Source organism: Phyllostomus hastatus, unplaced genomic scaffold, assembly GCF_019186645.2.
Source record: "Phyllostomus hastatus isolate PE091 unplaced genomic scaffold, TTU_PhHast_1.1 phas_contig_147, whole genome shotgun sequence".
NCBI lineage: Eukaryota > Metazoa > Chordata > Mammalia > Chiroptera > Phyllostomidae > Phyllostomus > Phyllostomus hastatus.
Window position 1 is genome coordinate 4,444,159 of NW_025333603.1, and position 106,481 is coordinate 4,550,639.

A 106,481-nucleotide genomic window follows, 5' to 3' on the forward strand; every position below is an offset into this window, starting at 1 on the left:
CTATGGAGAAAAATAAAGCAGGCAGGGGGTATCAGGATGTTGCAGGAGGCAGGTAGCAGTGGGGATTACTGTGAACAAATGGGTGTCAGGAAGCCCTGACCATGAAGTTGACATTGGAGCACAGACATGAAGTAGGTGAAGGAGGGAGCCGTGTGGACATGGCAGGAAAGAGCCACTGGATAGAGGAACGGCAGATGCAAGAGCCATTCTGGAGTATTGACAAAGTTAATCTTATGCTGAGCACTAGGTACCAGGCACCCTCCAAGTGCTTACATACATAATCTCATTTAATTACTTAAAAGTCATCTTCTCATTGTACACTTAATCTTACAAAAGAATGATCTGACTATATTTCCAATATTTATACAAAACTTTCAGTTTACAAAGTTTTGTAATGTTTGCTTGCTCATCACAGCATTTCGAGGAGGTTACTGACCTCTTTGTATAATGAAAGACTAGAAAGGTCAAGTTCCTTGCTCCAATTCACACAGCCAGGAAGTGCTGGAGTTGGAAAGCAAACCCAGGCCTGTCTCGGTCCAAATGCCTTATCCCTCTCTCTAAGCCACCCGCTTTGGAAGGCATGAATGCCACCTCGTTAACTCACACCTCACCCACATCCTGCTCCTTAAAGAGAAAAAGCAAGGGGCGTTGAAAGGAACTCAGTGTCCATAGTCCTTCCAGAGGCAGCACAGATAAGCTCAAGTCCCACCCAGAACTCACAGGTACTTGACTACTTCCTCGGTCCTGGGGCACCTATGCTCTGCCCCAGACTATGTCTGGCTGTGCCCAGTGCTCTGCAGAGCTAACCCAAAGCAGGTGCTCAGAAAGGAGTTGTTGCTCGCCAGATGAACCACGGCTGAGTTTTGTTTGGTTGCATTTTTAGCAGTTCGCTCTTAAGAATTGAGGGAATTCAGTAGAAAGCCATTGATTCAGCAAAGAGGTATTGGGATTTATTGTGTGCAAAATCTTTTTACATAGTAAATGGATTTATTACGGCAAGGTTAAGGACGAAGAGGACATGGGTCCCCCCTCTGACAGCTTGTATGTAGTCTGTGGGGGTGAAGAACTTTTTGGGTGTCCTACATGACCTACTGTGTGCCAAGCACTGTGCTGAGCCCTTTGCATGGGCCAGATCCCCTTGCATCAGCATCACAATTCCAAGGGGAAGAAGTCACTACTGTTTTGCAGGTGAGGCATCTGAGCCTCAGGGAGGCTGAGTATCTTACCCACAGGCACGTGGTAAGTGGCAGCAAAGCAAGGATTTCACCAAGTCCCATTTGCCCCATCGAATGTATACAGTCAGCTGTCACACACCTCAGAGAGTCAATGGCCAGAGGCAAAACTCAGACAAAAATTCTGAGGATATTGGCATCCTTGCATGTGAGGACTTCAAGAAAGGCTTACCAAAGAGGGTGCCTTGAGCTGGGCTCTAAAGATCAGGCCCCCAGACAGAGGGGACCCAACCAGAGAGACTGTGTGGGTGATGGCTCCCACAATTTTGCTTATGAGCCCACACATTTGATACAAGCAAGTTGCCACTGGAGGCTGTGAGCACAGAGATCAGGCTGTGCATCAAAAAGGTTAACATCAAAAGTTAACCTTTTCTCCCCCTTTGACTAGTGGTGTTGACCACAGACGAGCTAGCCAACCTTTTCCAGCCGTGGTTGCCTCTCCAGGAGGTTATTATGAACAGCTTGAGGTTAGCAAGTTCACCATTAACTCTGCCTTCACTTGTTCGTTCAGCACACACTTGGAGCCCCTCTCTGAGCCAGGCATGGGCTCTCCATGTAGGAATGACTTGGGATATCCTCAAAGGAGTCCGACCTGAGGGAGAGACAAGCCACCCATTCATTTGTTGATTGATATATTAAAACAACAAACAAAAAGGAAAAACAAACAAACACCTTTTGCTAATCCCCATCTGGACCAGGCTCCGTGTTCCAGGTACAGAACAGGGCAAAACCCATACCTGCCTCAGGAGCTCCCAGTCTGGCCAGGGGCCAGGAGAAACCATTAAGTGCACAGTGTACCCCCAGAGCTGGGGGACACCAAGGCAATAGCAGGGTCCTCTTCTTGTGCTTTGTTTTAAATGACAATAAATAATTTTTTCTGTCTTTTTTTCCTGGTTTAGGGCACTCGTGGAGCCTTCATCATAAATAAACACTGTAAATCAGGTATTCAATAAATGACTGATCAACTGATTGACTGACGTGTCACACAGTAAGTCACCAGCAGTGATAGGGGTACATTCTGGGTATCTGCCGCCCTAGGTGTCCTCAGTGGGGAGCAAATTTACTAGACCACAGCTGGCTTGAGCCGGCTCTGCAGCTCTAGGCTATAGAGCCTCCTGCAAACTTGAAGGAAAATGCAGCAGTTCTCAGCCTGCCTCCCAAGGGGGTCATGAGCATTAATTAGTTACCATTGGTAAAGTGCTCTGAAGGTGTGGGGTGTATAAACACAGTGAGTCATTAGGCCTCTCCACACCACTATGCTCTACAGCCTGGGAACTGCTAATTGAGAAATAATTAACACCTCAGGGTGCAGAGAACGGATACTGGCTTTTCTAAGGATTGGAAGGGATGTAATAATGTGCATGGGAAGCAGGGAGAACTATAAGGCTACTTTGGATCCCAAAATATGCCAAAGATTATTCATCTCCTGCTACAAGGGGGGAGCATGGGGAATACTGCCTCAGTAAGACCTCAGGGACTGCACTCCTTGGGAAAGCCTTGGCCACAATGCTGAGCAGCAGAGGCCGAGCCACACTCTTAGATCAAAAGAGCTCAGGTCCAGCCCAGCACTGTCTGGACTCCTAGCTTGGTTGGGCAGATAGCAGTTGTGTGGTCCACCCAAGCTGTATTTTCCTCAGCTGTAAAACTGAGATGATAACATGTACCCACCATTCCCCCTCTCCCCCACACCGTTGTCTAGTGCCTTTTCTTGAGGTCAGCAGATCCAAACCTGGCTGCATACTAGGGTCACCTGAAGGACTATAAGGTACTGATGCCCAGACCCACCCAGATCAATAACCGGCATCTCCAGGCTGAGCCTGGGTGTGTACAGTGATTCCAATGCAGTCAAGGTCGAGAACCACTGGTTTGGCCTATATGTCAAGCACTGTGTTAGGAGCAATGGGAAAAGAAAATGTAAACCCTACCACACCCCATGTTTCCCTCACACCTGCTTGTCATTTCCTGATTCTGTGCCCATGAGTGTCCTGGTCCTGCTGCCTGGACATTCCACTCTACTCCCACTGCCATTCTTGTCCTGGTAAACCCCATTCATCCTTCAGACTAGACTCCAAGCTCACCTCCTCAGTAAAGCCCTCCTTCCTGTTACTCCCTCAGAGGGGTTCCCAGCTCCCATTACACCACTGATCACACTGTGTTGCTCCTGGAAGATCCAGGATGAGCTGAGAGGTTCTTGGAGCCACTGTCAGAATCACCAGTGTATTGCATTGGGTCTGGTACATTTTAAGCACTCAATAAACTGTAGCTGTTATTACTTAGGTAGAGTTACATGATATGTAGCTGTTACCTCATTACATTTGCACTTGTTGTCCCAGGATCTGGAACATTCTTCCCCCAGATATCTGCAAAGCTCTGTCATCTCCTGCAGGTCTTTGCTAAAATGTGACCTTCTCAATGAGGCTTTCTTGATCATCCTATTTTAAATTGCAAGCACACGACCTCCAACCTGTGCCCTTCCCTAATTCATTTTTCTCCATAGTATTTAACAGCACGTGACTGATGGATTCTGTCCTCATATAAAATTTTGATCATTTGTTCACCATGGACTTTTTGCACTAATTTTTTAATTAATTGCATTAAAATAGCACTTCTCTTGATTGCTGAGTTCCTTGGCATCCCCTTAAGTTTCACTGTATTTGTTTATTGACTGGAATGTAAGCTGCATTGAATACAGGGGACTTTGGTTTTATTCACCACCCCCAGCTTATACAACAGTGGCTGCTGGTACATGGTACTACTCAAAAAGTATTTTATGAATGAAAGTTTGACTTAATATCTTAAAGGCTGCCTTCTTCCAATTGTTTAAAATTTTTTAATTTATTTAAATTGAAAGCCTGTGAAATAATAGGGTAGATCTGAAACAACACCGTCCATTGTTGTCATGATTACACTACAGCCAGCGGTTCTCCGTGTCCGAGGATGGGGCGGGTCCTGGCGGTGGGAGGAAACAAAATCCTGAATAACGGCTTTGACCATAGAGTTACACCTCCGTAAATCCTAGAGAGCACTTCCTGGATTTACTCTTTGCTGCCCCGGCCAATCTTCGATCTTGGGAAGAGCCGACTTCTCTCTCTTTGGCTGAGCTTTCGGAGAACCTCTCTCAAGTCTACAAGTAGAATGGGGCTTGCTCTCCGAACACGGCTCCTGATTGGCTATAAAGGTGGGAGGTGGAACTTGGAGGGGAAGCCCCTCCCACCGCTGCTGGCGCAGGCGTGCTGGCGCTGCGGTCTTACTGGTGCTGGCTGGGGCTGCAATTGGTGAGCGTGGGTGACAGAGAAGAGTCGGGAACTGGCGGTGGGTGTTGGAGGGGGGACGGCGGAGTGAAGAGAGGGCGCTGGGCGCGGACACCTAGGATGCTGGTGTCCGTTTTACCATGTACATCCCGTCTTTGGGTTGGGATGGGGTCACAGTCATATAAACTTTTGGATACTACTTGTCTCATGGTCTCAGTTTCCTCCATGGAAAGTTGAGGCTAGGACTTCCTCCCTGTCTACCTCAGGTGGTTGAGCGTCACAGTGTTCCTAGAAAAGTCAGCCCTGGAAAGACCCTCGGGGATCCGATCTTCCCATTTACCTATGAGAAAACAGGTCCCCAAAGTGCAGTCATTTGACCGTGTCACCAGCCAGCAGGCTTCTGCAGTGCTTCTCCCAGTGTGGTCCCTGGACCAGCAGCATCAGCATCACCTGGGAACTTGCTATAAATACAGATTCTCTTCCTACACCCCAGACCTATTAAATCAGAAACTGTGGGCGTGTGGCCCCACTGTTTGCGTTTTAACAAGCCCTCCAGGTGATTCTGATGCTCACTAAGTTTCAGAACCACTGGTCTACTTAACCTAAGGCTGAGGCAGAAAGGGTCAGAAAGGAAGGGGTGGACTTGAGAGAAATCTTGCAGATAGACTCATTTGCTTTAGGAAGAGCCAAGGGTGAAGGCATTTCTGGCTTGGGCCACTGGCCTGAGGTGGAACCTCAAGTGGTACAGTCAGGTGTGAACCACATGTTCCTTGCCTCCAGGACCCATACTCCATGCAGTCGTACTAGGACTCTGTAGCATTGCCTCCCAGCTTTTCTCAGGTCATAGACCACGCAGAAAATGATAATGTCTGTACAGTGTGCAGGGGCAAGGGATGGTGCTGCCTGAGGCTGGAGAGGACCAGGTGGAGGACTTGAGATTGAAAGCTGGAGGTAACCAGGTGGGAATTCCAGCTTCCCAGTGCTGAGCGGGATCAGTAACTTTGCAGGGGAGCTTTGCTCCATGGGATATGACGAAAATCAGAGGGGCTCACTCAGTTTGACAATATAAATCAAGAACCTTGGAAGTTTAGACTCTTTGACTCGGTAATTTCATTCCTGAAAATCCTCTTCCAGATATAAAACAAAAATAAAGCTTTCTGTTTGTTGTATATTTTGTATAAAAGAGAAAACCAACAACTCTGGTGGTAGGAGAATCATTCTTGATGTAGTCACTCAATGAAATGTACTGTCATTAGAAATGTGTGACTATTTGGTAAAATCATAGAGAAACCTACATGCTTGTCTATCAGATGATGTCTAGTGAGCCCCTGCTGCATGCTGAGTGGAGAGCAAGTTAGATGTGGTCTTTGCCTGCACAGAGCAGAGCGCCTGGGGGAAGACAGACAGCTCATTGAACAGTATAGTGATGCCTCAGTACTCATCATCAATTCATCCCGACGAGTGGCGAGCAAGCAGTGATTGATGAAGCATTTTCTCCTGCGGGGTGGCATTGTGACTCATACAAGTTCTAGCAAGTGCAATGAGTGGCAAGCAAGCACCAAGTGCAGGAACATTTTTCCTTGTCAAAATGCAATAAGTACGAGGTTTGACAAGTTCTGAAGCCGACGAGTATTGAGGTACCACTGTAACTCCAAAGAGTGACTGGTGTTTGGTAGGGATCTGTGCTGCAGGAGAAGCTGGTCTTTGGAATGCAGGGAGTGGTACAAAGCAGGCGTGCTGGAGGGCAGGATGGTACTCCTGAGGCCTGGAGGATGGGTAGGTGTTGGTGTTCAAGGGGAGCAGTGTATTTAAAGTGAGCATGGTGCAGCAGGAACATGGAGAGGGCGATGCTGAGATGCAGCAGAGGAGCAGCAGCCAGCTAACATGGGGCCGTGGCACTGTGCAGGTCTGAAGCTCAGACCCGATTCTAAGGGTATCCAGAAGCCATTGGAGGACTTTAAGCAAGAAAAACTGTTAGGTGTTTTGGAAGTGTCCCCTATGGCTGCAGCGTGGGGAGTGGATTAGAGAAGGAGCGGGTGGAAGCTGGGAGCCCAATGAGGAGGCCGTTGCACTAAGCAAGTGAAATGATGGTGGTCTGGATCTGGGTGGAGACTGCGGAGGTGGAGAGAAGGAGTAGATTGAACAGCAGGTGAAGAAGAAGGAATGGCAGGGCCCAGAGGGTTGGTGTATGTGGGACATGTGGGGTGGAGTGGATGGAGCCCAGGTTTCTGGTTTGGGCACAGGGTGGCTTGCAGTACTCTTCAGAGTGATAGGCAGCACTGGAGGGGGTAGGTTTGGGGGAAAGGTGCTGAGTTTGAAGTGCAGTGTGTTCTCCAGGTGTTTAGATGAGTACTTCTGAAGCTCAAGAGACATATACGAGGTAGAAATGTTGACTTGGAGCCATTAGCATGTGGCCTGACCAGGAGGGCGTGTGTATGTGAGGAGGGCAGAGCACAAGCCATTTGACATTTAAGAAGGGTGGGCAAGGGACAGGACTGACAAAAAAGGTAAGGGATCACCAGCTGCAGTTGTCTTTGAACTGAGAGATTATAGTTGCTTTCCTTTTCTTTTTTATTTGTTTCTTTTCCCCACTAGTTTTCAATAATAATAATAATAATAGTAATAGCAAACATCGGTTGAGCTCACAGAATGTGCCAGATACCATTCTAATAACTTTTTATAACTCCTCTAAATTCCCTATGTATAAGGTAGGTCCTACATTATTACCATTTTACAGATAAAGAAACTGAGCACAGAGGGTTGAGTCATGTTCCTGGGCTCCACGGGGTGCTATCGGCAGGAAGGCCCCTGGCTCCCAGACTGCCCGGTGTCAGCGCCTGTGCATTTGCCTCCCGTTCATGTCTCTCCACAGTGTGTGATTACATTTTTGTAAGTGGGAAAATGGTGATTTTTTTTTTTACATGGCAGTAAGAAAAGCACTTGGACCTGCAAAGATATTAGAAATGAAAGAATTTGCATCTGCACAATCAGTGGCTGTCTTAGAAGTTTGCTGGAGGCCAGACTGAGCTGGCCATTTCATGGTGTCAGACAGAGTTAACACTTACTTCTGCACAACTCATTTTTCTCCAGGCACAAGTGCTGCCCTGTGCCGGGTGTCATGGAATGGCTGCTGACGAGATGCAGAGCACTGCCCGCCCTGGCCACCTGCACCCACCAGCTCTCTGGGTACATTCCCCGCAGGTTTCACTTTGCCCCAGGGAGAGGGAAGCGCATGGCACTGTCCCACATGTTCCAGCCCCAGAACCTTCGGGAAAACCAGGTGCTCTCGCTGGAGGGCAGATCTGGTGACTTGACCTGTAAGAGCCATCGGCTAATGCTGCAGGTGGGCCTGATTCACCCAGCAAGCTCTGGTTGTTACCACCTCCTGCCTTATACCGTTCGTGCCATGGAGAAGCTGGTGCGGGTGATAGACCAGGAGATGCAGGCCATTGGTGGGCAGAAGGTCAACATGCCCAGCCTCAGCCCAGCAGAGCTCTGGCGAGCCACCAACCGATGGGACTTGATGGGCAAGGAGTTGCTAAGACTTAGAGACAGACATGGCAAGGAATACTGCCTAGGACCAACTCACGAGGAAGCCATTACAGCCCTGGTTGCCTCCCACAAGACACTGTCCTACAAGCAGCTCCCGATCCTACTGTACCAGGTGACAAGGAAGTTTCGGGATGAGCCTAGGCCCCGCTTTGGACTTCTCCGTGGCCGAGAGTTTTACATGAAGGACATGTACACCTTCGATGCCTCCCCAGAGGCCGCCCGGCGGACCTACAGCCTAGTGTGCGATGCCTACAGCAGCCTATTTGACAGGCTGGGGCTGCAGTGTGTCAAGGTCCAGGCAGACGTGGGCAGCATCGGGGGCACGATGTCTCACGAATTCCAGCTACCAGTGGATATTGGAGAGGACAGGTTTGCAGTCTGTCCCCGCTGCAGCTTCTCAGCCAACATGGAGACACTGGACTCATCTCAAACGAACTGCCCTGCTTGCCAGGGACCTCTGACCGACACCAAAGGCATTGAGGTGGGGCACACGTTTTACCTGGGCACCAAGTACTCCTCCATTTTCAATGCCCAGTTTATTAACGTCCATGGCAAACCTGCCTTGGCTGAAATGGGGTGTTATGGGTTGGGTGTGACTCGAATCTTGGCTGCTGCCATTGAGGTTCTCTCAACAGAAGACTGCGTTCGCTGGCCTGGCCTCCTGGCTCCTTACCAAGTCTGCCTCCTCCCCCCGAAGAAGGGTAGTAAAGAGGAGGCGGCCACAGAGCTCATGGAGCAGCTGTACGACTACATCACAGAGGCGGTGCCACAGCTTCATGGGGAGGTCCTGCTGGACGACAGGACCCATCTGACCATTGGGAACAGACTGAAAGACGCCAACAAGTTTGGCTACCCCTTTGTGATCATTGCTGGCAAGAGGGCCCTGGAGGACCCTGCCCATTTTGAGGTTTGGTGCCAGAACACCAGTGAGGTGGCCTTCCTCACCAAAGAAGCAGTTGTGGCATTACTGAGCCAAGTACAGGTCGTCTGAATGCCCCCAGCCCCGCCCCACTGCGCAGCCGTGGAGTTCATTCAGATGCCGCCTTTCCTGTGCTCCTTTCTGGGGCTGGTCTCTCCAGAAACAGGGCAGCTCATGGAAGGTGAGCACATGTCAGGAAACCGATTTTTATCTCGTCATTTATTCACACTATTTGTATTTAGTCATTCACTTGGTCCCTTCCTCTGGACTGACCATGCTGCCACTTTATATCTCACTGTGGAAGCCTCTGTTAGGAGACAAGGAGGCAAGAAAGAGCAGACTTCTCATCATGTCCCTGAGGTGATCACCTGCCTTGTCTCAGCTGCGTTTCCCTTGTGTGGGGCGGGAGTGGCTGACGGCCGAGGCCCTCGTGGCTCCATAGTCTGACTGTAGGCCATGCTACATCGGCCCTCCTCCACTTGAACATGTCCTCTTCCCTACTGGGGCCTCAGTTTCCGCATCTGCAACAAAAAACTACGAGCCTAGATCTATGAAGTCCTTAACAACTGTCACTGGCTGGTTCCACAAGAGGTTCATGATAGACAGACCTGGTTCCTCTGATGTTCTGTAGCTGAAGCTACAGAGAAAGTTCATGTGATGAGCTAACGGCCCCAACAGATCTGGCTCCGTGGAGGTGGCTGTGCACTGAGGTCATGCTGTGTTGATTGAATCAAGTCCGACTGTTGGGATGAGCCTCGCACACATTGAAATAGTGGCAACATCTTCCATTTTACTATTGTAGCGGCAGCTTGTCTTGAGAGTCTTCTTTCTTTTCCTACCGTTTCTACTCTCTATCCCAAAAGGGAAAAAAAGGGTGTCTGGAAAACTGGACTGGATTGGGAGTAAAAAGGAGAAAACTGTATTTGAACAATGATTAAATTTAAAAATAAAGAAAGAAAGAAAAAAGAAAAAAAAACTTAATTCCCACACATACCAGGGGTAGCAGGCTTCGAGTGCCATGTTGACAGTGCCACGTTGACCTCAGTGCAGAGTCGGATTCCAGAGCCATGGCAGGGGTGAATATTAAGGTCTCTGCCTGAACTGTGTGGAAAACTAGGAGCAGACTTGAGCCACTCCCGCAGTGCTGCCTGCTTCTGTTGCTCCCATTCATCATGTTAGGGTCTCATCCAAATCTAACAAGGGCAAGCTCAAAGCCACCATCTCCTAAAAAGGCCCTTGACAGCTCCTGAAAGTGGTTTTCCATCTGGCTGCCCAGCACTCTCCCATTAAGCCCAGATCGCATGCTTTCTTGTTCGGGGCCACACAGCTCCTTGTCTGGTGGGCCAGCCTCTTGTAGTTGATAGTCACCTCCCCAGGGCCAAGGTGCTAGACAGATTCCAAAAGCACCACAGTTCTTGTCCTGGCCAGTTCCACCTGCCACAAGCTTCCCAGCAGCTTGTTATCACTAGAGTAACCCTACCCCAAACAAACCTCAGGTTCCTAATTACTGCACATGCCAAGCCCTAATGACTCCCAGCCCTAGCACGGGGGCTCAGGCCCAGCATTCAGGCCAGGAGATGTGGATTCTGACAGCAAACCTAGAAAGGCCAGATTGTGAGGCACGGGAGCTTACCCTCGGCTGTAGTTGGAACCACCTGGGTTCCACCCAGAGCGAGGTTCTGCTTATGGACTGGGGTGTGGCCAGGTGTTGAACCTCTGGGATGATTCTAATGTGCAGAGTCCACTGAGAGCGCCTTGTGTGCGGGTAGCTGCCTTCTCTGCGCCTACTTATAGTTGTTTCTTCTGAGTAATTTAGGTTGCACATTAACAGACTGATGTAAGCTCTCTGCTTTTAGTGGTCTGGTCATTTATTGTTGGGGTTTGTCATGTGCCACTGTGCTGTGAGACCCTTTTATACACTGTTTCAGATCTTGAAGATGTGCAGGGGAGGTGCTCTTACTCTCCATTTACCAATGAGCAAACCCGAAGTTTAAGCAACTTACTCAAGGATGCACAGCTCTTAAGTATCCGAGCTAGAATCCAAGTATTGACCAAAACCTCTGCCCTCCCCACCACACTGCATGGCCTCTGCCTGCACAAAAGTGATTTCAGAAAATAAAACTGGCCCTGGCTGGAGTGGCTCAGTGGACTGAGTGCCGGCCCTCAAACCAAAGGGTCACTGGGTTTGATTCCCAGTCAGGGCACATGCCTGGGTTGCAGGTCAGGCCCCCCAGTAGGGGGCATGTGAGAGGCAACCACACATTGTTGTTTCTCCCTCCTCTCTCTAAAGAAAAACCTTGAGAAAAAAACCCAAAACAATGATTTATGTCTATCTAATCAAATTTGCCTAAAATAGGTGAGAAATTAGAATTCATACAAATAAGTGCATATATATTTAAATTGGTGCTCTATAATCATATATATTGAAGGCTAACCCTTTTAAAAAAACAATCTTTAACTCAAGCACATGAATTATAAAATGATTTGAGGGTGATGTAGATATGGAACTTCAGAGCAGAAGGAGCCCTTGGAGTCTGCCTGTCCAGCCTTCACTTCACAGATGGAAGACAGGCCTGCCATGGGAATTCACCAGCTACACACCATATGGCTGGCCAAAAGTGTGACGGTAGGCCAGGTGCCACATCCCCTAAAGTAGGCTGCTTCCAGTTATCGTATCATATTAAGAGAGGGCAGGCTGGGTCAGCTTTTGAGCTTCATAAGCCTCGTAAGTATGACACAGGTGCTTTCCAAGGCAGACAAACGGAGTGCAGTGGTTTCCTAAAGTCAAGTTAAACTGATACCTAGGTGTCCTGGTTACTTAGCCAGTGTTTCCTCTCGTAGCCAGGGGCAGTTTCGTTTGGCTGAAAGATCAGAAGAGACAGCCCTAGATTCACCTCTAGGACCTTAGACAAATTACTTGTCCCTTGCGTATTTCAGATTCTTGTCTGTAAGATGCCCCCATGTTAATGGTCTTGTCTGGAGGTTGGCTGAGCTGGCTTACATGAAATGCTTAACCCTTGGCATGCTCCCAGGAAACACTTCCCTCATACCAGATGGCATAGGGAATGCCCCCAATGGGGGCTCAGGGCTGCTGTTAACTTTATCACCAGACCTGGATCTTGTTTTCTCGTGATGCTTTACAACCTTCCTGGGAATGCCCCAACAAGAACTAAGTAACGCCTGCGGAATGGCTCCATCTCCTTGGAGGAAAAGACAGAAATATTCACATTGTGTACCTTTCTCCTTCCTGAGCTTGCCAGTGTCACCACTTGCTATAAATTGATGAAATGGAAATGCTTGCAAAATAACAGGTACAAGCTGTATTATCATTGCTTATTCCTTGGGGAGATCTAGAAGCAACTTGCTGGGAAATATTTAGCAGAATTAATACTTGGGGACAAAGGCTGATGCATAACAAAACCATCACATAAATCAAGCTTAGGATGCAAATCAAGGGCTCCATTAATATTCTGTGTTTTAATGGAAGAAACACCTGCTGGGCTATCCATAAAGGAGCTTGCAGAAATCTGTAGCAATTGTCATTTCCTTAACTACCTGTGTGCCAGGCCTCTTCGCAGAGTCCTCACCCTCCATTTCTACACCAAGGCAGCAGAACCCTTTTTAGAATGGATTGTTACACATCTAAGGGCATGGAAATCTTTGCTTATAGTGAGGAAAAATTCTTAGAATTGTGGCTAGTTTTCTATAATACGGAAAATGGTTGAAAAATTATGTTATTGCAAACTTAGGGAACATTTGAAAAAAAAATCAATTAAATTCTTCATTTAATTGAAAATAATGACATATTAGTCACCCAGACTAGAGACTCAAGTCAGACTTCTTGGGCTGCCTGGTAGCTGTGTGACCTTGTGCAAGTATGACCTTCTTCATACTCCCAGCCTTTCCTGGTCAGTAAATTAGGGACAACAGTGCCTAGCTCATAGCAGGTGCTTGGTAGGGGGCAGCTGCCCTTGTTAGCCCTTTGCACACAGTAGGTGGACAGATGGTGCATGCAGGTCAACACATTCAGCCACCACTTTAGTGCAGACATGGTGGCCACTCCTGTTAAACCAGCAGCTCTCAAGGCTGCTATGGTGAAAGCTTAATTGCCCTTGGCTAATTAAAACTGTGTAGGGCCAGGAGAGGGAGGAGGAAGCACTTACCAGTTAATGCTGACTGAGGACGCCCCATTTGCAAGGGTAGAACTTGTTGACCAGGCTCACCTAGAAAGCTCGTGGGCTGACGGGAGCCTCACTGGTAGGGTGTTGGGTGCTGTGGGCTCTGGTAGGGTTTCTTCAGACTGGATTCCTGTACCCAGGCAGACAAGTTGGGCACATTGAATGACTAAATGCCAAGACTTTAACATAACCTTGGAGTAAGTAGGCAAAGGCCACTGGATCTACTGTCAACTCCTCAAAGGTAGGGGCCAATCTTGTTATTGGTATCTCCTGAAGGGTTTAGGGGAGCCCTGAATTCAAGTTCTGGCTGGACTTCTCACTAGCAAGCTGACTTTGGACGAGTCGCCTACCCTCTCTGCCACTTTTCTCGTCAGTAAAATGGTGCCATACAGCTGCTCGCCCCCTGGGGTGCTGGGACTGAGCCAGTCCACATATGGCACCTAGAACACGGTCTGGTACATCCGAAGTGTTCCACAGATGGCAGCTGTTACTGCTAGGCCAGGCCAGCATATGCACCACCCCTGGAATATGCCTTTTCAAGACTCCTTGCCTTTGCTTGAAGGCTTCCCACTTCCCCCCATCCCGCCACCTTGTTCATCATGGCCCTTATCCATTATGTGTTCAGGGGTGAAAAAGCTCTGCCTCAAGTCATGGATGCTAAGGATGCTGGAGCCTTGACCTTGCTCTTCCTCCTCTCTGGACTTCAATGTCCTCATCTGTAAAATGAGGTGGAGGAGGGTTGAATCCTTGCAGGAGCTCTGACTCAGCTCTGCTAGTGTCCCAGACATGGGCAGATGACCAGGGTGGTCCCAGATGAGGGCCCAGCCCACATGCCCAGCTGGAAGTGTCTATACCTGCACCCCAACCCTGAAAGCCCTGACCCTGACCTGTGGGGTCTGGGGCGTACACATGCCAGTCTTGTGCAGCCCCTGTTCTGCGGTCCTGCTCCTAAATCTCTGCCTGGTCCACTCTCCTGGAGACCAGAGAATGGCAGAGCCCATGGGCAGGGCAGGCGAGGAGCACTCCTGGAGGTGTAAGATGCCACAGTGGGCTTGAGCTTGGAGGTGCCACTGATGCTAGTGTGTGCACACATGGGGCCTCAGAACAGGACCTGCTGTATTTTTTTCATTCATCCACTTATCCATCAGCACACTCACTCACTGAGCTCCCACTGTGTGTTGTGTCCAGCCTGGGTACTCAGACAAATCCCCATCTGGCCCCTGTCCACTGACAGCTGGCCTTCTGGAAGGTGTAGTGCAGCATTTCTCAAACCTGTTATTGACAGTTTGGGCCACACTGGGCGGTGGGAGCAGGGGCCGGGGGTCGTCCTGTGAACTACAGAATGTTTAGCAGTATCTGACTTCAGTTCACTGGATGCCAGTACCATCCCACCAAGTTGTAATGATCAAAAATGTCTCCAGACACTGGCAAAGGTCCCTTCAGTGCAATGACCCTGGCAGAGAACCACTGGCCTGGTGTTACCAGTCTGCACAGATGCACACCCGGGTATAAGTCGCTTAAGAACTAGTTGTTAATTCCGTGCCAGGCAACTGACTAAGCACTTTGCATGTGGAACCTGCACAGAAGTGCCACAGACACCTGTGAGGAGGGGACAGGGAAACATTTCAGATGAAGCAGGCTCCTAGCGCAGTCCCTTACAGTCACAAGTCAACAGCCACTAGGCTCCTACCTCTGGTGTAACACTTCGCCATTCTAAGTCTCTCTTCTCTTTTCCACGTCGGCCCCCACCCCTCCCTGGAGGCACAGGCAGGGACTGACAAGAAGGAGAGAAGTTACTGACCTGGCCTGCGAGGAGCCTTATGAAAGGGGTAGGTGATGGGGATGAAGGTCACATAACGGCCCTTGTCAGGTGCATCTGTTTTTGAATGTACAACCTGCTCTCATCTGTCATATCAACCCAGCCTCACAGTGCCCCTGGGAGGGGCCAGGCAATCAGTCTGTTCCACAGAGGAGTAGGGAGGCACACTGGAACCTGCTTTGCCACAAGACTGAGGTGGCTGGAGCAGCTGCTACAGGGAACCCTGCAATGCCTGCTACGGTTGTTGCTGACTGTCGGGCCCCTTACACAAAGTGCTGAGTTCCCACAAAGAGAACCAAGCAGGAAGTCAACAGCTGGGAAGTGAGGGAGAACGGCCTCAGTATGGCTTCAGCTAGGCTTAGGGTGGAGGCTGAACTCCAGCCTCCTGGGCATAAGCTGCATGGTTCTTTGTAAATATTCCACAGCAAGTTGTCCTTCAAAGACAAGGAAGCACACAGCACAAAAGTACATTAGTCCATCTCAAGGACAGCAACTGGTTTCAGTTTAATGATGTATTAGTTAGCTTTGTTGTAGTAACAAACAACCCCCAAGTCTCAGTGCTATTACAACAACAAACGTTTATTTCTCACTCAAGTTACAATCAGTGGTTGAGGGCAGCTGCTGTAGCTGTTCCGCATGTCTTACCATGCTGGCACCCAGGCCGAAGGAGCAGCCCGCCAGGGAGGTATGTTCTCATGGCAGAGGAAAGAAAATGAACATTCCACATCATGGCTCTTCAGGCGAGTGCACTCCTCCCCGGGGAAGGGGTGGACATGACAGGAACTCACATGGCTACAGCTCAGGACACAGAAAGCCCTCTCGGTACAACTTAGAACAATGATTCAACACGCAAAAAGATTTTCCAGTGCAAAAGGCACAAAACCCTAAAATGTGAGAACTGGGGAAGGATGCAGTCCACTGTCCAAGTGCATCGCTGCCCCCCACACTGCGAAGACTGGGAAAATTGGCAAACCTTTCAGGGGTTCTAGAGGGTCCCAGATTGTAGGTGTGTACAGATACAGAAACAGGACCTGGTGTTCCTGGCCCCATCTCATCCCAAGGCATCTACAGTATCTCCACAGAGCAACCCTCCATGCTCAGGAAATAACCGGAGGCCAGAACCTCAGCTTTAGTGCCTTAAAATTACAGGCGTGGTTTGTGTGTATGTGCAGTGTGAGGGGTAGCTTCTCTAAAGCCTCTAACTCCACAAAGGTTAGAACGTGAACTTAGGTCACTGGATAGTGAGTCAGTCCAGTGAGTTCCTTGGGTGAGTTGCTGTGGTAACCGACAAATGGTCCCTTCAGAGATGGAGGCTGGTTAATGCAACTCACAGTGAGTCCAAGGATGTCATGACCAAACAGAGACTAGTGAGGACCAGCTGAGGCTGAGCACTTTGACCAGAGAAGCTGCAGTTCAGGGAAGTCAGCAGCTCCTCCCTGCCTATGATTTGAGGAAGGACAGTGGCCGGGATGAGGAAAAAAAAGTGCTGGGTTCTAGGAGCACGTCCCGCTGATTCAGGTAGGCTATACTCCGGGGAGAGGGGGTCAGGGAGGAGGTCCAGGGGGAATGGCTCCACAGCCTGGCTCCGTCCCTCTACCTACTGCACATTTCTCGCCCGGAAATAACTTCTAGAGAAAAGAGAGGATTCCACACAGACCAAAAACGATGGTGTCAGGTCTTTCACAAAGCACCTGTAGGCAACACAACAAAAGAGAGGGGTTAACTGCACTGTAATCTTAACCATCTATGGCCTTCCCAACAACATTCAAGGTGAAGCTTTGGACGTAAGTCAACATTAAAATGCAAGTTTAGCATGTTTGTAAGGCTGCTTATAAATCTGGCAAATTAGCATGGCCTTGCCCCCTCAGAGTCTTTGGGCCAGCCCTCTCGCAGGCACAGCCCTCTGAATGCCTGTGGCTAAACCTGACATGAATCTGTTAGAACATACTTTCACTCATTCATCCAATAGTGAATACCCAGGGTGAGCCAGACACTGGGCTGAAAACAGTTTAAAAAACAAAAACCATTGTCTCGGCTCTCAAGTCCTAGAGGGAGGGAGATAAATAATCAATTCACCACAGCAAGGCACAAGTGTAGCAGCATTTGTGAGGTATAGCCTTGGCCCAAGGGGTGTGATTCCCTCTATGTGAAGCCCCATGCTTCACATCTATTTACATCTATTACGCAGCCCCATGAAGTGACTCACCGGGGGTGCTGCAGCACCTGCCGCAGGGTGCTCTTGGGAGGCACCTGGTACAGCTCTTCCCTCTCCTCATCCTCAAAGTAGACCTGCAAGGTTAACAGAGGAGCAGCAGTCAGATACAAACAAAGGGCTGCAGCAGCACCAGGCATGTCGAGGCCAAGTCCAGGGAGAAGGTACAGAGATGATGACTGTTATTAGCTGAATGCCTCCTGTACAGAGCTGTGGAATATAAAGCACTCAGACCTCCCCCAGGGGACTAACAAAGGTATCATGGGCCCTGATCACTGTGGCTCAGTGGGTTGAGCATCATCCCACAAAGCGAAAGGTCACTGGTTCAATCCCAGTCAGGGTATGTGCCTGGGTTGTGGGTTCAGTCCCTGGTTGGAGTACGTATGAGAGGCAACCGATGAATGTTTCTCTCTCCCATTGATGTTTCTCTCCCTCTTTCTTCCCACCTACCCCTCTCTCTAAAATAAATAATCTTTTTAAAAATTAAAAAAAAAATTTAAAGGTATTGTAAGGCTTCATTTTCCAAAGATAGAACCAAGGCTCAGAGAAGGGAAATAACTCACCAATGAAACCCAGCCAGTAAACAGAGGAGCCAAGACTCAAGCCCAGGACTATGAGCCTTTCCCTCCCTAATAATTCAGTCCTAGAGCCATTAGCTGTGCAGGGAGAAGGCCAGGACAGCACAGAGCAGGGGTAAAAGGGTGGCCACACAGGGAACAGCCCTGTGCAGGTGTCAAAGCCCAAGCAGGGAGAGCAAGACACCTGCACAGACGGCTGCAGAGCCTAAGGGGTGTCCACAGAGCCTAGCCAGTTGAAGAGGGGATCCTTGCTGGGGGCTGGCCAGCCTAAGGCTGAGAAGGGTATTCTTGTAGGACAGCTGTCAAGAATGGGGTGTCAGAACCCATGTTGGGCTAGGGGGATGCCCATGCATGGGAACAGCCTATATAAGGTGTCAGGGCCCAACCAGGGTGAGAAAGGCAACTGCTAACGGCAGGGGGAGGGCTGCCATGGAAAGTGAGAACCCCAACAGGATAAAGGGGACATTCATGCAAAGGGGTTGGACAGTGTGTGTGTAGGATGAGGAGGCCACCTATGCTGGGGCAGCAGCCTGCTGTAGGGGTCCAAAGTTTAGGTAGGGTGAGGAAGATTCCACATGGAAGAGGGGCCAATGGGGTAACAGGAGGGGGACTGATCAAATGAGTAAATATACGAAAAGTAACAGAAGCCACTATTACAAACGCAGGAAGAAGAGAGATCTTGTCGTGTTGGATTAAAACTGGAGACCCCTGTGAGACCTCATATCTCTCTCCCTCTCACACACACACTTACACACGCACACCCCTATTTAACAGATCCTGGCTTCCAAATACACTTTTCCACTGAAACAACCAGGGTTCCTTGGGAAAAAGTGGTTGTTCCCAGAAGTAGGACAAGAAAAGCACAAGTTGAGCCTAGAACACCTCATGCCAGAAAGCAAGGAAATGCTTTAAAAAATGGAAACAAGTCAAAAGGACACAGAAACAAATTTGAAGGGATTACACTGGCCAAATCTGAGATAATCTGAGCATAACCCAATCACAGTGATAGATTGTAATTCAATGAAATAGGAAACCATAAATCCACTGATATAAAAATGATTATGTTGAAGGTGTGACAAACAATAAGATATGTACATAATTTCATAGCACCTCCCTATAAATTACTAATTACAAAGGGAAAAAGATTTACTTTACAGTGGAAAAGACTGTCAGAGCCCCACTTTGATCAGGTGATCAAAGCAAATGCAGCAACGGGACAACCTGAAATCGGGAGCAACTGACAGCACGCAACAAGGCAGAGCGCCACCTGTGTGATTTTCCAGTCAGATGTGCATCTGGTCAAACCCACACTGATGCACTCCACACAAAATACCCAATCCGTACCCTTCAAAAGTAGTAAAACCATGAAAATTGAAGAAAGACTGAGAAACTCCGCAACAGCCTGCAGGAGACTAAAGGGACGTGAGCACTACTAGTACAGATGCAGTGTGGGATTCTGAACGGTCTGTTCGCCATGAAGAACCAGCGGGACAGTGTGTAAACACCGAACAGAGTCGAAGGCTCGACAGTACTAGCGCAGTGATCTTCAACCTTTTCATCGCACGGCACACACAAACCACTAAAATCCTGCGATGCACACACACATACACATCTGATCCGACAAAGAAACAGATATTATTCGACTCATTCACACTGGATGGCTATTGCTGTGTTGGCTGTTGTCAGTTTTTCATTTGACAATCTAAGGGAAAAGAGGTCAGTGCCCTTGACTAAATAGCCAGGGATTGTATGTTGTAAAAATCCTGTGGCCCAGCAGTTGAAAATCACTGTACTAGTACATCGAAGTTAACTTCCTAATTTTGATGGTTGATTGAGATGATGAAGGAAAATGTCCTTGTTTTTGGGAAACAGAAACTGAAGTATTCAAGGGTAATGGGGGGTCAGCTGGCATCTTATTCTGAAATGGTTAGAAGACAAATTCTTCATTCTGTAATTTGTGATTGTTTTGTTAATCCCAACAACGGAATATTATTTCGCCTTAGAAAGGAAATTCTGATACCTGCTACAACATGGATGAACCTTGAGGACATTATGCTGAGTGAAATAAGCCAGCCACAAAGACAAATATTGTATGATTCCACTTGTATGAAGTACCTAAAGTAGTCAAGTTCATAGAGACAGAAAGTAAAATGGTGCTTTCAAGGGGTTGTGGGTAGGGGGAATAGGGAGTTGTTATTTAGTGGGGACAGTTTCAGTTTGGGGTGATGAAAATGGAGAGGGATGGTGGTGATGGTTGCAAATAATGCACATAAACTCCATGCTGCTGAAACATAATTATTAATAATTATATAACTATAATCTCATAACTATAATTAAAAAACTAAAAATGCTATTTTTATGGTAAAAATACAGAATATAAAATTTACCATTTTATTTATCACAAATTAGAAAAAAAATTCACAATTTTTTTAAAAAAGCAATAAAACCCCCACATTCCTCAAAAAATCCCATACAGGAAACAAAACAATACTTCTCTTACCTCTAAATTATCAGCATAGTATTTCCGCTCTAAGTCCCAAGGGGGCAGTTCATCAAACATCTCCACTAGATGATCAATAAACCTAAGGATGTAACATATGTACTTTCTTGGTATCAGTTACTCATGGTCTACTTTCCCACATCACAGCCCCCAGAGATCAAATCACAGAGATATCAAGAATGTATAAACATGAAATGCAATGTGAGTCATTTTCACAACAGTGCCCAAAATGTGCATCACCTGTCCTATTATGACATAGTCATTTTCTTTAAATTTAAGCCTGACTCAAGCCTAACAACATTCCTCACATTTAGCCACATTCTAAGCATTAACCCTAGGAAATCTCACATTAAAACTGCTAGTCGTATTTTTTCCTAACATACACTTAAATTACTATGAGTGTACTACCTACAATGATTTCACATCTCACTAGATATGTACAAACACTGTATTAGCCCCATCATACAATGGTGGGACTGTGTCTGTCACTGCAGAGCTAGGGAGCCAAGGGAGAAATCAGGGACAGGATAGAGATTACGCAAATCAGACCGAAAACCTCGAAACTATTCTCTTCCCTCCTGAACTGAAAACCACCTGTCCCGCCTGCAGAGACAGCAGGAAAAGAGCATGCCAGCAAGACAGAGGTTCTGGGGCAAGTAAGTACCTGGAGTCTTCATGAAAAGCAGAGATGAAGTCCGACTGGGCATACTCCGGGTACAGAAAGAGCACAGGCCAGCTCAGTCTGCCCTGGTCATCCAAACTTGGCTTGGCTCCGTAGGGGTTCTGCAAGTTGAGCCCGTCCAGCAGTTTACAAAGACCTGCTGAGGCGGATTCTTCCTCCTCACTGGCAGGTTCAAAGACTAGCCTGACGTTCCTAGCCTGGAGTAAAGACAGAAACAAACAGAAACCTTATTGTGTGGAAGGACATGAACCCATTTCACTTGACCAGGGAAACCACAACACTGCAAGCTCCCTGATTCACCTTCATCATCCCTGAGGCCTGGCACACAGCAGGCATCGCGTGTTTAACTCAGCTTCCCCGAACATCTACAACAGAGGCCAGCTAGACATGGTTCTTGCCCTCAAGACCTTGCTCATAGTCTAGTGGGAAGAGATCTCTGGAAATGAATACAATATACAGCAAGAAGTAAAGCTGTGGGACTGCAGACCATGAATAATTAGTTCAGTCTGAGGCTGGAGGTGACTGGGGAATGCTAGGCCTTAAAGACTGAAAGGTGGAGCAGCGGCAAGTGGAAGGGCATTTCACCCCAAGGCACAAAAAAGACCAAGAATGTGACATGTATAAAAATGGCAATGCTTTGTATGGAGATTCCAAAGGGTACAAATAAGAAAAATTACATGCAGTCAAAATTGCCTTTGATGGTATCTCCTAACGGAATGGCAAACTTCCTTGGGTCGGATAAATATTCTAGGCTTTGTGGGTCAAATGGTCTATGTTGAAGTTAACTACTCAGCACTGGCACTGTAGTGTAAGACAGCCACAGGTAACACGTAACACACAGGCAGGGCTGCAGTTTGCTGACTTCTGCTTTACACCACTGGTAACAGTATGTGTGGCTGTGCGTATACACTATCTTTTGAACAGTGAAGTTTCTGAGATGCAGTTGGACTACAGGAGAGAACCAAAATAAGGTCTGTGTGCAAATGTCTGGGCATCCCAACAGTCTACATTTTAGGAAATGACCAAATCCCTGACTGTAAATGATGGAGAATCGGGGGTATTCCATTTTGTGTAACCTGTTAGTATGTGTTAACAGTCTGCTTGTTGTGGGGAAGGACTAGTGGAGTGTGTCTTAGAAGTGTGACGTTGTCGAAGTGAACAAGTCACTTAAATGGGTGCATAATTTAACTCGCCCAAGAATGAGACCAAGAGCCTACCCCACACTCTCACAGCAGGTGTTGTCTCCCTTGTGAAGACCAAGACCAAGTAAGCCAAGGCTCTCAAAGTGACTGGCTCACCAGGTAAAAGCAGGGTTTGGATCAGACACATTCATTTAGAGCAAGGATCTGACTCTGACCACTATTAGCTATGTGAGATTTCTTTACCTCTGTGAGATTCCATCATCATCTAGCAAGAGGGGCAAGAAAACCTACCTCAGAATGCTACTGTGAAGATTAAATGATGCTTAACCCATAGCATCTATTCAGTACAGGTTACCTGAGACCAACACGTGTATACAACTGGGAAAGGGGACTGAACTTGGGGGATCTGACTCCAGAGCCCCTTCATCACACTGAGAGATAATGAACAAATTCATTCAGGCAAAGCATCCCAAGACAGGTTCCCAGGAGGCCTCAGGATGAGTGGATTTAACAAGACCATAAGGGCCTAAGGGTTGAAAACTCACCTTGATGGCCTGGAGTAAAGCTTCATTCTCGTTCTGCTCCTTCTTTTCTTTCAGCTTGGCTTTCCTCATATCCCTCTCTTCAGTTCGCTGAAAGTGTAATTCAGATCCATCAGCTCTAGGGAACTTGCTTCCTCTGGTTACCCCAGCCTGTTCCTAAATTACTGTCTCATCTCTACCCAATCCAGGCTCCTGTGTCAAGGAGTGCCAGTGGCCAAATTCAGTTCAACCAACATTTAAAATCACGTGCCTGGGTGCCAGGACCAGTGGCGACAGAAATTTGAAAATCTGCAGTTCCTGTACCTAAGGAGTTCACTGTCTGCTGAGGGTCAGACAAGTACAAGGTCACCCTGGTGGTGTGAACCAGGTGCTATGAAACACGGAAGGAGTAACTGATTCTGCCCCTTGGAGGAGGTGGGTTTAGACAGGCACAGGAGAGTCCAGTCCACCAGGAGAAAGGGCATTCTTGGTAGAAGGACTGACATTGCTTGGATACCACTATGGGGCATTTCTTTTGTTCCTTTTTTTCTTTATCCTCACTGAGGACATGCTTATTGATTTGGGGGGTAGGAGGGGGAGAGGGAGAGAAACATCGATTGGTTGCCTCTCATATGCGCCCAACCAGGCACCAAACCTGCAACCTAGGCATGTGCCCCAGCCAGGAATCAAACCCACAACTTTTTCAGTTTACGGGACAATACTCTAACCAACTGAGCCACCCAGCCAGGGCATTTTCCCCCCACTGTGGCTCATTTTGGCTTCACTGGTATGGTTGGGGAAACCCAGGGCAAGAACTTACCAGAGGCTCTACCTTTTGCACAATTATAATCCATGAGAGAAAAATGTCACCAGTCTACTTAATCTGGCAGAAATATAATTTAGATTTCCCCTTCCTGCTAATCTATCCAAAACCAGATGATCCTGCTCTTACCCTCAAGATTGTAGATTAATAGGGATCAGCAAACTCCTGTAAAGGGCCAGAGTAAATGTTTTAGGCTTTGCAGGCCATGTATGGTGCCTGCCATACAGTATCTGTTTTTTTTTTGCTGTTTATAACCCTTTAAAAATGTGAAAAACATTCTCAGTTCATAGGCTGTGCAAAAACAGGCCTGGATTTGGCCTGTGGGTCAGTCTACTGACCCCTACTCTGAAGTATAGCACCAGCCATTCACCAACCTCCCCACCAATGCCCCAGAAAGGCTTACAGGTATTTTTTACTTGTGGCTGACAGTTCTTGGTCATTCCTCTCCAATCCCGTCTGCCAAGAAGCTGCAAAAATCCTTTCTACTGCTGACAAGTTTGATTACACCATCAAGAGTGCCCACCCATGGATACCGCTAGAACTGTGTCCAATTCTGCCTTCCTAGTTGAGCTACACCTGACCAGTGTCTGGCCCCATTAGAGAATGACTAAAGTGGGCGATGAAGGATGGCTTCGACTCTGTCTCATGTTTTACTCTGACTTACAGGATGCAAGTGGGTGAGTATGGCTTTCTGCTGTCTCGCCTGAAGTTTGGGGTCTCAGTAGCCCGCATAAAGTGGAATAACCACCAGATCAGATCAGAGAGGCCCTGAACTATGGGTTGGCTGCTCCTTCTTTTTAAATCAACTCTGCTGAGGTATAATTTACAAATTTTAAATGTATAGTTTGATAAGTTTTGACAAATTTATTTCCTGAGTACTCAATACTCCAAATAAGGTAGAGAACATTTCTATCCCTAGAAAGTTCCTTCATGCGCCTTTGTAGTTAATCTCCCTCCTATCTCAACAATACAGGTTTCTTTTTATTACCAAGTAATATTCCATGGTATAAATATACAACTTTGCTGACCTATTCTCCTGTTACTGAATACAAGGCCTATTTCTGGGCTATTATAAATAAAACAGGCTATGAACATTCCTATACAAGTCTTTTTTTAAAACTTGTTTTCATTTCTCTTAGGTGAATTCCTAAAAGTGAAGTTATTGGGTCAAAAGATACGTATGTGGAACTGCCAGAATGATTCCCAGCACAGTCATACCATTCTATAGCACATGGGCAGTGTGTTAGTTTTAGCTGCTCTACATCTCTGCCAACATTTGGTACTGTTGGTCTTATAAACTGGGGTCCTGCTGATGTTTAATTTGCATTTCCCTGACAACCAATGATACTGTACATATTTTCATGTGCTTATTGTAAATTTTCTTTTGAGAGGTGTCTGTTTCTTTTGCCACATTTTAAATATTTCCATAATGACTTGTTTCTGTTCTAAATACAAATCCTTTACTAGACATTTGTATTACAAATATTTTCTCCCATTCTATGGCTTGCCTTTTGCTTTTTTTTAAAAGATTTTATTTATTTATTTTTTAGAGAGGGAAGGGAGGGAGACAGAGAGAGAGAAACATCAATGTGCGGTTGCTGGGGGTCATGGCCTGCAACCCAGGCATGTACCCTGACTGGGAATCAAACCTGCAACACTTTGGTTCGCAGCCCACGTTCAATCCACTGAGCTATGCCAGCCAGGGCTGCTCTTCTTAATGATGTATCTTTTTCTAGGGTTTGACTTAAGTCCTATTTTATCCATAATTTTATCTTTTACGGTCAGTATATATTTTAGTTTTGAGGAACTTTGGTGAAATTCACATGACCTAAAATCAACCATTAACTATTTTAAAGTATACAATTCAGTAGTACTTCGTTTATTCGCTATATTGTGCAATCATCACCTCTACTTCCAAGACTTTTCAATACCTAAAAGAAAACCCCAAGTCCTTTTAGCAACCAGTCCCATTTATCCCACCCAACATCTGGCAACCACTTACGTTCTGTCTACAGATTTATTTATGTTGGCTCTTTCATATACTGTATGGAACCATACAATATGTGATCTTTCATATCTGGCTTCCTTCATTTAACAGTATTTTGAGGTTCATTTACATTGTGCAATGTATCAGTACTACATTCTGTTTTATGGCTGAATAATATTCCTCTGTATGGACATACCACATTTTATTTATCATTGGTTGATGGATACTTAGACTGTTTCCACTTTTAGCCATCATGAACAGTATTGCTATGAACACTGATGTACAAGTATTTGTTTTCAGATCTTTGGGATATGCACCCAGGAGTGGAAGTCTTAGGTCATATGGTAACTCTATGGTTAACTTTTGAGGAATTGTTTTCCATAGTGGCTACCATTTTACATTTCCACTAGCAACACATGAGGGTTTCAATTTCTCCACATTCTCAACATGTTATTTTCCTTTTTTAAAAAAAAAGTACAGCTAGCCTAGTGGGTGTGAAATAGTATCTCATTGTAGTTTTGATTTATATTTCCCTAGTGACTAATGACAGTATCTTTCATGACCATTTTGTGGGCCATTTGTGTATCACCTTTAGAGAAATGTCTATTCATATCCTTTGTCCACTTAAACACTGGGTTGTCTTCATCCTAATTAAGATGCCAAAGGTTAAAGAGAGAATCTTATAAGCAGCAAGAGAGAAGCAGAGAGTTAGCTACAAAGGAGTTCCCATAAGACGGTCAGCTGATTTCTCAAAAGAAACATCAAAGGCAAGAAAGGGACAGAAAAAATATAAAGTGATAAAAAGCAAGGACCTACACCCAAGATTACTCTATCCAGCAAAGCTATCATTCAGAATGGAAGGGCAGATAAAGTGTTTCCCAGACAAGTAAACTAAAGGAGGAGTTCATCATCACCAAGCCATTGTTACATGAAATGTTAAAGGGACTTATTAAAAAAGATCAAAACTATGAACATTAAAATGACAACAAACTCACAACTATAAACTGAATCTAAAAATAAAATCAAAATCAAACTAAGCAAACCACCAGAACAGGAACAGAATCATAGGTATGGGATCACTTGGAGGGTTATCAGATGGCAAGGGGAAGGGGAAAAAGGGAGTACACGATGCAGGGATCAAGAAGCATAATTGGGAGGAACAAAATTGATGGGGGTATTAAGAATAGTACAGGAAAGGGAGAGGCCAAAGAACTTACACACACAATCCATGGACATGAACTAAGCGGGGTGGGTGGGGGGATGTTGGAAGGAAGGTGGGTAGCAGGCGGAGGGAGGAAAGGAAAAAAATTGGGGCAGCATAATCAATAATATATAGTTTAAAAGAACTGGGTTGCCTTTGCCCTGGCCGGGTTGCTCAGTTGGTTGGAGCATCATCCCATGCACCAAAAGGTTGCAGGTTTGACCCGTTCAGAACACATACCTAGGTTGCAGGTTCGATCCCCAGTTAGGGGACATACAGGAGGCAACTGATAGATGTTTCTCTCTCTCTAAAATCAATAAACATATCCTCAGGTGAAGATTTAAAGGAAAATTGGGTGACTTTTTAAAATCATTTAGATGTTAAGATTTCTTTATATATCTAAAGTCCCTTAAACACAGATGTGATTTACAAATATTTTCTCCAATTCTGTGGGTTGTCTTTTCACTTTCTTGATGGGTCCTTTGAAGCACACAAGTTTTGACTTTTGATAAAGTCCAGTTTATTTTTTTCTTTGGTTGCTTGTGCTTTTTGTGACATATCTAAGAAAGCAATGCTTAATTCAAGTTCATGAAGACTTACACCAATGTTTTCTTCTAAGAGTTCTATAGTTTTAGCTCACTCATTTAGGCCTCTGATCCATCTGAAGGTAATTTTTGTACATAGTATGAAGCAGGGGTCCAAGTTCATTCTTTCAAAACTGGATATCCAATTGTCCCAGCACCATTTGTCGAAAAATCTATTCCTCCTCCACTGAATGGTCTAGGTACCCTTGTTGAAAAACAATCGTCTATGAGTATTTATTTCTGAGCTCGCAATTGTCACACTAATCTATCTGTATGTCTATCCCTGTGCCAGTACCACAAGGTTGTTTCTTCCTTCTGGTCTACTCCATTGATTTGAGTCCCAGTTTTCTTCCCATCACTGTTGGTTCCCTGTGCATATTCCTTCATTTCACTTAGCATAGCCTTCATTTTTTCATCTAATTTGCGACCAAAATCAACCCATTCTGTGAGCATCCTGATCACCAGTGTTTTGAACTGTGTATCTGATAGGTTGGCTATCTCTCGGTCGCTTAAAAGTACTGGTTGTGCAGCTTTCAATTCTGTTTGAGCCATCTTTTTTTTTTCTTTGGTCTGGTTGCGCCTGTTATGTATGAGGGGTGGAGTCTTACATGTTCACCAGGGTGGGGCACCCCAGCCGCTGGGTTGTGATGTTGTACGTGGGGGCGGGGTCCGAGAGGGAACAATGGCACCTGCTCCACTCTCTGTCGGAGCTCAGTCCCTTCCGCCGCTTCGCCTGAGCAAACTGGGCCCCTCTGGTGCCAATTCCCATGTGGGTGGGCTTGTGCACGCCGTGGGACTTTCCAATGATCTCTCCTGTGAGGCTGGGAGTCTCTCCCTGTGCCTCAACCCCCACAGGTGTTTTCAATAAATGTCCCAAGGTTCTATTTCCCAGCACTGGGATCCTGGGTTGTGCGCAGTGCCTTGCTTCACAATCACTGCCTTGCTGCCTGCCAGCCGCCGCAGTCTTGTGTGCTCCGGATACCTTGCGTGCCCGGTCCCAACGCTCTCTGTGCCGCGACCCACGCCCTGCCACCCACCTCCACCCCTCCTGCTGGTCTGGATGAGCGGGTCTATTTTAACTTCTTGGTTGTCCAACTTCCATACAGTTCAATTTTCTGTCAGTTCTGGTTGTTATTCTATTTCTAAATTGTTGTTGTCCCTATCTTGGTTGTGCCAGGAAGCACAGTGTGTGTACCTATGCCTCCATCTTGACCAGAAGTCCCAGTAAACCTATTGTTTACACGACTGTTATCCACTGCCTCAGGCAACTGCAATCTTAAATAACTGCTTCTAATTGTTTTTGACAAATGTTCCCCCACACCACCACCCCTACACCCAGCCAGACTGTGATAGTCCTGTGCTATTTCATATTTATTCAAATCACAACCACAAGCTTATCTAGTCCTTACTATATGTCTCTGAAATGTGCTAAGAGTGTACACATGTACACACATTTTCATTTTCTCTTCATAATCTATAAACTTTGAGGTGTATGTTTACTATTTTCAGAGAGAGGCTGAGTTTCAGAAATACCTGGAACTTACTCAAAGTTAATCAGTTCTGCTTTCTCCTGTTTGGAATGTCTCCCCCACCCCTACCTCCAACAGAATAAATTCTTGCTCAATTTTAAAGAGATTAGACTCAGGCAACACCTCTTCCAGCAAACCTCTGAGACCAGAGACCCCCATCTCTGCCCTGCTCTTGGCCAAGGCAAAGTTAGATACCACTACTACTCTATATTCTTGCTTGCCTCTACCACACTGTAGCTATTGATTTCCTTGTTTATTGACTTGTCTGTGTCCTCCAGTATTCCAGTGGCTGGGACTGGTTTGGAATTTAATTAATTTATTTATATTTAATGCAGTGAATGTATAGTCAATATTACCACTAAACACCTGAAATTTCATAAAATGCAACAAACAGAAATTAGTCATCTGTTAATAGTTACTATCCACTAGGTGTATCTGAGGTTGTAGAACATTCAGCTAACAGACATTTGAGTGGACTTGTCTGCAGGAAACATAAATCTCACACAGAATGTAATCAAAAGTTACTTCAAACAAATTATCCTATCAGCCCTAGCTGGCTAGCTCAGTTGGTTAGAGCATCATCATGATACACAAGGGTAGTGGGTTCAATCCCCAGTCAGGGAGCATACAAGGAACAACCAATGAATGGCTATATGGGTAAAGCAACAAGGCAATGTTTCTCTCTCAAAAAAATAATTTTTTAAAAAATTTTTAAATTAAAAAAAATTTTAATTATCCTATCAATAAACCTTCTGTAGTAACATCAACTTCATGGAGTACTACGTCCTTGCAAAGAACAGGGACAGTATGTGAATACGAGCACGCATTACAAACATGGTGCACTAAACAGCACAGGTAACTCACAGCCTTCTGTAGAAAAGGCTCTACCTAACGTTCTTTCAGCCATAGCATGTGAGCAGATCAAAAGAGTTCTATCATAAGAAATAGTATTTAACATAGCTTTCAAATAGAAATACTTTAAATATCAACTTTAATAATATTAATTTTTAAAGAATCTTTAGAGTGAAGTATGTCTTTCTTGCTTCTGGCTTTTCTACATTTTTCCAGCATAACCCCCACTTTCACCCATTCCCGGGCCACTATAAATAAAGTAGTGGAAAACACTGCTGTAGCAATTTCACCCAGGCTTAATCCCCCAGCAAGTCAAGGGGAAGTAAGACATTCTAGCCAAATTGTTTCTCTTTCCAGAGACAGACTGTCTTGATGTAACAGGAAGCTAGGTAAAAGAACTACCATAAGAGTCTTTGGAATGCAGTTTTTAAATATGGATTCTATAGTAGGTGGTGAAACATTTTTAAAGGCAAACGCCCCCTCCCCATAAACAGTTTATTTTACAAAATAGGTTTTCATGCATTCATATTATCAAGAATAATAATTTTTTTCTATAAATTGAATGTAATGAAATACTGGCATATCCCTGAGCACATCACTCTCCTCTACATTAAAATTTACACTAATAACAAAAATCATAGTATGCATTAAATCATTTCAGTAACCTAATGAGAAGGCAGATACTTTTGTTTTTTCCTTTGAGAACACTTGAGTATTACACAATTTTAGATACAGAGAGGTACACTCTGACACCAAAAGCAATATAGATTTAGTATGCTAGTATGTTTGACTACTGAAGTTTTGCTAATTTGCTAACTTGGCACAAATTAAAGTAGTGGTAGGTATGAAAATTCAGATAAGCAATCATTTATAAACCTGACAGTATGTATGTATAATTCTATAGAGATTGTAAGGTTTTCAATGGAATGGTAGAAGGTAGGGAAGTTTTCTTTGTATAGTTTCAGAGTGTAGAAGATTTTTTGAGGGGGTAATATACCTTCACTTATCAGCTCAAAATCAGCCTACTCATATATAAATACTTTGCTCAGGAATAAACGTCAGGATCTGAAATCAGAATTTATGTTAAATTGCAATTCACCTCTTCCATTAATCACATTTTGGGACTATCCCCTCCCTTTTGAAATGTATAAAACATAGAAAACTATAATGGATTACTTTTGAGATAAAAAGTCACTTTTTAAAAAACTTTAAAATCAAAGTTTTAAAATCTACACTATGTAGGTTTAATCAAAGTATTTAATCTAATATGGTTCTCCCACTTATAATTATAGAAGTGTATATCTCCCAGGGTTACCATTCTTACATTTGTTGTTCCAATGTGTTACATTATTGGGCTGGTCAAAAAGTCCATTTAGTTTTTTCTGTAAAATAAGACACATTTTTCATTTTCACCAATGACTTTATTACTTCAGATATTTTTGAGTATGTTGGCTATCTCCCATGTGGTATACCAATGATTGTTCTTAATTTGATCACTATCAACTTCAACTGATCTACCCCACTACAGAGCAACATCCAGCGAGAAATCTCCAGCACGAAACTTCGCAAACCACTTTTGACAAGTTCGATCAGTCACAGCACCTTCTCCATACACTGCACAAATCTTTTTGTGTTTTTACCTCTCTTGAAATAAGAAAGCATCATATGCTGAAAATGTTGTGTATTTTCTTCCATCTTCAATATTAACACTGCTACACAAAAACTCACCGATTTTTATTTTTTTAATGCACGCTGATATGACAGCTGTCACAATACAATCTAATAAAACTGGTTCGAATGAAGTTAAAAACCACCAACCACTACTAGAGTCATCTTACAGAAAAAAAAAAATGAAATTTTCGGCCAACTCATTATCCACAACAAGGCTTTCACCCAGTAGTAAGTAAAACTTTATCAAATTGATTCTGTATAATGGAAGTAATTTTTCCAAAACATGTGCCCTTGTATACTATTTATATCATAATACTCAATCATGATATTTAAAAAAGGCAAAGCAAGCCCTGGCTGGTATAGCTCAGTGAACTGAGCATGGGCTGCAAACCAAAGGGTTGCCGGTTTGATTCCCAGCAGGGTCCCCAATGCGGGGTGCTTGGGAAGCAACCACACACTTATGTTTCTCTCCCTGTTTTTCTCTTTCCCTTCCCCTCTAATAACTAGTAATTTTTTGTAAAGGCAAAATAAATTAAAAAACAGAAAGGAAATGCTGCTGAGGCTTGAAGCCTTTTTGTTTTACCTGAGAAGACCCAAACAGATGTTGGTCTTCTCAGTTAACAGCTGCTGGCTAGCCAAGATTGTTTTTCTTCCTTTTACATGGGCTATAAGATCTGGTTTCATTCTTGGTATTACACCACTTGTGTATCTGAAGGGACTCTGGAAAGGATGTCAAGTAGTTCTTTGTTATCCGCTGCATAGGGACACTGAAGCTTTTTTGTAAATTTATTGATGCCCAGACAAGGACAATGTACCTCAGTGGAATGAAGTACAGGATGACTGTGAACACAGAGGGCTATGACAGCCAGCCAGCTTAAGAATGAGACCATCCAATTGAAAGTATTTTTTTTAAAGATTTATTTACTTTTAGAGAGAGAGGAAGGGAGGGAGAAAGCGAGGGAGAAGAACACCAATGTGTGAGAGATACACTGATCATTTGGCTCTCACACCCCCACAATTGGGGACCTGGCTCAAAACCCCGAGTGCCTGACTGGGAATCGAACCAGCAACCTTTCAGTCGCAGGCCAGCATTCAATCCATTCAGCCACACCAGCCAGGGCTGAAAAGCATTCTTTATCCTTTCGCCAAAGGAAGCCACTTGATCTAGGATGTTCTGGACACTGACACATACTCCTAGATGGCACAGATTTTATTTATAAACCCCTTTTCCACTGTCCTTGTCATCTCTGTCATCCTCTTCCTCCTCCTCTAGCATGTCCTCCACTACTGTCTCAGATTGCCTGTTATCTTTCCCTGATATTATCAAGTAGTTCCATGTCAACAGTAACCACAAAACCAGTGGTATCACATAGAACTCAAAGTTCTGGACAACAGAGTGTGTCTTTTCCCTCCTCCTCCAGCAATTCCTGGTTTCTTCCTTTGGTGTTTTAAAACTCTGCCTCCTTTCCTCTTTTGGATTAGTTTTCCTTTTCCAATGTGTTATTTGTTTATTTATTTTTCATTGATCACCATGGTGGTACTGTACATGGCATGTAGTGGTGATGTACTCTCATGGCACGACACTTTCCAGCTGAGGTAAAGATGTGGCAGCATCTTACTAGGCATTTGTTGTTTGTTGAACAATTACCCATCATCCCATGTGTTTAGAGGTTCGCTCTGTGCATGACAGAACAAAGCAAAAGGAAATGGTAATAGCCAGCAGAGGGCTGGTTTCACCTGGAGGACTTGGATACCACTTCCTAGTTGGAATACTCTGCATTGGTCTGGAATACATGAAAGACACATCAGTCTGTAAATTATCTACTTTTGTGTCTGGTGATTTCAACTTAGCCTCCATGAACTTGGGCCAAGCTATCAACTGCCCAAGGACAGAATCCATTCTCTCCAGTAGATGATCTCTAATTTCCTTTGTGTCAGTTAATGTATCACTGGTCTCTTCACTTGACTCGCTTCCAGGTGGCTCACGTGTCTCTTCCTTTCTACTCCATCATTTGTACAGTCAGCTCATGTGTTGGCGCTGCTTCCCCTCGTTTCTGTTTCTGTGACAAGTAGAGACAGAGCCTGGGTCCACACTTCTTGTGGTGTGTCCTCCAGGAATGCTGGTGGCTCTCTGTGTGCTGGATCTTTCGGGGGACCTGCCTGGCTAGGGTCTGTTGGCCCAGACATCATGACTGGTGATGACCTGCCTGGACAGCTCTCCAGGGATTTAGACATCTTAGTTTGAACTGTTGGTTCTTGGGTTTTATTTTTGAAGAAGAAAAAGTTTACAATGACCAAAAGATACAATGCTCAGAAAAGATAATTAATACCAATGCTAATTACATGCCAAATGGCTGCTGATTTTGCCACCAACCTTTAGTTTGTCTGCTTTAGCCCTCACTTCCAGAAGCATCTTCTCTTTGGCATCTATCTGCAGCCCATCATCGCACCAGTTCACAGCCTCAGTGTAGTTTTTCAGTTCCAGATGGCATAAGGCACCTGCAGAACCCAGAACCTTTTAGGATCAATGGAAACATTCACGGGAAGAGCCCCCTTGAGGAGGAACCCCCAACCTCCACTAACTACCAGCCAGCACCCTGTAGGGAAAACAGATAAGACCCCTTGTATTGCATTCCCAAGACTAGAAAGACTATTTTTTGTATCTTAGATCAGTAAGATCTATAGTGTCCTCGGCTCAAAACTCCTGTGAGCCTCCCTTATCTTAAGGACTCTTGAAGTAAGGAAGGCTACAGCTTAGTGGCAAAAAGCACAGGCCTTGGAATCAGACAGATCTGGGCTGGAAATCTGGCTCTGTCATTCACCAACTAGGCATTAGACAAAGGACTGAGCATCTGTGAGCTTCAGGTTCTTCATCTGCAAATGAAAAGAATAAAGCCCACCTCCCGCGGTTTCTCTAAACGGAGTCTGAAAGCAGAATTAGTTTCAGCCATTAATCAAGCAGTGGGAAGACCAAAGACATTAGGTCTCTCCTAAAATTGTCCTTGATTTAAGTTTAAGCTGCCTCTCCCTTAATCACGCTCAATTTTCTCTCGTTAGACTCTTTAGGCTTTCCACAGAACCTCAAAATATGAGAAGTGTAAGTGCTTAGATGTCAACAGAATCCAACTTCATCTTTCAAAAGTAAACAAACCAATACTAGGAATGGGTGTCTTGCCAAAGTCACGCAGTAAGGTAAAACTGACAACTCAATGAGGATTACAGACTTCCGGCCTGAGGCCAATTCCAAAGGACCACACTCAATTTACTTGCCAATCTTTATTCAGTACCTTCTTTCCCTAGGAGGAACATGGATCTACTTACCACCCCAACAATAAATATCTCCTTTAGATAAACTTGGATAAAATACTTTAAGTTGTTCCATGGGGATATAGGAAAAATTAACATTTAAGGAATAAATTAAAGTTTGCAGTATACCTTTAAACTTCCCAAAGTGAAGTATAAAAGTACTATAATTATAAAGAAAGGTCAGACTACAAGAGAAAAAATAATCTGGGAACATCTCAGCATCACAGTTATCAGCACATGTTGCATAACTTACCTTTTAATTAACATTAACATAACATTTGAAGATCTCATCTTTCAGTCAACAAAAAAAACTTTTTTAATCCTCATCCAAGGACAAGCTCACTGATTTTAGAGAGAGAGGGAAAGGGAGGGACAGAAATAAACACTGATGTGAGAGAGAAACATCAATCAGTTGCCTCTGGTACATGCCCTGACTGGGTACTGAACCTGCAGCCTAGTCATGTGCCCTGACTGGGAATAGAACCAGTGACCTTCTTGTTTACACAATGATGTTCCAACCAACTGGGCCACACTGGCCAGGGCTCAATCAAAAAAATTGGAATGTGGCTCTGGAACTGCTTTAATTAATTTTATTCTTTATTAATTCAAAATGAGACATTTCAATTTCTCTACAAATTGTTAAAACACAAAGGACTAGATTATTCTCTGGGGAATGCTTTTAAAAATGGTATGTTGTTACTGATAAGGACCAGGAACTTAACATTAAGGCTGCGAAAATAAAGTGACTTCATCAGTACCTCATCATTTTAATATCAAAGCTTACAATGTCTGTGGCTGAGAGGATTAAGTAACAGCCTGTGAACCAAAGGGTCACCAGTTCAATTCCCAGTCAGGGCACATGCCTGGGTTGCAGGCCAGGTCCCCAGTAAGGGGTGTGCAAGAGGCAACCATGCATTGATGTTTCTCCCTCTCTTTCCCTCTCTCTAAAAATAAATTTAAAAGATTTTTTAAAACTTTTTTTAAGGACTTACGGCAAGATGGAGGAATAGGTGGACGCACTGTACCTCCTTGCACAACCAAGATTAGAACAACAATAAATTACAGTCAGCATAACACACAGAACTGACAGAGGATTTATCTGAATGGAAGCTGGACAGCCAAGAAGTTGAAGTAGACCCGTACATCCAGACTGGTAGGAGACGCCGAGCCGGGAGGGCGCGGGGCGGGCACAGGTCGGCAGCGTGCAGAGGTTGGGGAAAGTTTGGCGCGGAATCAGCACGACAGCCATCCGGGGCACAAGAACGCAGCGGTGATCCCTGAGTACACAAGCTGCGGCTGCCGGACCCAGTGGGGCAGTGATAGTGGACCAGGGCAGAGCTTGCAGCCCAGGAACCCAGGGAAGGGTCTGGGGCAAGGAAAACTGAACTGCCGCCATTGATTCCCTCCCGTCCCCGCTCCCGCCCCTGCCCCCACATATAACGTCACAATCTAGCGACTGGGGCGCCCAGCCCCGGTGAACACCTAAGGCTCCACCCCCCACCGTAACGAGAGCGACCAGACCAAAAAAAAAAAAAAAATAGGAGAGACGGGGAAAGACATAAGACATGTGTACAACAGAGGAGATCAGTCCCCCAGGACTCATCCTTTTGAGCGACCAAGAAATAGCCAATCTATCAGATGCACAGTTCAAAACGCTGGTGATCAGAAAGTTCACGGAACTGGTTGATTTTGGGCGCAATTTAGATGAAAGGATGCAGGTTACCATAAAAGAGATGCAGGAAGATACACGGAGGAGAGCCAATAGAGACAGGAAGGTATCTGAGTCTCAAAACAATACAGTGGACCAGAAGGAAGATAGAATCAACCAAGCAGGAAAGCATGATGAAATAAGAATTCAAAAAATCGAGGAGAGCCTTGGGAGCATCCAGGACACCTTTAAACGTTCCAACATTTGAATTATAGGGGTACCAGAAGGGGAGGAGCAACAAGTGGAAAAGTTATTTGAACAAATAATAAACAAATAATTTGAACAAATAGAACTTCCCCAATCTGGCAAAGGGAAGTCTTCCAAGAAATCCAAGAAGCTCAGAGAGCCCCAAAGAAGTTGGACCCAAGAAGAAACACACCAAGGCACATCATAATTACATTAGCCAAGGTGAAAACGAAGGAGAGCATCCTAGAAGCAGCAAGAGATAAGGGGACAGTAACCTACAAAGGAGTTCCCATCAGACTGTCAGCTGATTTCTCCAAAGAGACCTTACAGGCAAGAAGGGGCTGGAAAGAAATATTCCAAGTCATGAAAGACAAGGACCTACATCCCAGATTGCTCTATCCAGCAAAGCTCTCATTTAGAATGGAAGGGAAGATAAAGTGCTTTTCAGATAAGGTCAAGTTAAAGGAGTTCATCATCACCAAGCCCTTATTTTATGAAATGCTAAAGGGACTTATCTAAGAAAAGAAGATAAAGAAAAAGACATGTATAGTAAAAGGACAGCAAACTCACAATTATTAACAACCACACCTAAAGCAAAACCAAAAGAAACTAAGTAAACAACTAGAACAGGAACAGAACCACAGAAATGGAGGGCACATGGAGGGCTAGCAGCAGGGGGGGGTGGGAGGAGGGGAGAGGGGGGAAGGTATAGAGAATAAGTAGCATAGAATGTAGGTTGAAAATAGATAGGGGGAGGGCAAGAATAGTACGGGAAAGGTAGAAGCTAAAGAACTCATAAGAATGACACATGGACGTGAACTAAAGGGGGGGAACGTGGGTGGGAGAGGGGGTACAGAGTGGAGGGGAGGGAAGGGGGGAAATGGGACAAATGTAATAGCTTAATCAATAAAATATATTAAAAAAAACTTTTTTTAAAAAGCTTACAATGTCTCAACTTCTGGTAGAGTTAACTTTTCCTTACTTAAAATCATACTGAAGTTCTACAGGACTTACCTCTTACTATTGCTTTGAGGTGCCAGGGTTTTCGCTTTCTGGCAGCCATCGCATCATTGAGAGCCGAACGAAAATTGCCTAATGAGACACCGTTTCATAAAGCAAGAAACAAGTTTTAAGATCAGAGTATTTCCAAAGTTTTGTGTGTAGAGACAAAGACATTCTTACACAATCTTGGATAAATATAAATCAGAACAACTGTTTTTAGAAAAATATATATAATTGTGTTCATCAAAAACCTTAGAAATATTTCTATCAGGCAACCAATCCACAGAACTATAGGTGGCTAGATAATAAGCACATGAAAAGATGCTCAACATCATGAATGATTAGAGGAATTAAAATTAACATGAAATTGGTAAAGATAGATAATATCCAGATATGGGAAAAGGGCACTCCAATGGTAAATTAGAAAGCAAATTAGTACATTGTGACCCAACAATACTCTTCTAAGAATTTATCCTACCTTACATAGCTGCTATTAGGTCAAGAGGGATAAGAGATGTGAAAGTGCTTTGTAAGCCCTACCAGTGACATAAATTAAGGAATGGCTCTCACTATTACGCATCTGCTCCTCTGGTGTCCTCCACACACACACGGTTTTTTTCTTGCAAGGTGATTGTTCTTATTAGCCCTATAAATGGCATCCCTAAGTTCCCCAAGGAAAGGAACTGTGTAGCTCTTGTTCACACTGCAGTGCCTAGCGCACAGTAAAAGTCAGGTCTTACTCATCTCCATGATGCCAGTACCTGGCACAAAGTACTATCTACTGAATGAAGAAAATGTATCTCTCCAGAAATCAGAAGACTGGGTTTCTAGAGGCTTCCTCTCTCTGGGCTCATGCAAAATGAAGGCACTGGCTGGCCTAAATAATCCCCAAAGGGCTATATCACTCTTATTTTTCAGAATTTTGTAATGGAACAGGCTGAAGAGAAAACAGGTGGAGCAGACGATGGTTGAGGAGAAACCCTTCTCAAATGGTGGTAAGAGCCAGTAGACTCGTCCCAGCCAGAACTGCAAGGCTCATTCTCTCCCAGCCCCTCAGAAAGCCTGGGCTCATTCCCAGGTCCGCTCTCAGCTCCTTGATAAGAAACATGGGTTTAAAATAACCAAGACTAGTCACCAGTAAATAATCAGTGTTTCCCAAAGTCACAACTGCAGAACAGAACTGCATGCTGACTAAGTGTTACCTGAAGAGATGGTTTACAAAACTCAGATTCACAGTGTAAGGTTCTTTGATGTACTGTTCTTAGCATGTCGACATGCACTGCAAATCCCCCACAACACAGCACTTTCCAAACTTACTTGTCCAAAGAACACTTTTTATTTCAAGAGTCCCACAGAAAACTGAGAAACTCTCCCCTTAGATAATACAGTTTCTCTCACACAAAGTTCTCTGTTACCTTAATCCTTCTACAAGAGCATCCTTGAGAAGGCTGGGGAGGGGGGAGGGAAAAATGAGACTTTTTTTTTTTAGAAAATAGAAGCATTTGGGCTAAAAAAAATCCCACATCATACCAACTCATATACTAAGGTATTTGATGTCCTTCATTTGGTTCAGACAGCAAAAATTATGCAATCTATCAGGTTTCCCTTTTCACTAAGTCTACCTGGAAGATCGGAGTTCGATTAAGAGAAAATAATCCCAGGTATCTCGGATATGCAGCTCCTCTTCCTGACATTCTCAAAATCTCCACTGGCCATCATAATGGCTTTATTATAAGTAAACTCTTTAAAAAACATTCAATAATGGAATAAATTACCCATGTAGTATTGCGCTGCTGCCCGGTTGGTATGAAGAACAGCATTCAAATCAGGGTCTGCGCACTTCTTCTTTAAGCCTTCAGTATAGGAAGTCACGGCCTTTTTATAGTCTTTTTCTTTAAAGTAATCATTGCCCTCATTTTTATAGATCTTGGCCTGTTCTGCAAAGAAAAGAAGAAATACATTATTTCCTATTTTTATTCTTTTTTGTTGTTTATTTCCTATTTTTTAATAGGCTCATTAAAAAGATTCTAAATCACGATGAAACATAATAAACCAAAAAGAAACTGATAGGGAAACAAAACCCAAAAAGCACGATAAACCTCCGTATTAAAATGGAGAAACAAAGTCATGTTTACTTAATGCTACCATCAATTCCAAGTATTTTATAAGGTAGACTATTAAGTGCTTATAAAGAAGGAAGCATGCAGGAAAAAAAGCATACTTACCCTAGCTTTTAAAAAACTTTTTTTTTAATTACTGAAGAAATGGGGGAGGGGGGCAGAATTATACTGCTTTTGCTTGTTATTTTATTCCCTGGAATGCAAATTCTATCCTCACCCTAGTAAGAGCCTACAAAATTGTTAAGATTCAGTTCAAATTTCTGCCTCAGTGTTCCAGCAGCAACCAGTAGACAGCTACATGTTAGCACCTATTGCACAGGCTTGTCCTGATTCTTCAGGACAGGCTCGTTACCCACTGCAGCATGACATTTGAGGGCAGCCTTCTTCATCCCTGTATCCCTAACGCCTAGCATTTAGTGGGCATCCAAAACACTGAGGCAGGTTATCTCAGGCTAACTACCACTTGTTATAAATCAGAACGACTCACTGTTTGTTTGTTTTTTTAAATCCTCACCACAGGACATGCTTACTGATGGTAGAGAGAGAAGGGGGGGAGATAGATATTAGTAGGAGAAAACATCCATCGGTTGCCTCTCGCACACACCAGGACTGGGCTGAACACGCAACCTAGGCATGTGCCCTGACTGAGAACGGAACCAGAGACCCTTCGCTTACGGGACAACGCTCCAACACAGCCACACCGGCCAGGGCCAGAACGACTCACTCTTTACCTCAATTCAATGGAGACACCGAACAAACGTTAGGGCCATGTTAGATACCTTCTGGAGAGCGTTCGTCATCGAAAATAATTGACTGGAGACAAGCCAAGTCAGGATTCTTCATGGGATCAATTTCTGATGGTGCTTTCTTCATGAACAACGGGATCTTTTCAAATTCCTAGAGATTAAGACAAGAATGTACTATACAAATGGGATTTGCCACTGAGTAGATCCAAGTCTCTACATCAGCGTTTTCTCATAATTTGCAAAACATCATGATTGGCTATATCGCTCCCTATCCAGGCCTCAGTTTCCTACCTGTAAAATGAGAGTGCAGAATAATAATCTCTAAAGATTCTTTCAGTCATGACATCCTTAAAAAAGCGGTAGTAATTATCGTTCATTAAGCGTTAAATGCCCCTTCGTCTTCCACAGTCCCATGAGATTCGTGCTATAGTTAGGGCAACTTTCCAGATTCAAGAAACGGCTTGGGGGCGTTAAGTAACCGACCCTGCATCCTGAGCCAGTGAGTGCTGGAGTCACATGTCTGACTCCAAAACCTGTACTCCTAAAGGTACTAACAGATTAAGAAAACTCTAAATCCCTCCAGGCCGGTTAACGTTCGAGTAGAAACCACGTGACTGGTGGCAACTTCTGGGATCCGGGGATGAGGGAGCCGCCGAAATCCGCAGGACGCCCCACCCCCCATGCGGACTCCACTCGCCCGCTTACCTCTTCCCAGTTGTCCTCGTGGAAACGGCCACTGTAACACCGGCCCTGGAATTTTTCCAGGAACGCGTCCCCAGCGAGGTCAGCGAGGGGATCCGGCTCAAGTAGGTCAAGTGGCTCCATGGCAGCTCCCGAACTCTCCACAGTCCCGAGCTCCCGGCGCCAAGAACCGCGCGACAGCTTCCGGTGGCGCGGGCGCCCTTCCCTAAATCCTCCGCGCGGCGTCGGCGCGCGCGCCTGGAGTTCCTCGATACTGGGGCGTGGCCTACCCGGTTCCAACCGGCCCTCCGCCAGCACCTGCCCCGCCCACCCCGCCCAGCCCTCCCCTTCCGCCTCAGCCCCGCTCCCCTCAGCCTCGCTCCCCTCAGCCTTGGCCTCGGCCCCGCCCCCCGCATGTTTTTAAAGTGGTGGCTAAATCCAGCTTCCCCTCACGCCCCACTCTCACTTCATTCGTTCCTCTGTTGAGCCGGTTAAGACAAACTGCCTAAGCTCCTCCTTGGGTTCCAGGACTGTTGTACAGTGGTGGGCAAAGCAGATGAAATCCCAGCCCTTTAGGAGTTCATAAGGTAGTGAGGAGAGAGAGACAATAAACAAAGAAGGTGTGCCAGTTTGTCAGGTGGTAGCAAGAGCTATGGGAGTAAACTTAAACCGGTGGACAGGCATTCCAGCAAAGAAGGCCTGGAGTGGCTAGGGTGTGTATGTTGGGGAGAGGGGATGGGCTGTCGGGGTTGGGGGGAAGGGTGGGGGAGAGCATTCCTCGTGGAAGGAACAAGTGGGGCGGAGCCCCAGCGAGGGAGCTTGGGGGATGGGGTGCTGGAGAAGAATGAGAAAGAAAGAGGTGACGTGGGAGGGATAATGGTCCTGATTCTGAGGACTGGGATTCTCCTCAGTGCAATGGGACCTTTTGGAGAGCTTGGGGAAAAGAAGTGATATAATCAGAGATGTCTATTTCTGAGATTAACCGCGCCCCACACACCCCTCACCCCCCACAACTGAGATGGAGTAAGGCCTCCAGGCCAGGCGAGCCTTTCAGCAGACACTGGATTAGGCAGCAAATGGCTGCCAGCCCTGCATTGGGTGCTACAGCCTCAGGGGGCCCACAGCCTGGTCTAGAGGGAAAGGCAGCTAGACCACAGACCAGGGGGAGTCAGGACTGCTTACAGGTCTGTACAGAGGAGTGGGTGTTACCTGCACTGAGGCAGGACAGTAAGAAGCTGGGAAAATGCCTTCTCAAGTAGAAAGGGGAAACAGACATAGCTGAACAAATTGGCCAAGCAATTTAGAGCAAGATACAGATAGTCATCTCCCTAGAGATAACATCTAGGCCTCAGTTGTATTTCAGCTCCAGGCCCAGAAAAGCAGCAAAACCAGATGGGCAGTGCCAGCTGCTATAACTAATGACTCCCCTGCCTTGGTGCTGACCAATCAGTGGAGACCACAACCCTGAAAGGAGACACCTGGAAAAGCTGATGAATATTCTATTGAGATCTCCCCTAAGACCTCCCTTAAACTCCCAGCCTTTAAAAACCCTCAAAACAGAGGACCCAGAACTCTATCCCTCCAGGGAGCACACCTGCACCTTTCCCTTCCCCCTCTTCTTTCTCCAAAGGCATGCATGCATCTCCTAAAACCCAAGGGTTCCCTTGAGATTTGCAACCAGGGGAGCAATGAGCAGTAGCAGCTTGTCCTGGGCTAACCCCCTGACCCTGTTTCCAAGGCCTCCTTTTCTCTGACTTTCCAGTGAGCTGACAGCAGCTTCACCTGTGCTCATTTCTTTCCTGCAATATTTCTAGAGAACCAAAGCATCCCCACCCAGGCTCTCTCCTATTCTTCAATCCTAAGATCTCCTTGTTTCACTGTGCCCAGCTTTATTTAATAAACATACTCTCACAGTCACCTAGGCTTGTGAAATATTTTCTGTACAAGTCAAGAACCCACAACACTGCCACCTGACCCTAGGCAGACCTGCCCGTGGTCAGGCCTCCTTCCTAGTAACAGAAGGATTCAGGGAGATTTCACAGAGGAGGTGACACAGAGACCAGGAAGGGCTCTGCAGATGGATGGAGGCTGGAGGGACAGTTGGGCACTTCAGGCAGTGGGAGCCCATATGCAGAGAGGCGTGGAAGTGTGTAACAGCCAGTATGCTGGGTACTGCAAGAGTAAGGCCAGCAAGGTGGGCGAGGACCAGAGGGCCTGATCGCACAATGGCCTTCATCCTGCAGAGGAGAGTGAGCCATGGAAAAGACCTATGGGTGAATTTGTCTCAGGAAGGCCTGGGTTGCCAGGTGAAAGATTGATGGAGGGAGGCTTGGTTAAGAGATTGACAAGGAGACTGTTGGTGAGAGACCTGGGGAGAGAAGAAATCTGAAGCCCAATAGTGGAGCTGCTGGGCTTGGTCATTGTTTGGTACGAAGATGAGTGAGGCCGCAGGGCTAAGGATGACACACAGAGGGCAATGAGCCTCCCAGGGCCAGGACTGTGTCTTTCCCTTGTAACTCACCCCACACATGGCAGAACACCTGGTCCCTTTCCTCCACACCCAAACCTTTCCTACACTTCCTGCTCCACACTGCTCCCTAACTACAGTTCCCATTCTTACTCCTTCTTTATCTTCTCACTTCTTGAGTACAGAGCCCACTTCTTCCTTTTGCTTCCACCTTGAAATTTGATTCCTATAAAACCCTGTGAAGAACCCATTTTACAGGTGATGACAGGGGAGGCTCAGAGAAGGAAGGTGACTTGCCCAGTGCTCTTTGACCCTTCCAACTCAAGACTGCTTGGGGGCGTTGGCTAGAAACTGAGCCTATTAGCCTCTGTTGAGCTTTGAGGCCACCCAGATTCAGATTATGGCAGCTATCGTTTGTCAAGGCCACCCCCAGACCTAGGCTCTTGCCAATGGAAGCAGCAGTGTCCCTGGGTGGAAAGGGCTGAGGCATGGGTGGGAGACCTTGAGACTCACACTTTTGTTTCCTTGTGTGATTTCCTTGTGTGACCTTGGACAAGGCCCACCATCTGAGCCCTGTCCTCATGTCAAATGTAGACAATAAAGCCGGTCTACCTTCCCCATAAGTCTGTAGGCCTAGCATGAGCCTCAAAGGAGGTAATGCTTGCAATCATTCTTGGCAACAGAAAAGGTTATGCAAAAGGACCATCCTCGTTTTCTACTCTCTCTTCAGCCCAGGATCCTGATGGCCTTGGCCTACCCTTTATCGCAGGATGATTGTGTGGTCAAATTCTTGGGTTCCTTATTCCCAGCAGGAGCTTAAATGTAGGTGCCCCTCATACTTGTGTCTCTTCCCACTCCATGGACTCACCCAGGGAATCTCGCCTCACCATTGTACGCAGATGAGTCTCCAATCTGTTACCATCTCGGATCCCGCTGCTGAGCTCCACCCTTGCGCAGCCAGTCATCTGGGGGATGTCTCCACTAGTGTGGCACACAAGTCCCTCGAGCTCATCACTCCCAGCCTGAATTCATCCCTCCCCAGACCCGCTCCTGGTTGGAGGAATCACTCAGTGAGGGGACACCACTGACCCAGTCGTCCACCCAGAAACCTGGGCACCATCCTGGGCACCTTGCTCCTTCTCCCCTTCATCCACCACCAGGTTCTGAAAATCCTCTTTCCTTAATCTTACATGGGTCTGATCATTCTCGTCATCCCTCACTGCAGTCCAGCGCCCCCACCCTTCTTCTCTGAAGCCTCCAGCCAGGTCTCTCTGCCTGTGCTGTTGTCCACACAACTGCCCCCACCTGCAACCTACCCTTTCATTCCACTTAGAGTGAGCTGTCTACCGCTCCTTTTTTTCATTATTCTCTAATGCCCCTGCACCCTCCTCAGCCCCCCACCAATCTGTGTTTTAATGGGTATTTTCAGCTTGTACATGTTCTTGCAAAATGCAACTTTTAGTACTTACATTTTATTATTTTTTTTACCCTCACGGGAGGATATGTTTGTTGATTTTAGAGAGAGAGAGGGAGATACAGAGAAACATCAATCAGTTGCCTCCCATATACACCCTGACTGGGGTTGGAACCCACAACCCAGCTAGGTGCCCTGACTGGAAATCAAACCTGCAACCTTTTTGGTGTATGGGATGCTCCAACCAACTGAGCCTCCAGCCAGGGCCATACATTTTTAATATGCTTTTTGCACTGAGCACTAGGTTTTAGGTCCCATCCATGGTGTTACATGTGCCTGCACTGCCTCTAACTGCTTCCGTGGCGCCCATTCACCCCCTGCTCTCCCAGGCACCACAGATAGCGCTGTGACAGACTTCCTCACACACCACTCTTTATGGACCAGTGGGAGGATTCCCTGAGAAGTGTGCCCACGAGGGGAATTTTGGGGTCATGGGTATACATAAACTTAATATGACTGACAAGAGACAGATTCCTGTCCAGAATGGCTGCACTCACCTACCCTTCCACCAGCAGTGCCTGGGAATCCCTGTATCCCCATGAGCGCACAGCTTTCTAAAGCAGAAATCTGCCCACATTTCTGCCCTGCTTGCCTTGCCCCTCCCACCATGCCTTCCCACTGCTCTCTGGATGACATCTCCCTCCTTAATACAGCCCCCAAGGCCACCATGACCAACCCTTGCCCTCCGCGCTTCCCTCCCACCGGGCTTCGTTGCACCTACGTATCTGCGCGTGGGCCTTGGCCCCATGTGCGGTTCTCCATACACGTCCACCATGTGGTCATCGTTCCAAACCCCCTGGAGGGGAGCCTTGTCTCCGGGAGGCCTTTGCCCACACCCCAGCCCCAGGCTAGTCTGCATACCCCACAGCTCCACGCCCCCCTTCATCCAAGTACTGACCTGCTGGGCTGCTGGTGTGTTTACGTCTCTTATACTTTCATTAGACCAAAATTTCCCAACCCCAGCACTTTTGAAGTTTGGGGTGAATGCTTCTTCCCTGGGTGGGGTGGGGGGTGTTTTCCTATGTACTGTAGGATGTTTGGCAATATCACTGGCCTCTACCCACGGATGCCAATAGCATCTCCTTCCTCGAGTCACAACAACCACAGGTATCTCCAGACATTGTCAAATATTCCCTAGGGGTCAAAAATCACCCCCTTGTGGGAACCACTGCATCAAGACTGTAAACTGCCCAGGGCCTGGGGTTGGGTCTCATTCATGTCTGTGTCTTCAGCACCCAGGGCAGACCTGGCCCAGGTTAGCTGCTCAATAAATGTTGCCCAAATGAACAGCGACCAATCTCTGTGCAAAGATCCGAGGGTGGGACTCAGAGGTCCGGGTTCTGGGATATGCATGATGTCTTGGGGTGGGAGGCATCTCTCTTTTCCTGCCTCAAAACCACCCAGATCATCTTCTCCTTTTGTTCTTTTGCTCTCCCTATTGGGACGAGGAAACTGAAACATCCAAAGAATTTACTGTATGGCCTTGAATGAGCCACTTTACCTCTCTGAGCCTCAGCTTCCCCACTTACAAAATGTGGACAAACAGCCTGTGTGAGTCTGTAGGTGTTGCCGGAGTCAGCGATGAAGGCCGTGCTCTTCTCACAGGCTTGCCGCACAGAGTGATGACTTCTCCCGACCCCAGGACCCCTCCCACAAGGAAACACTCAGCGGTGAGAGGTAAGCCACATGGCATTTATAATGAGCATGGCCAGGGCCCTGGCTTCCCCTGAGGGCGGCCCAGGAACATCACTGCTTCAGGGACGTTGTCCAGGAGTCCAGTGCCTGTCTGATCCAGGAGCGCCGCCGGTGGGAAGTGGGCAGGTTCTCACAGCTAGGGCTCCAGCGATGTGTGGTGGCCGGGTCACACACCCACACGTCCCCATGTGGCAGTGGCCATGAGTTCCGCCAGCAGCTGGCCAGTATGTTGTCCTGGGCCTGGGCTGCACAGATGCACACTGAAGCTTCTGGGTCATATCTCAAGTTTTCCAGAGCTGAGTCGTGGGAAGGGAAGAGGCCACTTGTGAAGACCAGGTCCCCACACAGGTCTCACACCTCATCCTTCCTTCTCACTTCCATGACATGGCTTAGGTACCCTCTGCTTGGCCTACCCTCATCTTACCTTTCTCCCAGCTCTTCAAACTGTTTACACTTCAAAGCCTGAAACTAAACCTGCCTCCTCCAGGAAGTCTTCTTGGACGTCCCAGCCTACCTTCAGCTTTCCCAGTTACAAAATTAATCTGCCCCACTTAAGAGTCTGAACTGCTTGCCCTGAACTAAATGGTTTTGGGTCTGGTTTTTTCTGGGCCTGGTTTCTTAGACTATAAGCTCCCCTAGGATGGGGCTATGTCCTCCGTCTTGGTGACCCCATGGCACCTGACATGTACTCGCCTGCATAAAGACTAACACGGCTGAACTGAGCTGAGCACCCTTGCCTTGGAACCTGCCCCTTTCCTTTCCTATGACCCACTGCGGGCCTACCCAGTCTCTCACCGGCCCCTGACATCTCTCCAGCACAGGCCACAACTCACCAGCTTTAACTTCATTCAGACACTCTTCCGTCATTACGTTGTCCATGAAGGGGACCAGGAACCCTTGAGCACAATCCAAGAGGTGAGCACATCCACCTCCTGACTCTGACCCACCCCCATCCCACCCTTGGACCAGACCTCCTCAGAGAAGCTCTCTTTTCTCCAGCCTCGCAAATGAGGACACAAAAAGAGAACTTCATTTTGATCCTGTGGCAGAGTTCCCAAGAGGGGCTCTGGGAGAGGTGGCAGGCTTGAAGGCCAGGGATGGCACCAGACCAGGGGCAGGATGTGGGCCATAGCCAATGCTGATGGGTGGCCCCAGGTGGTCCCTTAGTCAGACTGGCCCTTAGTATCCTCACCTGAGACTGGAGGAGGGGCTGCCTCGGCTGCCCCTTCTCTGAGGAGTTTGAGCCACAATAACATGAAAGACACCAAGTGCCTGGCCTACCTTCCAGGCGGGCAGGTGGCAGGGCTGAGACCCAGGTCCTCAGCAATGTTATTTAGCCCTCCCCTGTTCCCAGCCTGCATGCCTGCTTCCCAAAGTACCACCAGATCCTTAAGTGGCCTATACCTCTTGGAATGCCCTTCCAACACTTTCTTACCTAGCTAATTCCTATTTATTTTTGAACATTCAGGTCAACGAAGTTGCTCCTCCAGGAAATCATTCCTGCCCCTGCCCCCAAGCCAGGTTAAGCAGCTCTCTGGTCCCCAGAGTTCCTGTGAGTTTCTCTCTATCTGTATACGGTGCATTGTATTTTACATGTGATTTATGCATCTCCCACCAGACCAGGGACTTCTTCAACTTAAACGCACTGGGGAGGGGTGGGCCAGTCTCCCAGGATCCTACAGCATGTGCACAATTGTATGCGCATATGCGTTTTCCTAGAGAAAGCGATCCTAACCTTCTTCAGGGTCTCACAAAAGATCAGCCGCCTGTAGAGGCTAGAGTCGCTGCCCCACAGAGGGGGCTGTCTGCAGCCAGAGGCTGATGCTGCTCAGATTGGTTCCCCAGCACAGCTCCCAGCAGAGAGGAGATCTCCAGGGTGTTATACACCAACATTTTTAGAAGTGATTAATTTCTAACGAGATTTACGAAGTAATGTCACTCCCTGTGAGAAGCTGCCTCCAAACAGGCCCCCACATTCTGAGGGCTCCCCCAGTCCTGGACACCACTCCTCTCACCCATCCCTGATCACCTGAACAGCATCACCTCCTAAAGGGTTCTTTGTTTCTCTGGACTAAGCAGAGTGACTGACAGAGTAGAGGGATAACCACCACTGGCTAAATAAACCACTGAAGGGGTTCATGGATGACTAGATGGATAAAAAACTGCAAACGAATTGAGGAAAGTCAAGGAAACATCACCTTACAAAGTGGGGGTCTGGGAGGATCACCCTCTCCAGGCCTCTTTGCAACGTGTCTGTTGGTCCTTGGTGAAGGGTGTCTGGTTATTTTGGGGGGAGGGGGAGTATAGCCGGGAGAAGACATACCCAGCATGTCATCAAAACGGTCCTTTGGGGGATTCTGGGAGAGGGGAATCTGTTATTTGTTTTCCCCACAGAGGTAGAGGTTGGGATTGTGGGGAGAATGAAGGTAACTAACATTGAGTGAGTGCCTTGACATGCCAGCCTTCACATAAAAATAAAAAAATAAATAAATAAATTCTCATCCAGTCTGTGAAGCAGGACTTGATCCCCATCTCACAGATGAGAAAACTGAGCTAAGAAAGGGGGTCATGGCACTGAGACTCGGCTCAACTTTTCCACTTCCACAGTGGCAGGCTCCCGCTGGGCCCGGGCCCAGGCTGCACTCCAGTGAGGAGACGGCAGTTCTGCTGTATGCAGTTGCCACGGTTGTAACCTGCACAAGGACTCCAGGCTGCATCCAGCCTGTGGCCCACACAGTGATCTTAGACAAGAGCTTTCTAATCTGCACAGTGATTATCTGCTGGCCAACCCTCAAACCCCAGGGGAGGCACCCACCCAGGTGCCCAAAGGGCTGGCAGCTTCCTTCCAAGGGAGAAAGTTGGAGATTTGGCAGAGCCCCGGGGTCAGGACTAGCTGTGCCAAGGTGGGTTACCTATGAACATGACTGAGGACTTCCGGAGGGAGGCCCGGGAATTCTTGGCGTACTCCAGGCTCTGGTTGAGAAATGTGAAGGCGTTGTCTCGGTGGGTGGTCACCTGGGACAGAGAGAACCCCAGGAGTGCTGAGCCCTTGCCAGGACTCATCCATGCCTCCTGAAGCTAGGAACGGTGACTCTGTCAGGCAGCCAAGCCCTGGCCCCTCGCTTCCTAAATATCGCTGCCCGAACCCCCAGAGGCCAGACCTCATCTTCTCCTGGCTGATCACAACAGTTACTTCTGCAGTCTTTCTGCCTTGAGTGTCCCTTCTTCTAACACATGCCCTGCTGCAGCTGGAAGGAAAACTCTAAAACTCGAATCCATCCCGAGGTGAGAATGCACCTGGCACACAAGGGACATGATCGGTAAGGAGGACAGGTCTTACCAGGGTAAGGATTCAAGCTGCAGAACAGTTGGGAATAAAGTGAAGAGAGGAGAGGGTCTTAGAGGCTCTTAAAAGCCAGACAGGAACAGGGCTTACTCATGCTTTAGAAAATAGGAAGCCAGAATTCATTTTTTGTAAGGCCATGGCAGAGCAATATTTTGGGCAAAATCATCTGACAATGGTGTCCAGGATGAATTTGGTCAAGTAGAAACTAAGGGATGGGCATCTTGCTAAGAGGCTGTTGTGGGAAATGAAGAGAAATCTGATCAGATCGCTCCTCTGTTGACGATCTGCACATCGGGGAGTAAACTCCTGGGTGTGTTGCAAAGCCTGCATGGTCACGCTCCTTTGGGGCCTCAACTTCTGCACCACCTCCACCTGCCGTGCATTTTGTGCTCCAGTCCCAGGACACAGCCCCACTCACCTCAGATCTGTGTCTGGTACGAGCAGCTGCTCCAAACTGCAGTGCCCTTCCCTCTTTTTGTCTGATGAACTCTGTCTCACCCCCTAAGGCTCAGCTCAGAAGTTACCTCCTCCCTGAGGCTTCCACAACCCTCATGCAAAGCTGATCCCACCACCCTAGATGTTTCTGCAGCATTGTGCACAGTCTTTGTTATAGCACCTATGGCATTGTGCTGTAATTATTTACACCATTCCCTCCCCTGGATCCTGAGCTCCCCAAAGAGAAGGAGCCATCCCACTCAACCCAGGGGCCCCAGTGCTCCGCTCAGGACTTGGCATGGTGCAGGTGCCCAGAAAGTGTTGGATGGGTGGATGAATGAGTGAGTGAGTGAATGAATGAATGAATGAATGAATTTACAGATAGGTTACCAACCCCTTCTAAAGCTAAGGCTAGAACTTGACTTTCACATGAGCAAAAGTGTTGACACCTAGAGACCAAAGAAAATACTGAGAATCCTTCGGGATCTACTGCAGAGATCACAAGCTGGCAGCCCACGGGCCACAAGTGGCCAGCCAAGCAGTGACCTGCACAGTGCTTTAAGCAAGCTAAGCTGATTGCCGATTAATGTCTTATAAAAATCTGGGTTTTGCCCTGGCAGAGTAGCTCAGTTGGTTAAAGTGTCTTCCCAATGCACCAAGGTTGTGGTTTGATCTTGATCAGGGCATATAGAACAATCAACCAATGAATGCATCAATTGGTGGGACAATAAATCAGTGTTTCTCTCTCCCTCTCTATCTCTCCCCCTGCTCTCAAATCAATAAAAAAAATCTGAGTTTGTAGCTTCTCCTGTGAAACGAGAGGACCTGGCAAGAGTGGCTGCACCGTGAGCTGAAGCTCTCCGCTCAGCTTCCAGCCGGGACTGGGCCCTGCAGGGCGCCGCAGGCACTACCACTGCCACGTCACTCATGATCACATCTGCCCAGTCCCTGGGCCCTGCAGGTATTCGAATTAGTGCCCTGGCCACACACTCCCTCCAGGGCATTTCCTCTCTCTGGAAAATGATGGTAACACGGTTAGACACTGGATGAGGACATTTCGAGCATCACTGACCATGGCGGTGTTGAGCCCTCTCCTCATTCTCTTACTCCGTATATATTTGTTAGGCTGTTTTGAGGGATGCTGGCATGCTCTGTCCAAATCTCTCTTCGGGTGTGAAAAATGTATTCCTCAAGCTGTGGGGACTGCCTTGGCTGGAGAAAACTGTTAACCCCAGGTTATGTCCCTTCCCAGGGTGGCTGGCATCCAGAGACAGGGGGATGTAAAACCTGTCCCCCAACCTCGATTTGGGGAATCTCATGTAGCACTCCCTGAAACTACGCTGAGGCTTGACTCCTCTACCCCTCCTGCTCCTTGCCTTCCCTTCTGCAGGGTTTAACCCCAAGGGTCCCCCCTCATAGCCCCCATGCATGCTAACCAACCTCTGTCTTAGAGTGTGTGTCCAGGGGACCCCTGCCTGTGACAACAGGGAAGGCAACGGGACCAGAGGACAAAGCTTCCTAAATGTTGTGCAGAGGCACTGGGGCATATGCTGCGATGCAGCGCTTTCCTGCCTTAGGATGTTCTCAGGTGTTACCTAGACAGCGGGTTCTGTGGGGTCAAATAAGTTTGGAAAACCATAAATTAAACAACCGTAAAACATACCCTTAGCACAGAACTTTAATGAGCTGATGGCACTGCAAATATCCAAAAGGAGCAAGACAATGCAGTATTTCCCAAATTTATTTGTCTCAGAACTTCTTTTCTCCCCAGCAGGGCATATCCTATACAGAACTGGTGCCACAGACCTGGCGGGTGTGGCTCACTTGGTCGGAGTGCCAGCTCACGAACCAAAAGATCTCAGGTTCTGTTCCTGGTCGGGGCACGTGCCTAGTTCTGGGCCCGGGCCTGTCACAGCACATACAAGAGGCCACCAACTGATGTTTCTCACATCAGTGTTCCTCTCCTGTCTCTCTCCCTCACTTCCCTTCTCTCTAAAATCAATAAGTGTGTCCTCGGGTGAGGATGAAAAAGGAAAGGACTGGTGTCAGACAATACACCCTGGGATTTACTGTTGTAGAAAAGGGAGGCGATAAGGCCCTTTCAGCAAGATAAACAGGTGTGTGTTCTAACCAGACCACTCCGGCGGCCTGGGTGGGGAATGGGTTGGAGATGAGATTAAAGGCTGGGAGATCCACTGGATGGCTAGACCCCTGTCCCAGCTGAGAGACATCATGACCTGAACTAAAGGCAATGACAGTTGGGGTGGGGAGGGTGAAACAGATTCAGGGGTACTTAGGGACCTAAGATGGATCCAATGTGGAAGGTGAGTGAGATGAAGGAGTCTAGGATAACTCTAGGTTTTAGCTTTGGGGACCTAGGGGGCCAGAGCGCAGTTGAAATGGGAGGTCCGTAAGTTCAGAAGGGACCAGCTGAGACTGCAGTGTGTGTGGTTCAGCCGGGGGAGGTGCCTAGTAGACCCCTGGAAAGGGAACACTCGGAGTGAGAAGAGCAGTTAGAGATGGAGATGAACATTCAGGAGCCAGCAACCCATGGTTAGCACTGGGATGTCCAGTCGAGATGTAAAAAGAAAGAAGAGGAAAGGAAAGACTTGCCCACCCCCACCATGTCCATGAAGAACCACTGGAGTCTTGGAAGCACTCACAAGGTAGTTGCAGATTTTGGCCACGGTCTGCTGCTGGCCGTCCCAGGGCTTCTGGCTGTAAGCTTTCTTTGGCAACGCCCACGCCATGAAGCAAGAACAGCGGAACAGGGTCTTCACACAGAACTGAGGACCACCAGAGAGAGAATACCAGAGCTGTGGAATTCTAGGACAGCCAGAACATGTTCCAGAAGAAAGTCTTGTGACACTGGATTTTGGAAAATTGATTCCTAGTTTAAATGTGCACGTGAAGCTGGTGTTTGGGAGAGGAATCCTCACATGGGCCCTTCTGGAAAATAGACTTTTCACCATAGTTGTTAGTGAGTCTGGATCAGTTTCCACAAAGGGAGAGGCGCCCGCACGGCCGGGTGCCTGCACACACTCACCTGGCCCACCTTAGTGTTGCCCTCTTGCATGGTCAGCAGCAAGGGAACCAAGGTGCTGATCAGCTGTTCCTCCACGGCAGGGGTGCAGGTCGACGACCGCAGCTTCTGGACCACCTTGCCGTACAGGTTGATGCAGGAGGAGCGCACGTCTTCCCGTGGCTGGAACAGATGCAGAGGCTCAGGCATGCTCCCTCCTCCAGAAGGCGACCTGGGCCTCTGTACCTCACATGGAGGCACCACGACCTTCCTTCCACTCATTCTGTGTGGCCCTCCAGGCACAGGGTGGGGTTTGGGGGTGCACAGAGACAGAGAACAGAAGAGGCTGCCTAGTGGGGCTTATCTGGGGCTGGTGTCCCCTCACCGGATCCTAGTTCTGGAGCTCCTCCCACTCTTCCCAGCGAGGCCTCCAGGTCACTCAGAAGGTACCTTAGTTCCAGGTGTTGGAAAATGCCCCCCTCTGCCAGGACCAATAAAAAATGCACCCCCTGTAGGTAGACCAATAGCAATGAAGCAAGTCTCTGAGGAGACTTGATTATAAAAGAAGCACTCCCTCCGTGCAAGCCAATTAGAAGAGGACTTTTCTCTATGCAAACCTATTATAAAAAGATGGGGACCAGTTGAATGAGGAATGAGGTCCCCTTCCCTTGGCTGACTGGGCCCTGCCCAGCTGTCGGCGGGCCATGGATGTATGGCAGCCTTCAGGGTAGTAAAGAACCACCCTCCATGCGTCATCCCCCACCCCTCCCACCTACCACCACCCACATCAAGGGGTCCCTTACGTCACTGAAGTGTGGCAGCAAGACCTGCAGCATCTCCACACAGACCAAGTTGTCATTCAGTTTCTTCCGGTCCAGCCCCTTGAAGATGGTCTTGAGGTTGCGGCCCGCCTCCATCACCAGCAGCCCATCCACACACTTCAGGCCCTTCACCATGAAGGGCAGGAGAGCCTGCACCTTGGCGGCCTGTGGGGCAGGAGCATTTGGGATGGGGGCTCCTACTCGGGCTAACAGGTGGGAGACCCAGCCTCTGCTTCACTGAGAACAACGTAGTGAAACAGGTCCCACTCCCAGGCCTTTGCTTCTTCCACCCCACCCGCCCGGAATGCCCTCACTCAAGCTCCCGCAGTCCCCAAAGCCTTGTTTGGCCTTGCCAACTCTTTCCTGGCCCGGGCACCTGAAGCCCTTTGCTGTCTACTCCCTTCCTTGTATCATTATTAGTCAGCTTTGGAGTCTATATCTTGTTACTTCATTATTTATATATTTACACACACACACACACACACACACACACATGCATAATGAGCTCTAATAGTGCCTGGTAGAACAAAACAAAGCACTTTAAAAAATGCTAATGATGCCCCAACAATCCCAGCCTTGGCTTCCTAGTCTGTAAAACAGGAATAACTGCCGCCACCCCCAACCCCTCTTAAGACACACTGCCTTTAGGGTCATTGTGACCCTAAACTATTTCTTTCTTTCTTTTTTTTTTTTTTTTACAAACTATTTCAAAAAGAAGAAAGTATCCAGGGAGTTATTAAGGACTGTCCCTTTGCAGAGGGGGCAGCTGAGGCAGGGACAGAAAAAGCTCTCATTCTGATTCCAGGCAACAGCATCTGCAAGGCTTGACGGCCAGCTCCATCCTTCCTCCAGCCCAGGGTCCAACTGGGCGGGGCTTTCCTCTGCCCTTGGCTCACCTTCTCGGTCTTGCGAGCCAGGATGACCAGGCCTCGGATAGATAGAACCTTCATGACGGGGTCGTGGTGGTTCAGGCCTTCCACCATTCTCCCCAAAGAGTATTCCTCAGGGATCCGCCGCACCTGATCCATCTGGAGGAGCTAAGGGAGTAAGGGTGATTACTGCCTGGGCCGAGGGGACAGGCAGCACTCTGGGGCCCCAGGTAGCACACGCCAGATGAGCAGGGGCTGAGTGTGGGGCACAAACGGTCACTGCCCAGCCAGAGCTGTCCGATACAAGCCACATGTGGAAGCCTGAATTTTCTAATAGCCACATTAAAAACGTGAAAAGAAGTGGGAAACATTAACTTTAGTAATACATCTTATTTAACCCAACATATCCAAAATATTATCATTTCAACATGTAATCAATGTAAAAATTACTGACGTATTTCACACTGAAACCTGGGATGAATTTTACACTTAGAACACAGTTCAGTTCAGACAGCTGCATTCCAAGGGTCAACTGGGTGCCATGTGGCTGCTGGCAATCATGTGGGACAGCCCGGGTTTGGTTGGTGAAGCTGCTGGCTCCTCTGTCACCACCCAGCACCCAGTGGTGACAGCCCCGGGACCTGTCCGTTCTGCCCACTCTTTTTTTTTCCCTCCCCTCATTCATTTGTTTTGTTCCTCAGTTTCTTCTCTTAAGTGAGATCATACTGTATTTGTCTTTTACTGACTGGCATATTTCACTTAGCATAATATTCTCTCCTTTTTTTCTTTTCTCTCTCTCTTTTTTTACCTTCCTGCCCACTCTTCTCAGTGAGCCCCCCACCCCCCGCCCCATTCTCAGGATCTTTACTGCTGTCCCTAGGTGAATAACACCTAAGTCTGCACGTCCAGCTCAGCCTCTATCCGGAGCTTCCAATTTGGAAAACTAATAGTTCACCACACACTTCTCCCCAATGTCCAGCACTTCGTGTTAGAGCTGAACGTGTCACTACCCAGCCCAGAGCCCCCATTCCTCCCCATTGCCTTTCACCGCCAACCCTAATTGCTCTGGGGCCTCATCCACGCCTGCCTGCCCTCTAGCCACACTCTAACCATCGACCAGCTTCTCACCCAGCTGTGCACTGTTCATGGAATGACCCAGGCTGTGTTGTCCCTTTGGGGTGGGCAGGATGCCCTTCTGCCACAGCACCCACCTCCACTCCAGCCCCTGCTTATTTTGCATGACTCCATCCAGAACTTGGGCCCTGAGAAGCCATGTCTGACAGGGCCCCAGGCCTCACCTAGGCTGCTGGCTCCTTTCTCAGGGCCCCCTGGAGCCCCAAACGTGGAGACATCAGGGCTCCCATCTGCTAATGCATCTGTCTCCCCTCTCCCATTGCGGGTTTCCTGGAGGACACAAATGAGTGCTTCTCCTTCGGGTCCCTGTCACCTAAGAATATATGCCTAGGGGACACTTGACATTTGGATCCTTTCCTCACTAGAATTGCCCTTTCTCCTGTGTCCCCATTGCAGGGGTAGCACCGCCCCCCCAACCCTTGTCCCAGCCCCAAACCAGGCATCACTCTCCTCTCCTTCCTCCCCCTCCCTACCCTTCCCACCCACCACGACCACAGTCTTCAATTTCTGCCTGGCGGTCCCCATAAACACTCCTCGTACCTACTCCCTTGCCCTGTATCTATTGAGACTATTGAGACCAGACCACGTGTCCATATAATGAGGACAGAGAGCTGGGGAGAGAGGCTCCCACCCATCCACACGGGATCCTCAGGCCTGCTCTGTACCAGGTTCTGTGCTGGGCATCAGAGATACAGAAAAGAGTAGTGATAATAATTATAACAGCAACGGAGCTGACTCACAGACAGCACTTCCTGGGTCCGGCACTGTTCTGAGTGCTTTGTGCAAAACTCACTGATTCCTCATTAGAACCCTGAGATGGGCAGTCCATTATCCTCATATTACAGGTGAGGAAACTGAGGCACAGGCAGGTTCAGTGACTTGCCCAAGGTCACACAGTTCCCTTGAGGAGTTCCCCAGCCACTGGGAGAAGCAAGTACATGCAAGGCAATCACAGCATAGAGGCCTGGGGAGCCAGGGAGGAACATCTGAGCTACATTGATGCTCCACAGTGCACGCAGCAGGCCTGGCTGTGGCCAGGAGCAGGCCACCTCTTCTGGGGAGTAGGAGAACCTGGGGGAGGACCCTTGCTCCAGGAGGGAGTGCCACTGCTCAGGGTTCCAGGGGAATGCTGGGAAACGTTAAGTCTAGGGTCCTTGACCTTGCGGTGAACATGAGAGTATCCCCTGAGATCTGGCGAGGTCCAGCTTCCCACCCCCTTCCCAAAGAGCCTGTGTGGCAGCCACTGAAGACTAAGGCTGACCGACTGCAATGGAAGAGCCAGTCAGGAAGACCCAGTCTGAATCTCTCTGGCTGCCATGGGCTGTGTGACCCTGAGAAACATCACCTAAGCTTGAGCATCACAAGTCCTCCTTTGCAGCACTGCCGTGCAGATTAGCGGGTAACTAACATATGAAAGAGGTCAGCACAGTGTTTGGCACATAGTAGGCCCTCAAGAAATGGTACCTGCCCTTTCCTCACCAGGGCCATGTGGGAGATTAGCAGTAAGACCATGCTTATCCTCCTGGAGGTGACATGTTCTGCTGGTGCCTGCAGACCAGGCAAAGTGTCCATTCAGACCCTCGCTTGTCTGTTTAATGTCCACATCTTGGAGCCCTCTCAGGGCTGGGGCTGGGGACATAACACCAACATCAATGGCCCCTGCTCTACAAACTCATGGTCCAGAACAGGACTTCTGGAAGGCAGTGAAGATGCAAGGAATGCCTGGAACACCATGCTGCCTCCTGTCACTCTGGCAGACTGCTCACCTGCCAAGGCCCATCTCAAATGGCACCTCCTCCAGGAAGCCTTCCTTAACTGAGCCTTCTGCCTCTGAGCCCCACTGTACAGATCCTGGTGATGGTCCTGACCCGTGTGGTCAAGAGGCATGCAGGGGTAAGTTAAGAGAGTGGGTTTTGCAAGTGTCCATCAACAGATGAATGGATAAATAAAATGTGGTATACACAAACTACAGGATGTGATTTAGCCTTAAAAAGGCATGAATTCTGGCCCATGCTACAACATGGATGAGGCTTAAAAACATTATGTTGAATGAAATAAGCCAAACAGTGTATGATTTTGCTTATATAAAACCTTGAAAAGGCAGTTCACAGACAGAAAGTAGAACAGTGGCTGCCAGGGGCCAAAAGAGGGGGGATGGGAGGTTTCAGTTTGGGAAAGAAGATGGAAAAGCTGTGGAAAGGGACCATGGTGACGGTCGTACAACAACACGGATGCTCTCAACAGCCCTGCACTGCACAGTTACAATGGTTAAGTGGTGACTTTTGTGCTATACGTGGTGGGCAAAGTCAGCCTACTTACCGCCCCACCCCCCACTCTATGTATTTTACTATACATACACACAGAGTGATTTAAGAGCCCAGATGTCTGGATTTGAATCCTGGATCTGCCACTTACAAGCTACAAGGCCTTAGGAAAGTTTCTTAAATCTGTACCTGTTTCCTCCTCTGAAATGGGGGGTGGAATAGTATCCCCAGCATAGGACTGTGTGAGGATCACATGAATCACTGTGTGTAAAGCTCTTAGAATTTGCCTGGAAGATAGTAAGTACTCAGGAAATGTTCTGTTAATTATAAGTGAGTCTCCCCTGCCAGGTCTGACCCTATCAATCTTCTCCTGACACACCTTGCCCCAGTACTCCCTCCCAGTACCCACATGCACACTCACTCAGCTTAGAGGGCACTTACTTCAGGAAGCCCTCCCTGATGCTCTTCACCTCAAATCTCCTGTTCTCCCACCACAGCCTGGACTGCCTCCGTCATAGCGTGCATTGCTCTGTGGCACCCCATGCTACAATGGGGATGTCCTCTGTCTCCTCTGCTGCACCAAGAATTCATTGAGGGCAGGACAGAGTCAACTTTGTACTCATATCCCCAGTCTGGTGCCTGGCACACAGAAGTGCCCAGAAAAGGATGGCAGTTGCCTGGGGAGCTAAGGGGGTCTGAGAAGAGTAGAATGAGCTGAAGGAGTGGAGAGAGGAGGAAAGAAGGGAAAGGAGAGGGAGCTCTTCACATTCAAGAGAAATCATGTTCACGAAAGACTGTACGTTGTTAAGTACTATTTGCACAGGAGAAAAGAGCACTAGTGTGAACTGAAGCCTGTGCCCAGGGGAAGGCCAGGAGCAGCCCCCACCCTGCACCCGATGCCCGTTGGTACCTCCACGAAGAAGGCGGTGGCAGTGATCTTGTGCTTCTCGTCGCCTCGCTCCAGGAGCGGGATGAGCAGGTAGAGAATGCGGCACAGCTCCTGGCAGGAGTAGTACACCATGGCCCTGCGGGTGGGGAAGGGTGAGCAAATCCTCAGGCTGGGTGGGAGTCTGGCCGTGGCACTCAAAACTATGGACAAGACACGGTCACCTGGGTTCCTGCATTCCCAAGATCTCCCTCCTGGACAGGACCTCAGAGGCCATCGGTTTAACTACTTTATTTTACAGATGGGAAACTGAGGCTTAGAGTGGGAAAGTGACTTGCCCGACAGCACAGGGCAAATCACTAAGACAGACACGAGTAAGACCCCCCACTGCACAGGACCACTGCAGGAGGAAGAGACAGGAGGCCATGTGAGGACCCTCTCACTAGGCACCAGGCAGCAGCGAGGGGCTTTCCTATTGTCATGGCATTTGGTGCGGTTATCATCCCCATTTTCACAGATAAGGAGACAGAGGCTCTGAGTGTAACCTGCCCTGGATCACAGAGCTGGAAAAGCAGCAGGGCTGGAGCCCCAACCCAGGTGCCCCCACTCCAGCTGCCTTGTCTGTTGTACCAAGTCAGTGGTTCTCAAAATGTGGCCCCTGGATCAGCAGTATCAGCATCCCTGGAAACTTGTCAGAAATGCACATTCTCGGGCCCCCATCCCAGACCAACTGAAACAAATTCTGGGAGTGGGGCCCAGCAATCAGTGTTTAAACAAGCCCTCTTGCTCAAGTCTGGGGACCACTGCCTTATGCTCCATTATCAGTGAGCCCAGGAAGTGTGGCAGCTGTGCACAAAGACTGGAGTAAGGCAGCCTGGGTTCAAATCCTGGCCCTGCCACTAGCTGCGTGACTTCGGCGAGTCACTTGACTTCTCTGTGCCTTGGTTTCCTCATTGGTAACACTGGGATAACAGGAGTGCTATTTCATCAGGCATGGAGAGAATTAAATGGAATAATCCACATACACACAACTCTTTGCATGGTGCCTCAAGCATAGTAGGTGCTCAGTAAGTGTGGTTGTATCCTGAGACTCCAGGGAGACCCCACCCTGGGCACTTGGTGCAGGACTAAGAGGCAGGCTTATTTCAGGAGTCACATCATTGAAATCTCCTGATCCCTTGGGAGGCTGTGTGGTGGCGATTACAGGGAAGAGCCCTGGTCTGGGTCAGCTGGTCATTCCCCAGCTTTGCTGCTTCCCAGCTGTGTGACCTTTGGTACATAACTGTCCCTCTCTGGCATCCTCCTCTGCATCAGTAATTCCTGCCCCAGCAGGCAGCATAGCGACAATGAATGCTAACCTGGGTGAGCTCTGACCGTATGCCAGGGGCTGTTCCAAGCACTTTATCTAATCTTCACCCCAAATCTTGGATGTGGGTCCTATTATTATTTCCTAACTGCTGAAGGGAAAGCTGAGACACAGACCAGGGAGGAACTTGCCCTGGGCCACGCAGATGGGAAATGGCAAGCTGGGGCTCAGACTCAGGCAGCCCAACTCCAAGGCCACACCCTGAACTTCTCAGCCACCCCATCATTTCTGCATTATGGTGGGTATTAAATTCATAACGCAGTGAGGAACAGTGCTTTACAAGTAATCTAAGTGTCTGCAATCGCCAGGCACTGGGATAACCCCAGTTTGCCGCCTCAGAGTGTGCGCCGTCTCTCACATCTGTATCGTCTACCCACCAGGGTGGACGAACCTCTGCTGGTTTTAGAGAAGAGGTGATGGACTGAGGGAAGGGTTTTGCCCAGAGACATGCAAACCCCAGTCTGTCTGAAGATGCTGAGGTCTCTCCCCTCCCTCTGACCCCTGCCTCGGGGGTCCCTGGCCTCACCTGGCCAGCAGGGACACTCCTCGGTGGTGGCTCTCCGCCTGCTCCATGAGCTCCCAGCCGCCCTGGTCATCCAGAAAGGTGGCTTCGTATGAGCAGCCCATCTTCAACAGCAAGGTTTTCACCACTTTGACCACCCAGCTGCCAAGACAAGGGGGCTGAGACCTCACGTCACCCCGCCCCCGGCAGGCCAGACCTCCCTCCACCCAGGTCTCTCCTACCATCAGCTCCCATCCGGCCAGACAAACTCCTCTCTGCCATGTTATTTGTTAGCTAGTGGTGTTCAGTGTGCCCACGAAGAGTGGCTTTTTTACAAACAAATATTAGCTTTGAGAACAAGAGAGTAAACAGAAGCAAAATTTCCCTCCCTCTGGAGCTGCTGCTTTCCCCCTGAGCTTCTTACTGAACGGAGAGGTCGAAGCTGGGCCGGCCTCCCAGGTCCTGCCTCGGGCTTGTCCTCTGCCCCCAGGAATCCCATGGTTGTTGGGCGGTGCTCTGTGGGACAGTCCTTTCTGCTCATCTGGACAGTCTCCTGCCCAACCCTGAGTCCTTCATTCACTCAGGACTCTTAAGTCATGAGTCCCAGATCTAGATGCACAACAGAAGTCCCCAGGGAGCTTGTGCAGGCTGGAGACTGATCAGGCTGGGCCGCTGGTCTGTGCTTTGGAGTCCTGGGGGAGCTGGGGAAGCCCTGCCATGAGCGAGCAGGAGGAGGGCACTGCCAAGGACCGTCACCCTCCTGCGTGCCTGGCCCAGACCGGCTGTTCACGGGTACATATTCTACATGTGTATGTATGGATATATACTCACATTTATAGGTGTGCATGTGTGTATAAGCCTTTGTGTAAGCATGTGTGTGTAAAAATGGACAATGTGTGTAATAAAGTTTACATTTAAACAGTTTTCCAGAAAGTCAAACCCTTGCTCTAAGAGTTTACAATGCAGTTTTGTGGACACAGTTCAGATGGTGCTGAGAGCCGGTGGCTCTCCTGATCCCAGACAAGGCATCAAGGCATCTTGGAATTCAGGTAACATTCAGGAGTTTGCTCTTAATTTTCGTATTTTTGGCTTTGTAATGAAAATGAGTCCAGTGTGACAATTCAAGCTTCTCCTGACCCCAGGGCAACTGGAACCATGCAAACTCTGTGCTGATTCTTTGAAACAGTCCCTCAGCAGCAATGCCTTTGGAGTTACGTGCACGCGCGCGCACACACACACACACACACACACACACACGGGGTGGGGGGTGGAGGGGGGCGGGCTTCAGGTGCTGCTCACCATCACAGCCTAGGGCTCAGCCTCCCTGACTCACCCATCCACCGTCCTCCCTCGGCCGTGACCTTCAACTAAAACAGAACGAACCACCCGCATGTACTCTCTGTTACGTGTCTCTGTCTCCACTGGTACTTAGTCACCTTCTCACTCATTGCGTTGGGGACAGTGTTGACCTTAGGGCTCAGAAGCTCCACAGGAAACAATGTGACTCAGAGGTTTCAGACAGTTATCCGTGCAGCCAACGAGGAATGCAGGTTTAGGCCAAAAGTTCCAAACACAGAGTTGCGTCATTTGTAGTTTGTCTTCTCCCACCTCACCACTGTCTTGATAAGACTCCAAAGTCTAACAAAAATGATCTTCCTTGTCTCCCTTCCTCCCCACCTCACTCCCAAAGACACACCTGTAAATGCCTGGAGAAGGTCGGCCTGTGCTGCTTTGTAAAAAGGCAGAGGTGCACCATTGGGAGCACGCTGCGGGGTGGAGGGTGCATTTCCTTCGGCTCTCCCAACACCCTCTCTGCAAGCTTCACCTTCCTGGGAAGGGCTTGGCTTCCCCAGCAGGTGGAGCAGCGGTTGCCCTGTTCCCGCACTGGGATGGGGTGGGGCATGGGAGGGTGCCGGGGTGGGGAGCAAGGGTCCAACCCTGAGCTGCTACAAAGCCCGAGGCTGCTGCAGGGCACGGGAGCTGGACTTCACAGGATGCACTGTCAAGCTGTATCTGTGGTGTCCAGTCCAGCAGGACACTCCCTCCCCCCTCAAACCCAAGTCTGTTTGCCAGGGCTGGTGTCCACACGCACCGCCCCCGCCCACCTCTCCTCACCGGCAGTGCAACAGCCTCTGTGCTCTTGGCGCTCTCAGTGGAGCTTTCCCGTCACATTGCCCGAGGCCAGAGCACCAGGGACCCACTTGGCTTCCACGCCCCCGTGTCTTAGCTTCCTGCGGCTACCCAAACACATCACCACATACTCTGTGGCTTGAAACAACAGAAATGTTGTTTCTCTCTCTGTTCTGGACACCGGAAGTCCAAACTCCGGGTGTCAGCAGGGCCAAGCTCCCTCTGAAGGTATGGGAGAGAGTCCATCTTGCCTCTCCCTGCTCCCGGGGACTCGAGGTGTCCTTGGCATGTGGCCGCAGCACTCCGATCTCTGCCTCCCTTCACATGGCCTTCCCCTCTGTGTGTGTCTTTTCCCCTTCTTATGAGGACACTCGTCATTGGATTTAGGACCCACCTGGTTAGTCCAGGACGACTTCATCTCAAGATCCTCAACAATATCTTCAAAGACTCTTTTGTCGAACAAGGTCACAGTCAGAGGTCCCAGGTGGACATATCTTTTGGGAGCCACCATTCAGCCCACTCCACCCAGGTAGCGCCTTGTGGCTTTTCTGGTCCCCTTCCGTGTGGCACTCGCCCACCTCTGGGTTTTCTGTCTCAGAAACTGAACCCTGTGAGGTGGCAGCAGCGAGGGGAGATGCTCCCTCCCAGCTCCGTGGTGCAGGCATCAACTGAGCAAAGCCCTCCATGTCAGGGGTTTTCACTCAACAGCCAAGAACTTCTCCGAGACGTGCTCCTCTTCTTCCTCCTCCAGTGCCCCCTCCACCTCCCTTGGGTTTTGTCTTCCCTCAAGCCCACCGGCTTTCTGAGTGGGGGGCACAGCTTTCTGAGTGAAGGGTGACACCCCCACGGTGGCACCTGCGAGCGCCAGGGGAATGAGCCCCAGTGTCCTGCCACCCTGTTCAGGCCTCACAGCACACCTGGCGGTAGGGGTCACTGACCCCGTTTTACGGGCAAGGGAGCCAAGCCACCAAGAGGTTAAATCGGTTTACCTGAGGTACAAACCACCAAGCGATGGAACCGTGACTCAGATCCAAGCCCAGCTACACAGTTGCTCGCCCTATGCCCCTCAAAGTGCGCCTTTGTGGACATAACACACAATAGGAGCCAAAAAGGAGAAAGCTAACAAACTGGACTACATAAATTTAAAATTTCTGAATGACAAAAACAAAACAATAAAATAGTTGCAGGTCAAGTAACAAATTAGAATACTAATGACAAAGAGTAATGTCCTTAATATATAAAGAGCTTGTATGAATAATTAAGAAACGTTCCCAACAATTTTGTATAAAATTGGGCAAAGGGTGAGAACGGGTGGCTCACAAAAAACACAAACAGCATCTCAACTTCAGCTTCACTCATGATAAGAACAATGCAAACTCAAATTACAGCGAAATACCTTTTTTTTTCAGTTTTCAGATCGGCAAAGGTGTAAATGTTCTACACCACATTGTGCTGGTCAACGTGAGGAGGTGGACGCTCACACTCTACTGGTGGCAGTGCCCTTGTGGGGGGCAATTTGGCAACTTTGTGGCTTTAGGATGCATTTCAATTCCACTTTCACCACTTCCCTGGTGAAGAACACTTTTCCACCATACGTTCCTGTCCCACCTTACTGTTTGGCATGGAAACCCTTCACGCAGTCATTCGACAGCCAGGAATTCCTCCTACGGATACAACCGCGGGGATGCACAGAAGGTCGTGCCAACAAGCAAACCATGGCAGCAGCGTGAGTCATTGCGAAGGGCTGCAGAGTACCTAGATTAAGAGGGCCCTGCTGAAATAAATTATGATGCATTGATAGTTTTTGCATGGAAATATTATGCGGCTGTTAAAAATAATGACCAGCTCTATGTCTAATGGTCTCCAAGATACAGTATGTGCTAAAGACAAAAATGTGGAACTGCGTAAAGTTCACAGTCCCTTTGGTATGAAAACAGAAATGAGCCTGAGTGCTTATCTCTGCGTGCACCGGCTCCAGGAGGGGGCAGAAGGACATGTCCTTCTGGGGAGGGTAACTGGGATAAGAGGAGGAAAGAAAAGTCACTTAAGGTCTTCTGAGATTTTTACCATGTGCGTATATTACCTACTCTAATTAATAATTTAAAGTCGGATGGTTGGGCCTTAGGTAAACCCCCGTGGGGAGGGCTGATTCTCTCCTGCAGCCCCGGAGACTCGCCTAAGCAGAGTGCGACACACAGCAAGGCTCACCAACAGTGGCCAAACAAGTGACTTGCTCTCATGAAAGTGTGCTTCTGTTTTCTCTTCCAGTCTCCCAGCTACTTTCCATTGATCGATGGCCCTAAAGACTTTCCAAAAGGCCCTTGCAGGCTGTCCCTCCCTGAGCCAGGGACGGCAGGAGCATACCGCACAGGTACGAAGGCAAAGGGCCGTGCGTCCTTCTTGGTGTCCTTGTAGGAACCCACATGGCCAGACAGGTTGAGGCCGATGTGGTAATGGACCTGAATGAGCAGGGCCAGGAGCAGCTGCGGGTAGATGCGCCTCACTCGGCCCAGGCAGCTGTTGACGGACAGGAGCTCGCACAGGCCGCTGGCTGCCTGGGGGCAGAGGGGAGGCTTGTGGTAAGTCCAGACCAGCTCTCACAGCATCCCCAGGAGGGGAGGGTCTGCTTCTCTAGGAGGTCAGACCTGGATCTTTGCTCTACTCAAAGCCCAGGTCCCCCTCCACTCCCACCCCTTGCCCTGGCTCCTGGCTCTGTGGGTGAGCCCTGCACCAGAGCAGTTACGAAAGCCTGCCTCTCTGACGTTGACACACCCCCTGGAAGGTCACATCATGGTGTTTGTCTTGATCCAACTGTGCCAGTGAGGAGACAAGCTCAGAGGGGTGACGGGACTTGCCCAAGGCCACCTGGCCCCTGGAGTGCAGAGCTGGGTTTGGAACCTAGGGTTTCAGAGATGGCAGTAGGGAGCCCTGCCTCTTCCTCTTTTGCACCACAGGCTCACAGACTGCAGGGGGCACCAGATGCCTCTCTACTTTGGGCCATGAAGCTAGGTTGTCCTTGATGCCTGCCTGTGGGCCAGCAGCCAAAAGAAACAAACCCCAGGCTTGAGCAGGAGCCAGGGAGGACTTGCCCTGGACTCCACGTCCACCTGCCTCACCCACCTTCCCCTAACACTGGCCCTCCCAAGTCCCGTGAATTTGGCTTCGCTGGCATTTGTCCGACCAGGTTCCCAAGGACCAGTTTGCACTCACCTCCCTGTCACTGAACCTTCTCCACCTGCATTCCACTCTCTCTAGCCCTGGCCTGGGCCCACCAAGTCCTCTCCACTGGTAGGACCATGTGGGGGCGGGGAGGGGTCACAAGACCTGATGGTTCATTCTGGCTCCACCACTCCTGCCCCTCTTAGAACCTCAGAGTCACCCTCTGTAAAGTGAGGTTACTGCTCCTCATCCAGCTGGCCGCACAGGTGTGGGCACAGTTGAATGAAGGAGAAGGGAGAAGGCTTCTAAAGAAATGGTTGAAATCTGTGCCACCACACAGCTGGCCCGTTTAATTGTGAAGCGAAAGAGCAAGTGGCTTGTTCCCGAGGAAATGGGTGACATACTGGGGGCTGGGTGAGCACAGTAAATGCACAGCGTAGGAAACGCTTTCCCGAGCCCTACCTCGCTCTTCTCCGCAGGTAGGCCAGACAGGCAGGGGTTGCTGCTACTGATCGGACAGACCTAAGTAGAAGGCTAAAGCGGCGGAAGTGGCTGAGCAAGGTCAGACAGGGAGGCAGTGGCAGAGCTACGACAAGTCTCCTGGACTCAAAGTCTTTACGCTTTTCAGCAGCCCAAAACTAAAGACTGTATTCAAAGAAAACAGTCTGGGGTGGAGAGAAAAGTCTCTGGTGATGCACCCTAAGGCTCTGCTCTTGGCTTAATCTTGCTCAAACAGTTTATTGATACCATTTGCTAAAAATGAGTCCCGGCTGTATCTATGCATGAACTAGGCTTGGTGAACAAGAAGCACGGAAGGGTGACTGGAGAACACACTGGAGGAGTCAACAGATGCCCACCTTGGGGAGGGCGTGGGGGCTGGCACCTCACTCTCAGAACTTGGTGCCGAGGGAGAGAGACAGAGAGGCCTGATGGCAAAGCACGGGGTTTGGAGGCTGAAGATCTGGGTTGGGTCCCGACACTGCTGCTCACTGGCTGAGTGCCCTTAGGCGAGATGGGGACTGTCGCTGAGAGAGAGCATCTTTCTCTGTAGAGGATAATACTGCCTGCTCCTCCCGTCCCCACATCTCTGATTATTTGCTTCCCTCCTTCAGGGTCCCCAGAACTTACGAGTATGATTGGCACAGAGTAGATGCTCAATAAATAATTGTCGAATATGTTAGTTCAAAATTTTTTAATATCTACCATAAGCCAAGTAAATGTTAGCCGTTTACTATTCCAGGCTGCTGAGGGAAGTGTGAGGAGCAGTCCTGTTGCACCACGGATCACAGTGAGGAGCCAACAGAAGGAGACGAACCCAAGCCACACAACTACCTGCTAGCAGAGCAGCGCACCAGACGCTGGGCGCTGGGCCCAGTGGGAGGGGGGAGGGAAAAGGGGCTCACCGCTAGGGGCACAATGGAGGCCCTGCCCTTCTTGGTGACTGGCTTCTCCTTCAGGCTGTTCAGGAGCAGGTCCAGGAGGTCTCGGACATCACAGCTGGGCTTGCTCAGTATCAGCTGCCTCCACATCTCTGCTCCATTGCTGGGAGGTCAGGGGGAAAGTGGTTAGTGGAGACCAGGCCAGGGGGCCAACCCTGCCTCCCTCTGTTATCCATGGGCATCCCAGCAAATTTCTGGGATGGTCTAGAAAACACTACCTATGAGGCAGGGGGCTAACAGCGATAGAAAACCCTATTCATTCCCTGGTGTTACACCAGGTGCTTTACATGCAATTTACTACTTCAGCAAATTCTGAGCATCTGCTGTCTGCCAGGCACTACGCAAATCTCTGGGGAGACAGACATGAACAGATATTTAAGACATCCAAGGTCCCTGAATTCTCACATTGACCCTCAAGGTGGGTTGTTATTCCCATTTTACAGATGCAGAGTTGAGGCTCAGAGAGGTGAAATCACCAGACTGAGACTACACATTTAATGAGTTGTATTATCAAGAAGTGACCAGGTCTGATGTCCCAAAGCCTGTGCCCCTTCCCCTAGGCCCAAGAGCCCTTTGAGGCCTGGATACTGCATCCATCACATAATATCAAGGAGACCACGCTCCGGTCCCTTAGAAGGCAGTGCGCCAAGCAGGGGAGGCAGTTGCACAGGCGGCATCAGCCTGCAGGCACTCTAACAGGCCAGAGCTCTATAGGGTTAACCCAACCCTTTCCCCTCCTGCATGAGCTGTTTGAACCTCCCATTAACTTTCCAGTTCTGTTCCCCTGGAAACCTGATAAAGATAGTATGTCAACTATGTTGCTAGGTAACATTGTTTATGGTAAAAATGACCCAATTGGTAAATTGCATCTGGGATGGGAGGAACTATAAATTAACTATAAGAACTGATGGGGACATTGCAGCATCGAGCTTCCTGGAGTGACTGTACGTGTCCCTGTGGGGACCCTGGAAGCAGTCTATAGAGTAATTTGGTATAAGAAATACTAGTTCCTGTGAGGCCTGAGCCACCTAAGCCAGGGCAGCTTCTGCACCTTTCCTCTAAGAGGCCCCAGGGACCAGCTCTTTGAACCAGGGCCAAGACAAGGGTAAGGAAAGTGAAGCATCCAGGGCACAAAATTTAAAGAGTCCCTCACTCTCAGGCTCATACAAGTACAGGCTTATCCCCTGAGAGGGAGGGCCTCCTTAAATTTGGTTCCAGCTCTGTCTGGCTAGTTCTATGGGCTGCTGCAAGGTCTCCTGCAAAGAGGAGCTAGCTCCATGGGCTGCTGCAAGGTCTCCTGCAAAGAGGAGCTAGCTCCATGGGCTGCTGCAAGGTCTCCTGCAAAGAGGAGCTAGCTCCATGGGCTGCTGCAAGGTCTCCTGCAAAGAGGAGCCTGGCACACCATCCTATCCTATCTCCTGAGCAACTCTGATGCCAAGTGTGGCCCCTGCAACCTTGTGAGCCTGAATGGTTAGTGGCTCCAAGAAGAAAACCCTCTGGTGAGCAGTGCAGTTACAAGGTTTAAATACTTGCAGGTGGGAGGACAGAGATGTGGCACCCCAGCCCCCACCATTAATGTCCTTGGCTTCTATGAATGACGCCAGCTCTCCTTATTAGAAACACACCCCACCTGTATAGGTCTGCACAATTATTTAACGTTCACTCTCAACCAACCATCTTAAGATGTGGAACATACACTTTCTGGTTTTATTCATCCCTGGCTTGTGTGGCTCAGTGGATTGAGCACCAGACTGCAAACCAAAGGGTGGCTGGTTAGATTCCCAGTCAGAGTACATGCCTGGGTTGTGGGCCAGGTCCCCAATAGGGGAGCGCTTGAGAAGCAACCACACATTAATGTCTCTCCCTCTCTCCCTGCCCCTCTGTCTAAATAAAACTTTAAATTAAAAAAAAAAAAAAAAGATGTGGACCACATGCTTTCTGGCTTTTTTCTGGGTGTGGGAGCACTTCCAGGGCTGGGAGGCTGGAGTGGTCACACTGGGCCTGTCCATGAGCTCGCCATCTGGCCACAGTCCCCCCTGCCCATCAGGCCACCTGCTCCCTGAAGGTGGAGAGCATGGTGCGTCCCCCTGCACAGGCCCAGGCCCAAGCACAACCTCAGCAAAACGGGCTGTATCACTGTCACAACCACCCATCTGGAGTGGGAAAGCAGGGAGTCCTCCTTTCGCCTGTGGTGGGAACGAGCAGGCCACCCGAGACCACACAGCAGCTGGAGGCTGAGTCAGGACTGTTGCTCAGGCCTCCTTTCTATGGTACCCTGAAAGAGCTCCGGGCTTGGAGCTGGAGCTGGCCAGATCTGAGTTTAGGTCTTCACTCTGTTGCTGGCTCAGTGGGTGCCTAGCCTAGGGTGAGAAACTTTCCCTGACCCTCAGTTTCCTCATCTGTAGAATGGGGCCATTGCACTATCAATGCTAAGCAAAGACAGCTAGCAATGCTAGGGAAGTGCTTAATGGTTGGCGTAGGTACCAAAGATTATAGGAGAGGGGCTGTCTAGAAGGGCAAGGGGATCCTCTGGATAGAAGAGCCCCAGGCTGGGGGAGGGAGCTGCTTCCACCCTCTGAGACGTAGTGGCTGACAACCCCCCTCACATGGTACCTGTCTAGTGGGAGGGGGCACATGAGCAGGGCCACAACGACCTCGGTCATAAAGGAGCTGGCCAAGAGCGAGACGGGCAGCAGGGCCACCTCACGGGCCCGTGGCTCCTGGATGTGGCTCAGCTGCACGTAGATAGCCTGCATGATTTCTGGGATCTGGAGCACAGTGGGCAGCCGTGAGCAGGCAGAGGGCACGTGGGGAAGGCAAGGGAGAGGTGGGGGCAGGGAGGTGGGAGGAGGAAAGGAGTGACAGGACAGAGGGCTGCTCACAGAAGAGAAATGGGTAGGGGGCAGAGTGCCTGCTCCTTCCCTGAGAGTGAGCTACTTTGTCTCACTACCCACCTCCACCCCACACCAGATGGGTGAGTCCTTTCTCACCTGCAACTTGGGAGCACCTAGAACTCAGCCCCCAACCGCCCCTGCCTGAGGGATGAGCAGGCCCTGTGGGGTCTCCCAGCCCAGCTGCTGCTCCCAGGGCCTTACCACCTCCAGGGCCCGGTGGCGGTACCACTCCAGCACTGAGCAGAGCATGACCTCCGAGGCCAACTGCACCATCTCCACTGAGTCTTTCGCCCAAGACTCCGAGCTGCCTTTCAGCCCTTCCAGGGCTGCTAGCAACAGGTCCTTTACCTGCTGGGGTCCCAGGAGGTCTCCAAATTCCTGCAACAAAGGCACAGAGATTCTGGCCCACATGGACAGACTCTGAGTGAGCCACACACAGATGTGTCAACACCGCCAGACGCACACAGAGATGAGCAGGGAGAACCCAGCACCCCTGAGGAGGAGCTATAAGAGAAGGGGCGACATGGTCTCCAAGTGGGGTGACACGGCCCACTCGCTGTGGCACAGACCAGAGGGGCTGTGGGCCCTCAGATGGCCCGTGTGGTCAGGGAAGCCTTCCTGGAAAGATGGGAGCAGGAAGGGCATCGGGCAGGCGGTGCTGTCCCTCTCCCCCATTCTTGGGAAGGCCCAGAGCTGGTGGGCAGCAGACAGTCACCGCGATCACGCGCAGAATGTTCTGGCATGGGCTGACGGGGTTGTAGGGCCCCAGAAAACGCTTGTTGCTCTCATACAGTTCCTTCTTGTCGATCTCTTTCTTATCCCGGGCTCCTGCAAGAAGAGGACCTTCTCAGTGAGGCCCGATCACCCTTTCTTTAAAACTTTTTGTTAAACATAGATGTGGGACATGCATAAATCATAGGTAACCAGCTTAATAAATTTTCAAATGCTCAACTTATCCATGTAACTGGCACCTAGGTCAAGGAACAGAACATGACTGGCACCCCAGAAGCCCCTCTTACGCCCTCTTTCAGCCCACTCTCCCCCTCCCCCACCTGGCACAACCACTATTCCAGCTTCTCCACCCACAGATGACATAGCCTTGCTGTTGGACTTCTGTAAATGGACACATTTATTATGTTGTCCTTGATGACTGGCTTTCACCCAACATCATGTGGGTGGGATTCTTTGACCCCGTTACAAGGAGCACCGCTTCATTCATTCTTAGAGCTGCATAATTTTCCATGGCATGAATATACTACGATTTATGCATCTGTCCTACTTCCGATGGACATTTGGGTTGTTTCCAGCTGTAATACATCGTGCTGCTATCAACACTCCAGCACGTCTAGCCCTGCCCTTTGGTGAACACATGGGCACGTTGGTTAGGGGGGGTAGCTAGGAGAGAAATCGCTGTGTCCCAGCAGTCAGAGGCTCAGCTTCCGGGGATGCTGGCCAGCGGTTGTCCGCAGTGCAGACCAGCATGCTCCCACCAGCACTGTGCGAGCGTCCCGGTGGTTTCGCTTCTCTGCTGCGTGCGGCAGAGTCTGTTTCATTTCCGCCATTCGGGTAGGTGTGTGGCACCCCCTTATCCCTGGCATTCCCAGTCCCCCCTTTTTGCTTCTTTTTTCTTAAGGATTCGTCGTCGTCTGACTTGCTACAGGTATTACTTTTTTATTGTGTTGTCTCCTGACAACAAGAAGGTAAGCTCAACAGGGAGGACTATTTAACTTTATATTTATGTCTTCACTGCTGTGTCCCAGCGCCTAGAATAGTATCTGGCACGTGACAGCTCTGTGTTTTCTATCGAAGGAAACACATTTCAGATGCATTTCCTGAGCCCTTGCTGTGGCCTGGCCTGGGTCCCACCTGGATCTCTCAAGTTAGGCAAGACATGGGCATAAGACAGGTCCATCGGGCAGAGGGACCATGCAGGCCAAGTGTGTGGGCTTTTTGTAAAGGGGAGGACTTGAGGCCTGGACTCAGGCAAATTCAGGTTCTCATCCCGATTTTGCTGCTTCCTGCACTCAGGGGCCTGGACAAACCACATTTCTTGTGGAGCATCATACAGAGTGGGTTTGGCCTACCGTTGCCAGATAAAATACAGGATAACCAGTTACATGTGAATTTCAGGTAACAAATCATTGTTAGTGAAAGTGCATCTCAAATATGCAATACTTTCAATCAAATTACTTATTTTTTATCTGAAATTCACATTTATAGGAGTGTTGTACCTTTTTATTTGCTAAATCTAGCAACACTAGTTTGGTCTACACTATTCCTGACCTTAAGACTGAGGATAAACATGACCATGTCACTGTCTCCCATCTCTCAGGAGGTCTGAGTGGTTCCTGGGCAGCAGGGGGAGTCGTCCAGGGGACAAATCTTTGTCCCCAATGCTAGAAGTCAAGAGAAGCAGGGACACCAGATGGATCCCAAAAGGCTGAAACTGATAAGACCGTCACTGCAGGCATGGAGAAAAGAAAACTCTATTTGACAATTGCCTATAATGTGTGGTACTGAGCTGGTACTCTTTACATATATGATCTCATTTAATCCTTCAGAAAGCTTGTGAGTTACATGCTATTGTACCCTTTTTTAGAGGTCAATAAATCTAGACCTGGACAAGAAAAATCTGGACAATCTTGCCTGGGGTCATGCAGCTAGGAAGGGCCAGAGCCAGGTCTTGTACCTACTACATTCTACCACCAGAGCCAGGGAAGTTTAAACAACATGCCAAGGTCCCTTGGTTTGGGGCAGTGTCAGGACTATGGAAAAAAGAAGGATGCAAATGACAGGCAATACTGTGCACCTCTGGGGCAGTGCCATCTGGGTACCTGTGTCAGCCCATGCCGCATCACCAGCTCCCTGAAGAACATCCTAAGGATGTTCTTCACCTGCAGGCTTGAACCGCTATGATTCTAAGATAGAATGTGGCCCTGGCTGGTGTGGCTCAGTAGATAGAGTGCCAGCCTGCAAACCAAAAGGTTGCTGGTTCAATTCCCAGTCAGGGCACATGCCTGGGTTGTGGGCCAGGTCCCCAGTTGGGGACCTGCAAGAGGCAACCAATCAATCTATCTCTCTTCAGTTTGATGTTTCTCTCCCTTTGTCTCCCTCCCTTCCTCTCTCTATAAAAATAAATAAAATCTTTTTTAAAAATTAGACAAATAAAAAATTTTTTTAAATAAGATAGAATCTGTTCTTTGTTCATTCAGTGAATATTCGCTGAGCACACACCATGCGCCTGGCCCGTGGCTAGCCCTTGGGGATTCCATGGTGAACAAGACACAGCTGCACCCTGCCCTCAAATGAGGTTCAGTCTAGTGGGGAAGACACACCAGGAAATAAGAGGTTAGGGCTATCATGCCTGGGTGTACACGGTTCCATGGGAATGTGAAAATGAGAGTCACAAATTAATCTTGGAAAGATGAGGAAAAGCTTAGATAGAAGGATGCTTATATTGAAATAGGTTTGTCTGTATGTAGCCTTTGTGCCCTGGTCTTGTGGGGACTAAGTCTCTAGACCTCTGCAGACCCCATCAGACCCTGTGCTGGCCTTCACCGTCTCCTACCAGTGCCTCATTGCCAGTGCTTCAGTCCAGTGCCTGGCTGAGTGTCTGCGCAGAAGCCTTGCTTCAGAGGTGCTCCAGGCTTACGTTTTTGGAGCTCCAGGATGGTGTAGAGGATGATGATGCCCTCCAGAGCCTCCCGGCCAATGTCCTCATCAGGATCCCCGATGCGAAGGGTGAGTCTCCCCAGCAGAAGCCCCAGAGCAGGGAATCCTGAAGACATCTGTTTGTGTTGTAATCTTAGGGATTGAGTCTTATAGGTTCAATAATGCTACACAGTAAATGGTGAACGAGCTGGAATGTCTGTCCCTGACAGCAGAGCCCTCAGAGGATGGTAAGGGCCACCTGGGAGTCTCTGGGTAGATGCACAGGCTCCCTCAGAGCTGGGGAGATTCTCCCTGAGGGTGCCCCCCGTGCCTCCCAGGGGCCACTCACAAAGAAAGGCGGGGAGAGAAGCGTGTGGTTCAACACAGAGACATTGCTGCTCACAGCACGTGCTCGTTCATGGGCCTTTCCAGAGTTCATCCAGGGGCCCAGGGGCTGTGAAGACAAGGGCAAGACTCAGAGCTACAGGCTGGCCGCCAGCCTCTACTGCCTGGGTGGGCAGGCCAACCTTCACTGATCAGCTTCTGGGGAGAGCACAAGGCCACCCCTCACAGTTCTATTCTCCTTGGAACATCAGGAGTCATGGGGTCCCGAAGCTGAGAACAAGACTGGAAGTCCAAAGGGAGGATGGTCAGTGAGGAGAGAGATGAAAGATGGAGCATCATGAAGCTCAAAGAAAAAGACAGGAGCAAGGATGAAGAGAGCAAAAATATGAGGACAGCTATGTCAGGAGTATGGATGAAAGGGAGAGAGAGTATGGGAGAGAGGGAGAGAGTGAAGAGGCAGGAGTCTGGGACAGGGCCTTGCAAGGACAGGGACGCAGGACACTGGCACAAGATCACATCCTGAAGTCAAATCACTCCTTCTGGGTCCAGCCCCCACCCTCCCACCCCCACCTCCGCTCCTGAGCCAATCCTCCTTTCCTCTCCACCCTTCCTCTCCTCCCTCCTCTCCTCCCTGTCTCCACACCTCCAAAATGCTCTTCAGCCCAGCAGGAGTGGGGTCCTCAACAAAGAGAGCGTTGAGCAGTGTCTGCAGGGCATCCAAGGTCTGATGGTAAAGTGTCTATGGACAGGAGAAGGACCAGGCCACCAGGGGGCTCTGGAGCAGACCTAGCCCCAGGCAACCCCTCGTGTGCACCCTTGTGAGCTGCTTTCTCTTCCCACCCCTGAGACTAACTTGGTGTACAATATTGGACACATTACTTCCCCTCCACGGGCTACAATTTCCTGTTCAACAAATTGGTCATTATTATCCCTGCACTTTTTACCTTACAGGGGAAGGAAGCGGACTCCCAACATTTGCTAAGAATCTACCATAGGCCAAGTAAGCAACAAATGAGAAGTGGGTGGGAAAAGGCTCTAGAACTGTAAGAGCTAAGTAAACTTTTAGTATTGTCTCTAGGGAAGTGCTCTGATTCCTTTTTTAATTGCTACTCCTAGACCTAAATAGATTTTCCAGTTACCTCTTCCGGGAGCCATCTCTTCCCTGCCTGGGCCCCTCCTCCACCAACCACACCAGCCCGGGAATTGTTTTAGGAAGGTGCAGGTGTTACACAGACCCAAGGCCGAGCAGTGGGTTTGAGCCACTCTGGAAAGGCCCTCTCTCCTCTGCCTTCCTTTGCCCTGCCAGCTCCCCATGTCTGCCTCTCACGTTGTTATTGTTCGGGTTTTCTGAGTCTGTTCACACCAGGATTACACCACAACCACCTAGCAAACGTCACTCTCCAACTACCTCCTCCTTCCCCACTCATCTGTAGCCCATCACTGTGCAGCGCTGACCTCTGCTGGCTGAACCTGTTACTACAAGAGGGCTTCTGCCTTGCCCTGCCCAAACAAGGATTCCCCACCCTTCCTTTGGGTCTTCTCTCGGTGCAGCAGCTCTCGGACCCAGAGCCCTCGTACTGCCACGTGGTCTGCCCCCACAACTCTCCAGCCTCACTTCCCAGCACTCTCACCTGGCCCTGGGCTCCAGCCACGCTGCCTTAGTGACCCTATTCTCTCCATCCTCAGGCCTCTGCACAGGCTGTTCCCTCTGCCTGGCATGCTTTTTCCTTCTGCTAGCCCCACTCCCTTCAGCTAATTAGCCCTTCTTTAACCTCTCTGCTCCGGCACCATGACCCCTGATCCCCATCTAGGGCAGGTCCGGGCTCTTTAGAGCACCAGGTACTTCTTGTTTGCAACATTTACCTGTGTTGTAATTTTGCATTAATTGAATGATTCCCTCATAACATTTCTCTCCCCCTTCCCTTGCCCCTACTGTATCTCGCCCCTGTACTTCTGGAGTAGGCCCTCAGTTAACATTAGATGAATGAAAGGATGAATGAATGAATGAGCCTTACACTGTGCTGAAATGCCCCTGCCTTGACTTCCCCCACTGGCCCTACACCCCACACTGAGGGTCACCCCTGACCGCTCCTCCCTGGGCAACTGCAGGGGTTCAGAGATGTTCATGTGAGTGGGCTCCTTGAGGTTTTACTTCTCTGGGCCCCAGCCCAGGCCTCCTTCCTTGCAGCCCAGTCCTCAGCCCTCCTCCTTTCCACCCCGGCCCCGCCTCCGGCCACGCCTGCATCTGCCCACACCCCTTATAGTGCAGGGCTCAGAAGTAAACAGAGCCCTCCAGCTGAGCAACTGATCCCTATTCCAAAGATTCTTCAGTCACCAAACATCTCTCTCAGGTCAAGAGAGTGTCAGGAAAGTACCCAAGGCCCTGTGGCTGGAGCACCCTCTCACACCCTGCTGGGAGTCCTGCACCATGCCTCCCTCTGAGAACCCTGGGCAGCCCAAGGACCCGCTAGGGAGGGCGCTGCTTACCTGTATGGTCTCAGCCCTGGCCTCCTCTTTCTCCTGCATGGCCTGCACAGAGGGCAGGGAGAACACACTCCTCACACACGTGTTCACCAACTCTGACCTTTCCCGAACACCCAAGACAGGCTTGGTGTGACTGGTGGACAGACAGAAATCGGAGGCATGGAGTGAGGGAGGGGGCTCTCTGGCCGGAGTCTGGAGCTATGAATGCAGGGCTGGGGTGAGGACACCTCAATGCGGGGCCAGGGGTGGGCCTGAGATGCAGATCCACAAACAGTGAGAGGAGTTGGGGGGAGAAGGGAAGTGGGTGTGGAGGGCAGGCAGCCTTGGCAGAGACGGGGCAAGGGGAGAGGCGAAGACACGGGAGTGGGGTTGGGACCCAGCAGAGAGGCCCCAGAAGAGAGAGGAAGAGCCCATGGGAAGAAGAAAAGGGGAAGGGTGTTGGGGAGGGGGCTGTGGATACCTCAGCTGTGTCAGGGTCTCCATGGCCTGCTGGCGGGTGGAGCTGGAGAGCGAATCCAGCGGCTCCTCCTGAATCTGCCTCTGGACAGGGCACCGCAGAGGACGGTTGAGGGGCCAGGCAGCTGCAGACCACCAGGCCTGAGGCTGCCCCCAGAGCAACCTAGAGCAGCATCTCCCTGCCCTGTCCCACCTCCAGTGGGCGGAGCCAGCTCACTGCTCAGACTTATCTGGAGCCTCAGTTCAAAGCCACCAAAACACCCCGCGCTCTAACCTGCTGGCCCCTCCAGTGGGGCTCAGCAAGAACTGTTCCTGAAGCCCCACAGTGGGGAGGTTTATTTAAACCACGGACTGGCCCCAAGAAAAAACACCATAAAGGGCCCTTGAAAGACACCCAGTTGAATTCTTTTAAAAATGTCATTCTAATTAGTTCTCACTTTTGATCTAGTATCTGCACACAATACGTGCTCAGTTAGTGTTAGTTAAATGAAGGTATCAGGGCAAGGGGTTTTCTCTCCTTAAGGGACCCAAAGCTAAATACAATTTTGGAAACTTCTCTGGTTGTCCCCACCTAACACATTCTGATGGATGACTGAGAAATGACATATTTAGCAAAATGATAAGGAAATTCCCCACCAGGAGTAATTTTGGTCTTAACTAACAATAACGGCTCCTGGGTACCTAATGCTCCACAGTGAACCAACCACTGGGTTGCGTCCTCCGCACAAGCAGTGACGCAGGTTGTATCGCAGACGAGCGGAGGCTCAGAGAAGGGAAATGACTCGCCTGGGCTCCCTCTGTATGTGCGGAGAGCAGTTGGTGGCGGAGCTGAGACTCTGGTCCAAGTGTCCTGCCTCCTCATCTGTCCTCATCCCCACAGCCCCCCATCTCACCAGTGGGTAGACTCAGGACTTCTGCTGCCCCCACCCCAGTGCCACAGACCAGATGTGTCTCCCGCACCATCATCTTCTTCACCATGGTCTTCTTCTCTCCTTCACCTTCCAGCATATTCTGGCTCTTCTGCAGGGTGATGGCATTCTCGACCTCGGGGGCAGCAGAGGGCAAAGCCACGACATGAGAGCTGCACTGAACCCAGCTTTCAGGGGCTGTCCCTACACCTGCATCAGTGGTCCGTCACCTGCAGGCACACCAGCCTGCTCCTCCCCAGTGGCCAGCCCCAGGGTTGCTCAAGAGAAATGAGAAACCACAAGGGGAACTGCTGGGGGGCAGGGTGAGATTTGAGAAGGTGATGGTGGGGGCATGTAATAATCCTTAAAGTCCAGTGTTTGGAGGAGGACAGATATCAGGGCCCGCAAAATGCTCCCCCTCTGCCAGTCAACTGAGGGAGAAGAGGCAGCAGCGGGGGCACAGAAAGAGCCCCAACACCTCCAGATGAAATCTCACCATGAGTAATACCTCTTAAAGGCCTCCTGGCCTCTGCCCTTCTTCAGGGCACATCCGAGTCAGACTAAGGCACTGTGTTGCTGAGAGGGAACACATTAACTAATGTCCCATTAACCCATGCAGTCTCCTTATCTTAAGGGAAGAAGGAAAACATATGAAACAAATAAAATAATAAGTGATATAAATTCATATAGTAAAGAAAGTAGAACAAGGGAATCAGATGGACAGTGCGGTGGGTGAAAGGTGCCACAAGCTCCTTCCCGCTCTTCCTGTTGGGGGACAGATGGCCCTGGACCCTGGGCACATCGCACCACTTGTTCAGACCAACAGAAGGCTACTCGAGGGCAGTGCTGCCGTTCCCAGCCTGACCCTGAAAGGAACTGGCGATTCTTCCCCCCTGGAACCCAGCCGCCATGGAATGGTGACACCGCGGGGCAGAGACCAGGGAAGAGGGGGTCGCTGTGGACGGTCTGGCCCGCCTCCCGTGGGGACCTCTGACTACACCACCCAGAGCAGGGGAGCCATCCGCTGAGCCCAGTCCTACTCCAGAACGTGGAACATTGGGCCCTTTTCATCCTTACTTCCCTGGCTGTCAGAGTGAACTTTTAAACCACTAAGTTTTAGGGGCGTTCGTTAAACAAAGATTAATAACTTCATCTGCTGAAGTGGTGGGAGAGGGGTGGCTCATTTAGTGGAAGCAGGAAGGCCTCTCAGAGGAGATCATATTTAGGCCGAGTCCTGAATGACAAGAAAGAGGTGGCTGTGTGAAGAACTAGAAGGAGGGCCTGTCTGCCCCAAGAAGAATGTCATTTCACTATTGTATCTCTAGTACCTGAAACAATGCCTTGCACACGGTAGGGGCTCAGTTAAATTTGTTGAGTGGCTGCAGTAATAAACTCTCTCTGTGCAGGGACCATGCTCAGTGCTGTGCATACAGTGTACAACACAGATCTCACTCCAACTTTACATTGCCTGTCTTAAAGATGGCAAGAAACTTCCTGGCAGAAGTAACAGGTGCAAAGGCCCTGAGGCAAAGAAGGAGTTTGACAAGAGCAAGACACAGAAAAAGGCTTATGCAGCAAGAGCAGGGTGGACAACTAGAAGAATGCCAGGGCGTAAAGACACATGCTCCCAAAATGCAAGACCTCTTATTAGTTCGGTCACCTCCTCCCCACCCCCATGCTCACGCTGCACTGAGCTGGCCTCCGAGGCAGCCGCAGGGCAGGACAGAGCCTCCTCTCTGTGAGTCCTGGCCTGGGTGGACGCCCTACCTCCAGACTCTGTCCATCAGCCAGTGTCTCTCACACTCTGTGTGTCCTACTCATGTCCCCCAGCCTGTCCAGTCCGCCCCACTGGCCCTCAACAGGTCCTGCAGATGCTGGCTTTCCCTGGCCTCCTGAGGCCTCGTGCCTGGCCAAGACCTAGGTTGGGCCTATATCCTGAAACAGGCCATTTCCAGCTTTTCTATCCCCTTTAGAGACCCTCTCATAATTCCCTTAGTTGTTTAGAAAACTTACTGAGCACCTACGATGTGTCAGGCATTACTGTAGATGCTGGGAATACAGCTGTGAATAAGGCAGACGGAAATCCCTGACTCACAGGGCACACACTATAGTGAGGAAGACTAATAAGAAATACAATGAATTAAAGCATACTGTGCACCAGATGGTGATGAGCATCATGGAGAAAAAGAGGAGCCAGGTGGAGAAACAGGGAATGCTGGGGCTGGCGCTGGGGCTGGGGAGTGGGACATGGGGAGGGGAGGGGGCATCCCAGGACATCAGCTGTTGGCTGGGCAGGAAGCATACCAGAGTCAGTTTGTTGCCATCCTCTCTGTTCCCTGGCACATTCACCAGGCATGTGGCCCCTTCATCAAAGGCTCCTGCATGTCATAGTTTTGGTGAGGAGAGAAAAGGGTAGAAAGATATAGTGCACCTAGGGTGCCACAGCCCCATCTCGCCTCCCCGACTGAATATCTCTAATCCTTACTCCCCCTGCAGCCAGACTGAGCTCCCTTCCCTAACCCTCCAGTGGCTCTGCATTTCACTGAGCATAAAGTCGGCACACCTATCAGTGCCTGCAGGGCCCTGCCAGGTCCGCCTCCCCAACCCTCATCCCCAGGCTTACCCTCGCTGCTCCCCCTCACTCTCACTCACCATGCTCTGGCCACACTGGCCAGACAGGCGTCTAGACCCAGGGCCTTTGCACAGGCAGTTTCCTCTACCTGGGCCAGTCTACTGCCACACCCCCTTGTCCCAGTCCTACACCCGTCCTTGAGGTCTAAGCTTGCCTGCCACTCCTCAAAGAGGCCTCCTCTGTCCTTCAGGCTAACGGGGGGCCCACTGTGATCCCCTTGTGCATCATCCTACTCTCTTTTTTCAACCATTATCACAATTTATAATTAAACTTTTATTTATTTTTCTAAAGATTTTATTTATTTATTTTTAGAGAGAGGAGAAGGGAAGGAGAGAGGGAGAGAAGCATCAATGTGTGGTTGCCTCTCACACGCCCTCTCCTGGGGACATCACCTACAACTCAAGCATGTGCCCTGACTGGGAATCGAACCAGCAACCCTTTGGTTCACAGGCCAGCACTCAATCCACTGAGTCACACCAGCCAGAGCTAAACTCTTACTTGTCATAGTAGATATCTGCTGTTTTGTCAGCCCCAGATTTGCTCATCTTTCTTTTGGTTAAAGAGTTCCTGTCTTCCCTGTGGGTTACCCATTCCATGTGGCCAGGTGAAACTAAATTCTTCAAGCCCTACTCATCACCCCTCTTCAAACAGGGGCAGGCCTGCAACCCAAGCTTGGCCAATAAAAAGAGTCTCATGCCCACAGCCCCAATGATTGGTCCAGGAATGGGCTCTCGGGTGAGCAGGGCAATAGAGCTCTTTATTTAGAAAAGTGCCTCTCTCTCCTTCTGAGGACCTCTGAGAGCCTGGAATTCAGGAATATCTTGGCCACCAGAGGCTGCCGGAGGATGGAGCCAATAGGGAGAAGTAGAGACATCCCAGTTGTAATGAATACAGCTAGCACCAAGATTCTGGCTTCTAAGTACCATTCTCCACTAAAAGGGACAAGGCTCCTTGCTCTGATTCTAGGACTTGGGCAGGAAAAGTATAAGATGAGCCAGAAAACAGGGAAGAGACATCTTGTACCAAAACAAGAGAACTCCACACTAATGTAAATAAATAAATGAGTAAATAGAAAGCTTGACGAAGAATGGGATATTTACATAGTTCCAGAGCATAATTATTACAAAGAGGTAAACAGTGACTTCACAGTGATGAACCTTGGCAGCAATCACCTCCCTCAGGTGATTGCAGTGAGTGTCATCAGTGATGGGAGCAACCCAAACCATATTCCACCAGATGTGACGCAGTGAGAAAAGGCTGGCATCACCTTCATGCTTTTCCTGCCCTGGGTACATGGCATGAATGTGACCATGAGAAACAGCAGACAAACCCAAACTCAGGCACAACTCACCAAACAGCTGGCCTGTCAGCTTCAAGTGTATCGAGAACATGAAAGTCAGGAGATCCGATGTTGCTTCAGCGACCCTGGATGACCTCACAGGCCTCCTATGGCCATAGCCAGAGGGTGCTGGGCTTGACGCAGCAAGTGGAAGGGGCTGCCCAAGGTGGACACAAACCAGGAGGCCAAATATACCCAGAAAACCGTCAACGAGACTGCTAACCAAGCCTCCGAGACTTTCTCAGGTTTTGGGGGGGGAAATAGGCTTCCTGAAGTGACAAAAGGGAGCCACGGGTGACTCCCCTCCAGGCCCTAAGCTCTGGTCAGCAGTTGCCCCCTTGGCCTGACACCTCATTAAAGGACATTAAAAAAGAAAACAAACATGAAAGTCAAGGAGAGGCTGAGGACTGAGGAAACAAAACAGACTCAACAAAACAGGGCAGGGAGTGATTCTGAGCTGGATCTTTTTTCCCAGGAAAACATTACTGGGGCGATCAGTGATATTTCAGTGGGGTCTGGAGATTAGATGGTAACCATGTATTAATATGGATTTCGTGATTTTGATAGTTAATGCTTGTTCTTTTTTGTAAGAAATAAAAGCCAGAATTCAAGGGTCAGGGAGCATTATGTGGCAACTTAATCAAATTATTCTCCAAAAAATGTTTATACTGTGCTTTCAATTTTCCTGCAAGTTTTCATTGTTTTAACTTTTTTTTTTAAGAGTGAAGGAGAACTAGAGGCATTTTTCAGACAAAAATGATAAATGTCCACCATCAGCGGAATTCACTAAAGGAAATTCTAAAGTATATACTTCAAGCAAAAGGAAATCAATGCCAGATGGAATGAGCAATGAAGTGAAAGAAAGAGGTTAATATTTGGGTAAATATAAGAACATTAACTGCATAAAATAATAACAATGTTTATAGGGTTAAGAAAACAATAAATATGCGTTACCAGGATAGCATATAAATAGGGGGGAAGGAATTAAATGGGGTTAAAGTATTCCAATCACACTTTATGTAAAAGAATTACATATCTATATGAAGTGGCCAAAACAGGTAAATCTATATACATAGAGTAGATTAGTGGTTGCCTAGAGCTGGGGGGCAATGGGTTGGGGGTGATATCTAAGGGATCATGGGGTTTTTCTTGGGGGAGGGGTGATGAAAATGTTCTAAAATTGCCCTGGCTGTTGTGGTTCAGTAGATTGAGTGCTGGCCTGTGAACCAAAAGTTCACTGGTTTAATTCCCTGTCAGGGCACATGCCTGGGTTGTGGGCCAGGTCTCCAGTTGGGGGCGTGCGAGAGGCAACAGATCGATGTTTCTCTCCCACATGGGTGTTTCTCCACCTCTCTTTCTCCCTCCCTTCCCTTCTCTCTAAAAGTAAACAAATAAAATCTTTCCAAAAAAAGAAAATGTTCTCAAATTGATGGTGATGATGGTTACACAATTCTGCGTATATTTTAATACCATTAAATTGTACACTTGAAGTGGGGAAATTTTATGGTATGTAAATTATATCTCAATAAAGCTTTTTTTAAAAAGTTCAGCATGCAAAAACAGAATTCCTATACATCATCAAGCGTCGTCAGTACAAAATAAAAATTGTATTAAAAAATAAGATACGATTCATGATAGCAACAAAAACTATAAAGTACATAGGAATTAACCTATCAAAAAAATGCAATAGATCTTGAAGGAGAATATTTTTAATTCTAGTAAAGGATATGTCCTATACAAAAAATCTTTAATAGATGAATAAATTAATAGCATTCCAATAAAAATGCCAGCAAATTTTTTTGAAGATCTAGATACACATATTCTAAAATGCATATGGGCCCTGGCCAGTGTGGCTCAGTGGATTGAGTGCCAGCCTGTGAACCAGGGGGTCCCCGGTTCAGTTCCCAGTCAGGGCACATGCCTGGGTTGCGGGCCAGGTTCCCCAGTTGGAGGAGCGTGAGAAGCAACCACACATCAATGTTTCTCTCCCTCTATGTCTCCCTCCATTCCCCTCTCTCTGGATGTAAATAAATAAAATCTTTAAAAATAATTATAAAAATAAGATGAAATATATATGAAAGAATGAGGGCTTACTAATGGACCCCAGAGCATGTTTTGGATGCTGTTGTCCTCAGAATAATTGTGAGAACTTTTAAAGGCATTCCGACCCTACCGGATATGAATACACGTTTACAAAGGCATAGTAATTTTTTAATTGCAATATAGTGTTGGTCCATGAACAAACAAAAATATTTGGAGATATAAATAATTGAGAGATCTTTACAACATCAAAAATTGACAGGAGATCAATTTCCAGAACATCTGTATGTCAGAAGTGGGAGCAGGCTCCAGATAGGACCCCTGCTCAGGTGGGGACCGCAAACACTCAGCAGAAGTGAGCTGAGCCCAGCACCTGCCCACTTCATTGACCTGAAAAGCCAGGTCTGAAATGTATCAAAAAAGAAAGAGGCATAACCTTTGAAAGGAAGGTGTAGTGAGTTGACTTTTCATTTGGACACAATAAGCATTCTATCATATGGAGATATTAGACTTAAGGAAACTGAAGTTCAGAGAGATTAAGTAGCTTGTCCTACATCAGTCAACAAGCAGAGGCTGAGCACCGGATCTCTGGTGCATAATTAGCATATTGCCTGTTATCCATTGATGGATGTTCCCTTTCTCTGCCCTCTCCTCTCCCCTCCCTGCCTCACAGGTCTGAATACAAGGTTCTTCCAGGACAGCGCCCTCTCTAGGGCTGTTGCCATACTTACGCTCAGGGACACTTTGGAAGGCAGCAGTGTCCTCGTCTGTAGTGTTGCTGGTGGGGACCACCAGCGGGAACTGGCCCATCTCGGCACTGGCCATCTCACTCCAGTTCTGCTGATTTTCCTCCAGGGGCATGATGTGGGTGGTGTTGTCCTCAGAATAATCCTGCTGGCTGCTCAGTGTCAAGGTGGACGTGTCACTAAAGATGAGGCTAGAGGCCAGACTCAGAGCGTCTTTGGAGCCTAGTATAAAGGTCATGCACGAAGGTGGAGAAAGGACAGAGTTGGGTACATAGGTGCTGGAGTGCAGGCTAATGTCATCATTGGAGCCAGGAATCAGGGCCAAGCATGAGGTCTGAGTGATGGTCATGTTCAAATCAGACTTGACATTGCTATTTGAAGCCACATTGATGGTTCCCTTGGAACTCGTGTTCCAAGCTGCATCAAAGGCTCCTTTCGAAACAGACCCAGATGTGTTGTATGAAGCCAAAGTGATGGTCTCATTGGTGTTTGGGCTTGGGATCCCATAAGAATCTGGAGCCACATTCAGGTCCAACTTGGAGATAGTTCTTGAGCCCACACTGAGCCGGTGATTGGAGCTGGAATCCAGAGAAGAGTTTGAGGCTTGAATAAGGAGTGCTTTTGAGCCTGGCCTGGAGATACATGAGCCCAGAAGTAGGGTTTCTCTTGAATAGGACCTCATAAAAAGGTTTGATTCAGGCCTGGAAGGATTGGAGTTACTCAGACCAAAATCAAGACTCTTGCTTGAGTGGGAGTTGAAGGCCTCCTCAGAGTTCAGCCCACAGTGGTTGTCCGAGCTCAGACCCTGGGACTCGGCAGAGCCAGGGCTCTGAACGAGGTCTGAGGCTGGACACAGGGCCCCCTGTGAGTTAGGCCCCAAGATGTGATTCGAATCCAGGCCCGGGGCTTCACCAGAGTGGGGAGTGGTGAACTGGAGGAAGGCTGGAACCACAGCCCCGCCGTCAGCAGGTCTGGGGGTGTTATCAGACACCAGGCCTGGGGCCTGCTCAGAGACAGGACTCAGAACTGGATTAAGGTCTGGAACAAGAGCCAAGCCAGGATTCAGGGGTGGATTCAGGATAGAAATAAGGTCTGTATCTGGGTTTGGCCCAGAGATGGTGCCAGAGCCTAAACCTGGGGCCCCGGTGGAGTTGAGGCTAGGTGTCATCTTTGGGTCTTCATGGAGGACCAGACCAGCCCCTGGACTCAGAGCCATGCCTGGCCTAGAGGTCTCTCAATGCCACTGCCCCTTCCTCTCCAATAGCTGACTGTTGAGCTCCCTGCAGTGCTCCTAAGAGAGAGAAAAGGCAATGCCTCACCTATTAAAATCTTTCCATGGATCCCCACTATTTTAAAATGAGGCCCTTGTGTGATTTATAAGGTCCTCTATCACCACACCCAGCCCACCGTCCCAGCCCCATCCTACTCCACAAAACATTCATCACACTTTCTTCCAATGACTGAATCAGTTGTCTAGCCCCTGCTGGACATGAACTCCACACCGGCAAGAACTGTGCTTATCTTGGTCCCCGGGGTAACCCCAGCAACTAGCACTGTGCCAAGTACACAGTAGGAAGTCCACGAACACTGGACACATGAGGAACCTCTTCTGCCTTAAGTAGAAAAAGGGAAGGAGAAGCTTCCTTATGGGTCACCCTACTTCCAACCTAACTTGCTGGAACTACTCCGCAAATGACTGTGGCCCTAGATTCCCAAAGGAGCCTTGGCAGAGCTTCCCACTGTCCCTAACGATTTGCCTATTCCCAGTGGGGCTGGCTACGTAGAGGAGAAGCTGGGGCAATTGTCAAAACACAGCCTGCCTCAACCCAGCAATCTGACTGCTGGGTGAACTCCTTAATTCCCCCCATCCTACCCACCCCCCGTACCTAGACCACAGCTCACCTGCATGCATGGTGTTCTTAGGCAGGAGTCGGCCCCTGGGAGGAGACACAGAGGAGATCAAGTCAGGTGAAGAGTGGCTTTTTCAATATTTACTGAACAAAGTCTACAAGTCAGGCATATACACAGAGAGTCCCGGAAGTTAGATATTATTGCTGCATTATACACTTGAGGAAGTGGAGGTCAAGGAGAGGAGGATCACCCACCCCACTGGCCTTCAGGGCAGCCAAGACCATCTCTTTATGGGGCCTGTCTGCCTACCCTCCATCGCTCTCCATTGTCTTCAGTACAGTATCAATCCTTAGCAGCACCCAAAACACCACTCTGTGCCTGGCCCCAACTCTCTTTCCACCCTTCTTTCCCCTACATATGCCCTTCCCCACTCCATTCCACTCCCCACTCGCAACTCCTCTGGTACTCCTCTGAGGCACCAGATCTGAGTTTATCATCTTCTCCCCAAATTGGACCCTCCTATTTTCTTCCATTAAAAGGAACTGGTACCACTATCCAAGCCTGAAACAGTACTATCCTTGACAACTCTTTTCCTCATTTGCTGCATCTAATTTTAGCCAAGTTCTGCTCATTCTGGCTCCAAATAAGTTGCTAATATCATCCCACATCTCTGTCACAACTGCAGACCCTAGTGAAACTCCCTTGCCTTAGGGCTAGGTTTTGGGATTGCCCTCTTGACAATGGTCCCTGAATCTAGGGACTGCACTCAATAAATCGTTTTCCAAATTGAGCCACAAAAATATTTTAAAAATTGTATTCAACACAAATTGGTAGTTACAAAATAGTCATAGGATGTGAAGTAAAGCATAGGGAATATAACTCTGGTGCCAGCTGGGTCCCGGAAACATGGAGCAGCACACTACGAAAAGTATACGGTTGTCCAGTTGATAAACTGTACACCTGAAACCAACACAGAATAAAATTTAAAGAAAAAAATTACATTTCACAGTGTGGTACTGGCATAAAGGTAGACATAGAGACAAATGGAATAAAATTGGGAGTCTAGAAATAAATCCACACATGTATAGTCAATTGATTTTTTATAAGAATGCTGACTCCGGTCAGTGGGGGAGAAAATAATCTGTTCAACGAATGATGATGAGACAAATGGATACGGACACCTAAAAGAATGAAATTGGACCCCTTACCTCACACTCTATACAGAAATTAACTCAAAATAAATTAAAGAACTAAAATTATAAAACTCTTAGGAAGAAATAAGGACTACATCACATAACCTTGGATTTGGCAATGGTGTCTTAGATATGACACCAAAAACACAAGCAACAGAAGAAATAGATTGGACATCATTAATATTAAAAACTTGTGCCCTGGTTGGTGTGGCTCAGTGAATTGACCTTTGGCCTGCAAACCTGAAGGTCACCAGCTCAATTCCCAGTAGGGGCACATGGCTGGGTTACAGGCCAGGTCCCCGGCTAGGGGCGAGTGAGAGGCAACCAATCTATGTTTCCCTCACACATGTTTCTCTTCCTCTCTTTCCCACTCCCTCCCCTCTCTCTAGAAATAAATAAATAAAATATATAAAAAAAGAAAGAAAAGGTTATCTATACACCGCCCAAAGCCATCTTGCAGATTCACTAGAAGGAGGAATACAGCAGGCATATAAAGGAATAATATTTTTTTAAAAAAAACAACTTGTGCATCAAGACACTATCAAGAAGAGAACACCTACAGAATAAGAGAAAATATTTGTAAATCATGTATCTGATAAGAGTTTAGTATCCAGAATATATAAAGAACTCTTTCTTGGGGCGGTGAACATACAATACAACATACAGATGATGTACTATGGAATTTTACACCTGAAACCTATATAATTTTATTAACCAACATCACCCCAATAAATTCAATAAATAAAAATATATATAGAAAATTAAAAATTAAGAAAATAACTCTTACAGTTCAACAACAAAAAGATAACCCAATTTTTATATAAGCAAATGCCTTAAATAGGACATTCCTCCAAAAGAAAAAATATATATATATATGTATATATATATATAAAATAGTCTGCCCTGAAAAAGTCCAACAATTGTTAATATAATGAGAATAGTTTGTGCAACATCAATGTAACCTGGGAGCCAAGGGGAGTGGACTGGAATGTGTGTGTGTGTGTGTGAACAACAATGACTTCACTGCACTAGTCAGTGGGGGAGGTAGATGCCATTGAGTTAGCATGTGTACTGTGTGGTCATTGTATTCAAAATGACTGAGCGAGTAGAGCAAAGAATCTGCATCAGATTTTGCATTAAGCTTGAACATCCCTCCACAGAAATTATTTGAATGATTCAGAAAGCCACAGCTATGGGCAACTGGTGACTGGCAGCTCCATCACAACACACACCCACTCATGCTTGACATCATTTGTGCAGTGTTTTTTAGCAAAACATCAACTCTCCCAGGTGACTCAGCCCCCTGATAGCCCAGATTTGGCACTCTGCAACTTCCAGCTTCCCAAAACTAAAATCACCTTTGAAAGGGAAGAAATTTCAGACCATCAATGAGATTCAGGAAAATACAACAGGGAGTATTTTGATGGTGATTGGGAGAACTGTGTGAGGTCCCAAGGTGCCAACTTTGAAAGGAACTGAGGTATCATTGTCCCATGTACAATGTTCCTTGTATCTTCTTCAATAAATGTCTCTATTTTTCATATTACATGGCTAAATATCTTCTGGACAGATCATATACATAAAATATGTTTGTATATTTTATATACATATATAACCAGTAAGCATGTGAAAAGATGCTCAACATCAGAGTCATTAGGAAAATGCAAATCAAAACCAAAAAGAGATACTACTTCACAGCCATTAAAATGATTATAATTTTTTAATGAGAAATAACAAGTGTTGGTAAGGCTGTACCGTAACTGGAGCCCTCAAACTGGATGTGGGAAATTGGACCCCCACTGCTGGTGGGAATGTAAAATGATGTAACCTCCATAAAAACCAACTTGGTAATTCCTCAAGAAGTTAAGCATAGAATTATCATATAATCCAGCAATTCCACTCCTATGTATATACACAAAGAATTGAGATTGGTGTTCCAACAAAAAGTTGTACACACATATTCACAGCAGCACAATAAGCAACAGCCAAAGGTGGAAATACCCCTAATGTTTGCCATCTTGTGAATGGGTAAACAAAATGTGGTATATCTAGACAATGGAATTTTATTCAGCCATAGAAAGGAATTAACTACATGCTAAACATGATAAACTTTGAGAATATGCTATGTGAAAGAAGCCAGACACAAAGGTCACATATTACAAAGGTCCATTTACATGAAATCACTAGAATAGTCCAATCTAGAGATGCTGAAGCAGATTAAAGCAGACAGAAAAGGCTGCTGGGGGCAGGGGAAGGAGAGAATGGGAAGTGACTGCTTAATGGGTACCCGGTTTCCCTTTGGAGTGACCAAAACATTCTGAAACTAGATAGTGGTGATGGTTGCCAAACACTACAAGGTACTAAATGTTAGTAATATTAAATTTTAATATTAAATTTGTGTATTATATCACAATTTTTAAATGTGTGTAATAGATAAGAGGGGATAGACCCGTTTTCCCTACTCCTGCCTTCTAAATACAACTAAATATCCTGAAAATGGTTCAACAGAAAAGTCAGTGAGTGGGCTAGCACCCTCAGGACCTAAGGGATGACATGACAGCTGGTTCTCCTAGGTTTTCTTTTTATCCCCTACACACTCCAGACTGGGTGCCATTGAGGCCTGCGACACAGTTCTGCCAAGAATGCACACATACACACACACACAGACAAAGGAAAAGAAAAGCTTGCTCTCTCTGGCCAAAGGTCAGGAAAGGAGGAGGCCAACACAGAGCAAGCCCCAGAGAAGCACCCCGTCACCACTCCACATCTGGGCAATGGCGGGCCAATCCATCTGCAGTGTCAGTGTCAGCAGCACCCTGCATCCCTGGGCCCTCCACCCAGTGGCAGAGAACTTGCCAGGCCCCACAGCTCCTGGACCCCCAGGGACAACATGTGGCCCAGGGACATGCCTTCTGCCCCTACAGGCGGCACCAGCAGGAAAGAAGAAAAACCCCAGCAGTGCCAGAAGAACAAAGCAGATTAAGGTGGACTCCCTGCTAAAATGGAAAAGTAGAGTAGGGTCAGAGTCCTCTAATATGAAAGATACAATCAATCAAAAGTCACTCATCCTACCAAAAACCAGGGAAATCTTATCTGAAGAAAAGATAATCCACTGATGCCAACACTGAGATGAATCAGATGTCAGAATTTGTGCTTTTAAAATAGTACCTTAAAAATACTTCAAAAAACAATTTCAAGTTTTCTTAAAACAAATGAAAAATAGAAAATTTCAATAAATAAATACAAGTTATTAAAATATAACAACAGATTAAAATAGAAGTTATTTTAAAAGCACAATGACTAATTTTTTTAATAGCTAGATAAGCTCAATAGCACAGTGGAGATGACAGAGGACAAAATCAGTGAACTTGATAAACAGATCAATAAAATTTACTTATTTTCATTAACAGAGAAAATAGGTTGAAAAAAATAAACAGAGACTCAGGGGTCTACAGGAGAAATATGTATATATCTAACATTCTTATCATCAGAATTCCAGAAAGAGGAGAGAAAGAATGCTGAAAAAAATTCAAAGAAATATTAGCTGAAAACTTCCCAAATTTAGTGAAAGACATAAACATACAGATTCAGGAAGCTGAGAACATCCCAAACAGAATAAACCCAAAGAAATCCATTCCAAAACATCATGATTAAACTTCTGAAACTAAAAAAAAAAAGGAAAAAGAAAAGAAAAAAATCTTAAATGCAGCCAGAGAGCGTTGCCTACCAGGGAACATCAGTTTGAATGGCAGCAGATTTCTCATCTGAAACCATGAGGCCTAAGAGAAGAGCTGTGCGCTGAAAAAGAACTGTCAACCACTAATCTGTCAAGACCATCCTTCAGGAATTAAGGGCAAATAATGATATTCTCAAATGAAGGGAAAATACTTGTAAATCCAACTGCGCCATTTCCCTCTTGGACCCCCTCTGTGACTTCTCATAAGTGTTCAGACTCTGGGGTGTGGGCATAGTTTATATATATTTTTAAAAGACACATTACTGGGCTGCACCCTCAGAGACTCTACTTTGTAGCTCTGAAGGGGCCCAGGAATCAAGCTTTTTATCAAGCTCTCCCCTGCCTCCCCTCCCCAAAGTGATTATCACATAGCTGGTGAACAGGCACCCAGGTCTGCCATCTGAAGTCCGTGTTTCCTTTACCAGACAGCTCTGCCCACGGGCCTCACCCCTCCCTCTCTCCAGCTACATCCATCCCCTTCCCTGGTCCAATCCTTAAGTCACTCTCAACCAAGTTGCATCCCGTACTCAAATCATTCTCCACTCTACCAGCGCCTCAAGTGCATTGGACAAACTTTGACTTGGGGAGTTTGCCAATACTCTTCCTTCTCCCTATAAACTTACCCAACTACCCACCTAAACCTCCATCACTTCCCCTGGCTAACATATAGTCACATATTAGATGCCAGCTTAGGTATCTCTTCAAGAAGACTTACTGAGACCCTCAAATATGGGTGAGGAGCCTTCCTCATGCGATCTACTCCATATCAGAGGATTGCTCTGTTTATTTACTCATCTAAGTCTCCACCTACAAAATGAGCTGAGTAAGTGTTTGGCTGTCTAGTTATCCTTGTTTTTCCAGACAGGGCATAGCGCCTAACACACACGGGAGATTTAGAAAACATTTATAAAGTGAAAAAATGAATGAATGAATGAATGAATAGCAACTCTTCAAGATAAGTGCCATTAACCTCATTTACTGGCATATTAACTCAGACTGTTCAAAGATATAAAGTTATTTTTGCAAAGTCCCCAGCAAGTGGCAGAGGCAGGATTCAAACCCAGGTCTTCTAAATTCAGTTTTCCCTACAATCCCAGAGATTCTCCAAGCATGAATCACTCAGTGAATCTATGTCTTCCCATTTCTTATTCCCTGTTCCCTCTGCCACTCTTAGGCCTCTATCCTAAAGGAAAAGATCAGTGAAAGCAAGAAAATTCTCCTGATGCTTATTATAATACACAAATCCAGGGCTTTGGGATCAGATAGACCTCAATTCAAAACCTACTCTGTCTCCCACCAGCTGTGTTAGCCTGGGCAGGTAGCACCAACATGAGCACCAACCTCAGTACACAATCCACAAGACTGCTGTAGGGAATAAAACGAATAATGAACACAGTGATGATAACAGGGGGGCCTGGCCCCAGTAGGCCCTCAGTAAATATCCATCCTCACCATCTCTTCCTCCCCCTGGGTAGGGTAGGGTAGGTAGGGGAAAGAGGGACTTGAGAAAAAGACAAGTCTTGCTTCCAGGTTGTCTGCCTTCTCTTTTCCCCAATCTACAGTACTCCCTCCTTGAGTCTTCTTCTCACTCTCTTCCCCTCGCTTACCCCTAATTCCTACCTACCACACGCACAAAATTTTCTCCGTGAGCCTTAAGCTGCTGAGGTACAGTTCAATGTGTTACCTCCATCTGGGGTATCCACATGGTAACAGGAAATTCAGCTTTAAGTCAAAGGTATGAAGTTCCAACTGTGGAATTACAGCCTGAGGGGAGAGACTTTTTCCCAGGCGGGGTGGGGTCAAGATGGTAACTGCCTCGTGGAGGCTGTGAAGGCTGCCCCCACCCCTGGTACGTTTCCAGAACCACCTCTCAGCTTACCTAGGCTCCCCCAGCCCAGGCCATCATTACAGTCTTTGTGAGGTCAACATGACTCAGGAGTTCCCAGCCAATGGGGCCCTTGCTCAGGCCAACATGGAAGGGGAAAGCAGTTGAGTGTTCTTCTGATACAGGCTTGGAAGCCAGGACCAATGAAATAGGGAAACTGAGGTAGTTAAGCAACCAGGCAGTTCACAACCATCTAGTAAATCACAAAACCCTATTATCCCTAACTGGAGGATAAACATCTTAAATCATCCAACTCTGGGAGATAGATAACAGAAATTCAATTAGTGCCAACCACACCCAAGGACAGATGAAGTCAGGGGAATAAATCTCATTTTGGCTCATCAGCATAAAGTTAATGAATATTCTATTGAGATCCTCCCTTAAACTCCCAGCTTTAACCCTCAAGATGGAGGACCCATCCGTGCACATGCCCCTTCTTCTGAGCACGCCGAGGCCTTTCCGGGTTCCCTCTCCTTCCCCGCTGGCACGTCACCTTTGCCTTTCCCTCTTCTAAGCTCCAAGGGCCCTTGTATTTCTGTAACTAGTTTCCTGAATCTATGCAACCCAGCTGGCTCACTTCTACTACTTCTGTAACTTTCTAAATAAACTTTCTCTTCTACTTTGAGTTCTTGACTTTCTTTGCTAAAATCAAGAGCCAAGGTCCAGGTTTGCAGCCAACACCACCAGTATCACTTCCAAAGAAGGATCTAGCTGCAGACCCTCCACCAGCGCCTGGAATGACCTCACTCAGATGAAGCCCCGTGCTCAAGCATCCACATAAAAGCCCCGCTGACTTTACACCTCTGTTTATCTTGGGGTAACAGCCTGGTTCTAAGGAACATTCCAGTTTGGGGAGTAGCAGATCTGAGGTGGAGTCCCACACACAGTGTGGTGTGGGCAAAGGGCTTTGCAATGAAGTAGTCTGTGATGAGGTAACAGACCCACAGAGGGAAAAGAATGGCCCAAAGTTAAGAGCTACTCTATCCAGCAAACCTGTCATTTAGAACTGAAGGGCACATAAAGTGCTGCCCAGATAAGGTCAAATTAAAGGAGCTCATCATTACCAAGCCATTGTTATATGAAATGTTAAAGGGACTTATCTCAGAGAAAGAAGATGATAAAAAATATGAACAGTAAAGTGACAACAAACTCACAACTATCAACAACTAAACCTAAAAAGACAAAAACAAAAACAACTAGAACAGGAACAGAATCACAGAAATGGAGATCACATGGAGGGTTATCAGAGGGGAGCGGGAGGAGGGAGAATGGGGGAAAGGTACAGGGAGCAAGAAACATAATTAGTAGGCACAAAATAGACAGGGGGAGGTTAAGAATAGTGCAGGAAATTGAGAAGCCAAAGAACTTATATGTATGACCCATGGACATGAACTAAGGGGGGTTGGGGAATGCTGGTGGGAGGGTGTTGCAGGGCAGAGGGGAATAAAGGGGAGGGAAAAAATGGAACAACTGTAATGGCATAATCCATAAAATATACTTAAAAAAGAAGAGCTGGGACACTGCCTAGGTGCCTTATCTCCCTCCTATGCCATCCTGCCTCTTGACACTGGCCACAGATGCCAGTGGAGCAGGATGGGAATGAGGGTGGGCCAGGAGACTCAGAAATGAAACCTAGATCCTGTGATAAGGAAAAGCATTTTTAAGGATGGGCAATAACTAAGCTATTAAAATAACCAGTGACTAAATAGAAAAATGTCACAGGACACCACTTCCAAACAATAAGGAAACTGTCCACTAAGCAATATTCCCATTTACTCAGGTCATGAAATCTCAGGAGGCTCTGGGTATGTCATGTAATATTCTGAGCTCTTCAGCCCAGAAATCCACCAAGTCACACGTAGTCCCCACCACTGGGCACCCCAGTGCTTGACAGTGTGAGTGTAAGAAACATCCAAACCTGTAGAAAATGTATGAGTTTATTTGAGCCCAAACTGAGGACAAATGATGGGGAGCAAGATCTCAAATGCCCCAGAGAAGAACAGTTTTAAAGTTACTTTTTTACATTTGAAACTAAGGAGAGAACAAAAGGAAGACTGGAGAAAGCAAGGCAGGAACTGGGTTACAAGGTAGTTGAGGTACCTGAACCTGAGGGTGGTAACCTGTTAGAGCAGGAGCCTGACAGGGGTGGTTCACACATCAGGAGTAGGGGTCTGGAAGAGGCACTTCAAAGGGGTGTTAACCTGGATCAGCCATTTTTCAACCGCTGTGCCACAAGAATTTTTAAAACTTGCAACACCTGACTATTTAGTCAGGGGCACTGATCTCTTTTCCCCTAGACGGTCAAATAAAAATAAGGCAATGGCCAACACAACAATAGCTGTCCGGTGTGAATGAATGAAAATGCACCTATGTTTTCATCAGATGGGCAAAAAATACGTTTGTGTGTGCCATATGACTTCTGTAATTCGTTTTTGTGTGTGCCATAGGAAAAAGGTGGAAACGTTAGATGCACAGAAAAAAATGGACAGGGTTTGCTTAAGGCAAAGATAAAACTTTTACTAATTGTAAAAATGTGCGTGCCCGGGGTGTGACTATCTACTGTGACGGTTAGGAGCTTATGATCACATCACCCTGTGAGGTTACTTTCCAAAGAGCCCCTTTTCTCATCCACCACAGTGCAGTGTTGCCTGTCCTCCTCAGACCTGCCCTGCCCACTCCTGGCCCTGTGCCTCTCGCGCCCTCCTGCTGCTTCAGGGGACTGGGTCATCCCACTTCTTTCTCCACTTGCTCCTTCCCTGTGGCTGATGAACATGGCTAAGTTTTCTCTCAACAAAAATCCTTCATTCGGATTCATCGTTTCTCCCAGCAGCCCCTCACCCACTGCAGCGCCCAGCCTCTCCCCAGAACCCTTTTTGACTCCTCCCTCTCCTCCCCAGTCTCATGCATCTAATTAACTGCCGAGTCCTATTACCAGACTCAAGGGGTCGGCTTGCTTGCGCACATCAAAGCCCAATAAGACACAGACAGGAATTTGCAGCCAAGAAAGTAAGGATTTATTGAGGCAATGGCGCCATGCCCAGAGTCACAGGTAGCTAATGCTCAAAGCCTGGCTCACCGATGGCTTCTAGGGGGTGAATTATATAGGGGAAAAAATCATTAATCATGGTTTAAGGGAGTTAGGGTCGTGGTCTCTAGTGATTGATTGGGGCTGGAGTAGGGGGTGATTGGTCATTGCATCTGGTCCTGATGTCAGCCACGGAGTTGTTCTGTCCCTTTTAGCAAGGGTTTGTTCTGTGGGATTGTTCAGCTTTTTCTGCATCTGGAGCTAAAACAGAGCTGAGGCCAAGGTATCGTCTTCAGTTTGATTGAAAACTGTCTCTGTAGTCAGTAGGCCCAGGACCTTGCTCCTAAGACTGCTGGATGCGGACCAGAACACCAGCGTCCTGAGGGATTAATGATTGAATGAGGAAGAGGGAGGCAGTGAGTCAGGGTGCTGGGTGAGGCCAGTTTGAGTCAAAGGGAAACAACTAAAACAAAAGGCCAGATTAAAGAAAACAAGGGTTTCTGTGTGGTTACAGTTCTTCCAATTTTACCTCCAAATCTCTCCTGTCCCTCCAACTCCACACCCTCTATTCCAGGTTGGGTCTTCGTCATTGGAGGGCCAGGCTCTGGTCACTCTTCTCAGGAACGTCCCACAGGCAGGCTCTCTCCTCTGCTGGCCACCTTTCTCCCGCAGCTGAGTAGCACCCTCCCCCCGCCCCCGACAGCTCACTGCCCCCGGAACCCCTCAGTGTCTCCATGCCTGCAGAGTCCCGTGCGAGCTCTGCAGTCCAGCTTTGGGGCCCCTTTTCAGTCTTCCTCTGTCTGCCTGTCTGCCTGTCCGCCTGTTCCCACTCCCTTTTTGATTTTGAAAAAATGTACACTGAAGCATCATATACATACAGAAAATCGCACGCACCATCAGCATCGATGCATTTTCACACCCATGTAACCAACACACACTGCCACACCAGGGCCCCAGAAGCCTGCCAGCCCCCACCCCCCCCAACCAAGGGCAACCAGACCCCTACTTCCAACACCGCTCTAATTTGCCTGCTTTTGATTTACATGCCTGGAATCAACAAAAACAGTGATACTCTTGTTCTTGGCTTCTTTGGTTCAATATTATGTTTATGAGATTTTGCATATTTTTGCATGTAGTAGCTGTTCCTTCATTTAAACATTGGCTCCCTTCTAGGCCCTTCCTGATTTTGATCTCTTTCTGGAGGCTTCAGGAGGCTGATTTGTATGTTTTGTCCAGAATTCATACCTCTAGGAGGGCTGCTCTGATAGGAGCCACGTTAGCATTACCAGAAGTAGACTCTCTCCTTTCTCATTGTCACCCTACTTTCTTCTTCTTCCTTTCTTTAGTATTTTTTTAAGATTTTATTTATTTATTTATAGAGGGGGAAAGGAAGGAGAGAGAGAGAAAGAAACATCAATGTGTGAAAGAGCCTGCAACCCAGGCATGTGTCCTGACCAGGAATCGAACCAGCAACATTTTGGTTCGCAGGCAAGCACTCAATCCACTGAGCGGCACCAGCCAGGGCTCCTTTCTTTAGTATTACCAAATTTGCCATCTTTCTCTCACTCCTTTTTCCCCCTTTTCTAATTCATTGTAAGTTACACATTCTGTATATATACTCTAGGGTTACTTTGGCCATTTTAACATGTAATACCTCATACAGCAAAATCTAAAATTAAGTAATATGTTATCCTCCTTCAAAAAATAAAAAAATAAGGAACACAAAGACTATAGAAGACTCTAACTTAGATCAGACACCTTCCAATTTAAATATTATTATTCTTTTCTTGTGTTATTGGGTTTTTCCAATTTATTTCTTTTCTTTATATATATTGTTCTTTATTTTATTCCTGTTCTGCTTTCGTCTAATTATTTTTAAAAATAATTTAAAATAATTAGACATTATTGTTTTATGCAATGAATATTTGTTTAGATTTAACCAATATCTTATTAATGTCTTGCCTGAATTTTTTCCCCTGAACTCCTAAAACCTTTGCATTTCCTCAGTTTTAGGTTGACCTTTTTTAAAAAATGTATTTCTTTTTAGAGAGAGCAGAAGGGAGCGAGAAAAAGGGAGAGAAAAATCAATGTGTGGTTGCCTCTCCCACACCCCCTACCAGGGATCTGGCCCACAACCCAGGCACCTGCCCTGACTGGGAATCGAACCTGTGAGCCTTTAGTTCACAGGCCACCACTCAACCCACTGAGCCACACCAGCCAGGGCTCTTTGTGTTTTTAAAACACCAAACATATGAATCTATGTCTGGTAAGTTTGAATTCCAAAGATTTCATGAGTCTGAGTCTGCTCTTTACCCTCCCTGTCAGTTTTCACTCAGGGTGCCTCATTTTCTTGTGCGTTCGGGACTGTTGACAGTGAGCTGTTCATTGTCTTGGAATTTGCCTGGGAATTCTTTAAGGTCTGAGTGAAACTATGAACCTCTTGGAAGGCTTATTTTTGCTTCTGCTCCTCACCTTAGGATACCACCAATAGGGGACTACTTTAAACTAAATTTCACCATTTAGAGTTTGGGCCACCTAGACAGTATGAATTTGGACCAAATACCTGTGTGGGGACAGCCAGTGGTTCTTCATTTTCAGAGGAATTTTTCTTTTTTTTTTTCCCCATCAAATACCAACATCGAAACAGGTAAGTGGTTTTATTTCTCTTTGATCCTCGAAAGGGTGCAGCCTTTGGAGAGCCAGTTTATGAAGGCGTTTCCTACTAGAATCCCCCTCTGGAGGGGTCCTAGGCTGAAGCTCTTGTCACCAGCACCTTCACAGCCATCATAATGGAAGCTCAGTGTCTCCAGGGTTTGGCAAAATTCCTCAAGACAAAAGTCAGTCTTGACAGTTGCTTCTCTCTCAGGGTTCCAGCTTTTACCTCATTTTTCAGTCTCGTGGATTCTTTACTATTACACCAATTTAGAGATATGTTTAAAAGATTGTTTTTAGTTTATTCAGCATTTAAATTCTTTTTCAGTTGTGAGGGTTTTTTTTTAAGAATTTATTTATTTATTTATTTTTAGAGAGAGGTGAAGGGAGGGAGAGAAGGAGAGAAACATCAATGTGTGAGAGAAATATCCATTAATTGCCTCTCCCTTGCCCCCAACTGGGGACCTGGTCTGCAGTCCAGGCATGTGCCCTGACTGGGAATCAAACCAGCCATCCCTTGGTTCACAGGCCAGCACTCAATCCACTGAGCCACACCAGCCAGGGCTCAATTGTGAGTTTGTTTCAGTGTTTCTAATCCATTATACCACTGGAATTCCGCCCCCCCCCCACCCCCATCTCATCTCCTACCATTTCCTCCTGAATGATTCCTGCTTTGCAACACAGCAGTTCCCTCAAACTCACAGTGATGTTTTTGGCCTCTGTGACTTTTCTCATCATGTTCCCTCCATACAGAATGTTCTTTCCTGCCCAATTTTCCCTGCTTCACTCATCTTGCAAAGCCCAATGGTATCTCCTCCAGGAAGTCCTCCATGATAGCTACCAAGCAACCTGACAGAAGGACTAGTCCCACCCTGACATGGAAAATTCCACTCCCAAACCCCTCACAAGTCCATCTTTTCACACAAGTCTGCTTTGTCTCCTGCTCTTAAGAGCAGCCAAGCAGAACCAGCCCCTCAGCCAGTCTGGAGGACCTTCGTTTCCTCTGTGCTGTCTCCCTTGTGCTCAAGTGTATACTTAATGAAATCTGTCTGGAAATTTCTTAGGGGTTTCCTCTCCATTTCTCTCTTGGAGAATCCAAGAACCAATGTCAGTAACACAGTGAGGCCATGAGCCAGAAATGCAGAACAGGCCAAGAAGTGGCCTCTCCCCTAAGCCTCCAGAAGGAACTCTGCCTTACCGATATGTAGATTTTAGCCCTGTGAAATCTATTTCAGACTTCTGACCCCCAAAAGTAGAAGATAATAAATGTGCTGTTTAAATTGTTAAATTTGTAGTAATTTGTTACAGCAGCAATAGGAAACTAAGACACCCACTGAGAAAGCAAAACAAAGCAGAATATCAATAAATGGGCATTGAAAATGAATCAAAAAATCTTCAATAAAATCAAAACAAGCCCTGGCTGGCGTAGCTCAATGGATTGAGCTCGGGCTGGGAACCAAAGTGTCCCAGGTTCGATTCCCAGCCAGGGTACATTCCTGGGTTGCAGGCCAGAACCCCCAGCAACCACACATTGATGTTTCTCTCTCTCTCTATCTCCCTCCCTTCCCTCTCTAAAAATAAATAAATAAAATCTTTAAAAAAAATTTTTTAAAAATCAAAACAAATTATAATTGGTGAATAGATCTTTTTAATTTAAAATCATGATAATTTCCTTTTTCCATTTTTCTGAATTTTCCCATATCTTTTTTGTACCACTTTTATAAGGGGAAAAAATAGCTTTCATTTTCTCTCTAAGAGTTCCTACCCATCCTTCGAGGCCCAGTTCAAATGCTGCCTCCCTCAGGAAGACTCTCAGCTGCCCTGACCGGGAGCAGACTCTCCACTCCCACCCTTACTGCTGCCACTGGATTATAAATGCCTCAGGAGCAGGGGCCAGGCTGGATTCTCCTGAGGCTCAGCAGGCCCCAGCTACTGGGTGTTGGACCTTCACAGGCCGGATTCAGGAACAAACATTTTTCCTCAGACAATTCAAGGCTACTTTTCCCCATGCCCACGAGCTTCCCTACAGAGGGTGGCAGAGGAGTGGGTACCACCTCACAGAGCCGGAGGGGCTTCTCAAGGCCCTCGGACAGAACCTCTGGCAGCTGCAGCCCCCGCCCCAGCCCCCGCCCCAGCCCCCGCCCCAGCCCCCGCCCCAGCCCCCGCCCCAGCCCCCGCCCCAGCGACAGCTGCCCCACCTCTTAAGTATTGGCGCTTCCCAACAGCCTCTTGTTAGTCTCCCTGTCTGTCAGCGGGTGGGAGGAGCAAAGTAACCCAGGTAGCAGACCCTGAGGCTCAAAGCTGGTGAGCTTTTGGTTGTTCCCAACAGTGTGCTGTGGGAAGGCACGTGGCTCTGTCAGAGGCTGGGCCTGGGGGCCATACTAAAACAGGATGGCCAGGGTGCTAGAAAAAGTTGGGCCTTTTCAAGCCATTTCTCAATAGCAGTGAGGCAGGAGGTAGTCAGGAAGGAAGCTCCAGAGGCCCCGCAGGGCTGAGGTAGAAAACACCTATACATGACAAAGACCCCCTAAGACGGGTTGTTCCTGTTTTCTGGGATAACTCTGAATCGTAGAATGCGCCTGTGCACTACCCCTGATTCATTATAATATCATTATAATGAAATAACATTGTGGGACTCCCTTCTCCAGTAGCCAATCAAGAAAGTCATGGGAAACCACACATGCGCAGTAGCTTTGAAATCCAACTCCTTGTACCTGCGCAGGAAAAGCCCGCCAAAGACTAGCAGGGGGGGGCTTCTGCCCCTATAAGAATAGAATCCCCCCAGCCCACGTGCCCTTTTTTTTCCTCTGCTCAGAGCTGGCTCACTCCCGTGTCCTATGGTATGTACTATCACTTAATAAACCTCCCCTCTTTCTTTATGCTATAAACTTTGTGTGTTCGGTTCAATTCTTTGTCCTCGATCACTAAGAACCTGGTTACCTGTGCACACCTGTGCACACCTGTGACAGCAGCTTCCAGAATCACCCTCCAGAATGCAAAGCTGAGTGCATCTCCCGTGTTAAAAGACAAATTCCAACTGAGTAAATCTGAAGATCTAATTGGCTTTATTAAGCAATTCATGAATCAGTTGCAACCCATCAGCAGCCAGAAGAGAGCTCCTAGGGGTTGTACAAAATGGAAGATTGTTATGGGCAGAAAGAGGGTAAAACTGAAAAGTTAAAAGAGTGGATTATTTCTGGCAAAGTCTCCTTCCCTTAGGGAAAGGTAGGGGATCTTATTAGGAAGTTTTTATGGGGAGGGGGGCTATTATGGAAAGAAAAGAAAGGATGATTTTCTTTGGGAAAGAGAAGGGAAGGGTTTTTATTATGCAGACTGCCTCTTCTAGGGGATGAACAGGGTCCGGATGACAGATTACCTTACTGTCTGGTGCTTGAGCAGAAAGTTCCATACCGGCTGATTAAGATTTAATGTCTCAGCCCTGGCTGGTGTAGCTCAGTGGATTGAGCGTGGGCTGGGAACCAAAGTGTCCCAGGTTCGATTCCCAGCCAGGGTACATGCCTGGGTTGCAGGCCATAACCCCCAGCAACCGCACATTGATGTTCCTCTCTCTCTCTCTCTCTCTCTCTCTCTCCCTCCCTTCCCTCTCTAAAAATAAATAAATAAAATCTTTAAAAAAAAAGATTTAATGTCTCTGGGAAAGGTGGAAACTACGGTTAGATACAGTATTAAATCTAGGCTTTGTATCTTGAACTTCCAGCACGAGCGATGTCATTTTGAGACTGCGGTTTTCTGTTTAACACCTGCTCACCTCCTAGGTGAATGCTCCCCATCACCTCCAGGGTGTGTGGTAGGCAGTTAGACAGTTAGACAGACGGGGGTGCAGCAAGGATGATGGACAAGGTGCAGAAGGTCACCAGCAGTGAAAACCCTGGGTGCCTAGCAACGGGCAAAACTGGGAAAACAAGGAATCACCCCCTTTCCGCCCCTAGCATATCACACTGGTCATATTGTAGGAGGGTGCAGCCAAAGGGTCCCCAAAAGAAGGATTTGTAATGGAGTTCAGAACTCAAGGTGTCCAGGAAATATTAGAAAAATATATAGAATGTCCTCACCCTCCACCCCAGGGGAAGGGACAAATGGAGCAGGGCCATTGAGAGCTGTTTCGCATAGCAACAGCCTTGCAGCTACCCTCTGGTGTGGTCATTTAGCATATCTATAACCTTTAACTGGTTGCATAGATATGTTAAATAGCTGTGACCAGCTCTGAGCCAAGGGAATGGAAGTAACTTCCCCACCCAGATGTAACTAGGTGGGCAGGTCCCCCGAGTTACAGCGCCTGCGTAGGAGCTCAGAGAAGATTAGCTCCATGACATGGGGCCACGCCTGCCCAGACTCATGATGGCAGCTCAGTAAAGCTGGAAGGCTTTGAGAGTTCTGGCATGTGAAGCCGAGTGTGGGAGGAGTTGGAAATGAGGCTGCAGAGGAAGATTTGGCGCGGGGATTTAAACTCAGGTGTGGCAGCCATTAGAGAGAACCATGTAGCTTTAGCAGAGTGGGGAGGACCTCAGCCATTGAGAAGAGAACCATGCAGCTGTGACAGTGCAGGGAGGACCGTAGTCACTGAGGAGAGAACCATGCGGCTTTAGCAGAGTGGGGACTCCCGCAGCCGTGCAGACACTGTTCTCGATGCAGCCACTTGTGGCTCCTCTACTGCCTGGCTCCGAGCCCCAGCTGCCTCTGCAGCCACGGCCGTGAGAAGGGGCCACCAGTAAGTGACTCGGGAGCACTGGGTCACTGCCGGGCCGCCGCAGCCACCACCAGGTCTCTGTACGCTGTGCCCACGCTCTCACCGCTCGGGCTCAGCCAACCTTGCAGCCACCTGCTCTGGCCAGAACACGATGAGCTCCATGCTAGCCCTCTCCGTGGTGCTGCTGCTGCTGCCGTCACTCTCCCAGAAAGGGGGATCACCCCCGCCCCCGCCCCGCAGCCATAAGAAGAGTCACCACGCGGCTTTAGCTGGAGATCCTGGCAACACAACCAATGCTGCTGGGAACTAAGGAAGGCCTGCCAGCTGAGCACAAATTACTAGGAGAAACTGAGAGCTGCCTAAGCCACGGACTTCTATTTCTTCTCCTGAGATACGGTACCCCAGACTGGGCAAAGGGGGGAAGGAAGGACTGTGTGTGTTTGTGGGTGTTTCAAGGGACTTTGGGATTTTGACAAAGACATTAAGTCATTACTTTTAGTCTCTATAACTTGAATAAATAACTCTTTTCTTTTTCACCATCTCCAGAATGGAGAGCTATAATTCTCTGGCTTAGGGAAAGGTGAACCTAGTACAAGGGGACCCCAGGGGAAACGGGGATTAATTCCATAGCATTGTGGTACCCTCTTCCCTGGTGGCCAATCGGGGAGGATCATGGGAAACCACATTGTGCAGTAGCTTTAAAGTAATGCAACTGCTTGTATATACTCAGTAAAAGCCCACCAAAACTAGCCAGGAAGGATCCACCCTATAAGAATAAAGTCCCTCCAGCCCATGAGGTCAATCTCTGCTTAGAGTTGGCCTGCTCCCATGTTATCTTCTACAAACTCTGGGTGTTTGGTTCAATTCTTTGTCCCGATCACTAAGAACCTGGTTACCTGTGCCCACCTGTGACAATATGGGTTAGACCCCTGACCTTTCATATCGCCGTTCAGGTGGTTTGGACTCTCCTGGTTTTTCCTGGTATGTTGCTAGTAATGTGGTAGATCGCCTTAGAGGAGGAACAAGGGGGCTGGAGAATAGCCTCCTGCTGCCTCCATACAAGCCCTTACCTGACCACTCCCTTAAGCATTAAGCCCTACAGATAACATCTAGGCCTCAGTTGTATTTCAGCTTCAGGCCCAGAAAAGTAGCAAAACCAGATGGAGCAACACCACAGCTGAAATCAGGACCAGCAGCATTGACTAATGACCGCCCCCTGCCCAGCACCAACCAATCAATGGAAAACAACCCCTAGGGGACACACCTGGAAAGCTGATGAATATTGCATTGAGAGCCTCCAGGGACCTCCCCTGAAACCCCTGAGTTTGGAGAACAGATACAAGCCTTCAAGACAGAGCGCAACTGGCTCTCTCCGTGCGTTTGCGCTGCCTCCCCTGGACTTCAAGGCCCTAGTGTTGCTTCTGTAACTTCTTCCCTAAGCCCATTTCTTCTACATCTCACTTCTACTTCTGTGACTTTCTAAATAAACTTTCTCTTTCTCTTTTTAAAAAAAATTTTTTGCTGTATTTTTTTTACCTCTTAATAGTTTGAGTCTTGGCGCTGAATTCTTCACTTAAGTACCAAGGGTGCCAAACCAAGGTCCGGTCTGACTCCCCCGGTCCAACACCCGGTGACACCCGGTGCCGTTTGCACCTCCAACAGTTAGAGCCAAGCTCTTTATGAGGGCAACCCGGGCCTGCTTATCCCCCAGAGTACCCCCGTCTCCCACCCAGCAGTCCAGTCACACCGCACTGCTCCGGTGCCCGAGCAAGCCTGCTTAGCTCCCACACGCACTGCTCTCTAGTCTGGACTGTCCTTCCCTAGCCCCTGACCTTTATGATTCACCAAGTTCACCAGGACTCTCCTGAAAGCCACCTGACCCACCCAGGTGGTTGGGGCTCCTCCTGATCCCTTGTGTCTCCTTAATCTCTCATGCCCCCTCCAC

The 106,481-nt window shown here is 48.0% G+C and overlaps 3 protein-coding genes across 4 annotated transcripts; 1 reads left to right on the forward strand and 2 right to left on the reverse strand.

The window, feature by feature from the left end:
• Positions 1 to 4,470: 4,470 nt before the first annotated feature.
• On the forward strand, positions 4,471 to 11,169 carry PARS2 (prolyl-tRNA synthetase 2, mitochondrial). Of its 2 annotated transcripts, none has more exons than XM_045858866.1 (2): positions 4,471 to 4,507; positions 7,574 to 11,169. In XM_045858866.1, exon 2 carries the CDS (start codon positions 7,602 to 7,604, stop codon positions 9,024 to 9,026), a length of 1,425 nt encoding a protein of 474 aa, XP_045714822.1. In that variant the 5' UTR covers positions 4,471 to 4,507; positions 7,574 to 7,601; the 3' UTR covers positions 9,027 to 11,169. The 2 variants fall into 2 exon arrangements, with proteins under 2 accessions (XP_045714822.1, XP_045714832.1); XM_045858876.1 differs by having other exon boundaries at positions 4,491 to 4,544.
• Positions 11,170 to 15,509: 4,340 nt separating this feature from the next.
• On the reverse strand, positions 15,510 to 41,261 carry TTC4 (tetratricopeptide repeat domain 4). Its single transcript, XM_045858138.1, has 10 exons — positions 41,007 to 41,261; positions 40,335 to 40,452; positions 39,211 to 39,372; positions 37,448 to 37,525; positions 33,608 to 33,732; positions 22,611 to 22,697; positions 20,906 to 21,120; positions 20,242 to 20,323; positions 17,158 to 17,240; positions 15,510 to 16,642 (listed from the first exon to the last, which is right to left on the reverse strand). The coding sequence occupies exons 1-10, from the start codon at positions 41,124 to 41,126 to the stop codon at positions 16,549 to 16,551; spliced, it is 1,164 nt and encodes a 387-aa protein (XP_045714094.1). The 5' UTR covers positions 41,127 to 41,261; the 3' UTR covers positions 15,510 to 16,548.
• Positions 41,262 to 46,608: 5,347 nt separating this feature from the next.
• Positions 46,609 to 87,444, reverse strand: MROH7 (maestro heat like repeat family member 7). Its single transcript, XM_045857565.1, has 23 exons — positions 87,389 to 87,444; positions 85,472 to 86,777; positions 81,034 to 81,107; positions 78,782 to 78,865; positions 77,826 to 77,905; positions 77,369 to 77,498; positions 75,525 to 75,620; positions 74,886 to 74,990; positions 74,538 to 74,673; positions 71,601 to 71,713; positions 71,087 to 71,263; positions 70,605 to 70,759; positions 67,956 to 68,094; positions 65,758 to 65,948; positions 61,288 to 61,425; positions 59,420 to 59,534; positions 55,139 to 55,279; positions 54,225 to 54,407; positions 53,446 to 53,604; positions 53,063 to 53,185; positions 49,531 to 49,633; positions 47,452 to 47,514; positions 46,609 to 46,914 (listed from the first exon to the last, which is right to left on the reverse strand). Exons 2-23 carry the CDS (start codon positions 86,700 to 86,702, stop codon positions 46,670 to 46,672), a joined length of 3,981 nt encoding a protein of 1,326 aa, XP_045713521.1. The 5' UTR covers positions 86,703 to 86,777; positions 87,389 to 87,444; the 3' UTR covers positions 46,609 to 46,669.
• Between the last annotated feature and the right edge of the window lie 19,037 nt (positions 87,445 to 106,481).

Excerpts from the sequence above, each read along its gene's own strand:
- PARS2 (XM_045858866.1), top strand. The coding sequence starts at position 7,602 with ATGGAATGGCTGCTGACGAGATGCAGAGCACTGCCCGCCCTGGCCACC.
- TTC4 (XM_045858138.1), bottom strand. The coding sequence starts at position 41,126 with ATGGAGCCACTTGACCTACTTGAGCCGGATCCCCTCGCTGACCTCGCT. Across the intron at positions 22,698-33,607 it reads CTAAAGCAGACAAACTAAAG|CGAACTGAAGAGAGGGATAT; the intron begins GTTGGTGGCAAA and ends TTACACTTTCAG. Across the intron at positions 20,324-20,905 it reads GCTTTTCATGAAGACTCCAG|GTTTATTGATCATCTAGTGG; the intron begins GTACTTACTTGC and ends TTACATCCTTAG.
- MROH7 (XM_045857565.1), bottom strand. The coding sequence starts at position 86,702 with ATGGCTCTGAGTCCAGGGGCTGGTCTGGTCCTCCATGAAGACCCAAAG. Across the intron at positions 78,866-81,033 it reads ATGGCAACAAACTGACTCTG|GTCGAGAATGCCATCACCCT; the intron begins GTATGCTTCCTG and ends GCTGCCCCCGAG. Across the intron at positions 47,515-49,530 it reads GTCCTCAGTCATGTTCATAG|GGTTCCTGGTCCCCTTCATG; the intron begins GTAACCCACCTT and ends ATTGTGCTCAAG.